Raw genomic sequence first — 142055 nt, 5'->3', positions numbered from 1 at the left:
TGGAGTGCAATGGCGCAGTCTCGGCTCACTGCAACCTCCGCCTCCCGGGTTCAAGCGATTCTCCTGCCTCAGCCTCCCGAGTAGCTGGGATTACAGGCAGGCGCCACTACGCCTGGCTATCACACGTATATTATGCAGCCTTTTGAAGCCTTTTCCTAAGATGTGGGGAAATATTTGTAACTATGCTATAAGGAAAGACGCAGGACTCCAACTTCTGAGCACAAGATAGTTTCAAGCATAGTGCTATTTATTACCTGTTGGCCACGGCTGTGGCTGGGTCCATCCATTGAATACTTTACCTGCCTTAATGAGCTCCAAGCCAAGGCACAGAGAGGGTGAGTCACTCAATAGGGGATCACACAGGTAGGAGGAGGAAGAGCCGGGAGTTGAACCCAGGAATTCTGCATCCACAGCCCATGCTTTTAACGGTTACATTCTATCATCTCTGCTATAAAAGTATTGGACAGGAAAAAAGTTGGGCCAAAGAATCACAAGAACCTCCCTAGACTTACTTTCCAGATGAATGGGGAGTGGGGGTGGCTAGGAGCTGTGTTGTGCCTATTTCTTAAGCTGGGGAGTACACAATTTGGTGTTCGCATATTGTCATATTTAAATCTTAAGAATTAAAAAAAATTCTATAGGCTGGGTGTGGTGGCTCATGCCTGTAATCCCAGCACTTTGGGAGGCTGAAGCAGGTGGATCACCTGAGGTCAGGAGTTTGAGACCAGCCTGGCCAACATGGTGAAACCCCGTGTCTCCTAAAAATACAAAAATTAGCCAGGTAGGGTGGCACATGCCTGTAATCCCAGCTACTCAGAAAGCTGAGGCAGGAGAATCACTAAAACTCAGAAGGTGGAGGTTACAGTGAGCCAAGATTGCACCATTGCACTCCAGCCTAGGCAACAGAGTGAGACTCCATGTCAAAAACAAAACAAAACAAAACAACAAAAATTCTATATTTAAAATTTAATTAATTATTATTATTATTTTTTGAGATGTGTCTTGCTCTGTCGCCCTGGCTGGAGTACAGTGGCATGATCTAGGCGCACTGCAACCTCCGCCTCCTGTGTTCAAGCCTGCCTCATCCTCCTGGGATTACAGGCATGCACCATCATGCCCAGCTAATTTTTGTATTTTTAGTAGAGACAGGGTTTCATCATGTTGGTCAGCCTGGTCTCAAACTCCTGACCTCAGATGATCCACCTGTCCCTGCCTCCTAGTGCTGGGATTACAGGCGTGAGCCACCGCGCTAGGTCTATACTGTTTTTAATCATTCATTTTTTTTCTTTCAACAATTGTAAATGGATTCCTACCCGGGGGCAAGGCTGGGCAGTCAAGGCACAGGCAGGAAGTGGCAGACTCCAACCTCAGTGCATTTCCGGGAAGTGGAGGCAGATGATCAAGAAATGAGAATCTACACACAGGGAAGATAAATCCAGTTTGTAACAAGGACAGTGCAGGAAATAGACATGGAGATGGGGCAGAAGGGAACTGTGTGGGCAGCTCGCTTCAAGAGGCCAGGGGAGGTGACTTGGGAACTGAGTCCTGAGGGAGAGAAGGGATAGCAGTGGGAAGAGCCGAGGGAAGCTCTGTCCAGAGAGAGCGAATGGCAGGTGCCGTGGTCTGAGGCGAGAGAGGTCTGGGTGCCCTGGACTAGAACAGACACCAGCCAGACAGCACAGAAAACAAGTAGAGGAGCTGGGCGCAGTGGCTCACGCCTGTAATCCCAGCACTTTGGGAGGCCGAGGCAGGCGGATCACCTGAGATCGGGAGTTCGAGACCAGCCTGACCAACATGGAGAAACCCTGTCTCTATGAAAAATACAAAATTAGTTGGCCATGGTGGCACATGCCTGTAATCCCAGCTACTCCAGAGGCCGAGGCAGGAGAATCGCTTGAACCTGGGAGGTGGAGGTTGCGGTGAGCCGAGATCGCGCCATTGTACTCCAGCCTGGGCAACAAGAGCAAAACTTCATCTCAAAAACAAAACGAAAACAAAAAAACAAGTAGAGGGTGACAAAGTTGGCAGGGGAGAAGGGAGTCCTCCCCTTGGCCAGCTGTCTCATGCAAGGGAGTCCCCGTCCTGGGGACAGTCCTGCCCTGGCCACCCAGACCAAGCACAGCTCCTCGCCCTCCCAGGCTGGCCGGCGCTCGCTGAGGTGGAAACCTCAGAAGAAGGTGGGAGCGATCCTCCCTCCTCTGCACAGTGTCCCTGCCATCTTGGTGGGCACCACTCCTCATGGACGGACCAGAGGAGGCCCTGTTCTCTGCCATGAGGATGTTGCCTCCCATTCTGTCTCCAGAGCTTGGACTCCTCTAGTCAAGGGGATGTCCCCTGGGGGCTGTCAACTCCCATTTGAGTCTCTGGTGGTTCCGATGTGAGCCCATCTTGGTGCGTTGTGTGAGTCTGACCAGAGACCACCCTTCCCAGTTCACACTCGAGGCGCACACAGCATGGTGCCCGGCAGTACCCACAGTCCACCTGTGCAGAGACCGCACCTGTACCAGCAGACACGACAGGCTGCGGTCCCTGCTCATGTCCCCCCCATAGCCCTGCCCTTCCAGGAGGGGGTGTTGTCCTCACCCAGCCAGCTCTGCTCCCAGCCCCAAATGTTTGGTCACAGCCCCACAAAGTGCTTCTGAATCCCCTGAGTGCGTGATGAGGCTCTCCTTAGCACAGAGCTCTGAGCTAGAGTGGGGATGAGGCACAAGGAGTCTGGGGTTCCTGCTATGCAGACCCTGTGCCCTGCAGGACCCTCAGAGGGCAGAGCCCTTGCCCTCCCACAACTCTTCCTGGGTGGCTCCTGCTGCCCAGAGCAATGGCCTCTCACCGGAGCAAATGTGCCCAGGTTGCCAGTGGCCACGACAGCCGTCGCTGAGCTTTCTGTGGGGAGATCCAGGAGAACTGCACGCAGGGGACAGTGCTTTGCTGGGCATCCCCAGGGGCATCTCCTGCCTGTCCTTGACTCCTCAGTCTCTGATTCCGGGGTCTGCAGGGGTTTCCTGGGGCCTGGGACCCAGCCTTAGCCAGGATCCAGGAACTCTGGGCTGTCAGCTCCCATCCTAGCTCCTGGCCACCTCCTATCTGCTCCCCAGTCCCCACCCCTGGCACCTGCTCCCTGAGGGGAGTCCTTGTAGAATCCCCTTCTATGGTTACATTTGCTGTCCCCAGTCAATCTGCTTGGGACAGCAAGAGTGACCTGGGGGACATCCAAGAACAAGGCTGAAACGGGGAGAGAAAGGCCCAGAGTGTGTGTGCAGGGCTGCTGTCCCCAGGGGTCCTGGGCATTTCCTGGTACTCTTGAGGTCAGGCCAGGGCAGTGTGTGTGAGGCATCCATGGAACCTGGGGGTGACTCTGGGCTCATACCAGGGCTGCAGTCCTCAGGGTGACTGGGATAAGAGTGTGCACCGTCCCTGGGCCAACTGGAGGGAAGGAAGGAGATTGTGCCCTTTCCTGGGGACTGACAGCCCCTCCCCCATTTCAGCCTCTGCAACACTGAGGGAAAATGAAAGACCCCACATCCCACTGGAGTTTCCGCCGGAGCCCAGGAAAAGTCCCTGGGGACAGGAAGGAGCTGGTTCCCCATGTGGGAGGCAGGGATGGGATCATGGAGAATGGCCTCCTTCACAGGTGCAGGCTTCGCCCGAGATTCACCCTGGTTCCCTGTAAGGGGGAACAAGGCGGGTACCCAGCAGGGGTCCAGATTATTCAAGGACAGAGCAGGGCAGAGGGACCCTGGGCAGATGCTGGGCTGTGCAGCCCAGGTCACCCTGAGACCAGAATGGAGGTCCCACTTGGGTCTGGAGTCCATGCTGCTGTGTACAAGTTCCCGGTTCTGCTGCCACTGTGGGGCCCCGCCTCCCCTACAGCCCAGAGGGACCACAGGCTCTCAGTTCCCAGCCCAGGTCCCAGCAGTGTCATGAGGCTGTGTCCAGTCACCTCACCAGGATCCCCAGGGCTCCCAGGTCATCGGCGAAGCTGTGAGTTGAGGCCTGGGGGACAGGGGCCTGGGCCCTTGGAAGGTGGGGTTCTAGGGCATAAGGGGCAGGTCTCAAGGAGACCTGCCCTGTGACATGACTAACTCTGGTGTTCTTTCACCAGGTGAGCCCCTCTGGCCTCCCCTACACTGGTCCCTTTGCCCAGAATGACTGCACGTTTTTCATCACTTGCTTCCAACAAGTGGAGTTAGGGCTGTTATCAAACCCAGAGACACCAGCAAAGGGCAGCTTTGACAACCCGGTCCCTCCCGCACCCGCCCCTGTGTGGGAAACGCCAAAGTCTTCTGCTCAGGGTGGGGCCGGGTTGCGCCCCGGAGTGCTCTGGGGCACCTGGAGGTTTCTTTTTGTGAAGTCTCTGTCACTGTGTGTGGGTGCATGTGTGTATGTGTTTTGTACATGTGTGTGTATGTGTTGTGTGTGTTGTGTGTATGTGTGTGTGTGTGTGTGTTGTGTGTGTCTAGGCCAGGGAAACAGTGAGTCGTTTCTGCCCAGGAGCAGCTGCGTGTGAGGCCCGTTCTTGGTCATATATGCGGCTTCTGAGGACTTTCCAGAAATCGTGAGGTGGGAGCAGCCTGCTGTAATCAGGCATATAAGTCACACATCCCAGAGCTGGGAACCAGCGCAGAAGGCCCAGGACAGACGCCAAACTGAAGCCACAGCCCTGACACCTGCCGCCCTAGCCCTGGGCTCCGTCTCTGCCTCTGGAGCCTCCTGTCCCCAGGACTCAGCTCCCCTCCCCTCTGTGGCTGGGCTCTGCCTCCTGGGCTGCTCCTCTCCCCAGCCCTCTCTCTGGGCCCAGCCTGGACACCTGCCCCCTCCCTGGGCTCCTTCCCCCGACTGGGCCTGTCCTGGGTCTCAGCCATGGCCTTCCCTGGGCTCCCTCTCTAGGGGGGTGGAATCAGGAAGGGGTGGACACAGGGCTGCTCCCGAGGGCCCCTGACTGCACGTGTGTGGTTCCTTTCCAACAGGGAGACTGGCTGCTGGCTGTCCTCTTACTGCTGGGCCTGTCCCTTCCAATCAGCGCCCGGGGCTCTGTGAGTGAGGGTGGGCGGGGCTCTGAGTGAGGGTGGGGTCTGCATTTAGGTTCCTCTCCTGTGAGGTTTAGCTGAGTTTTCTGGCTCCAGAGGGATGTCGTGTGACCTTTGCCCCGCTACAGGTCCGCTACACAAGGAAAGGCATCTACACATTTGCTAGTGTTTGTGGAAACTCTTGCAATTCATGACACAGTTACTGAGCAAAAGCAATTATGGAAGATTCTCAATGTTTTATTAGTCTAAATACGGAGCCAATAAATCATTTCATTAATACATTGAAAACTATTCTGGGAATATTGAGCATAATCTTACTATTGTACACTTGGAACATAAGATGAATTTTCAATTAAAATTAATTCACTCTGATTTTTAAAAAATCTACTTGGTCAGGAGCGCATTGCTTTGCTGGTGTCTGTGAGCAGCTGGAGATGGTGGTGAACGGTCTGTTTGCATTTCTTGGAAGAAGATCTTTTCCTCTGCTGCTCAACCCAGGTCTCTGCCTTCCTTAGAGACTGAGGCCCATCCTTCAGTTTCCCTGATTCTGGAAGAGCAGGGGGGTTGAATGGAGCAGGAGGTGAGAGAGTGGAAAGAGGGCACAGGGAGGAGGCCTGGGGACAGTGACAATGATGGGAGAGGAGGGAGGGATGCGGGAGGTGGGAAAGAGAAGGAGGCTGTGAGAAGGAAAGGGAGGGACAGAGCTGGGCGCCCTGTGGGGAGCAGGGAACCCAGAGGAGGCTCTGAGCAGAGGGGAAGGCAAGGCGCAGGGGAGAGGGGAGGAGGGGGAGGCCGATGGGGCACCGGGCAGAGGGAGGAAGCCCTCACCAGAAGAATGGCCTGCAGCTTCCCACTCAGGGCTTGGCTATGCTCCTCTAGTCCATCCCAGGGCTGGAAGGGACATCCCTGGTGGTCCACAAAGGTGTTCCAGCAGTACTCAAACTCTGAAAAGGGACAGGAGAGATAAGTCACGATCCCGCTGTGGGGAGGGGGCGGCACCAAGGACCCATGACTCTCAGGACAGACTTCCCACATCCTGGTTTCAGTCCCTCCTTTCCCTCTCCCTCCCCTAGGGACTTAGCTCCTTCATCGGGCACTTCCTTCCCATTGGAATCCGGCCCAGCCCAGTTCTCATTCTTTGGGAAATCCTCAAGTTCTGCTTCCACTTCCAGCCACCCTCCCCGCCCTCCCCGGGCCCACATCTCCTGGCCTGGCCTCTCTCTTCCCATCAACCCCAAAGTCAGGTCCCGGAGTCCAGCCATCGTCTCTGCAGGCAGCAGACCAAGGCCTTTCTCCTTTTCTTCCCAGGAACCTCTCCTGCTCCCACCCACCCCACCCCACCCCACCCGAACCTTCCATTCTTACCATCGTAGGTCATGATGGAGACTTGGGCCCCAGCATCCCGCAGCATTTGCAGCGCCTCCTTATATAGGGGGTCGTAATCATAGATGCGGGCAGCGAAGATGCGCAGTCTCACGTGTGTGTTCTCCTGAAGGAATGCACGCACTTGCCTGGCACAGCCCCAGGAGAAGCAGGGGCTCCAGGAGATGAACCAAGTGACCCTGTAGATCTGGGCCGGGTCCAACTGCCAATAAGGAAGCAGGCCCAGGAAGCGCAGCTCCGCATGGCGGCCGTCCAAGCCATAGAGAGGATTCCTAGCCTAGAAAAGGAAACAGAGTGTGAGGTGATGTGTGGTGAACAGGGAGGGAGGGCCTGGACCAGGTGGGGCTGGGGAGGCGGGGGCTTCCAGCACGAAATTAGAGGGGTCGCCAAAACCCCAGTTATTAGGATGCATGATTTTCTATGCAATATTAAAAATATCAGATGTTATGCAAAATTCCCAAGATAAGCAAAATATTGTCCATTTAAATACAAACAGATCAGGAGCAATGATGTTTTATTTTGCCCCAGCTCCAATATACACAGGACAGCACTCTCCTGCCAGGCTTTATTAAAATCTTCGGTTTTATTCATCATGATCTATTTGCATTAAACTTGCGTTTTAAAATATTGCATTAATTATTAAATTAAAATGCATTTTCTCTAATTACTGAGCATTTGGAGCCCCCTTCAATTTTGTACCCAAGGTCAGAGCCTGCAGGACCCTCACCCCAGACCCAGCCCTGCAGGGAGGGGCTACAGAGATGGGGGCAGGGAGGAGGGGCCGGTGGAGCCCCGAGGTCATTGGCCTGATGCCCCTGAGTGAGTGTGGTTCCTTCAAGGGGAGATTGACCAGCTCTACTCATCAACTCCCCTACTCCTATCCCATCTGTGACCCATAATTCTAGAAGCTTCTATTCTGTGCCACAACCTGTGCTGAGCCCAAATGTGACATGGACTTAGGCCAAAATGAATTCCACCAAAAGTAGTGGGGAAGAGAAGGCCAGCAGGACTCACTCCAACGTGGGAAGGTCCCTGGGACATGGGATAATTGTCATTATTGTGACTTATAGAAATATGGTATTTACTCCAAACTTCAGAGAAAAGGATTTTCCACTAAGACTAGGAATTGGTCAAGTTGGGGACAGCAGGGCAGCAAGGACTGTGATTGTGATGGGGACAAGGACAGGGAGGGATTCCATCAGAGGCGATGCAGGGTGGAGTGGTTGACACAGTTTGTGCTGAGAAGGGGCTGTGGGTCATTCCTGGGGGAGTCCCACTGCTTAGGAGGTGATGGAGACTGGCACCCTTGGAAGGATGTTCCAAGCAGTGTGTGTGGATCCAGCGAGGCCCACATTGAGCTCATAGAGCCCAGAGAAGCCCCCAGTTTCCAGCACCAGAGCCAAGCAGAACCTGGCCTCTCCAGACAGAGGCTGTGCTGGGTAGGGGCCAGGGAAAAAAGTCCCTTGGGCTCAGGGCTCCTCAGCCTAGCCTGGCCCCCTCAGCCTGGCCTGGCCCAGTTCGTCCCCAAATGCTGGCCATCTTTGCGTCCTGACATGGGGCCTGTTCTGGCCTTGCTGTGGGCTCCACCCTGGGCAGGACAGAACCCCTGATCGGTCTCTCCTGCCTCAGTCTCTCTCTCCGCAGGATGAAGCCCAAGAGAGGGCACAGGGACAACCTGGCCTTGTGAGGTCAGGTAGGCCCTGAGTCCTCAAATCCCACAGTTCTGAATTGTTCCTGGTGAGAGCTGTGTCTGTGAGGGGATCCTGAGAGGGTCCTCAGGAAGCACTTTGCCATCGGGCAGGCTCAACCCCACCTGGCCATGGAGAGTCACTGAAGCCGAAGTCTCCCCCCAACCCCAGGGCCAAGCAGCAACAGCTGCAGGAAGCACAAGTGACAAACACTGCAGGAAACCACAGGTACCACCCAGAACCTTCTACCTATGAATGTCCCTGGATTGGGAGGGCCCTGCCTGGATTCGGGTGGCTGGGTAGGTCACCTGGTTGTGTAGAGAGCCCCTGTGCTGGTCCATCTTGACCCAGGTGCCATTGTCCAGGTGCTCCACCTCATAGCACAAGTAGGTCTGGTGCCGTCGAAGGACCAAAGGGTCATTGTTAAAGTTGAAAGTGAACGTGTCTGGATCCATCAGTTGTCTGTGGACAAAGATGGGGGAAACCAGAAGCCCTAAGACTCCTCCTGGGACTACCCCTCGCTCCTCTCCTGCACCCCCCCTACTCCTTCCCTGCTCCCCATACACTGAGGCACCTGTCAGAGGAGGAGCTTCCACTCCCTTTGTGGGGGCCACTGATCCTCTCTCTCTGACCCCTTCTGGGGGATTATCAGGAAGTCAGCACAGCCCTGGGGCCTGTTTAGGCCTTGTCAAGGTCTCCCCAGGGTCAGCTCAGTGTGCTCAGGCCCTCCGGGGAGGACCCTGCCCCTCTCCCTGGGGTAGAGCTGGGTCTCCTTCCCTGGCCTCATCATGCACCCCTGTCCTGGCTCTGCTCACCCACAGCCACTGCTGGAGATGGACCCGCTGGGGCTTCCTCCTGCCTGCAGGGTTAACTCCTACCACACCCAGCATTGGGGCAAGGACACTCCTGAGGGGGGTCACTGGGGAGAGGAGCCTGCCAGGGACCTCTTTTTGGATAATTCATAGCATTTTCCATGTCCCTTAGGATGCCCTGAGGTCTCCCAAAAGTGCTTCTCAGGCCAGATGGGGCAGCTCAGGACTCCTGGGCTGGGAACACCAGCCCTACCTTGAAGGCCTCTCCCAGCCCCTCTGTATGCATCCTGACATAACCAGAATTAGAAAAATCTCTGTTTGGAGGCAGCAGCAAAAGAAGAAAGAGAGAGAGAGAGGAAAGAAAGAAAGAAAGGAAGAAAGGAAGAAAGAAAGAAAGAAAGAAAAGAAGGAAGGAAGGAAGGAGGGAAGGAAGGAAGGAAGGGAAGGAATCTCTGTTTGCCGCCATTTCTAGTAGACCTGGGTATGAATCTGGGCTCTACTACTCGCTTGCTTTGTGTTCTCAAGAAAAGGAAACAAGGCTTCCTTATAGCAAAGTTGTCCTACAAGCAACCCCCTTTTCTAAATATTAGGGAGAACGAGATGACACTGAACATAAAAAGGGCTTAGGCCAAGTCCAGAGACATGGAACATTTGCAAGAAATAGTAGATGCTCATTTAAAGACAAGAGAGGAGAATCCCCTCTCCAACCATCTTCACTGGCTGGGGCACAGCACCATTATCCACTGGGATTTTCAGGCTCCCTGTGCACCTGCCCCAGGAGGTGGAAGGAGACGTGGAATTGGTACCATTGGAGGAGAGACCAGCACTGGGACCAAAACTGGGAACCTAGAGCAAGAGGCCAGGTCCAGAGAGAGGGTCAGGAGGAAAAGAGAGGCCCCAGGGGTTTGAGGGTGAGAGGTGAGTGCTCATCAGAAAAGCTCGAAGAGGAGTTCTTGTTGCCTTTTTAGTGTGTGGGGACTGCAAACACTTGTGCTTCAGTCCTGAGTCCTGGGTGTTTCCGTGACCAGCACTTCTGTAGGCCAGGCCTGCCCAGCACACAGACGGCTCCCTCCCCAAACACACTCTGAAAAGTCTCCTGCCTGGGTGGAGGGGGCTGCAGGGGTGGGTGGGACATGACAGGGTGGGTGGGAGGTCAGTGGCTGCTGTGGGGGCGGCAGGGTGAGGAGCGAGGCTTCACCATCCTGTGATGATGTGTCCTTGACATTGAGGAATCAGGGCAGTGGCAGGGGCGGCCCCACCAGCCCACAGTGACTGGCCCAGGCACAGTGCTGGACACCACACCTACCGCTTCCCACAGCTGCTGTTTCCCGAGGACTGCCGGATGCACAGCTCCATGACAAGATTTTGGGAAACAAAGTCAAGAGTGAGGGTGCTGGGTGCTAACAAGGCCTTTTGGGAAGAGGCAAACCCCCTCCACGATCCGATCCCAGGACAGTCAGGGAGGAAGATCTGGGCCACGGACTTAAAAAACGTGGGAGGAGGTTGGGCGCGGTGGCTCATGCCTGTAATCCTAGCACTTTGGGAGGCCGAGGGGGGCAGATCACTTGAGGTCAGGAGTTCAAAACCAGCCTGGCCAACATGGTAAAATCCTATTTCTACTAAAAATACAAAAAAATTATCTGGGCGTGGTGGTGGGCACCTGTAATCCCAGCTACTCAGGAGACTAAGGCAGGAGAATCACCTGAACCCAGGAGGCAGAGGTTGCAGTGAGCCAAGATTGCGCCACTGCACTCCAGCCTGGGCGACTGAGCAAGACTTTGTCTCAGAAAAAAAAAAAAAAAAAAAGGACATGTGGGAGGAAAGTACACACAGGAGAGACTGTGCTGGGCACGTCACTTATTGTTGTGTTTTCTGCATTCCCAGCTGCTTAGCTCCTATTTGGGGCGTAACTAGGACTTTGATGCTACCTGGTTTCGGAAGACGCCCCTCTTCCAGGAGACAGTTGAGTGGTGCTTTATACCTTCCACTGTGAAGCACAGCCAGGATTCGTTCTGATCTGTGGCTTTCAGTAGGTTTTTAAAGTGGAAGTAGAATATGTGTGGATATGTTGCCTCTATCAGGTTTCTGAAGACACAGGGGAGAAACCCCAATGCAGAGACCCCCCGCCGGAGTCCTCAGGGCTGATGCCCACTGAACACCACTCCCTGGATGGCCCTGGGTTCTGGGCCTCCCCCAACCCTCCACAGCCCTGAGAATGTCTGCTGCTTTCCCAGGCAGGAAGACTGGGAGAGAAAAAGAGGAGGGGATGCTGGCAGGGGCAGCAGGGCCGGGGTGACCTCTCCTAGCTGGAACCCCAGCTCTGGGGCTACCAAGGGGACACCCTCAACCTCCCAGTTTTTCTGCCACACATCTCCCAACCCACTAGGAAAATGCAACAGACAATAAACCTCTTCACCCTAAAATAATTGCTTGAACATTTCAGCTCAATTCCTTCCTCACATTTCACCTGTCCAATGATGATGATTATTATTTTTACATTGAGATCACACAGAATTCCCAGGCCAAGGCTACTCTTCTTTTTCTTTTTCTTTTTCTAAGATGGATTCTCACTGTGTCACCCAGCCTGGAGTGCAGTGGCGCGATCTTGGCTCACTGCAACCTGTCCCTCCCGGGTTCAAGCGATTCTCCTGCTTCAGCCTCCCAAGTAGCTGGGATTACCGGCTCCCGCCACCATGCCTGGCTCATTTTTTGTATTTTCAGTAGAGAGGAGGTTTTGCCATGCTGGCCAGGCATATCTCCAACTCCTGACCTCAAGTGATCCACCCACCTCAGCCTCCCAAAGAGCTGGGATTACAAGCATAAGCCACCATGCCCTGCCTAAAATAAGAGCATTTCTCCTGATCATCATATTTTTTCCTACACTCCCTGTTACAGGTGTCATTCTAAAAGATGAATGGTGCTCACGGAGGAGGAGCCTGTGTCTGGGGTCGTGTGCATCCTCCTCTGCTCACAGTGGAGGCATCTTTGGAAGAAATGACTTATTTTCTGGTACAGAGACCGTTCCCTCCCCGACACCCTCGCCTAAGACTTTGTGTTGAAACAAAGTAAATCTTACAGAAATTCCATCAAAGTGCTGAGAACAAAATGCCTGATTGCTCCAATCATCCTTTGGTTCAATTCTCCCAGTTCCAGAGCTCAGGAATGGTGGGAAGCACATAGAGGGAGCACCCTCCCAGGGCAGGGAGCACCAGCCTGGCGGTGACTTTCAGGGAAGAGTCTCAGCAGGGGGCCTGGGCTGGGGCAGGTGGGGGAGGTGGCCCATTCAGAAGCAGCAGTGGGGCGACCACACAACAGGGCAAAGAGCCTGGCTGGGAGTGGGGGTGGCAGAGGAACAGGAGGGGAGAGAGCCCAGGGCTGGGGCTGGGACAGGGGAGGCCAGGGCTGAGGCCCAGCAGGGCCACCAGGCAGGAAGGGGCAGCAGAGGCCCCGCGGGCAGAGCGGGCAGTGGTCCCTGACCTGAGGCTTCACGTGCAGCCTCCCTGGCAGGCTTGTCCTGGCCCTGATGTTAGTTCTGGGCTTGGATTCTATTTCTATCTTCCAGGGCCCTTGTTCCAGGAGACACCTGTGCTGTGAGTGACCTCCCAGGCCCATCTGAGTGCAGGCCTCACTTTATGCTGCTTTCTCACCTGGGTGGGAGGACATCTAGAGGGACCCCTGGATCCTGCCCTCAGGAATCATCCCAGGGATCACCCCCGCCACCCAGCAGCTATGTGGTAGTGAGGGAGAGTGAGGGGCAGGTGTCTGCCTCCCCCCATGCCTTCACACTCAGAGGCCACCTTTGGAGGAAGGAATAGCGGGTGGGGGTGGCCCTCAGATGTCCCCCCAGGATGCCATGGGTGCCCCCACACTGAGCTCCTTCCTTCCACATCTCCTGCCCAGAGTTGTTCCCTGGCAGGCTGAGCTCTTGCCTCCTCTTGTCCCCATGTCACAGAAGGGCAGCGGCTGGTGTCCCAGGCCACCCTGTCTTGCTGTTTGTTCCTCTAGTCCAAGACCCAGGTGCCTTAGAGGCAGAAGGGGCCTCTTGCTCACAGGAAGGGCCCAGGAAAGCAGGGAGGAGGCAGCGTGGAGGGAGCATCAGGAGTTAAGGGAAGGCGGTGTGACAATGAGGGCAGGCAGTGCGTCAAGAGGGAGGGCGGGAAGGCCCAGCCAGGGGAGTCCTCAGGAGGATGAGCAGGAGGTGAGAGGAGAGAGACGATGAGGCCAGAGGGAGACCCTCACCTGAGAATCTCCTTTAGTGTGTGGTGCAGGAATGCATAATTGGCATCCAATCGGTGCAGCAATGCATAATTGTCATCGAACTTGTACCAAGGCATGAATGGCTGACCTTCATTGTACACAAAGTTTTCCCAGCAGTATGCAAATTCTGAGATGAAGAAGCGGGAAGCAGTCAGGCTCTGCCCTGACCCTGGGCCCGTCCTCCCAGGCCTGGTCTCCTGGCTGTCAGTTGCAGTCAATGCCAGTCCCGCCCCTGCAGGCTGCCCTGGGACACCCCCAGCCATGGCACTGCAGATCCATCCATCTTTCATGCTGTTCCTCCCGCTCACAATCCCCTGACCCCTCCACCTCTCACCTTCATAGTCCATGATCTTCACGTGGGCCCCTGCCTGACGCAGCCTACGGAGCGCCCTTCGGTAACCTCTTTCCCAGTAGTAGTACAGGCGGGCGGCGGAGACGGTCAGGGTGACATTGGGGTGCTCAGCCAGGAATTCGGCCAGCTTCGCCACACAGTCCGGGCAGGGGGTCCAGGATACAAACCAGGTGATCTGGAAGCGCTCGTAAGCAGACAGCTGGTTGCCACAGAACCAAGAGAGGAAGCACATTTCTGCGTGGTGCTCAGGCTGGGAATACACCTGGGAGAGGAGCAGGGGGCAGGGGATGCTCTGAGAGGGGGAGCAGGAGGAGTGCAGGGGTGGGGCAGGGAGAGGAGGGGCCAGGACAGGAGCCCAGGGCATCTTGCCATTGAAGTTCCTTTCCTCCATCCCTCCTGTTTAGTTTGAGTGATTGTCTGCTCCAAAGCTCATGTTCAGTGTTAATGGCTATGGTAATGGCCTTAAGAGGTGGCATCTACAAGCGGCTATAAGGCTGTGGGGACTGCACCTTTGTGGGTGCCACTGCTGTGGTTATTCAAGGGCGACTTCAGCACCTCTTTCTGTCTCTTGCCCTCTATCTGGAAGGGCAGCGTGTCCGACTAAACTCCTGCTTCCTCTTGCCCCCGTGGCATGGAGCAGCTGTGACTCGACATCCCAGGCCACTCTGTCTGGAGCATCCCCTGAGCTTCTGGCAACAATCTTCACCCTTACGTGACCGTTCAGCTCGCAGGCTGAGGCAGGAGAATCGCTTGAACCTGGCAGGTGGAAGTTGAGAGTGAGCCATTGCACTCCAGCCCAGGCAACAAAGAGTGAAACTTGGTCTTAAAATAAAACAAAAAACAGAACTGTGGGAAGTGGCCAGGTGCGGTGACTCATGCTTGTAACCCCAGCACTTTGGGAGGCCAAGGCAGGTGACTCACCTGAGGTCAGGAATTCCCCAGCCTGGCCAACATGGTGAAACCCCGTCTCAATTGAAAATAGAAAAAATTAACTGGGCCTGGTGGCGGGCTTCTGTAATCCCAGCTATTTGGGAGGCTGAGGCCAAAGAATCACTTGAACCTGAGAGGTGGAGGTTGTAGTGAGCCGAGATTGTGCAATTGCACTCCAGCCTGGGTGCCAGAGCGAGACTCTGTCTCAAAAAAAAAAAAAAAAAAGGAAAAAAAGAGAAAAAAGAAATGTGGGAAAAATACACAATTGAGAGACCACTGCTGGGCATTTTATTTACTGTTGTGTTTTCTGCATTTCCAGCTGCTTAGGTCCTACTGTAGCAAGGGTTAAAAAGAAAAGAAGAACAAGTTTTCCTCTGCCTAGCCAGCTCACCCCAAGGACAGTTATAACACTGCCTGAAAAGTCAAGGCCAAAGGAATGGGCTCCAGACACCACTCCCACACCCCTCCAGAGTAAGGTTGAAGAAAATAAAAAACAACAACAACAAAAAAAGACAAATTCCTTTACTGTCTCTCCTTTCCAGAACCATTAATTATAATTATATTTTACAAATGTCTGTATTTAGCCAGTTCCTGTTTTTCTTTTGACATAGCTGCAAGGCCACCAGCTATAGAAGGCCCCAAGTTATGCCAAGTCATCTGTTATGCTATAGATTATGTGACCTGTCACTGTTTGATTAATTGCCTTTGTTCTGTTTCTGTAAGTTTGCTTATAAATACCTCGATCTGTCTTTATTAAGGGCTCATCCTTTTTGGAAGTTAGTCAGCTGAGCCGGTGCACCTAAATAAATCCTCCTGTTTCACCCATATCAGTCTCTACAGTCCTCTAATTCCTGCAACACCGCCTGTGATTCGATTGAAGTTTGGGTAGTACCTGGCCTCGAAAGACCCCTGTGTCCCAAGCGAGCTTTGAGGGGTCCTTCCTTATTTTCACTTCGTAGCACAGCCAGGTGTAGTTCCGACGATAGAGGATGGGTTCGTTTTCAAAGTCGTAGTAGAATGTGCTTTGGTACATCCTCTCCATTGGATTTCTGAAGGCACAAGAGAGAAACCGGCCCATGCAGGGAGCCCTCTGTGGAGTCCTCGGGGCTCATGTCCACTGAACACAGCTCCCTCACCCCTCCACAGCCCTGAGAATTTCTGCTGCCTTCCCAGGCAGGAAGACTGAGGGGAGAGGAAGAGGAGGGGATGCTGGCAGGGGGCTGGGGTGATCTCTTCCAGCTCGGGCCCAACTCTGGCCTTTCCAGGGGTACATTCCCCACCCTCCTAGTATTTCTGCCAACCCACTCTCCAACCCATTAGGAGAATGCAAAAGAGAATAAAACTCTTCACTCCTAAAAAATAGCTTTTAACCTTTCAGCTCAATTCCTTCCTGATGTTTCACTCTGCATGTTAACATTATTTTAAAATCATGATAGAAGCGAATTCTGAGGCCCAGGCCACTCTTCTAAGTGCTGCGTGGGTCTGAGCTCACATGAGGCTGCCCTAGTTCTGCAGGGGCCATTCCCATCTTACAGAGGAGGGGCCAGAGGCACAGAGAGGCGGGGTAACCTGCCCAGGCCACAGAGCTGGGGATGGATGGAGCAGGGGCCCCTTTCCAGGCCAGCCCTGTGCAGCCTCTGCATCACGGACCCTGTACGAGAAAGCTGTTGGGGACTGGGCTCTCTTTTCACTAAATTTTAAAATAAGAGCATTTCTCCTAATCATTGCATTTTTTTCCCACATTCTCACATTCCATGTTACTGGTCATGTTCTTTTTTTTTTTTTTTTTTTTTTTTGGATGAAGTCTCACTCTGTCACCCAGGCTGGAGTGCAGTGGCATGATCTCAGCTCACCGCAATCTCCACCTCCCGGGTTCAAGCAATTCTCCTGCCTAAACCTCCCGAGTATCTGGGACTACAGATGCGCCACCACGCCTGGCTAATTTTTGTATGTTTTTTAGTAGAGACGGGGTTTCACCATATGGGCCAGGTTGGTCTCAAACTCCTGACCTCATGATCTGCCCGCCTTGGCCTCCCAGTGTTGGGATTACAGGCGTGAGCTACCACGGTCGGCCACTGGTCATGTTCTAAAAGATGAAGAGTGACCTTGGAGTGGAACCTGTCTGGGGACATCTGCTCACCATGGAGTCATCCTTGGATGACACGATTTATCATGTGCTTCAGAGACCATTCCTACCCCCACACCCTCTCCTAAGACTTTGTATTTAAGCAAAGTAATTCTTACAGAAATTTCATCAAAGCGCTGAGAACAAAATGCCTGATTGCTCCAATCACCCTTTGGTTCAATTCTCCCAGTTTCTGAGCTCAGGAATGGCAGGAAGCACACAGAGAGAGCACCCTCCCAGGGCGGGAAGCACCAGTCCGGGCATGACTTTAAGGGAGAGTCTCAGCAGGGGGCCTGGGCTGGTGCAGGTGGGGGAGGCAGCCCATTCAGAAGCAGCAGTGGGGCGACCACACAGCAGGGCAAATAGCCTGACTGGGATTCTGGTGGCAGGGGAGCCAGAGGGGAGGGAGCCCAGGGCTGGGGCAGGGGCAGGGGCGGGAGGAGGCCAGGGTTGAGGCCCAGCAGGACCACCAGGCAGGAAGGGGAAGGAGGGGCCCGGCAGACAGAGTGGGCAGCGGTACCTGATCTGTGGATTCATGTTCAGCCTCTTAGATACGCTTGTCCCTGTCCCGCTCTTTTTTTGAAGCGCTATGGTTTCACTTCCTGCTTACAGCATCCTTGCAGTTGGACGGCCCTCCTTAAAGTGACCTCCTAGGGCCTTGTGAGTCATGGCCCCTCCCTATTCCTGCTCAGGCACTGGTGTGGGAGGCACCGGGGTGCTTTATGTTTCTCTGGCTCTGGCTCTGGTTTTCCCAGGACCCTTCCCGCTGGCAGAGGAACCTCCGATAAAGACAGGCTGCTCTGTCTTTATCTGTCTTGGGCAGGACCCAACGGAATTGCAAAGAGAAAGAGAAAGGCATTGCAGCCAGAGCCCGGGAGGCAAGTCCAGACCAGGCTGAGAGAGGGGCAGGTGCCCCCTTGCCTGGTGGATGGACAGGCTGGAGTCCCCTCTATACCACCCACTCCTCAGCCCTAATGTGTGCCCAGAGCTTTGAGCAGCACCTCCCTGTTGAGTGAGGGGAGGTTTTGAGACTCCAGTGGGGAGGGAAGTGTGGACTCCGCACAGCACAAGGGAAGGCTTAGGTGTGCCTCGAGTTCCCAGCTGTGTGCTGGGTCTATGGCATGCGTCCTCTCTTCCAACCTCACAGCTTCCAGAAGGTGGGGGGCAGGTCAGCCCCTCAGAGGGACTTCGATGTCTGTGACACCAAGGAGGGGAGAAGGGTGTCTATAAACAGGCTCACTGCCCACAGGGACCTCTCAAGGGGTTCTGTGTGGGCCAAGAAAATGGGAAACACGTACACACACAGCTTTCTGATTATTTAAGGCCATCTAAGCATATTTTGGAGGAATGAATGTACATTGAAATAATCTTCCTAAATAGATTCCTTTAAGGGGAGTTTGTTCCAGCTGGAAAAGTTGTGCTCTCTGTAGAGGCTCTGAACTCCTCTGGCTACGACGACGGGAAGGCAGATAGGGAGGAGGATGCGTGGGTGGTAGGGGGTGCAGCAGCGCCCCTACCTGCACAGAAGCTTGTCCTACCTCTGCACAAAGCGGAGTCCCAGTGGTTGTTTTTGGAAGGTGAAGTTTTCTTTCTTTTTTTTTTTTTTAAATCTTCCCCAGTATAAATCCTTTAATTTAAAAGTAAATTTTACTGTCGAAAACGCAAAGTTGGGGAGGGCAGAAAGATCACACACAGGGCTGTCACTTCACGCCTGGAGGGTTGCTCGGGGCCGTCCAGAGGCGCTCCTCACTTCCCAGACGGTGCGGGGGCTGGGCAGAGGTGCTCCTCACTTCCCAGACAGTGCGGTGGCCGGGCCAAGGCGCTCTTCTTGAAGGTGAAGTTTTCTGTTGCCATCAGAAAGAGATGGACAAAGGATAAGACCATGGGTGGAAAATAAACAGTTCCGTTGATCAGAAACATACTTTGTAGAAGAAAATGTAATAATGATCCTAGACCAGGGAGGCATCCTCCAACCCAGCTGTTAGGCGGTAGTTAAGGCACAGTGGGGAAGGGACACCAGCTTTGCAGTCAGGCAAGTCTGAGATCTGCCCCTTCCTTACTGTGTGACCTTGGGTGGTTTACTTAATGTCTCCAGGCCTCTAATTGCAGGCGTGAGCCACTTGCCCAACCCATTTTATTATTTTGAAAACGTTTTCGGGCGAGGTGTGGTAGCTCATACCAGTAATCCCAGCACTGTGGGAGGCCGAGGCGGACGGATGACCTGAAGTCAGGAGTTCGAAACCAGCCTGGGCAAGGTGCTGAAACCCCGTGTCTACAAAAACAAAAACAAAAAACTTAGCCAGATGTGGTGGTGTGCACCTGTAATTCCAGCTACTAGGGAGGTTGAGCGGGGGAGGATCTCACTTAAGCCGTGATTACATCACCGCACACTAGCCTGGGTGACAGAGTGAGACCCTGTCTCAAAAAAAAAAGAAAGAAAAAAATTTTCCACCTGTGTAATTTTATTTGAAGAAGGTTATATATGGCTGAGCGCAGTGGCTCATACCTGTAATACCAGCACTTTGGGAGGCTGAGGCGGGTGGATCAACTGAGGTCAGGAGATCGAGACTAGCCTGACCAACATGGAGAAACCCCGTCACGACTAAAAAAAAAAAAAAAATTACAAAATTAGCCAGGCATGGTGGCACGCACCTGTAGTCCCAGCTACCTGGGAGGCTGAGGCAGGAGAATAGCTGCAACCCAGGAAGTGGACGTTGCAGTGAGCTGAGATCTCACCAGTATCCTCCAGCCTGGGTGACAGAGCGAGACTCCATCTCAAAAAATAAAAAAATAGTCCGGGCGCGGTGGCTCATGCCTGTAACCCCAACACTTTGGGAGGCCGAGTCGGGGGGATCTCCTAAGGTCGAGAGTTCGAGATCATCCTGACCAACATGGAGAAACCCCATCTCTACTAAAAAAGAATACAAAATTAGCCAGGTGTGGTGGTGCATGCCTGTAATCCCAGCTACTCGGGAGGCTGAGGCAGGAGAATCACTTGAAACTGGGAGATGGATGTTGCAGTGAGCCGAGATCGCACCATTGCACTCAAGCCTGGGCAACAAGATGAAACACCATCTCAAAACAACATAAAATAAAATAATAAAAACGAATATTAAAAAGAAGTTTATATATATGGGATCTTTAGTATATGATTATATGGAATATATATCTAGAATATATATGGGATCTTTTGATATGATTTTTTAAATATATATAGAATCATCAGTATGTGATTATATATGGAATGTATGTAAGGAATCGTTCGTCACTGACATTTTTCACTCAGCGTAATACCCTTGAGGTTCATCTGAATTGTTGCTGGTTTCCATAGGTTGTTTGTTTTCATTGCAGGGCACGACTCATGGCATGGATGTACCACAACAGGTTGAACCATTTGCCCACTGGACGTTTAGATTGGTTGCGGTTTTTGGCTATTGTGAACAAAGCTGCTATGGACACAGGTTTTTGTTTTTGTTTTTTAAATGTGAACATAAATTTTCATTTCTCTGGAATAAATGTCCAATAATGCAATTGCTGTACGGTATGTTAAGTACATGTTTAGTTTCATAAGAAACTACTTGGCCAGGCGCAGTGGCTCATGCCTGTAATCCAGCACTTTGGGAGGCTGAGGCAGATGGATCATGACGTCAAGAGATCGAGACCATCCTGGCCAACATGATGAAACCCTGTCTCTCCTAAAAATACAAAAATTAGCTGGGCATGGTGGTTCGCACCTGTAGTCCCAGCTACTTAGGAAGCTGAGGCAGGAGAATCACTTGAACCCGGGAGGCGGAGGTTGCAGTGAACTGAGATCATGCCACTGCACTGCAGCCTGGGTGACAGAGAGAGAAACTATCTCAAAAAAAAAAAAAAAAAAAAGAAAGAAAGAAAGAAAGAAACTGCTAAACTAAATTGGAGAATAGCTGTACTATTTTATATTCTCACCAGCAATGTATAAATGATCCAGTTTCTCCAGCATTTGGCACTGCCACTATGTTTTATTTTAGCCATTGATAAGTCTGTGGTAACATTCTGATAGGTCTGTAGTAATATTGTGATTTCAATGTTCACTTCCCTAATGGCTAATGATGTCGAATGTCTTTTTCATGTGACTGTCATCTACTTATTGCTCTGGTAAAATCCTTGCTCCTGGTTTTCTTTTTTCCAATTTTAAAAATGTTGTGAACCTGGCACATGTATACATATGTAACAAACCTGCACGTTGTGCACATGTACCCTAAAACTTAAAGTATAATAATAATTTTTAAAAAATGTTGTGGTAAATTATACATAACATAAAATCTACCATCTTGACCATTTTTAAGTACAGAGTTTAGTGGTATTAAACATATTAAACATATTTGTAATGTTGTTCAACCACCACCACCATCCCTCTCCATGGCTCTTTTCTTTTTCTTTTTCTTTTTCTTTTTTTTTTTGAGACAGAGTCTCACTCTGTTGCCCAGGCTGGAGTGCAGTGGCATGATCACAGCTCACCACAACCTCCGCCTCCCAGGTTCAAGCAAGTCTCCTGCCTCAGCCTCCTGAGTAGCTGGTATTACAGGTGTGCACCACCACACCCAGCTAATTTTTGTATTTTTAGTAGAGATGGGGTTACACCATGTTGGCCAGGATGGTCTTGAACTCCTGACCTCAAATGATCCACCTGCCTCGGCCCCCCAAAGTGCTGGGATTACAGCTGTGAGCCTCTGCACCCAGCCGGCTCTTTTCATCTTGTAAGACTGAAACTCTGTACCCGTTTAATGCAAACTCTTCATTCCCTCCTCCCCATTCTCTCCTCTGCCAGCCCCTGGCAACCACCATGCTACTTTCTGTCTTTAACATTTTGAATATTCTTTGTTTGTTTGTTTGTTTTGAGATGGAGCCATGCTCTGTCACCCAGGCTGGAGTGCAGTGGCGCGATCTTGGCTCACTGCAACCTCTGCCTCCCAGGTTCAAGCGATTCTTCGTGCGTTAGCCTCCCAAGTAGCTGGAATTACAGGTATATCCTACCATGCCCAGCTAATTTTTGTATTTTCAGTAGAGACGTGGTTTCGGCATGTTGGCCAGGCTGATCTTGAAGTCCTGAACCTGCCAGGTGAGGTGGCTCATGCCTGTAATCTCAGCACTTTGGGAAGCCGAGGAGGATGGATCACGAGGTCAGGAGTTCCAGACCAGCCTGGCCAACATGGTGAAACCTTGTCTCTATTAAAAATACAAAAATTGGCCAGAAACGGTAGCTCATACCTGTAATGCCAGCACTTTGGGAGGCCGAGGTGGACGAATCACAAGGTCAGGAGATCGAGACCATCCTGGCCAACATGCTGAAACCCCGTCTCTACTAAAAACACACAAAAAAGTAGCCGGGGGTGGTGGCGTGTGCTTGTAGTCTTAGCTACTCAGGAGGCTGAGGCAGAAGAATCACTGGAACCCAGGAGGCAGAGGTTGCAATAAGCCAAGATCACGCCACTGCACTCCAGCTTGGGCAACAGAGCAAGACTCTGTCTCAAAACAAAAACAAAAACAAAAACATTAGCCAAGCATGGTGGTGGGCCCCCCGTAATACCAGCAACTCGAGCGACTGAGGCAGAAGAATTGCTTCAGCCCGGGAGGTGGAGGCTGCAGTGAACCAAGATCATGCCACTGCACTCCTGCCTGGATGACACAGGCTGTCTCAAAAAACAAAAAAACAAAAACAAAAAACTCGTGACCTCAGGTGATCCGCTCACCTGGGCCTCCCAAAGTGCTGGGATTACAGGTGTGAGCCACTGCGCCTGGCTGGCCACTGGGAATATTCTAAGTGTGTCATATAAATGGAATCATTCAGTATTTCTCTTTATGTGATTGGCTTATTTTACTCAGCATAATATCCTCAAGGTTCATCCATGTTGTAGCGTGGGTCAGAATTCCCTTCCTTTTCAAGGCTGAATAATATTCCATTGTATGTGTAGACCACATTTGGCCTCTCCATTCATGTGTTGATGAAAACTTGGGTTACTTCCATGGGTGTACAAATACCTCCTTGAAACTCTGCTTTCAATTTTTTTGAGTGTACACCCGGCAGTGGAATTGCTGGATCATCTGCCCATTCTATTCTTAATTTTTTGAGGAACTGCCATGCTGTTTTCCACAGCAGCTGTCTGCTGTTATTGGGTGAAGTGTTCCGTATATGTCTGTTAGATCTAGTTGGCTTATTGTGTTGAGTGCTCCATTTCCTTCCTTTTTTTTCTATCTGGTTGTTCTGTCCATTATTGAGCATTGGATATTGAAGTCTCCAATTATTGTAGAACTCTAATTCTCCCTCAATTCTGTTAATTTTTGCTTCATATATTTTGATGATCTGTTATTAAGTGTGTAATTTTTTTTTTTTTTTTTTGATACAGAGTCTTGCTCTGTCGGCCAGGCTGGAGTGCAATGGCGAGATCCTGGCTCACTGCAACTTCTGCCTCCTGGGTTCAAGTGATTCTCCTGCCTCAGCCTCCCGAGTAGCTTGGAGTACTGGCATGTGCCACCAAGCCCATCTAATTTTTGTAGTTTTAGTAGAGATGGGGTTTCACCATGTTGACCAGGCTGGTCTTGAACTCCTGGCCTCAAGTGATCTGCCTGCCTTGTCATTCCAAAGTGCTGCGATTATAGGCACCAGTCACTGCACCCAGCCTAAACTTTTTTTTTTTTTTGAAGTAGAGTTTTGCTCTGTCTCCCAGGCTGGAGTGCAGTGGTGCAATCTCGGCTCACCGCAAGCTCCGCCTCCCAGGTTCATGCCATTCCCCTGCCTCAGCCTCCTGAGTAGCTGGGACTACAGGCGCCCGCCACCATGCCCGGCTGATTTTTTGTATTTTTAGTAGAGATGGGGTTTCACCGTGTTAGCCAGGAAGGTCTTGATCCCCTGACCTCGTGATCCGCCCGCCTCGGGCTCCCAAAGTGCTGGGATTGCAGGCTTGAGACACCATGCCTAGCCAAAAACGTTTTTTAAAAAAAGCATTTCACTGGTGCACTTATAATTTAAAATAGGAATAATTTGGGTTGCAAATATTTGAAAATTCCATCTGTGAATTAAAGAACACGTTAACTTCCTTTCTTAAAGGTAGTTTCCCAGTAGGACACTGTATGATTTCCTCTAGAGCAGCAGTCCTCAAACTTCTTGGCACCAGTGATCGTTTTGTGGAAGACAATTTTTCCACTGACAGGGTGAGGAGGATGCTTTTGGGATGAAACTGTTCCACCTCAGATCATCAGGCATTAGATTTTTTTTTTTTTTTTTTGAGACAGAGTCTCACACTGTCGCCAGGGGTTGGAGTGCAATGGCACAGTCAGCTCACTGCAACCTCCCGTGTTCAAGTGATTCTCCTGCCTCAGCCTCCCAAAGTGCTGGAATTACAGGTGTGAGCCACCGTGCCTGGCCGGCATTAGATTCTTATAAGGAGCACCCAATCTAGATCCCTCACATGTGCAGTTCACAGCAGTTCACAATAGGGTTCTCGCTCTTGTGAGAATCTAACACTGCCATTGATGTAACAGGAGGCAGAGCTCAGGCGGTAATGCTCACTCACCCACGGCTCATCTCCTTCTGTGCAGCTGGGATCCTAACAGGCCATGTACCTGTACCCATCCGAGGCCCGGGGGTTGGGGACCCTTGCTCTAAAGAAGAGCAGACTTTTTTTTTTTTTTTTAGACAGAGTCTCACTCTGTCTCCCAGGCTGGAGTGCAGTGGCGCGATCTCGGCTCACTGCAAGCTCTGCCTCCCAGGTTGAAGCCATTCTGCTGCCTCAGCCTCTCGGGTAGCTGGGATTATAGGCATGTGCCACCATGCTTGACTAATTTTTGTATTTTTTTAAATAGAGACAGGGTTTTACCATGTTGGCCAGGCTGGTCTCGAATTCCTGATCTCAAGTGATCTGCCTGCCTTAGCCTCCCAAAGAGCTGGGATTACAGGCGTGAGCCACCACGTCCAGCTCAGATTTTTTTTTTTAAATGAAACATTGTATCTGAACTAAGGAAGTTGCATGTAAAGTTAGGTAAATGGTAAAATACAAAAAAGAAAGAATCTTTGTAACTGATTTCAAGACTTGTTTCAATTGCCCCAGCTGGGTTTGAGCAGCTGGGTAGAGACCTACCTGGCTGGGTCAACCCCAGCTCGGCTTTGCAACCTCTAACTGCAATAGTCTGTTTCCTCATCTGAACAGGGAAGGTGAAAATGATGGCTCCTCACTGTGGGGCTGGGCGCAAGGGTTCAATGAGTGCTCCCATTCAGGCGTAAGGTTTAAATGAGCCGCTCCCCTTCAGGCATAAGGAATGGAGCCTGGTGGGTGGTCAGCACTCAGTAGATGTTGCTTATTTTCACTTATTTCTGCTTCTGTTTGAGTCCTTAAAGTTTACAGCAAGGGGAGTCATAACACCCAGTGCCAGCTCCCAGTTTAGGGCTATGCACACTCAAGCACCGTAGCACTTGCAAACATGGGCTGACAGCCTGTGTGTCCTCCCAAAGGTAGAAACAGCAGGGCTTAGGAACAGGGGAGCTGGGAGCACCAAGGGTGACTGCAGAGTCCAGCCCAGGAGACTGGGGGTGTCCAGCTGGAGAAGGCGATTTGGGGTCATAAGTGACCAACACTGAGACTCGGGACCCAGTGAGAGGGAGGACGGGGCCAGGGCAGAAAGCCCAGAGAAAGGAGATGCCGTCCAGCCAGGAGGAGGACGCTCACGGTCACGGGAGCTCCCAGAGGAGGGAGTCAGAGTAAAGAATCGACCACAGTGCCAGATGCTGTAGAGGGCTGTGCACGGCCTTGGCCTGGCCTCTATATTTCTTCTCCTCGCGTTCTGTTTCCCTTATCTTTACTATTTGAGGCCACACCTGGCATGATGCTCTTCAGGGTCTCTGTTAACGGAGCGCCCGTCCAGAGGGCAGAACTGGGGAAGCCAGCCTCACCCTTCCCTGACTCCGGGACACGTGAGGTGCAGATCTGGGTTCTGCCCAGAAGCCATGAAAGTCGATCTGGTACTAGCCTTGGTTTCCTGGACTGGGACAGACTCACCTACATCCCTGCAGCCTTAGGGCAGGTTATCCAGGTGACGCCACTCTGGGTGGCAAAGACAAAACCCAAAAAGCAAGGGCGGGCCGGGCGCGGCGGCTCGCACTTGTAATCCCAACACTTTGAGAGGCCAAGGTGGGCAGATCACTTGAGGTCAGAAGTTTGAGACCTGCCTGGCCAACAAGGTGAAACCCCATCTCTACCAAAAATATAAAAAATTAGCTGGGTGTGGTGGCGTGCACCTGTAATCCCAGCTACTCAGGAGGCTGAGACAAGAGAATCGTTTGAACCCGGGAGGTAGAGGTTGCAGTGAGCTGAAATGGTGCCACTGCACTCTAGTCTGAGTGGCAGAGCAAGACTCTGTCTCAAAAAAACCAAACCAAACCAACAACAACAAAAAAAGGGCAGGTGCAGCCCAGCCCCATCCCTGTGTTTCTCAGCACCTGGCCCAGGCTCTGCAGGGTACGGACTCCTGGGTGACCAAGTGGAGCTTCAGGGTCTCCTCCAGTGTGGCCTGGGGGTCCTGCGACGTGACTCTCACCAGACCCTGCCGAGGAAAGGGACAAAGGTTTATGCCGCACGCCTCTGCTGCATGCTCGCCCTCTAGAGGGTGTGACCTGAACAGCACACTTGAGAAGTTGCATTTTTCTCACCTTCCTACAGTTGACGAGGGGGACCGTCAAGGCAAAGCAGCCTGGGTTGTGACAGCAGGCTTTGGTAAAAAGGTTCTGTCTGCCCCGGATCCTGGGTCCAGGTTCTATTCTGGTGTTACTGAGGGTCCCAGCAAGCTTACACTGGAACTCCCTGCCTTGTCCCATCTGCGTGACTCTGAAGACCTACTTCAATATGGAGGGGTGTGCCCTACCTTGAACTTGGCCACAGCATCTCCCTGTATGGAGCCTCCATCTGTTCTCCCTTTCCCAGGCCCCCCAGACCCATCCCCTGCCTGCTAATAGTCCTTGCTCCCAGAGAAAACAGGCCCTGCAGACCCCGGATTGGATATGCTCACGTAGAAATGTTCACTTGAGACCCTATTCATCTGACCCTCCCTTGCTTGGGCGACTCTAACAAATGTCGACTTTTTTTTTTTTTTTTTTGAGACAAAATCTCACTCTGTTGCCCAAGCTGGAGTGCAGTGGCACAATCACTGCTCACTGCAGCCTCAACCTCCAGAGCTCAAGGCATCTTCTCTCCTCAGCTTCCCACATAACCGAGACTACAGGCTCACGCCACCACACCTGGCTAATTTTTTCATATTTTTTGTAGAGGTGGGTCTCACCATATTGTCCAGGCTGGTCTCAAACTCCTGGGATCAAGCCATCTGCCTGCCTCAGCCTCCCAGAGTGCTGGGATTACAGGTGTGAGCCACCATGCCTGGCCAAAGGTGGACTTTTCATCATTTTTCTCTAAGGGCTTGGGCTGGTGGGGTGGGGGTGCAGTGTATGCCTCATGCTTCCTCCGGTCTGTTTTTACACCCCTTTGCCATGAGATTTTGACACTCTTCTCATCAACGGATGTAGTCTATTTTTTTGTCCCCTTCCATCTGGGCTGGTCTGGGACTTGCATTGGCCAATAAAATGCAGTAGAAATGATGTCATGTGATTTCCTTGGCTGGGCTTTGAGTAGCCTTGTAGGTTTCATTTTTTGCATATCTAGGACTTGCTCACCTACATGCAAGGAAAACAGCCTTGTCGTCCTAAATGCTGCGAGACCAGGCGGAGAGAGGAAACACCCCAGCTGACAGCCTGCCCAAGCCTCCACGCATGTGATGAAGGCCCCCTGGATATTCAGCCCCATCTAGCTATTCCCCTTTTTTTTTCTTTTTTTTTTTTTTGAGACGGAGTTTCTTTCATGTTGCCCAAGCTGGAGTGCAATGGCGCAATCTCGGCTCACTGCAACCTCCACCTCCTGCGTTCAAGCGATTTTCCTGCCTCAGCCTTCTGAGTAGCTGGGATTATAGACACCCGCCACTACACCCAGCTAATTTTTGTATTTTTTAGTAGAGACAGGGTTTCACTATGTTGGCCAGGCTGGTCTTGAACTCCTGACCTCAGGTGATCCACCTGCCTCACCCTCCCAAAGTGCTGGGATTACAGGCCTGAGCCACTGAGCCCAGCTGGAGATCACTTGTGTTTTAGAGCACAGATCTCTGAACCTGAGGCAACTCACCCCCACAAAACAAACTGAAGGTGCCCTGTCTATACCTGGGATTGATTTAGATGACAGAATCTTGGATGTGATGTCTGAACATGATTCCATATTGGGGTGATACTTTGTGGCTGTTGGGAATGGGTGGGTTATTTTCATGTGGGTGGAGTAAGATGCATTGGCACACAGGGAAGACTGTGACAAACTGTCATGTTGGCGATCCCCAGGAAACACACCCCCTGATATTCACATCCTCGTGACTGGCTTCCCACGCAACACATAGACACACACAAACACACACACACATACACGTATATTTTCTTTTTGAAAAGCATCTCGCTCTGTCACCCAGGCTGGAGTGCAGTGGTACCATCATGGCTCACTGCAACCTCCACCTTCTGGGCTCAAATTGTCCTCCTGTCTCAGCCTCTGGAGTAGCTGGGACTACAGATGCACACCTGGTAGCGACAGGGTTTCACCATATGGCCCAGGCTGGTCCTGAACTCCTGGCCTCAAGCGATCCACCCGCCTTGGTCTTCCAAAGTGTTGGAATAACAGGTGAGAACCACCATGCCCAGCCTCGTCCTCCCATATCAACACTGAGCTTGACCACTTACCTTGGCCAACAGGGCTTTAGCAAGTGTGATGTAGGCAGAGTCTTGACCACACTTGGTATTTTGGAACCCAGCTGCCATTTGGTGAGGGAGCTCAAGCTGGATGCATGGAGTGACCACAGGGAGAGCATCTGACAGCCCAGCTGGGTGCCTGGCTGATAGCCCACACCAAGTACCAGGCAGGTAAGTGAGACCGCTGGGCACCATCCAGCCCACCTGGCCACCTTCTGACTGTAGCTGCACGAGTGAGCCAGCTGCTGGCTCATCCAGTGGACAGGCCATCTGAGTCCTTATCCACAGAAGCCTGAACAATACACCTTATGGTAAGCTTTAAGGTGGGGTGGTTTGTAGCACAGCAATCAATCTTTGAAGCAGGTGTGATTCTCTATGCAAGGCTCTGGCTATTGCCTCAACCTTTATGCAGTCTCCAGTGATGAATTTATTTACCCATTTATTTTGAAACGTGTATTTTGGCCACAGCACCCAAACCCTGACTCCTCCACCTTGGTCGTCATGGAAAGCTCATCTCTGGTGGCAGTGTTATCATTCTGTCAATTACTCAAGAGCCCAATACAAACAGGTATCACAGAGGATGTGACTGTCCATTCTGTGTACCTCCTAGCCCACTCCTTGGGGCTAATGAATAATTTGTGTATTACCATCCACCATTTTCTTATTCCTTTATACTGTTTTTAATCATTTATTTTTTTTCTTTCAACAATTGTAAATGGATTCCTACCAAGGGGGCAAGGCTGGGCAGTCAAGGCATGGGCAGGAAGCTGTGGACTCCGACCTCAGTGCGTTTCTGGGAAGTGGAGGCAGATGGTCAAGAAATGAGAATCTACACACAGGGAAGATAAATCCGGTTTGTAACAAGGACAGCGCAGGAAATAGACATGGAGATGGGGCAGAAGGGAACTGTGTGGGCAGCTCGCTTCAAGAGGCCAGGGGAGGTGACTTGGGAACTGAATCCTGAGGGAGAGAAGGGATAGCAGTGGGAAGAGCCGAGGGAAGCTCTGTCCAGAGAGAGGGAACGGCAGGTGCTGTGGTCTGAGGCGAGAGAGGTCTGGGTGCCCTGGACTAGAACAGACACCAGCCAGACAGCATAGAAAACAAGTAGAGGAGCTGGGCGCAGTGGCTCACGCCTGTAATCCCAGCACTTTGGGAGGCCGAGGCAGGCGGATCACCTGAGGTCGGGAGTTCGAGACCAGCCTGACCAACATGGAGAAACCCCATTTCTACTAAAAATACAAAACTAGTTGGCCATGGTGGTGCATTCCTATAATCCCAGCTACTCGGGAGGCTGAGGCAGGAGAATCACTTGAACCCGGGATGTGGAGGTTGTGGTTAGCCAAGATCGTGCCATTGCACTCCAGCCTGGGCAACAACAGAGAAACTCCGTCTCAAAAAAAAAAAAAAAAAAAAGAGTAGAGAGTGACAAAGCTGGCACGGGAGGAGGGAGTCTCATGGGTCATTGGGAAAAATGTAGATTTCTTTTTTTTTTTTTTTGAGACAGAGTCTTGCTCTGTCACCCAGGCTAGATTGCAGTGGTGCCATCTCGGCTCACTGCAACCTCTGCCTCCCAGCTTCAAGCGAGTCTCCTGCCTTAGCCTCCTGAGTAGCTGGGATTACAGGCGCCTGCCAGCATGCCCAGCTAATTTTTGTATTTTTAATGGAGACACGGTTTCACCGTGTTGGCCAGGCTGGTCTCCAACTCCTGACCTCAAGCGATCCACTCGCCTCGGCCTCCCAAAATGCTGGGATTACAGGCGTGAGCCACCGCACTCGGCCTTGATTTCATTTTAAAAGACAACAACTGGGTGTGCCCTCCCGCATGTGCCCACATGCACGTGCACTTGTATACATGGGTGTGTGAGCCTACATGCGTGTGTACATGTGCACATCCATGTGTGGTTGGGGTAGGGGTTGTTTCATGTCACCAAACAGTGACATGACCTGGTTTTTCTTTTGAAGAGTCACTCCAGAGCTGGGCCAGGTGGCAGATGCCAGTAATCCTGGCACTATGGGAGGTCAAGGAGGGAGGACTGCTTGAGACCAGGAGTTTGAAGTCCAGCCTGGGCAACACAGCAAGACCCTGTCTCTACAAAAAAGTCCCCGGGCATGGTGGCATGGGCCTGTTGTCCCAGCTACTCAGGAGGCTGAGATTGGAGGATTGCCTGAGCTCAGGAGTTTGAGGTTGCAGTGAGCTATGATCATGCTACAGCACTCCAGCCTGGGTGACAGAGACAGACCTTATCTCTAAAAAAAGAAAAAAACAAAGTCACTCCAGTAGCTGCTTGCAAAGGGAATGGGAGCTGAGCTGGTGAACCAGAGACTGTCAGACATTCCAGGCGACAGGTGACAGTGATGGCAGTCAGGGTACATTGCGGGTGAATTGTGTGGACCAATTCAGACAGAGTGAGTCACTAATTAGATATGGAAGTGAGAGGAAGGGGAGGAAGCAGCATTTTGGGGTTGAAACAGCTGGGAGAATGAAAGGGAAGGTGGGCAAAAGAAACATTCAGGATTAAGACCAAGCCTTCTAATGTGGCATTGTCAAATTCAAGGCGGTGTGGCAGGGGGGCCACCAGGGCCGAGGGGAGCTGTGGTCACACGGGAGAGGAGTGCAAAGCCCACGACCTGGGTGATACCTCCCAGGACCGGGGCTGACCGTGGCTGCTCTAACATCTTTCTTTCTTTTCTTTAAGTTTACATTTTAATTTAAATTATATACATGAAAACGGCAGTGAAGGATCCCACAACAATCCTGTGTTCTGCCAAAGAAGCAACGTCCGTGCTTCTCCAGCCGGGTGGGCCGCCTCAGGACTCTTGGGCTGGAAGCACTTACTGGGCCTTGCAGGCCTCTCCTAGCCCTCCTCTGTGCACCCTACATAACGCTAATGAGCCTGGCCTTAGGGAAATCTCAGTGCTGCCTATGGTTTTGCATAGACGCCAGTGTGAATCTGGGCTCTACCACTTACCCTCTGTGTGTTCACAGGAAAAGGAAAGAATGGCTTTTCCTCGTAGCACAGTGGTGTCAGGAGCAACTCCCTATTCCTAATATTGGGTAAGATAGGGTGGGATTAGGCACAAAAAGAGCTTAGCCCAGGTGGGAGACATGGTGCATTTGCCAGAAATAGTGGGTGCTAATCTAAAGGCGGGTGAGGAGAATCTTCTCTCCAACCGTCTTCGCTCCCTGGGCGCAGTGCCGTCACCTGGGATTTGCCGCCTCCCCCACCGCCCCCCCGCACACCTGCCCCCGGAGCAGGAGGAGACTCCATGGATAGCATCAGACTAGAGACCGGGGCTGAGAACAGGGCTGGGAGCCTAGAGCAGAAGCCAGGTCCAGAGAGAGTTAAGGGGAGAGGACAGTCCCCAAGGTAACCAGAAGCAGCACCTGGAGGGCAGGAGGCAAGCGACCCCCACCAAGGAGCCTGAGAAGGAGGCTCAGGAGCAGAGGCTTCGAAAGGCTGCAGGACCTGGCTGTCAGCACCGCACTAGCCCCCATGTCCTAGTCCCTTCACGGTTCCTGGGTCAGGGTCCTCCTGCTTCTCTGACGGTCACAGCATGTGCTCCTGTGGTCCTTCTCTGGTTGCTCTTAGGATGCAGGAGCCTTACATCACTTCAGAGTGACCGCAAGCTGCTGAGTCAGCAATGCCCTGCCCCACCCCTTCCTGAGCTCAGGTCCCCTATGCCACCCACATCAGTGTCACAAAATAAGGAAGTTCTCTGCCGTGTCTTCCCACAAGCGTTGGTTTTGATTTCCCTGCTCTGACAACAGCCCTATGTGGATGCTGTGGAGTGACAATGAGGAAAGCGAGCCTTGGCCACACTTCAGTCACTTTGGGCAGCAGGGACCAGGAAGGCAGGAGGCCAGGGGACAGGCAGGAGGACAGGTGTCCACACCCTGGAGAAAGGCCTCGAATAAGACTCAGCGCCCCCAGAGAGTAGGCTCCAGGGCAGCCGACCCTACGTCTACTACAGCCAGCACAGGGCACACCTGCTGCATCCGGGGCCCTGCAGGGTGTGCAGTGCAGAGAGCAGAGTGTGTCCTGGGCCTTGATCCCAGGCCCTGGGAAGGGAAGGGGACAAACATGCTGAGCCCTTGTTTGTGTCAGTCCATCTAATTATGGAAAACGAGAGCAAGGGGTGCTTTCATCCCCATTATTCCTCTAGAGGAGATACTAGAGGCTCTGAAAGGTACCTAGACTTGTCCAGGCCCTCCCAGCGAACAGAGTGATGCAGGGACACAAATGCCCTCAGAAGGCTCACCCCGTGCCCTTTCTCCCACCTCCAGGCCCTGCAGAAATGTGTGGGAAGCTGCACTCCTGCCCCAAGTGAGCCCCTGAGTCCCGGCGGCAGGTCTGGCGCCGTCCTTTCCCAGGTCCACTTACTGCATCCAGCACAGCTGCCCGAGGAATGTGCTGGCCCTGTGGGCCCGGAGGCTGCCCCCTGTCCTGCTGATTCCCCTGTCCTGGCTCCTCTTAGATCCCCCGTCCTTGGCCAGCTGTCTCATGCAAGAGAGTCCACGTCCTGGGGATAGTCCCACCCACCCGGACCAAGCACAGCTCCTTGCCCTCCCAGCCTGGCCAGTGCTCGCTGAGGTGGAAGCCTCAGAAGAAGGTGGGAGCTATCCTCCCTCCTCAGCACAGTGTCCCTGTCATCTTGGTGGTCACAACTTCTCATGGGCAGACCAGAGGAGGCCCTGTTCTCTGCCATGAGGATGCCACCTCCCATTGCATCTCCAGACCTTGGACTCCTCTAGTCAAGAGGATGACCCCTGGGGGCTGTCAACTCCCATTTGAGTCTCGGGTGGTTCCAGTGTGAGCTCATCTTGGTGCGTTGTGTGAGTCTGACCAGAGACCACCCGTCCCAGTTCACACTCGAGGCACACACAACATGGTGCCCTGCAGTACCCACAGTCCACCTGGGCAGAGACCGCACCTGTACCAGCAGACACGAACAGGCTGCGGTCCCTGCTCATGCCCCCCACAGGCCTGCCCTTCGGGGAGGGGGCGTCGTCCTGACCCAGCCAGCTCTGCTCCTAGCCCCAAATGTTTCGTCACTCAGCTCTACAAAGTGCTTCTGAATCCACCGAGGGCGTGATAAGGCTCTCCTTAGCACAGAGCTCTGAGTTAGAGTAGGGGTGGGGCACAAGGAGTCTGGGGTTCCTGCTATGCAGACCCTGTGCCCTGCAGGACCCTCGGATGGCAGAGCCCTTGCCCTCCCCCAACACTTCCTGGGTGGCTGCTGCTTCCCAAAGCAATGGCCTCTCACCGGAGCAAATGTCCCTGGGTCTCCAGTGGCCACAACAGCCGTCACTGAGCTTTCTGTGGGGAGACCTGGGAGAGCTGCACGCAGGGGACAGTGCTTTGCTGGGCATCCCCAGGGGCGTCTCCTGCCTGTCTTTGACTCCTCAGTCTCTGACTCCGGGGTCTGCAGGGCTGTCCTGGGGCCTGGGACCCAGCCTCAGCCAGGATCCAGGAACTCTGGGCTGTCAGCTCCCATCCTAGCTCCCGGCCACCTCTTATCTGCTCCCCGGTCCCCACCCTGGCACCTGCTCCCTGAGGAGAATCCTTGTAGAATCTCCTTCTATGGTTACATTTGCTGTCCCCAGTCAATCTGCTTGGTCCTGAGCAAGAGCGACCTGGGGGATATCCAAGGACAAGGCTGAAAGGGCGAGAGAAAGGCCCAGAGTGTGTGTGCAGGGCTGCTGTCCCGTGGGGGCCCACAGAAGCCAGGCTGTGTCTTTGCTGTGACCTCCCTCCCCAGCCACGTCTCTGCAAGGGTGGCCTCGCTGAGATGTTATTGGATGCAAGGACGCTGGGGTGTGCTGGCTGGAGGGGGCTTGGCTGGGATCTGGAAGATGGGGGTGTAAGAAGCAGTGTGAGGGACGAGTTGCCCTAATTGGGAACCCGGTCTTCATTCTCAACAGAAACTCAGCGGCCTCATCTGCAGCAGGGTGGGCTGGGAGCCCATCACGGACGGGTTTACAAACCAGAAATGTTAGACTACACACGACAATTTCGCATCTATAAACCACTTCATCTGATGACAAACATGGCCTCAGGCTCATATGTTTACAGCAAATTGGGGCAAAAATACTGTCTGGAGTTAAATTCTCAGTAGCAAATTGTACAAGCCGGAGAGCAGGGCAGCGCCTCCAGAGAGGAAAGAAGAGAGGATGAGTGGGGCTCCCCACCAGTGCAGAGGGAGGCCAGGACCCTACCTGGCCAAGGATGGACAGGGCCAGCCACTGTCTGGGCTTTTGACTCCCACGAGCCAGCCCAGGGTAGGTTAGATGTGTGTGGGAGCGATTTTACTCCAGCCTCTGGACCCAGGATCTTCCATAAAGGCCACAACCTGGAACAGCAGGGCGCGCTCCTCTGGGATTGCCGTGCCCCCCTGCCAGTGCCACCACCCTGCACACCCACGTTCCTCTGTGCACTGGAGCCTGACTCTCTCAGGGCAGCAAAACCCAGTGACAACTGGGCACTTGCTGGTCCTCTTGAGGTCAGGCCAGGGCAGAGTGTGTGAGGCATCCTTAGAACCTGGGGGTGACTCTGGGCTCATACCAGGGCTGCAGTCCTCAGGGTGACTGGGATAAGAGTGTGCACCATCCCTGGGCCAGCTGGAGGGAAGGAAGGAGATTGTGCCCTTTCCTGGGGACTGACAGCACCCCCCCCATTTCGGCCTCTGCAACGCTGAGGGAAAATGAAAGACCCCCACATCCCGCTGGAGTTTCCACCAGAGCCCAGGAAAGGTCCCCGGGGACAGGAAAGAGCTAGTTACCCATGTGGGCGGCAGGGATGGGAGCAGGGAGAATGGCCTCCTTCACAGGTGCAGGCTTTGCCCGAGATTCATCCTGGTCCCCTGTAAGGGGGAACAAGGCGGGTACCCAGCAGGGGTCCAGACTATTCAAGGACAGAGCAGGGCAGAGGGACCCTGGGCAGGTGCTGGGCTGTGCAGCCCAGGTCACCCTGAGACCAGAATGGAGGTTCCACTTGGGTCTGTTCCACTTGAGTCCATGCTGCTGTGTACGAGGTCCCGGCTCTGCTGCCGCTGTGGGGCCCCGCCTCCCTACAGCCCAAAGGAACCATAGGCTCTCAGTTCCCAGCCCAGGTCCCAGCAGTGTCATGAGGCTGTGTCCAGTCACCTCACCAGGACCCCCAGGGCTCCCAGGTCATCAGAGAAGCTGTGAGTTGAGGCCCGGGGGACAGGGGCCTGGGACCTTGGAAGGTGGGGTTCTGGGGGACGAGGGGCAGGTGTCCCTGAGACCTGCCCTGTGACATGACTAACTCTGGTGTTCTTTCACCAGGTGAGCCTCTCACGCCTCCCCTACACTGGTCCCTTTGCCCAGAATGACTGCACGTTTTTCATCACTTGCTTCCAACAAGTGGAGTTAGGGCTGTTATCAAACCTAGAGACACAAGCAAAAGGCAGCTGTGACAACCCAGTCCCTCCCGCACCCGCCCCTGCGTGGAAAACACCAAAGTCTTCTGCTCAGGGCGGGGCTGGGGTGCACCCCGGAGTGCTCTGGGGCACCTGGAGGAGGCTTCTTTTTGTGAAGTCTCTGTGTGGGTGCGTGTGTGTGTGTGTTTTGTACATGTGTGGTGTGTGTATGTGTTGTGTGTGTTGTGTGTATGTGTGTCTTGTGTGTTGTGTGTGTCTAGGCCAGGGAAACAGTGAGTCGTTTCTGCCCAGGAGCAGCTGCGTGTGAGGCCCGTTCTTGGTCATATATGCGGCTTCTGAGGACTTTCCAGAAATCGTGAGGTGGGAGCCGCCGCTGTAATCAGGCATATAAGTCACACATCCCAGAGCTGGGAACCAGCACAGAAGGCCCAGGACAGATGCCAAGCTGAAGCCACAGCCCTGACACCTGCCGCCCTAGCCCTGGGCTCCGTCTCTGCCTCTGGAGCCCCCTGTCTCCAGGGCTCAGCTCCCCTCCCCTCTGTGGCTGGGCTCTGCCTCCTGGGCTGCTCCTCTCCCCAGCCCTCTCTCTGGGCCCAGCCTGGACACCTGCCCCCTCCCTGGGCTCCTTCCCCCGACTGGGCCTGTCCTGGGTCTCAGCCATGGCCTCCCCTGGGCTCCCTCTCTAGGGGGGTGGAATCAGGAAGGGGTGGACACAGGGCTGCTCCCGAGGGCCCCTGACTGCACATGTGTGGTTCCTTTCCAACAGGGAGACTGGCTGCTGGCTGTCCTCTTACTGCTGGGCCTGTCCCTTCCAATCAGTGCCCTGGGCTCTGTGAGTGAGGGTGGGGTCTACATTTAGGTTCCTCTCCTGTGAGGTTTAGCTGAGTTTTCTGGCTCCAGAGGAATGTCGTGTGACCTTTGCCCGGCTACAGGTCCACTAAACAAGGAAAGACATCTACACATTTGCTAGTGTTTGTGGAAACTCTTGCAATTCATGACACAGTTACTGAGCAAAAGCAATTATGGAAGATTCTTAATTTTGTGTTAGTCTAGATACGAAGCCAAATTATCATTTCATTAATACATTGAAAATTATTCTGAGAATATTGAGCGTAGTCTTACTATTGTGTACTTGGAACATAAGAGAAATTTTCAGTTAAAATTAATTCAGTCTGGTTTTTTTTTTTTTTTTTTTTTTGAGACGGAGTCTGGTACTGTCGCCCAGGCTGGAGTGCAATAGCGCAATCTCTGCTCACTGCAAGCTCCGCCTCCCGGGTTCACGCCATTCTCCTGACTCAGCCTCCCGAGTAGCTGGGACTACAGGCGCCCGCCACCACGCCTGGCTAATTTTTTGTATTTTTAGTAGAGACGGGGTTTCACCGTGTTAGCCAGGATGGTCTCGATCTCCTGACCTCGTGATCCACCCACCTCGGCCTCCCAAAGTGCTGGGATTACAGGCGTGAGCCACCGCGCCCGGCCCACTCTGATTTTTTAAAAATCTACTTGGTCAGGAGTACACTGCTTTGCTGGCGTCTGTGAGCAGCTGGAGATGGTGGTGAACGGCCTGTTCGCATTTCTTGGAAGAAGATCTTTTCCTCTGCTGCTCAACCCAGGTCTCTGCCTTCCTTAGAGACTGAGGCCCATCCTTCAGTTTCCCTGATTCTGGAAGAGCAGGGGGGTTGAATGGAGCAGGAGGTGAGAGAGTGGAAAGAGGGCACAGGGAGGAGGCCTGGGGACAGTGACAATGATGGGAGAGGAGGGAGGGATGCGGGAGGTAGGAAAGAGAAGGAGGCTGTGAGAAGGAAAGGGAGGGACGGAGCTGGGCGCCCTGTGGGGAGCAGGGAACCCAGAGGAGGCTCTGAGCAGAGGGGAAGGCAAGGCGCAGGGGAGAGGGGAGGAGGGGGAGGCCAATGGGGCACTAGGCAGAGGGAGGAAGCCCTCACCAGAAGAATGGCCCGCAGCCTCCCACTCAGGGCTTCGCTGTGCTCATGTAGTCGAATCCAGGGCAGGAAGCGACGTCCCTGGTGGTCCACAAAGGTGTCCCAGCAGTGCTGAAATTCTGAAAAGGGACAGGAGAGATAAGTCACGCTCCCGCTGTGGGATCGGGGCGGCACCAAGGGCCCATGACTCTCAGGACAGACTTCCCACATCCTGGTTTCAGTCCCTCCTTTCCCTCTCCCTCCCCTAGGAACTTAGCTCCTTCATCGGGCACTTCCTTCCCATTGGAATCTGGCCCAGCCCAGTTCTCATTCTTTGGGAAATCCTCAAGTTCTGCTTCCACTTCCAGCCACCCTCCCCGCCCTCCCCGGGCCCACATCTCCTGGCCTGGCCTCTCTCTTCCCATCAACCCCAAAGTCAGGTCCCAGAGTCCAGCCATCGTCTCTGCAGGCAGCAGACCAAGGCCTTTCTCCTTTTCTTCCCAGGAACCTCTCCTGCTCCCACCCACCCCACCCCACCCCACCCGAACCTTCCATTCTTACCATCGTAGGTCATGATGGAGACTTGGGCCCCAGCATCCCGCAGCATTTGCAGCGCCTCCTTATATAGGGGGTCGTAATCATAGATGCGGGCAGCGAAGATGCGCAGTCTCACGTGTGTGTTCTCCTGAAGGAATGCACGCACTTGCCTGGCACAGCCCCAGGAGAAGCAGGGGCTCCAGGAGATGAACCAAGTGACCCTGTAGATCTGGGCCGGGTCCAACTGCCAATAAGGAACCAGGTCCAGGAAGCGCAGCTCCGCATGGCGGCCGTCCAAGCCATAGAGAGGATTCCTAGCCTAGAAAAGGAAACAGAGTGTGAGGTGATGTGTGGTGAACAGGGAGGGAGGGCCTGGACCAGGTGGGGCTGGGGAGGCGGGGGCTTCCAGCACGAAATTAGAGGGGTCACCAAAACCCCAGTTATTAGGATGCATGATTTTCTATGCAATATTAAAAATATCAGATGTTATGCAAAATTCCCAAGATAAGCAAAATATTGTCCATTTAAATACAAACAGATCAGGAGCAATGATGTTTTATTTTGCCCCAGCTCCAATATACACAGGACAGCACTCTCCTGCCAGGCTTTATTAAAATCTTCAGTTTTATTCATCATGATCTATTTGCATTAAACTTGCGTTTTAAAATATTGCATTAATTATTAAATTAAAATGCATTTTCTCTAATTACTGAGCATTTGGAGCCCCCTTCAATTTTGTACCCAAGGTCAGAGCCTGCAGGACCCTCACCCCAGACCCAGCCCTGCAGGGAGGGGCTACAGAGATGGGGGCAGGGAGGAGGGGCCGGCGGAGCCCCGAGGTCATTGGCCTGATGCCCCTGAGTGAGTGTGGTTCCTTCAAGGGGAGATTGACCAGCTCTACTCATCAACTCCCCTACTCCTATCCCATCTGTGACCCATAATTCTAGAAGCTTCTATTCTGTGCCACAACCTGTGCTGAGCCCAAATGTGACATGGACTTAGGCCAAAATGAATTCCACCAAAAGTAGTGGGGAAGAGAAGGCCAGCAGGACTCACTCCAACGTGGGAAGGTCCCTGGGACATGGGATAATTGTCATTATTGTGACTTATAGAAATATGGTATTTACTCCAAACTTCAGAGAAAAGGATTTTCCACTAAGACTAGGAATTGGTCAAGTTGGGGACAGCAGGGCAGCAAGGACTGTGATTGTGATGGGGACAAAGACAGGGAGGGATTCCATCAGAGGCGATGCAGGGTGGAGTGGATGACACGGTTTGTGCTGAGAAGGGGCTGTGGGTCATTCCTGGGGGAGTCCCACTGCTTAGGCGGTGATGGAGACTGGCACCCTTGAAAGGATGTTCCAAGCAGTGTGTGTGGATCCAGCAAGGCCCACATTGAGCTCATAGAGCCCAGAGAAGCCCCCAGTTTCCAGCACCAGAGCCAAGCAGAACCTGGCCTCTCCAGACAGAGGCTGTGCTGGGTAGGGGCCAGGGAAAAAAGTCCCTTGGGCTCAGGGCCCCTCAGCCTGGCCTGGCCCAGCTCCTCCCCAATTGCTGGACATCCCTGCATCCTGACATGGGGCCTGTTCTGGCCTTGCTGTGGGCTCCACCCTGGGCAGGACAGAATCCGTGGTCAGCCTCTCCTGCCTCAGTCTCTCTCCCTGCAGGATGAAGCCCAGGAGAGGGCACTGGGGCATCCTGGCCTTGTGAGGTCAGGTAGGCCCTGAGTCCTCAAATCCCACAGTTCTGAATTGTTCCTGGTGAGAGCTGCGTCTGTGAGGGGATCCTGGGAGGGTCTGCAGGAAGCACTTTGCCATCGGGCAGGCTCGACCCCACCTGGGCATGGATAGTCACTGAAGCCGAAGTCTCTCCCCAACCCCAGGGCCAAGCAGCAACAGCTGCAGGAAGCACAAGTGACAAACACTGCAGGAAACCACAGGCACCACCCAGAACCTTCTACCTATGAATGTCCCTGGACTGGGAGGGCCCTGCCTGGATTCGGATGGCTGGATCGGTCACCTGGTTGTGTAGAAAGCCCCTGTGCTGGTCCATCTTGACCCATGTGCCATTGTCCAGGTGCTCCACCTCGTAGCACAGGTAGGTCTTATGCCTTCCAATGCCATTGTTAAAGTTGGAAGTGAATACGTGTGGATCCATCAAGTGTCTGTGGACAGCCGGGGAAAAGACCAGAGGAGGAAGAGCCCTCCTGGACAGCCCTGCCTCCTCCTCCCTCCCCACACTTCCTCCCTTGCACCCCACCCTCCTTCCCCCTGCTCCGCACATCCCTTGGCACCACCTCCAAACCTCCCCCTCTGACCCCTTCTGGGGCTCACTGGGAGATCACTGCAGCCCTGGGGACTGTCTAAGCCTTGTCAGGGTCTCCCCAGGGTCAGCTCAGTGTGCTCAGGCCCTCCAGGGAGGACCCTGCTCCTCTCCCTGGGGTAGAGCTGAGTCTCCTTCCCTGGCCTCATCATGCACCCCTGTCCTGGCTCTGCTCACCCACAGCCACTGCTGGAGATGGACCCGCTGGGGCTTCCTCCTGCCTGCAGGGTTAATTCCTACCACACCCAGCATCGGGACAGGGACACTCCTGAGGAGGATCATTGGGGAGAGGAACCTGCCAGGGACTTCTTTTCGGATAATTCATAGGATTTTCCACATCCCTTAGGGTGCCCTGAGGTCTCCCAAATGTGCTTCTCAGGCAATTGAGATGGGGCAGCTCAGGACTCCTGGGCTGGAAACACCAGCCCCACCTTGAAGGCCTCTCCCAGCCCCTCTCTATGCATCCTGACATAACCAGAATTAGAAAAATCTCTGTTTGGAGGCAGCAGCAAAAGAAAGAAAGAAAGAAGGAAGGAAGGAAAGAAAGAAGGAAGGAAGGAAGGAAAGAAAGAAAGAGAAAGAGAGAGATGGAGGAAGGAAGGGAGGGAGGGAGGGAGGAAGGAAGGAAGAGAAAGAAAGAAAGAAAAAAGAAAGAAAGGAAGGAAAGAAAAGAAAGAAGGAAAGAAGAAAGAAAGAAAAAAGAAAGGAAGGGAGGGAGAAAGGGAGAAAGAGAGGAAGGAAGGAAGAAACGAAGGAAGGGAAATAAAGAAGAAAGAGAAAGGAAGGAAGGAAAAGAAAGAAAGGAAAGAAAGAAAGAGAAAGAAAGGAAGGGAGGAAGAGAGAGGGAGAGATTGGAAGGAAGGAAAAGAAAGAAAGAAACAGAGGGAGGGAGGGAAGGAAGGAGGAATGGAGGTAGGAAGGGAAAAAGGGAGAAAGAGAGGAAGGAAGGAAGGAAAGACAGAAGGAAGGAAGGAGGGAGGGAGGGAAGAGAAAGAAGGAAAAGAAAGAAGGAAAGAAAGAGAGAGAAAGAAAGAAAGAGAGAGAATGGAAGGAAAGAGGAAGGAAGGAAGGATCGAAATGTTCCCTACCATTTCGAGTAGACCTGGGTATGAATCTGGGCTCTACCACTCACTTGCTTTGTGTACTCAAAAAAAGGAAACAAGGCTTCCTCATAGCAAAGCAGTCCTACAAGCAACCCCCTTTTCTTAATATTAGGGAGAATGAGGTGACACTGAACATAAAAAGGGCTTAGGCCAAGTCCAGATACATGGAACATTTGCAAGAAACAGTAGATGCTCATTTAAAGACAAGTGAGGAGAATCCCCTCTCTGACCGTCTTCACTGGCTGGGGCACAGCACCATTATCCACTGGGATTTTCAGGCTCCCTGTGCACCTGCCCCAGGAGGTGGAAGGAGACCTGGAATTGGTACCATTGGAGGAGAGACCAGCGCTGGGACCAAAACTGGGAACTTAGAGCAAGAGGCCAGGTCCAGAGAGAGGGTCAGGAGGAAAAGGGAGGCCCCGGGGGTTTGAGGGTGAGAGGTGAGTGCTCATCAGAAAAGCTCAAAGAGGAGGCTGAGGCGCAGAGGTGCTCGGAGGGGCTTCCCATACCTGGGCCCAGATGCTGGGCTGGCTTCCATGTGCTTGTCCCTTCTCAGTTCCTGGTCTGTGTGCTCCCGCTCCTGTGACTTGCTCAAGGCGTGGTGTTAAGATCTTCACCAACATTCTTTTAGGATTCGGGAGCCTTAATATATCATCAGAGTGACCTGGAAGCTGCTGAGTCAGCGATACCCTGCCCCACCCCTTCTCCAACTCAGGCCACGCATGCCACCCACATTAGCATCAGAACAAGGAAGTTCTCTGCCATGCCTTTGGGCAAGCTTTGGTTTTCATGGGCCCACTCTGACAACTGACCCACCAGACACTGTGGAGTGACAATGGGGATGTAGACCTGGCCACACTTTGCTCCCTGTGGGCCACAGAAATCTGGAAAGCAGGAAACCAGGGGACAGGTGAGAGGACAGGTGTCCACACCCTGGAGAAAGGCCCTGAATAACACTCAGCACTCCAGAGAGCAGGCTCCAGGGCAGCCACCCCTGGGTCCTCCCCTGCAGCCAGTGCAGGACATGCCTGGTCCAGGCTCCCTGGCACCTGCTGCATCCTGGGCTCTCTGTTAGGGTCCTGCATCTTCTTCCCTGGCTGTGGAGACGGGAGACCAGCAGGTCCTGCATCCTCCTATGCATCAGTGTATCTAATAATTGTAAACTAGAGCGAGGAGTGTTTTCATCTCCATTACCCAGCAGAGATGCTAAAGGCTCTGAAAGGTACCTAGAGATCCAGGCCTTCCTAGCAAACAGAGTCCGCAGCAGGGACACACCCCCACCCCCTGTCAGAAGGGCCACCCTGTACCCTTTCTCCCACCTCTGGGCCCTGCAGAAATGTGAGGGACACTGTGCTCCTCGCCCAAGTGAGCCCCTGAGTCCTGGCGGCAGGTCTGGCGCCGTCCTTTCCCAGGTCTACCCGCTATACCCAGCACAGCTGCCCCTGGAAGGTGCTGGCCCTGTTGGCCCGGGGGCTGCCCCCTGTCCTGCCTGCTCCCCTGTCCTGGCTCTTACTAGACTCCTCTGTCCTTGGCCAGCAATCCTCCCACCTCAGCAGTGTCTCTGCCATCTTGGTGGGCGCCACAGACTAGAGGAGGCCCTGTTCTCTGCCGTGAGGACCTCTCCCATTCTGTCTCCAGATGTTGGACTCCTCTAGTCAAGAAGATGTCCCCTGGGGGCTGTCAACTCCCATTTGAGTCTCAGGTGGTTCCGGTGTGAGCTCATCTTGGTGTGTTGTGTGAGTCTGACCAGAGGCCACGCTTCCCAGTTCACACTCGAGGCACACACAGCGGGATGCCCCGCAGTACCCACAGCCCACCTGGGCCAGAGACCGCACCTGTACCGACTTTGGGAGGACCCAACCCTTCCCCAACCCTTCCCGGTGGTTCCTGCTGCCCAGAGTGTGACGGCCTTTCCTCTGGCTCAATAATGCATCAAATGCCCCTGGAGCAAATATACCCCTGGACCTATGGCCAGGACAGCCCCTAGATGAGCTTTCTACGGGGAGACCCAGGAGAGCTGCAACAGGGGACAGTGCTTTGTTCAGCATCCCTGGGGCGTCTCCTGTGTCTCCTGGCTCTGGGTCTTCAGCCTTGGGTTCCAGGGTCTCCCCAGCTCACCCACCCTGGGCACATCCTCCTCCCTGCTGCCCCAGCCGGCCCAGGCCCCACTGGACTCATGACTGCCCCATGCCTGCCTCCCCTCTCTGATCCAGACAGGTCCGGATCTTCCAGAATGTCTCCAAATCTGTAAGATCCACTTATGGCCCATCACAGAAACAAGCACATTGTCTGTTTCTCTTTCTAGTTTTACAAACCAGTGAGGTTAGACTATCAACATACCTGCACATCTGTGAACCCTCTCATTTGATGACAAACATGGCCTCAGACTAAAATGTTTAAAGCAAAGTGGGGCCCAGCTACTGTCCAGAGTTCAATTCTTAGTAACTCACTGTACAAGCCATGCACCCAGGCAGAGCTCCAGAGAAGAGAGAAGACAGGGTGTTGGGGGGTCCCCATTAGCAGAGAGGGAGGCCAGGACCCTCCCTTGCCAAGGGTGGACAGGGGGAGCCACTGGTTGGGTATCTGCAGCCCAGACATGAGTGGGGAACAGTCTCACTCTAGCCCCTGGACCCAGGAACTTCTATAAGGGCCACAACCTGGAACCTCTGAGTGAGCTCCCCAAGGACTTATGTGCCCCACCCCCTGCCAGTGCCCCCACCGACCACACCCACATCCTTCTGTGCACTAGGGCCTGACTCTCTCCGGGCAGGAATGTCACAGACACAGCTGGACCCTTCCTGGTCCCCTCGCAGCCGGGGCAGGGCAGGGTCTGTAAGGCATCAGGGCAACCCATGGGTGGTTAAGAGTGTGCACCTTCCCTAGGCCAACTGTGAGGAAGACGGAAGGAGATTCCACCCTTTCCTGGGGAAGGACAGACCCTCCCCCATTTCTGTCCCTGGAATGTTGGCTGAACAATCAATGTGATAAATGTGAAAATGTGATAAATGTGAAAATGTGATAAAATACCAGGTCTTGCTGGAGTTTCCACAGGAGCCTGGGGAATGTCCAAGGGGAGAGAAAGAAACTGGATCCCCAAGGGGGAGGCAGGAGAATGGCCTCCTTAACAGGTGCAAGCTTCCCTGGGATTTGCCCAGGTCCCCTGTAAGGAAAACTGGGGACAGGGCAAGTGCCCCACAGGGGTCCAGACTGGGTGAGAGGGACAGACCAGGGCAGAGGGACCCTGAAGCGGTCCCTGATTGCTGGGCCACTCAGCCCAGGTCACCCTGGGACCAGAACGGAGGTGCCGCTCGGGTCTGGAGTCCATGCTGCTGTGTACGAGGTCCCGGCTCTGCCACCGCTGTGGGGCCCAGACCCCTACAGCCCAGAGGAACCACAGGCTTCCAGTTCCTAGCCCAGGTCTGAGCAGTGTCATGGGGCTGCGTCCAGTCCCCTCCCCTGGACCCACAGGGCTCCCAGGTCATAGGCAAAGCTCTGAGATGAGACCCAGGGAAGCTGGGAGTCTGAGGAGCTCGGGAGAGAAAGGGCTCCCTGCTCCTGTGCCCCACCCCCAACAGAGTGATATGACGAAAAGGACCCTTCCTTGGGATACCCCAGACACACCCAGATGCCCACTTCAACATTGCCCATGGAGCAGGGTGAGGGGACAGCCTCAGTGTCCACCTTCTCCTCTGGCTTTGATTCTGGGCTCTGACAACAGCCCCGCCTTCCTCATCCTAGAAGCAAGTGATCGAAAAAACCAAAGGATCTCTCCAAGCAAAGGGGCCAAGCTGGGGGGGCGGGGGGACAAAGGGTGGGGGGAATAGGGAGGTGGAGGAGGTGGCTGCACCTGCCCTTGGACAGGGGACAGTGCTCTCCTCCCAGGGTGGGGCCCTCTGTCCCCCGTACCCCCTACTGGGGTGGCCTCTGCCCAGAGTGACTACATGTTGTCCATTTTTCAGTCACTTGCTTCAAGGGTTGGAGCTGGGGCTGTTGTCAGAACCCAGAAATGAAAACGAGAGGATCGGGGTTGATGACGTGGTTCCCCCAGCACTCTTCTCGGTAAGAATTGCTGCAATCCTCTGACTTGGGGCAGAGCTGAGGTAGACATCTGGGTGTGTCTGGGAAACTCCAGGCAAGGTTCCTTTCTGTCCTGTCACTGTCTGTGTGTGCTTGTGTGTCTGTGTGTGTCTGTGTCTTTGCCACCAGAAGGAGTTGGGCCTGTTTGCTCATGAGCAGCTGTCGAGGAGGCCCACTGTGTACCACATATGCGGCTCCTGAGGTCCTGAGGTGGAAGCTCCCTACTGCATCCACCACCCCGCAGGGCAGAGAAGGAGCCCAGAGAAGGAGGGACGTCCCACCTTGTGGAAGGCCAGGAATCAGAAAGATCAGTGTCCCTTGTGCTGGGGCAGCACAGTGGGGTCCCTCTCTCCCTCCCTCACCCCCATGCTCCTGGTCAACCTCCTCCCGCTCCAGCCTTGGCTGCCAGGGCCAGCCCCCCGCCTTCTCTATGGGGTGGGACGCTGGTGAGCCACGTATTCACGGGAGGACCCTCAGCGCAGAATGAGCCCTGTACGGTCCGTGCATGTGATTGACATTGCTCACTTCACCAGCCCATCTGCTCCCTCCCTTCCTGATGCAGGCAGCAGGAGAGGGGCAGAGACACAGACATTCCAGGAGGGAAAACCTTCTGGAAGAGCCTACTTGACATGCCTGGTATCCTTGGCTCCCAGACAAGTCTGGACCACCGATCCCACATGGTAAAAAGGACCCTTCCACGAGATACTCGCAGACACAGACAGATGCCCCATAGAGAAGGCGGTGGGCAGGTCCTGGTGATCCCGGCCCTACCCAGTCCTCTGAGGGAAGCATCCATAGCTGTTTCTGCTCCTTACACCCCAATGCCATCCCTGGAGGGCCTGGTCTGCCCCTGCACGGTGAGCTCCGGGCCAGGGACAGCCGGGGGCCCTGCTCTCAGCACCACCCTCCTCCAGGGGTGGAGACCCAGGCCTTGGCTCTGTAAGCTCCTAGGTCTGTTTCTGGTTGCAGCTCAGCTCCCTCTGCTATGCACACAGTAAGTGCCCAGCATGTGCGCCATGGCTCAAGTTGGGGATGTAGGAGTCTAGGCTGGGAGGAAGGGGCCTGGTTTCCGCCTCTGGCTCTGGATGGAGAGGGCACCAAGCTCACAGTGTCACTCGTGTCACTTGGCCGTTCACTGGTGCTGGGCAGAGGTTCTCTCGCAGGCTCCTGTGTTTACTGTATGGTGTCTTCTGCTGTGCAGAAATTTCAAATATAGCCCAGTCAAATATATCAGGCTGTCTTCACTTGGGCTCACATCTAAGGTCATGGCTGCTCCACCCTTCCTATGTGTAGAAATTCTTACCCGTCTCTCCATGGTATGTCGCTTCTCCAGGGAAGATTCCATGCCTGCCTCATGGAAACACCCAGAGCAGAAAAGGCAGCATCCCTGTGGCAGGGAGGCCTGAGAGCCACAGTGTCTGGCATTGTGTGCCTTGTTTATGCCAGCTTTCTCAACCACAAGATTACAAAACTATTTTCCTGCATTTCTTCCTATCCTCTTGCATATGTAGATAAATGCGCATGTGTGAGACACACATGCACACACACACACATGCACACATCACCACACACGCACACATCACCGAACACACATGCACACATCACCACACACACATGCACACACACACACATGCACACACACACGTGCACACACACATGCACACACACGCGCACACACACATGCACACATCACCACACACATGCACACACACGCACACATCACCACACACACACATGCACACACACATGCACACACACACACATGCACACACACATCACCCCACACACGCACACATCACCACACACATGCACGCACACATCACCACACACACGCACACATCACCACACACATGCACACACGCACACACATGCACACACACACGCACACACACGCACACACACATGCACACATCACCACACACATGCACACACACGCACACATCACCACACACACACATGCACACACACACATATGCACACACACACGCACACACACACACATGCACACACACATCACCACACACACATGCACACATCACCACACACACACATGCACACACACATGCACACACACACGCACACATCACCACACACACATGCACACATGCACACACACATGCACACACACACATGCACACACACATGCACGCACACACACATGCACACACACACACACATCACCACACATTTGTTGAGCCAAGTGGGTGATGCTCCATCAAGTGCACCAAGCTGGCTTCTTCCTCAGGGCTTTTGTGCCTGTGCATGGGTCCCTTTTCATGGGCTGTTTGAGCCCAGCTTCTCCCATGACAGCCCGTGTGTCTGCCTCCCTCCTGGGCACAGAGCAGGAACAGCAGCCCTGCCCTCTTCACTGGGCAAGCGTGCTGTGCACGGGTAGGTGTTCAATATTGGATGAATAATTCATACTAACAAACCCTGTTCAACCCACCAAGTGTAAACTGCTGAGGTCTCCCAATATTCCTGGGGACACACTTTAGAATTCACGGGTCACCCAGGGCGGGTGAAAGCTCGCTTTTTTCCTCTTCAGCCATGGAACTTGCCGATGCCCCCTCTTCCAATGCCAGCGTGAAAGCCCCAGTGAGTGCCCTAGAGGGGCAGGACACCAGCTGAAGCTCTTTCTTGTAAAGTCTGTGCAAACTGCAGCAATCCACAACCATGAGGTTCACCCAATTCTCCTCCTTACTAATGAGGAAGTACACAGGTGGCCCAGAAATAAAGAATTTACACAGGCACTCTCTAATGAGATTTTATAAATTGCTACTGTTAGGCAATGTGACCTAGTGGGCAAGAATGTCAGCACCTTGCATCGTGCAATTTGCCAGAGCCCGGCCCAAAGGGGGTGAAATTTCTCCTTGTGGCTTTAGAGCTTCCTTCTGAGCACCCGTCCACCCTCCTACACACACTCTTCTGAATGTTATAGCTTTATAATTGTATTGAGACTCTTTACAGCTCACTCTTCCCATTGCTATAGCTTTAAAATAGTATGGACCTTTCTTTTCTTTTCTTTTCTTTTTTTTTTGAGACAGAGTCTTGTTCTGTCACCCAGGTTGGAGTGCAGTTGTGTGATCTTGGCTCACTGCAACCTCTGCCTCCCAGGTTCAAACGATTCTCCTGCCTCAGCCTCCTGAGTAGCTGGGAACTACAGGCGTGCACCACTACACCCAGCTAATTTTTGTATTTTTAGTAGAGACGGGGTTTCACCATGTTGACCAGGCTGGTCTTGAACTCCCGACCTCAGCTGATCTGCCTGCCTCAGCCTCCCAAAGTGCTGGGATTACAGGCATGAGCCACCGTGCCCAGCCATGTATTGACATTTTGTACCTCAACTGTCTTTATCTTTTGTAGTTTTCCAAATCAGATGAGTGGATCCAAGTCCTATGAATGCAATGACCAGCTTGTCAGGTTCCAGTAAAGCCCTATTAACATTTTTATTGTGATTGCACTCGTTTATAGATTAGTTGGGTAAATGATTGATACTGGCAACCTCAAGCCTGCATTTATAATTAAATTGAGACTTCCATCAACGGCTGGGCACACTGTGGGAGCTTAAGGAAGGACAGTGTGCTTCCTGCCCTGGCACCTCATGGCAGCCAGGCTTGAAGGGTCCCCAGAGCAGCCTTCACCACCCCCACGTGATGCCCTGCCCTTTGCTTGTGTCTCTGGGTTTGATAACAGCCCTGACTCCACTCATTGGAAGTAAGTGATAAAAATTGTGCAGTCATTCTGGGCAAAGGGGCCAGTGTAAGGGGGGCAAGAGGGGCTCACCCTGGTGAAAGAACCCCACAGTTAGTCATGTCACAGGGCGGGTCTCAGGGAGACCTGACCACCGTCCCCCAGAACCCCACCTTCCAAGGGCCCAGGCCCCCTGTCCCCTGGAGCTCACTCACAGCTTGGCCACGACCTCTTTCTTCCTCCCTGGGATGAGGCCCAGTGCCTGGAGATGGCCAGCCATCCCTCTGGGGGCCACCAGGTGACCAGCAGGAGAGCCGCATCTGCAGGAGCAGATGTGTGGGCAGAGCCTGGATCCCGAGCGTGGCCGCGGGCCTGGGTCTTGTTGTGTGTAATGACCGAACCCTACTCAGCCCCTCAGGCAGCTCTGCTGGTCCCCACAGCCACGGACCTCCCTCCAGCTCCCTCTGTTCCCACGCCCCTGTCCTCCTGGCTCCTTCGTGTCCACTGCCTTCTGTCCTCCCGCAGTTGCCTGCAGCCCTGCCCTGCCCCTCTCCTCCCTCCTCTCGTCTCCTTTCCTTCCATCTCTCCATGGACCTGAGTCTACTAGCTCTTCCCTTCGGGCCTAAACGGCTGGCAGACTTCTTCCTGCCCTCCTGCGCCATCGCCTCTCCCTGCTTCTCCCAATCCTCTCCACTAAATAATTATTTTCCCCCAGGCCCATATAGTGACTGTCAACGTTGTGTCACAGTTTGGCCCCAGATATGTGAACAGAAGTTTGCCAAGGGGAGACCTGGGGAAGGCTGCTCTTTCTGGACAATCCTGTTGTCCAGGGTGACCAGGGCTGGGAGGCTGGACCCAGGGGCCTCAGGCTCTGCAGATGGAAAGGCAAGAGAGCACCAGTGCCCGCCATGGCTGAGGTTGGGAGGTGGGGGCTGCTGTCCAGGGGCAGAGTCCATCCTCCATGTGGAACCCCTCCCACCTGGGCTCCCTCTCTAGGGGGTGGAATCCAGAAGGGGTGGGAACAGGGCTGCTCCCAAGGCCCCCTGACTACACATGTGTGGCTCCTTTCCAACAGTGAGACTCGCTGCTGGCTCTCCTCTTATTGCCTGGCCTGTCTGTTCCCACCAGGGCTGGCCAGCAGCAGGGAGCTCTGTGAGTGAGGTCAGAGTATGAATTCAGGTGATTGTCCCAGAAGGGTTAGCTGTGTTTTCTCATCCCACAAGGAGCTAGTGTGACTTTTGCCCTACATGAAGGCCCACTCCAAAAGCAATGACATTTATTCATTTCCTAGTGTTTATTTACACACTGGCAATTCATAGTACAATTACCTAACAAATTATGGGAGATTCTTAACATTTTATTTTAGAAGTGTAGCTTCAAAGCCAATTAAAATAATCATTTCATTAATAAATCAAAAACCATTCCCAGAGTATTAACCATAATCGTACAATTTAATTCTTGAAACATATTTTTTTTTTTTTTTTGAGACAGAGTCCCGCTCTGTCGCCGAGGCTGGATCTCAGCTCACTGCAACCTCCATCTCACGGGTTCAAGTGATTCTCCTGCCTAAACCTCCTGAGTAGCTGGGATTACAGGCACACGCCACCACACCTGGCTAATTTTTGTATTTTTAGTAGAGACAGGGTTTCACCATGTTGGTCAGGCTGGTCTTGAACTTCTGACCTCAGGTGATCCACCTGCCTTGGCTTCCCAAAGTGTTGTGATTACAGGTGTGAGCCACCGCGCCTGGCCAAAACATAAGATAAATTTTTAATTAAAATTAATTCACTCTGATTTTTAAAAAAATCTACTTGTCAGGAGTGCATTGCTTTGCTGGTGTCTGTGAACACCTGGAGATGGTGGTGAACAGCCTGTTCGCATTTCTTGGAAGAAGATCTTTTACTCTGCTGCTCAACCCAGGTCTCTGCCTTCCTTAGAGACTGAGGCCCATCCTTCAGTTTCCCTGATTCTGGAAGAGCAGGGGGGTTGAATGGAGCAGGAGGTGAGAGAGTGGAAAGAGGGCACAGGGAGGAGGTCTGGGGACAGTGACAATGACGGGAGAGGAGGGAGGGACACGAGAGATGGGAGAGAGAGGAAGGTTGTGAGGAGCTGGGGGTAAACCCAAGGACCTTGCCGGCAGAATCTTGTTTAATTTTCACCCCATCCCCCTAGGTGAGCAACTCTCATGACTCCCAACTTCCAGATGTGGATGCTGAGGCTCAGGCAGGGGATGTCCCCTGGCCAAGGACACACAGGAGGAAGTGGCACGGGGCATGGGAGGCCCCATACCCACCTCTGGGCTCCCTCTCTAGTGGGGTGGGATCAGGAAGTCGTGGGGACAGGGCTGCTCCAAAGGCCCCCTGACTGCACATGTGTGGCCCCTTTCCTCCTATTGCCTGGCCTGTCCCTTCTGACCAGGGCTGGCCAGCAGCGGGGAGCTCTGTGAGTGAGGTCAGAGTTTGAATTCAGGTGCTTGTCCTTTAGCTGCACCCTCAGCCCCTTCTGTGCAGCTTCCTGGATAGATGCCTCTCTAGGCAGCCCCAGCGATTTCCTCCCAGGCTCTGTCCTCCCCGACTATGTTGCCAGGCAATGCCTTTGCCCTGGCAAGATCTTTCTGGCTATTGATCATTTCTAGCCTCATACCTTGCTTTAGAAGTAGGGTCACTGTGGCACTTTTCATCTGAACCGGGACCCTTTCAAGAGTGACAGGGGTGCCATCACCCATGGCAGGGACAGCAGGCCTAGAGCATCCCCATCCAGGGCAAAAGGGACACAGGTTCACCCTATTCAGAGGGAGTCTATCAATTGCTATTACATGGACGGGGAGGCTGAGGCTCTGAGATGTCCCGAATATAGATCTAGGCAAGCCACCTAACCTTAACTCCCTCCCCCGCATCAGAAGAACCCCTCGCCCACATGGCTGCCGTGAGGCTTAAGCAAGAAGGTGCCACTCATGTGCAGCAGCAGAAGTGGCTGCATTATTTCTCTTACCCTCACTCCCACTTCTCACCCCTACTTCTGGGAATTCTCATCACTAATAAGCAATGAGTTTAAGTGCTGACCCTGAGTTCACTGGTATCAGGGCACCTGACTCATTTGGCACCTTTGTGAGAGTCAGAAAAAAGTACCCCTGCTCTGTACAGACACATTTCTCCAGGTGCCAGCCTCTACTCATCCTCCTTGAGCAGTGCAAGGCTGAGCAACTGTACGTGTCAGCCCTGATTGGCTGACAGTGATCCCAGCAGTTAACATCAGCACTCCAGCCCCTAGCAGCCCCAGGACCAATGCCTCTCTTCCACCTACAACATGTCCCTGCTCCTACCTGCCGCCGACCTCTCTGGCTGATGGCCCTCTCCCTGCGACTGTCCCTTTCACCTGCTCAGCTTGGAACATCTCCCTCAACTCTCTAGGAAACGTCAGCCCAGGAAGATCCTGGGGGAAAGTGAGTAGAGAGAGGGGGGCGTGGCTGTTGGACTTTCTGCCTGTTCTCTCCACTGGGTTGTGGCTCCTGTAAGAGCAGGGCAGTGTCATCTCTGCATCATCAGTGCCAGGTATTCGGCTTATGAGCATTGAGTGAATGAGGATCGAGTGACTCAGTGAAGGAGACTTTCAAAGACTGGTATCACTTGCTAATCCCACCCTTCAGCTCCACCAGAGGTTCAGAGCTCAAGCGATCTGGTAGGCTGGGTGCTGGTGAAGTTAGAGGCATTGCATAGGGAACAAATAAACCCCGACACTGCAGTGGTTTAATACAAAAGATGTCTATTTCTCCCTCACACAAGAGTGTCATGCAGGCATTCCTCCGAGCACGTGGGCAATTTCCTCCAGGTTGCGAATCAGAAGCCTCAGAGGGCTCCTCCGAGGCCTAGGCACACAGGGATAGAAGAGGAAGGAGAGTGGGAAGTCCAGTCAGCTTTTTATCTTCACATCTGGTGGCAAGAACCAATGCAAAGGGTTGGGGATGATGGGAAATGGGTCCGAGCGTGGCAACTCTCCCCAGAACTACCCTTGCTGGGCAGGGGGAGCAGCCAGCCACTCTGCCCCAAAGGCAAACCCAGCCAACATCAGCCTTTCCCCCGCAGCAGCTGGGGACATTCCTGCTGCAGTAGCAGAGGTCGGCTCTGCCATTCCTCCTCCAGGAAGCCTTCCTTGGATTCTCCCAGGCCAGGCAGTTCTGTTCCAGTAGTCCCCAGTGCTCTCATTTCCCTGCCATGAGCCACACATTTTGAAAGTATCTCCCATTTGACTAAAATCAACCCTCCTTTTTGGTTTTGAACTCCTAGCACATGGTCAGTGCTTTTTCAGTGTTTGGGGAAAACTCACTGAAAGAACGTGTTGGGACACAGAAAATAATATCTCAAAATGAAGGCCTGAGAAGCAGCCTCAGAAGCAATAGTTTTTCTCTGACCTTTGCCTGCCCTTTTGTCCTCAGTCTCATTCTCTTGCTAAGCTGGCCATAGGAACTCGAATCCCCTTTTCACCCCCACCCTGCAAACAGCCATAAAACCTAAAAATATTACTTTTCCCCCCAAACCAGCCATAAAACCCAAAAATATTATTCTAACTTTCTCTCTGCCTTTCTATATAAAAACCGTTCATAAAGAAATTCTCTGGGCTGGGTGCGGTGGCTCATGCCTGTAATCCCAGCACTTTGGGAGGCCGAGGTGGGTGGATCATCTGAGGTCAGGAGTTCGAGACCAGCCTGGCCAACATGGCAAAACTCCATCTCTACTAAAAATATCTAAATTAGCCAGGCATGATGGCGGGTGCCTGTCATCCCAGCTACTCAGGAGGCTGAGGCAGGAGAATTGCTTGAACCTGGGAGGTGGAGGTTGCAGTGAGCAAAGATTGTGCCGCTGCACTGCAGCCTGGGCAACATAGCAAGACCCTGTCTGAAAGAGAGAGAGAGAGAGAGAGAGAAAGGAAGGAAGGAAGAGAAAGAGAAAGAAAGAAAGAAAGAAAGAAAGAAAGAAAGAAACAAAGAAACAAAGAAACAAAGAAAGGAAGGAAGAAAGAAAAAAGAGAGAGAGAAAGAAAGAAAAAGAAAGAAGAGAGAAAGGAAGGAAGGAAAAAAAAGAAAGAAAGAGAAAGAAAGAAAAAGAAAGAAAAAGAAAGAAAGAAAGAAAGAAAGAAAGAAAGAAAGAAAGAAAGAAAGAAAAGAAAGAAAAAGCAAGCAAGCAAGCAAGCAAGCAAGCAGGAAAGAAAGAAGAAATTCTCTGACCTACTTTGACTGTAGGTCATAAGACTCCCAGTCCAGAGAGGGCCTTGCCCCACACCCAGAAGGAAGGAATGCTGCTCAGAGAGGCCAAGAACAATCTAGAGAGACAAGCCCTGCCGGATTTCCCCCTCAGTCTATTAGCATTAGATCAAACCCTTTTTGTCCAATTATATTTCTACACGGCTGCCCATACCTGATTGAAATTAAGCATAAAAATGGATGACTTCCCCTGTATCTTTTGGTCTTCATTCTGAAGGCTCCATCATAGACGTTAAATAAAACATGCATGCCTTTTCTCCAATTTGTCTGTTTTTTTTTTGTTGTTGTTGTTTGTTTTGTTTTTGTTTTTGTTTTTGACAGAGTCTCGCTCTGTTGCCCAGGCTGGAGTGCTGTGGCACAGTCTCAGCTCACTGCAACCTCCGCCTCCCTCGTTCAAGCAATTCTCCTGCCTCAACCTCCTGAGTAACTGAGATTATAGGAGCCTGCCACTACACCTGGCTAATTTTTTGTATTTTTAGTAGAGAGGGGGTTTCACCATGTTGGCCAGGCTGGTCTAGAACTCCTAACCTCAGGTGATCTGCCCGCCTTGGCCTCCCAAAGCGCTGGGATTACAGGGGTGAGCCACCGCGCCCGGCCAATTTGTCTGCCTTTTGAGAGTTCCTCTTTCAGTAAAACTTCAGAGGGCGAAGGGGAAGTTTTTTCTTTGCTCCCTACAGATCAATAGCCACCAACTCTGTCCTCAAGACACTGAGAGTCTAGTTTCATCCCTGGGTACAATGGGTGGCCACCACACGATGAGGGGAATGTGCTGGGGAGGTGGGGGTGCTTAGAGCTGGGGCGTTTCACACAACCCAGAGGGGACAGGGCTATCTGAGAAGGCTTCCCTGAGGAGGTGGTCCCTGAAATGAATCCTAAAGGCAGACAGGAGTCAGCCAGGCTGGAGGGCTGTGTATGGCAGAGACAATGATGACACAAGGGGTCTCGCATGCAGAGGCATCTGAGTGCATGATATTGAACGTGTCACAGTCAATTCTGCTCAGCGAGGGCCCCATAGGTGAGCTGAGAGACAGCCTAGCCTGGGGCATGTATTTGCCACTTGTGTGACCTTCAGGAGACTGATGGCACAGCAGTGTTCTTAAGAGAGCCGAGATCTTCCCACCCCCTTGCTCTCAGAGTCAAATCTGAACCAGCGGCTGAAGGCCACCTTCCCACACCCTTCCTGAGTGGTCCCCAGCAGGTCCTCTGATGAGATGCAGAATCGGTGAGCTCTCCAATCCCAGGAGAGGGGAAGGAGGGCGAAAGGGAAGCATGGGCGGTAAGCAGCCCCTGTGAGCGGAACATGGAGTGAACACAGAGGAGTGGCCTAAACAGAGCTTGATTCTTCGAGATTCCTGAGCTTTAAGACCAGGATATCAAGAGGCTGAACCCCCTTCGAGAACCACTGACAACGCTAGCCTTCAAAAGGATGGGCTAGGCACACACTGAAATCTCGTCAGCTCACATACAATTCCTAGAGAAAGGGCTGGGCGTGGTGGTTCACACCTGTAATCCCAGTCCTTTGGGAGGTCAAGGAGGGCTGATCGCTTGAGCCCAGGAGTTCGAGACCAGCCTCGGCAACATGGTGAAATCCCATCTCTACAAAAAATACAAAAATTAGCCAGGCGTGATGGTGTATGCCTCTTGTCCCAGCTACTCAGGAGGCTAAAAGGTGGGAGGATCACTTAAGCCCAGGAGGTCAAGGCTGCAATGACCCATGATCATGCCACTGCGCTCCAGCCTGGATGATAGCGTGAGAGGAAAGAAAAAGAAGGAAGGAAGGAAGGAAGGCAGGCAGGCAGGAAGGGAAGCAGGGAGAGAGGGAGGGAGGGGAAGGAGAGGGAGGAAGGGAGGGAGGAAGAAAGGGAGGGAGGAAGAAAGGGAGAGAGGAAGGAAGGGAGGGAGGGAGGAAGGAAGGAAGGAAATGATAGAAATTACCTAGAGATAAATTAATAAACAGATTTATGCTCAAAAACACAGCAGCAAGAGACCTTTAGATTCACAAGAGATGGAGGTAAAGGGTCTTGGGAGGATTTTTTTTCTCTGTTTTTGTTTATAGAGGAACATTGATCACTGTTTGTATCTGCACTCCACACACAGGCTCCTATTTAACTTTTACAATCTCCTTGCAGCGAAGGCAAGCGGCATGACCCTCGTTTTACGGGTGAAGCCACTGTGCAAAGACACAGCCCGGAAAAGGCAGAAACCCGACCTGAGGTTAGGTCTGCTGGGCTCCAAAGCCCCCACTGAGGAAAGACAAGTGTGACCAAAAGGCCAAACAGGAAGGCGACAGGACCAAGCAGGAAGGAGTCAGCACAGGGTAGAAGGTGATACCGAATGTTCTTGGCCAGGAGATGGAGCTTTGAGAAGCTCAGCTGGAGTCAACGTTGGGAGGCATCGTCAGAGAAGGGAGCACTGAAACCTCGGACAGGGCAGGGACCCGAGAGAAGGAGACCAGAAAAGGGGAAGGAAGAGGCCATCCCAAAGGCGAGAGCGGAGAAGACACCTTCAGGGAGGGAGGGTGAGTCGGGGAGGAGAGAGGCCCAAGAACCAGAGAAAAAAACTGCTTGGAGCCAGGTGTCACCGATGGGGGGCTGTGGCGCCTCTGTCTCCCCACAGCACATTCCCTCTGCTTCCTGTTCCCTGGAATCTCGTATCACCTTCTCTATCCATTAGGGATCTTCGGTTTCAAGCAAAAGAAGTGGACCATAGCTAACAAGAAACATAACAGAGCTCACGGGGTTGAAGGGTAAATTACAGAATCTGGGCTCAGGAAGCACAAGAACGAGTGACAGTGCAGGGTCCAGGAGCAGGAACCCATGCACAGCCCTGGAGGGCTCAACCACTGGGATCCACATTGCTCTGACCGTGTTTTCTGGTTTTGTCTTATTTTGTTCAGTCAGAACTCCAGGGGAGTCAGATTGGGTTTGGGTTCTGAACTGGCCCTAGTCCTGGAGAGGGTAGGGGCCTGGGGTGTCTGTCCACAAATCCATCAGGATGACAATCAAAGGAGAAGTGGTTCCCCAAAGGCAGTGGAGGAAGGGATGCTGGGCAGGCGCGTCCAACCCAGAGCAGCTACACAGCCAGGTGCTGTGGAGCGGTCAGTGCTGCCCTGGTCTCACCCTGAGCTTCTGTTTCATCTCCCCATGGCATGTTCCTTATGTTTCCTGTTTCGTGTTTCCTGGAATCTTGGATCACCTTCTCTACCTATTAGGGATCTTTGGTTGCAAGCAAAAGAAACTAACCATGGCTACCTAGAAACATGGGGGAAGCTGGGTGTGGTGGCTCACGCCTGTAATCCCAGCACTTTGGTAGGCCGAGGCAGGTGGATCACCTCAGGTCAAGAGTTCAAGACCAGCCTGGCCAACATGGCGAAAGCCCGTCTCTACAAAAAATACAAAAATTAGCCAGGTGTGGTTCACCTGTAATCCCAGCTACTTGGGAAGCTGAGGCAGGAGAATCACTTGAACCCGGGAGGCGAAGGTTGCAGTGAGCTGAGATCGCGCCACTGCACTCCAGCCTGGGTGACAAGAGTGAGACTCTATCTCAAAAAAAAGGAAATATGGGGGGAGCTCACAGAGTGGAAAGGTTAACCCATTTTCTGCACTGGACAGACAGAAAAGGTTGAAGAGTTAACACCTTTCCACACTCTACAGCCATGGTCCAAGGAGGAGGCCAACAAGATCATGGCACGATTCTAAACATCATGGGTGGAAAATCAAAAAGGCGGAACCATTTGCATGCCACACGAAGAAGATGTTTTTTGGAACGGCATTAAGACAGGAAGGTCCGGGAGAGGGAAGTCATCATGACCGAGGTTGGTGAGATGCACGTTCCTATAAGTACGGTGATGTAAACCCCAAAGACTGGGTTTTCAACATTTAGATTCAATCTACAGACAGGACATGGGAGGCTGAGATATGTTCACAAAATTAATAGAAACATTCTCAACCTTAATAATGTGAAGGCGAAAGTGAAAGAGGTCAAGATGGAATGAGGAGGGAGGCTGGAAGAGGAGTGAGGAAAATGTCAGCGGCCGATTCACAAGGTTGAGTCAAGTGATTCTGTTTCTGGTTGAGTTTCAGCAAGCGTTTGAAGCTGTGGGCGTTTGCCCACGGGGGACCTGAGGGCACCAATGCAGCTACATGGGGAGCGGGGAGGAGGGGAGGGGAAGTTCTGGATAATTATAAGAGTGAAACTCTCATATTTGCGGAGGGAAGGCAGTAGATACCATCAAGAGCTAGTAAATCAAGAAATAGTGGTTCCCGGAGGAAACCACCCAACGAACTAAAACCAGAGGGTATATGACTGACTCTGAAAACCGGAAGCAGCCTAGAGGAGAAAATCCTCCGCGCCGCGTTCCCTTCTCCACGATGTTGTCTTAACTAGTGTGTGTTATATCGGCAACTTTTAACCTCATCCACAATGTGAAATAAAATGATACGATAAGCAGGAATTAGTAAGAAAAGCACAGACTTTCATCAGAAAGCACCGTTAAGGGAGTGAAAAGGCCTATCATAGACTGGGAAAAGATGTCTGCACTACATCTACCTAACAAAGGGTTTATCTCCCAAATATACAAGGAGCTCCAGAAAATCAGTAAGAAAAAGAGCCCATTATAAAAATGGGCCAAAATCTTGAAGGAGCAGCTTGCAAAAGTGAATATCAAAATGGCCTGTGAACCCATGAAAATGTGGTCAACCTCATTAATCATCAGAGAAATGTAAAGTAAAACCACAGTGAGATACCACTATCCCCTCCCCACCAGGATGGCTAAAATCCAAAAGACTGACAACACCAAATATTGTCAAGGATGGAACTCTCTTACATTGCTGATGGTAGCATAAAAGGGACAGCATAGAATGTTTAGTTGCAGCTACTAAAGCGAAATAAGCATCTACTCCATGACTTAGCAATGCCACTCCTAGGTATTATAACATCCAACTGAAATGGATGTTATGTCCACCAAAAGGCTGCATAAGAACGTTCACAGTCTGGGCGCGGTGGCTCATGCCTGTAATCCCAGCACTTTGGAATGCTGAGGCAGGCGGATCACTTGAGGTCAGGAGTTTGAGACCAGCCTGGCCAACATGGCAAAACTCCATCTCTACTAAAAAATATACAAAAATTAGCCAGGCGTGTTGGCATGCACCTGTAATTCCAGCTACTCGGGAGGCTGAATCAGGAGAATCCCTTGAACCCAGGAGGTGGAGGTTGCAAGGAGCAGAGATGGTGCCACTGCATTCCAGCCTGGGCAACAGAACGAGAGTCTCAAAAAAAAAAAAAAAAAAAGAACGTTCATGGCACTTTATTCATGACAGCCAAAAACTCGAAATAACTCGGTCTGTCCAGCAACAATGGCATATATTAAAATATATTATAATATATAAAATTATTTTAGTATATAAATTATATATAATGTAATTTTAATATATTATAATTTAAAATATATATTAAAATATATTGTGAATATGTTATACATGGTAAATATATTGCACTCTCTCCATCAATGGAATACTACACAGCAATAAAAATGAATGAACTCCTGGCATATAAAGCATCAGTGAACACCACAAAAGTAATATTGAACAAAAGAAGTCACACATAGGCTGGGTGCGGTGGCTCACGCCTGTAATCCCAGCACTTTGGGAGGCCGAGACGGGTGGATCACGAGGTCAGGAGATTGAGACCATCCCGGCTACCACGGTGAAACCCCGTCTCTACTAAAAATACAAAAAACTAGCCGGGCATAGTGGTGGGTGCCTGTAATCCCAGCTACTCAGGAGGCTGAGGCAGGAGAATGGCATAAACCCGGGAGGCGGAGCCTGCAGTGAGCCAAGATCGCGCCACTGCACTCCAGCCTGGGCGACAGAGCGAGACTCCGTCTCAAAAAAAAAAAAGAAGTCACACATAAAAGAATTCATACTGTATAATTTCTATGAAGTTCAAAAACAGGCAAAATCAATCTATGATAATAGAAGTCAGAACACCAGTTTCCCGTGGAGGGGGAACAAGTCGAATGACATGCATGAGCCACCTGAGATTCTGGAGAAAGCCTCCACCCCATCTGGCCGGTGGTTACATCAGCTGCAAACCTAAGCTTTTGCAATTAACTCCAAGTTATACTCCAATACAAACATTTTTGAAAGAAAACAAAGTTTCAAAGCCTGTATTTTTTAAGAAGGGAACAGTTTTACTAACGGACATAAAATATCCCAAATACATTGATAGACAGAAATACAACACAAATGCAAATAGAATCACCATGACTGCTCTTAGCTTTCTCTCTTTTTTTAAAATAGTAAATGGGTTATTTAAGTCCAAGTGACAGAATAATTGTGATTGAAGGAAATGAGGGGGTACTTACAATATATCAGAAACTAGGGAAGCTGACGGGGCATGATGGTTCACGCTTGTAATCTCAGCACTTTGAGAGGCCTAGGCGGGGGAATCACCTGAGGTCAGGAGTTTGAGACCAGCCTGGCCAACATGGTGAAACCCTGTCTCTACTAAAAATACAAAAATTAGCCGGCATGCTGGCGTGCACCTGTAATCCCAGCTACTAGGGAGGCTAAGGTGAGAGAATTGCTTGAAACTGGGAGGCGGAGGTTTCAGTGAGCCGAGATTGCACCACTGCACTCCAGCCTGGGCAACAGAGTGAGACTCCGTCTAAAAAAAAAAAAAAGAAACTAGGAATGCTATAAAGCTACTGTAATCAAAAGAGTAGTATATGCACCAGGAGCAGAAATAGAGATGAGGAAAATGCCACACACAAACAGAATCAAGGATATTTGGGAAGCTGGTATATGACCAAGGTGGAGCTGCAATTCAGAGTTGGAAAGATGGGCCTTGATTCAGCTGGTGGTGTCCAGTGGATGAGAAATGAATCCTCCTGGCATTCCCGGGGCACAGTGAGCGCAGCTCCTCTCCTGCACAGCTGCTCCCACAGCCACCTGTTCCCAGCCCTTCCGCTCCCAGTCCTCGGGCCCATGACCCCACCTCAGCCGTCACTGAGCACCAAAAAGCAGAAAGGATCACACTCACCTTCACTCCACCTCTAAGACCCTGCCTCCTTCGGTGTCCATATTCATTCATGCAACATTGTTTTTACTGAGCAGCTACTATGTGACAGGTGCTATTCTAGGAGCTGGATACAGACTCAAACAAAAACAGACACAATTCCTGACTCCACAGCCTGCCATAGTCTGTGCCCTGTCAAAGCCCAGCCTTCTGCTCCTGCTCAGCGCTCGGCCTCTCCTTCAGTGGGTTTCCCTCTGTAGCTTTCCACACCATCTCCCCTACTGGAGGCTCCTTTCCATCAGCAAGCCACGTGGACTGCGATCTCCACCCTGCGGAGCCACATTTTCCTCCATTCTTGGCATCCCTTCATAGAAAAAAATTGTATATGATTTATAGATATAAAATCTTTCTACATGTTCTGTCCCAGTTTCCTGCCTCCTGTTCACTTTCATCTCCCTGCAATCTGGCTCCTGTCTCCTCCCCAACACTCCAAGAAAACTGCTCTTGGCCACACCACCAGCAACCTCCATGTTGCCAGGAGAAAGGGATAGTTTTCAGTTCTCATCTTGCCTCTCCATCGGCAGCAGATGACCCGGCTGAACACACCTTCTTCCTGAGCCGCCTCCTCTCTCATTGTTGGTGACACCCCTGACCCGCGGCTTTCTCTCTTCTGCTCACTCGGTAGCTCCTCTTCTCCAGGATCTGTAAACACCAGCACCAGACTTGGGGGTCCTCCCCGCTTGTGTCTCCCACCTTCTCCCTGGAGACATCAGCCCACCCCACGTGCACACTACTCACCTCTCCAGTCCTGGAGTTCGCCTCAGCCCGAGACTCGGACATCCACTTCCTACTGGGCACCACTCTCGACATCTGATGGGCATCATAATTCACATTCCTGATTCCTTGTGGGTTCCCCCCCAAAAATGTATTTTTCCTCAGACTTCACCAACTTTACACAGGACACCAGCATTCACCCAGAGAGCAGTGAGCTTGAGCCCAAGCCCAAGGTGTTACCAGGTTTCCTCTTTCTCCTGACACCCAGTTCATCACTGAGTCCTGCCAATGCTACCTCCAAACTTATCCCTATTCACCTGCTAATCTCTGTCCCCACAGCCTGCACCATCACCTCTCACTGGGATGGTGGAGAATCTTCTGACTCCCAATCCTCTCCCTACAATCAGTGTCTAGAGAGATGCTGCAGGGAGACTTTCAACAGGACCAGGACATATCCCCACCTTGACTAGACTTCCCAGCCCCTCAATACATGCCTACACACACATGCACACACCCACACATGCGCACACCCACATGCACACACACACATGCTCACACACTCACGCATATGCACACACCCACATACACACATACACTCACACACATGCACACACTTACATGCACACACCCCCATGCACACACCTACGTGAACACAATGCACTCACATGCATACACACATGCATGCATACACTCACACACACACATGCATACACACCAGCACACATGCATGCATACACTCACACACACACGCACACACCCATGCACACACGCACACTCACATGCACGCACACCCACATGCACACGTGCACACACCCATGCACACACGCACACCCACATGCACATGCACACACCCATGCACACATTCATCACGACCTCACCTCTCAGAGGAACTGTGTCCTTCTCTCTTCAACGGGGATAAAACCACTTCCCAGCATGATGGCTTCTACGATTGAGTGGGAGACTCGGTCCAGGGCCTGACTTGGGGGAGTTCAATGTTCCTTCCCTTCCCTCCATAGGGCCAGGAAAGAAAGCCAGGTGGCCAATTCCCAGGCCAGCGTCTTTTCTCTTCCCGCACCTTGTGAAGCCCACCTGACCCAGTTCGCCCACGCCGTGGGAAGCCCTGGGCTGGGGCCCTGTGTGGTGCAGATAAGTCCAGGCTGGCCCCTGCCCTCTGGAAGTATCAGATGGACACCAGGCCTTCACTCACTCACCGGCCGGCGCCTTTCCACTGGGATTTGGTCCCAGTTGCCCAGACTGACCATACCTGAGCCTGAGCTCTCCTTGTCACATGCTAGACCCCTGCTTCTGGGAATGACAGAGCATGGGAAGCAAAGGCCTCCTGGAGAGGGCTGGGACACCCTGACTTTGGGTGGTACAAGATGCGACACCCAGGGGAGTCTGGGGTGAGCTATGGGCAGGATCCTTTTCTGATTCTGCGTGTGTGCATGTGTGTGTTCGTACATGCATGCACATGTGTGCTTGTGTGCCTGTGTGCATGTACATTGCATGTGTGTGCACGTCTTCATGTGCACGTGCGTGCATGTGAGTGTGACCAAGCCACAGAAGCGGTAGGCCCAGCCATGTGGCAGCAGGGTCCGCTGTCTACAGACATATGCAGCTCCAGAGACCAAAGAGAGCTTCCTGGGACAGAAAATGCAAACGAAACTGGGAATGGGAGCAGGAAGACTCAGAGGCCAGACTCAGAGACACAGGCGAAGGGTGATGGACCCAAGGGCAGAGCTGAGACCCAGGTACTCCCAACCCCTGCAGCAGTGAGTCAGTGTCACCTTTTCTCTGCTTCCTGGGACCTCCAGGGTGGTGAACTCGGCTCCTTCCCCTAAAGGCTCCTCCTCTCCTCCTGGCCTCTTTCTAGGTCTTCTCTAGCCCAGCCCTGGCCACCCGCCCTTTCTCTGGGCTCCCTCTCTCCAGGAACTGGCTCTGCCCTTCACCCCAGCGAGGACACCTCTGCTGCAGCCCCCAAATCTGCTTCTCCAGCCCAACTCCGGGAGGCACACTGGCTTTTCAGCTCTGTAAGTTTCAGGAAACCTCTGGAATGTTCTTTTCAGAACGCTGATTCAGGTGGAACCGAAACTATGTCAAAATGGGTTTTAAACCACTTCAGCAAACTTTACAAAAATGTACAGAAAATGTCCTTATTTCCGATCTTATGACTCAAAAAGCAGGTACCTCAGCCAAGGTTATACCATTTCCTATGAGTACACTGTCAACTGTGAGAAGAGTGTTCTACTAACCCTTAAGTCCAGCTTACTGATTGTTCCTATTCTAACTGCCATCTAATTTAACAATGCTTAAAATATTATAACAGTGCTTAAAATATTATAACACCACAGAGTTATAATGTGGTGGATGCAGTGATGCATCCACAGAATCTCTGATAATGTAGAACATGAATAAAGTAGAACAAGTCTGAAGAAATTGTATCCACAACATCGCTGAAAAAACTAAAAAGAACGAATACTCAACTCACATATTTTCAGGAGGATTCCATTCCTAGGGAACTAAAAGATGTCTCAAAATCTCTGATTATATCTTCCCTTTTAGATATGATCATTGGTCATTTGGCTTCAGCATTTAAAACATGTCTTAAAACATGGTTTCCGGCCAGGTGCGATGGCTCAGGCCTGTAATCCTAGCACTTTGGGAGGCCAGGGCGGGCGGATCACCTGAAGTCAGGAGTTCAAAACCAGTCTGCCCAACATGGTGAAACCTTGTCTCTACTAAAAATACAAAAATTAGCCAGGCGTGGTGGTGCACCCCTGTAATCCCAGCTACTTGGGAGGCTGAGGTAGGATAATTGCTTGAACCTGGGAAGTGGAGTTTGCAGTGAGCCAAGAGTGCGCCACTGCACTCCAGCCTGGCAACAGAGCAAGACTCTGTCTCAAACAAACAAAAAACAAACAAACAAAAACAACAACAACAAAAATACATGGTTTCCTTCATCAGTGAAAATACACCTTTCCTCGGGCCTGGTGATGCCCAGATCTACCTGAATCGAACTATTTCGTTCACATCTCCTTCGTTTCCCTTGCTGCTACCTGCACTTTCCTTGCCTAACGCCCTTATCTTACAAGGTCACAAGGACAGAAGGCAGGAACAGTGAAGCGCGGGTGCACGCCCTGCTATAAAGGCAGAACCTGCAGTCTTGTTGGCAGGCTGCCCAGAGCCCTGGCATAGCCACACCTGACTTTGGCATGGCACAGTGCCCGGGAGCTGGGGATGATCACACCCCATGGTGCAAATGAGGGCTAGGCTGGGGCCTGGGGTGCAGCCAAGAACACAGTGGCCAAGCCCCATCTGTCACATAATCGTGGTCAAACACCAAAGAGACCAAAGCTGAGGAACACCAGAATAAAGCAAAGTGTCAATTTTATAATCCAAATGAGAAACACATGATTGATAGAACAAACACAGGGTTAAAGCATACCGGGGAAATGCTCACAGCTGATGGATCTGGGTAAAGGTATATGGATCCTCTTTTTATGCAATTTTCTGTCAATTTGAAATAAAATTCAAAGTTTAAACAAAAAATTCAAGTATTCACCATCTCTGGGTGGTAATAGGGATAATTTCCTTTTGCAATTTTTCTCTGCTTTTCAAATTGCCTATGATGAGTGAGTGTTGTTTTTATCATCAGAAAACATTATTAAGGGCTGGGCATGGTGGCTCACGCCTGTAATCCCAGCACTTTGGGAGGCCAAGGTGGGCAGATCACCTGAGGTCAGGAGTTCAAGACCAGCCTGGCCAACATGGCGAAACCCTGTAACTACTAAAAATACAAAAAACTTAGCCAGGCGTGGTGGCGGGCGCCTGTAATCCCAGCTACTCGAAGGCTAAGGCAGGGAGAATCGCTTGAACCCAGGAGGTGGAGGTTGCAGTGAGTCGAGATCACGCCACTGTACTCCAGCCTGGGCGAAAAGAGCGAGACTCTGTCTCAAAAAAAGAAAAGAAATGCTCTTGGGTGGTGTGGGGCAGGGGATGGGGCTCCCAACAAGGGTGGAGTTTGCATCAAAGCTGCTGGGGGCCAAGCCAAGGTAAATGTCAATAATTAATTCCAGGGTCCCCAGATCCCGCCCCATGCCTTTTGACTTAATGGCTGCTTGGCTGCAAATGAAAAGAAAAGAGAGGGGAAGAGCTGAGACTGTCTATGACTCCCACAGCTGGTTTTCATTAGGCATCTGATTCCCAAATGTTCAGTTCCTAAGTCAGAAAGATGGGAGTGGAATGAGCAGGTGAAGAGTAAGAGGAGGGCATGGCAGGCAGGAAGCAGAGCCGAGCAGAGGAGAGAGGCGAGTAGAAGCCAGATGTGGGAGAGGAGAGGCCAGAAACTACAACCTGCTGCTGCTGCAGGGAGGTGGCCTTAGGGCCAAGAGGAGCAGAAACAGGGCTGAGCAGGCAGCGGAATCAGCACACAGAAGGCCTTTTTAAAAAGTGTGGTACGGGCCAGGCGCAGTGGCTCACGCTGTAATCCCAGCACTTTGGGAAGCTGAGGCGAGTGGATCACTTGAGGTCAGGAGTTCGAGACCAGCCTGGCCAACATGATGAAACCCTGTCTCTACTAATAATACAAAAATTAGCCAGACGTGGTGGCACGTGCCTGTAATCCCAGCTACTTGGGAGGCTGAGGCAGGAGAATCGCTTGAACCTGAAAGGCAGAGGTTGCAGTGAGCCGAGACTGCACCACTGCACTCCAGCCTGGGCGACAGAGTGAAACTCCGTCTCAAAAAAATAAAATAAAAATAAAAGTAATGTGTAGTAAGATACACACAACATCAGCTCCACCACTAAGTACATTCACAGTGTTGTGCAACCATCACCACCATCCATCTCCCATATGGAAACTCTGTAGCCATTAAACACCAACTTTCCATTTCCTCCTACCTCCGCCCTTGGTAAAATGTCACCTGTTTACAAAACATGCAGGATAGCGTCTACCTCACGCCTGCAAGTCTGAGTTTATAATCACTAATTCTTGTCTGTTTTGTTTTTTTCTTTTTTTTTAATTTGGAAGGCACGTAGGATTGTAAAGGTTAGCTGCCCAAGTTTGTCCAACCACCACTCAAAGAGCACAAATGGTAGCCCTGGCATTGCAACTTTGGGAGGCTTGAGATAGTAGACGCTGTTTGTTATGTATATAGGGCTGACTGTTGTAGCCTGAAATGTTTGGCTAATTATTTTAAAAAAACTAAATCTCCTTAGGGTCTTTCCTCTAATTGTGCTCAAGTGGGCTCCATAATCAGATTAAATAACCACAAATTCAAAGTGTGACAACTGTATCCTGTTTCATTATACAAATAGAAGTCTTGGGAAGTTTGCAAGTTGCCTAGAATACAAGCACTAGGCAAATTCAGATAGTTTGCAAGGTTAGAGTCCAATCCTGTGGTCATTGGTAGTCAGGCAAATTTAATTGAAGAGATGTCACTAAATTCAAAAACTGAAAATACTTTAAAAAATAACATTGAAGCAAATAGGTTTCAAAATTATTCCATGCAAAGGGAGATTATGGATAAAGGGAGTTGGCAACTGAGCATGCTAAATCAAATTCAGCTTTCATGATAAAATGGATTTACTATTTGCATTTGTTTAACAATGCCTCCCTAAGAGTCACCAGCTTCAAGAGTTATACATTGTATTGAAATGAGTCTTAACTTATTAGGGGAAATAGTCATAGCAGGTAGCCAGTAGCCAGTGACAAAATACCGCTGTGAAAATTGAGGCAAATTGAGAAACTAGAAGCTTTTCCACTAAGATCAGGAACAAAGCAAGGATGCCCCCCTCTCACACTGCTTTTCAACATCTTACTGGAAGTCCTAACTAATGCAATAAGACAGGAAAAGAAATAAAAGGTATACATCAGGAGGAAGGAAATAAAGCTGTCTTTGTCTGCAGATAACATGACCATTGTCTTAGTCCATTGGGGCTGCTATAACAAAATATCTTAAACTAAGTAATTTATAAACAATAGAAATGTATTGCTCACAGTTCTAGAGACTGGGAAGTCCAAGATCAAGGTGCCAGCAGATTTGGTATCTGGTGAGGGCCCATTCCTCATAGATGGTGGAAGGGGCAAGCATGCTCCCTCTGGCCTCTTTTATAAGAGCACTAATCCCATTTATGAGAGTGGAGCCCTCATGACCTTATCACCTCCCAAAAGCCCCACCTCTTAATGCTATTGCATTGGGGATCAGTTTTTAACATATATATTTTTTTTTTTTTGAGACAGAGTCTCGAACTGTCGCCCAGGCTGGAGTGCAGTGGCACAATCTCGGCTCACTGCAAGCTCCGCCTCCCAGGTTCACACCATTCTCCTGCCTCAGCCTCCCAAGTAGCTGGGATTACAGGCACCCGCCACCACACCTGGCTAATTTTTTTGTATTTTTAGTAGAGACAAGGTTTCACCATGTTAGCCAGGATGGTCTCGATCTCCTGATCTTGTGATCCGCCTGCCTCAGCCTCCCAAAGTGCTGGGATTACAGGCGTCAGCCACTGCACCCAGCCTAACATAAATTTTGAGAGGATCCAAACATTCATACCACATAGCATTTGTCTACATAGAAAATCTGAAAGAATTGTCAAAAAGAAACTTCTGGAACTAATAAGCAATTATATAAAGGTTGCTGGATACAAGGTTAATATACAAAAGTCAATAGCTTTCCTTTATACCAGCAATGAGCAAGTGAATTCGAAATTAAGAACACAATACCATTTACATTAGCGCTCAAAAGAAAGAAATACTTTGATATAAATATAGCAAAATATGTACAAGATAGATATAAGGAAAACCATAAAACTGAAGAAAGAAATAAAAAACTAAATAAATGAAAAGATATGGCCGGGCACGGTGGCTCACGCCTGTAATCCCAGCACACTGGGAGGCCGAGGTGGGTGGATCACAAGGTCAGGAGTTCGAGACCAGCCTGACCAACATGGTAAAACCCCATCTCCACTAAAAATATAAAAATTAACCAGGTGTGGTGGCGTGTGCCTGTAATCCCAGCTACTCAGGAGGCTGAGGCAGGAGAATCACTTGAACCCAAGAGGAGGAGGTTGCAGTGAGCCGAGATGGTACCATTGCACTCCAGCCTGGGCAATAGAGTGAGACTCTGTCTCAAAAAAAAAAAAAAAAAGGAAAAGATATTCCATGTTTATGGATAGGAAAGCTTGATATTGCCAAGATGTCTATTCTTTCCAATTTCATCTATGGATTCCATGCAATCTAAATCAAAATGTCAGCAAGTTATTTTGTGGATATCAAGAAACATTCTGAAGTTTATATGGAGAGGCCAAAGACCCAGAATAGCAACATAACACTGAAGGAGAAGAACAAAGTTGGAGGCCTGAAGTTAGCTGACTTTAAGACTTACTTAAAAGCTATAGTAATCAAGACCATGTGGTATTGGTGAAATAGACAAATAGATAATGGAACAGATAGAGAGCCCTGAAATAGACCCACATAAACAGTCAACTGATCTTTGACAAAAAAGCAAAGGGAATACAATGTAGCCAAAGGCTATGGTTTGCTTGGTCTCCTGCCAAGTCTCCTGTTGAAGTTTGATCCCTGATGTTGGAGTTGGAGCCTAGTGCGAGCCGTTTGGGTCATGGGAATAGATCCCTCCTCAAAAGCCTGCTGCTGTCCTTGAGGTAATGAATGAGTTATTTTTCTATTCTTTCCTCCAGAGCTGATTGTTAAAAAGAACCTGGCATTTCCCTCCCCTCTCTCTCTTCCTTCCCTTCTTGCCATGTGATACCTGCTCCCCTTTGCCTTCTGCCCTGAGTGGAAGCAGCCTGACGCCCTCCCTAGAAGCAGATGCTGGCACCATGCTTACTGTATAGCCTGCAGACTGCAGAACCATGAGCTAAATAAACGTCTCTTCTTTATGAATTACCCTGCCTCAAGAATTCTTTTGTAGCAATACAAATGGACTAAGACACAAAGATCATCTTTTTTTTTTTTTTTTTTTGGAGACAGGGTCTCACTCTGTCGCCCAGGCTGGAGTGCAGTGGCGCGATCTCGGCTCACTGCAAACTCCGCCTCCCAGGTTCAAGCAATTCTCCCACCTTAACCTCCTCAGTAGCTGGAATTACAGGCGCCCACTGCCGTGCCTGGATAATTTTTGTATTTTTAGTAGAGACAGGGTTTCACTATGTTGGCCAGGCTGGTCTTGAACTCCTGACCTCAGGTGATCTGCCCACCTCGGCCTCCCAAAGTGCTGGGATTACAGGTGTAAGCCACCATACCTGGCCCAATAAATGGTGATGGAAAAACTGGACATCCATATGCAAAAAAAAAAAAAGTGATTCTAGATACAGACCTTACACCATTTATAAAAACTAACTCAAAAAGTATCATAGATCTAATTGTAAAATGCAAAAGTATAAAACTCCTCAAAGATAACATAGGAAGAAACCTAAATGAGTTTGGATATGACAATGACTTTGTAGATACAATACCAAGGCCTGACCCACGAAAGGAACAATTGATGAGCTGGACTTGATCAAAATTAAAAACTGCTGCTCTGCATGTGTGGGGCAGGGAACATACGGGAAATCTCTGTATCTTCAAATTTTTCTGTGAACCTAAAACTGCTTTTGAAAAAAGTCTTTAATTTTAAAAAAAATAACTTTTAAAGAAAAAAAATGAGACAAATGAGTTGACAAATTCCTGAGAAAAGCAAAGTAAATCGTTTGTCAAAATAATTATTGGACAATGCAAAACTAGCCCAAATCTGAAATTTATAAATTAAAATTATAATTATGTAAAACAAGTTTTGGAATGGATGTAAAATTTCTTTGGGTCCAAGAATGATCCTTTTCACAAATTCTCACTATTCAGATGTTGTTGAACACATCAGCACTGTGAAAGAAAAAACAAGTTATGAGGGAAAATATCTCACGAGTAAGTGGATCTGATTTTTTTTTTTTTTTTTTTTTGAGATGGAGTCTCACTCTGTTGCCAGGTCTCCAACTCCCTGGTTCAAGCAATTCTCCTGCCTCAGCCTCCTGAGTAGTTGGGATTACAGGCATGTGCCACTATGCCCAGCTAATTTTTGTATTTTTAGTAGAGATGGGATTTCACCATGTTGGCTAGGATGGTCTCGATCTTTTGACCTCATGATCTGCCTGCCTCAGCCTCCCAAAGTGCTGGGATTACAGAATTGAGCCACTGCGCCTGGCCAGATTTGACTTTTAAGGCTACAAATAAACCACAGACTGATGTCAAATAGACAGAAGCATTTGAATGCTGTGAAAAGACAAATGACACCCACAAAATACAAGGGAGAGAGTCACAGTTAAGATGTATAAAAAAGAAGGTGGTGGCTGGGCACAGTGGCTCACACCTGTAATCCCAGCACTTTGGGAGGCCGAGGTGGATGGATCACCTGAGGTCAAGAGTTCAAGACCAGCCTGGCCAGTATGGTGAAACCCCATCTCTACAAAAATACAAAACTTAGCCGGGCATGACGACGGGTGCCTGTAATCCCAGCTACTCGGGAGGCTGAGGCAGGAGAATCGCTTGTACCCGGGAGATGGAGGTTGCAGAAGGCCGAGATCACGCCATTGCTCTCCAGACTCGGCGAAAAAACAAGACTCTGTCTCAAAAAAAAAAAAAAAAAAAGAAAAAAGAAAAAAAGAAGGTGGCTTTTTGGCTTATTAAAATATTGTACTTTTTTTTTTATTTTTGAGATGGAGTTTAGCTCTTGTTGCCCAGGCTGGAGTGCAATGGCATGATCTCAGCTCACTGCAACCTCCCTCTCCTGGATTCAAGCAATTCTCCTGTCTCAGTCTCCCAAGTAGCTGTAATTACAGGTGCCCACCACCACGCCTGGCTAATCTTTTGCATTTTTAGTAGTGACAAGGTTTCACCATGTTGGCCAGGCTGGTCGCGAACTCCTGACCTCAGGTGATCCACCCATCTCGGCCTCCCAATGGGCTGGGATTACAGGCATGAGCCACTGCAGCCAGCCTTGTATACATTTTTATTTTATTTTATTTTGAGACAGAATCTCGCTCTGTCACCCAGGCTGGAGTGCAGTGGTGTGATCTTGGCTCACTGCAACCTCTGCCTCCCAGGTTCAAGCAATTCTTCTACCTCAGCCCCTCCAGTACCTGGAATTACAGGCACAGGCCACCACGCCTGGCTAATTTTTGTATTTTTAGTAGAGACAGGGTTTCACCATGTTGGTCAAACTGGTCTCGAAGTCCTGACCTCGTGATCTGCCCGCCTCAGCCTCCCAAAGTGCTGGGATTACAGGCGTGAGCCACTGCGCCTGGCCTCTTGTACACTTTTTTAAAAGAGGATTTCAAAGCATCTGGAAAACATGCCTGTTGTTGGAAACCCCGCACGGCAAATTCAGTTTGCAAGCGTCATTCAGATGTTGGCTGAGGACAATACACCAGCCTCTCGGGCTGAGCGGTTGCGCCGTGTTGGATCCTTTTTCTTCACTCGGTGACACCCCAAGTTCTGTGCAGTTCTTGGTACAAACAAGGCATGATTTGGAGGGAAGGGACGATGGCGTTTGCATTGCTTGGGGAACAACCCAGCTAGCGTTTTCCAGATACTCTGCATATACTATCCAGTTTATGACACTGGAGAATTTTGCGTCTTCTGCTGGGAATCATTGGCTCTTCCTTCCCCATATTCACAGAATCTTGCCAGTCTTCGAACAGGTCGGCGTCAGTGACTGTAAGAACAGGCATCCCAGTCCCGGCTTTGAGTCTGGGTTCTGCTCCAATCTGCCCAGGCGTCTCCTTTCACTACCACCTGCTGAGTAATCTCCCCTCCGACAGCTTGGCCAGGGCGACTCACGGCGCCCCCTGCCCTGCAGCCGGTGACCTATCCTGCTGCTCACTCCTGGGGATCTGCCACCTCCAGCACCGGTGCTGCCACCTGTTCTGGCCGCAGCCCTCCAGGGGACGCAGGGCCCAGGAGGGGCAATGGGGGGTGCCGCCCTCCCCAGCCCCCTCCGCTGCAGCACCCCCGCCCCCGGCAGCCTGAATCCCACCCACCCCGGGCCGCGACACCCCCACCGCCGCCCGAGTGGGACCAGGCTCGCGCCACGAGCCCGGGTTGTGAGGACTCAGCGACTCCAGCAGCGCGGCGCACAGGAAATCTTTGAACAGTGCATTGATCTTTGCGTTTTAATTACCACTGTCGCCCTTAAACCCAACACTCTGGTTTCTATTTATTTATTTATTTATTTATTTATTTATTTTTGAGACAGAGTCTCACTCTGTCACCCAGACTGGAGTGCAGTGGTGTGATCACGGCTCACTGCAACGTCCGCCTCCTGGGTTCAAGCGATTCTCCTGCCTCAGCCTCTTGAGTAGCTGGGATTACAGGCACCTGCCACCGTGCCCAGCTCATTTTTGTATTTTTAGTAGAGACAGGGTTTCACGATGTTGGCCAGACTGGTCTTGAACTCCTGACCTCGGGTGATCCGTCTGTCTCAGCCTCCCAAAGTGCTGGGATTACAGGTGTGAGCCACCACGCCTGGCCTCGTTTTTAAAAACGAGTGTTTTTAAACACTCCTATTGGGAGGCTGGGCGCGGTGGCTCACACCTGTAATCCCAGCGCTTTGGAAGGCCGAGGCAGGTAGATCACCTGAGGTCAGGAGTTCGAGACCAGCCTGGCCAACATGGCGAAACGCCGTCTCTACTAAAAATACAAAAATTAGCCAGGTGTGGTGGTACACGTCTGTAATCCCAGCTACTTGGGAGGCTGAGGCAGGAGAATCACTTGAATCTGGGAGGCAGAGGTTGCAGTGAGCTGAGTTCACACCATTGCACTCCAGCCTGGGTGACCAGAGCAAAAACCTGTTTCAAAAAAAAAAAAACTAAGAATTTTTATATTGGGAGTATTTTGTTGTTGTTGTTGTTAATTGAAAATCCATACCAATACTGAGAAAATCTCTCATTTTTGGTGTGTTACTGGCAAAGAGAAAATGGAAGAATGGCAACTAGAAGAATAAAACTTGGACACAGATGAGTGTCTATAAACGAGGGCCCTGGGCTGGGGGCTGAGGCTGGGTGCCAGTCAGTGTCAGCTCTCAGGAAGGGAACTGGGCAAAGGGATTTCTGTCCTTTTTGGATTTGTGTACCCACTTGTTTTGGACAGAAGAGGCTGGATTATGCTGCAGGAACAAACCTCCATGATCTCAGCGGCCTAAGTTCATGAGGCCTTTTTCTTGCTTAAGTTAAATATCCATGAAGTGGGGAGGGGCAGTCTATACCCAGTCCTCACTAAGGGACACAGGCTGACACAGACCCCTGTCTGGAACATTGACCACAGAGTCAAGGCAGTGATGACGCACGTTGTTCCCTGGCCCTTAAAGCTTGTGCCTGGCAGGGATGTGTCACTTTCACTCCCATTTCATTGGCCAAAGCAAATCACATGTTCACACCTAACCTCAATGATGCAGGAAAGCCTGACTCCACCACGGGCCCAAAAAGGGAGAAAGGGATGTTTCAGTGCAGTGACAGGATGATGGCCAGCACATCATCCTGTCACTGCACTTGGTTAACTTCTTTGTGAAGGTCTGAACCAGTAAGTAAGCCAAGGAAAAGGGAAGAGATGTGATCATTGCAAAGAAGCCACATTTGTCATCATTTCCAGGTTATTTTTCTATCCTCTGTCCACTTAAGAGGGCCATGCCTGGCAGAAGTTTGCGTCAGTGCCCAGCCCACACAGGCACGAGTAGGCCTGGGCACGGAGTACACAGTTACCCAGTATGCTCCTTACCTACCTGGCACCTCCTGGCTGACAGAAAAGCAAAAAGCTTCAATAGGTAGGAACCAGGGGAAGAGACTTAAAACAAAGTATTAATAAATCGTATTCACATAGGGCTTCTCGCTTGCAAGTTATAGTTTATGTTTGTTATTTTTTAATTTCATGGTTATTGTAGTAGATATGTCACACTGTATCTCCAATTCACCAAAATGGATCAATGACTCAAAAGAGGTTCTATAAAATGCAAAGTAATGATGAAAATGGCAGCATAAATCATCAGAAGGGCACTGTAAACATAATGAGTAAACAGTTCTGCAATATAACTATGAAATACAAAACTATATATTCAAGGACAAACAAGTTCTTGAGTGGTGATTTTACACATGCAACCATAAATGAAAATTGTGAGTCTAAGTTCAGTGAAGAATACTTGAACATTTCATTTATTGGACAAGCAATCCATTTGCCCCTAATCCTCGATATATTACTGTTAAAATGAAAATGTGGATATATAGTAGTCTGGAGTCATAAAAAGTGTTTCTCATTATCTTTAGAAAAAGCAACCAATTCCATTTTTCCAGAACAAGCACAAAATAACTTTCTAATGTAAAATTGATTATTCTTCTTATTAAAGGTGCGGAGGAGACTAAGCTACAGAAACATCATTCTAAATTGCTGTCCTCTTAGCAAATGCACCTAGATATCAGTCGTAAAATTGCCAAGAAGACCGTAAATCAGCTCAGAGATCATAATGAAGGCTACGCTTGGAGAGAGATCCAAAGGATATTGACAAAGCTCCTCTATCAGATAACAGCACATAAAGCAGAAATGCAATTACTAGTGCGCACACATGTTAGCCAATGCTTTGCTTTTGAGCAAACCAAACTCCTCATGTGCAAGGCATAAACAGCCCTTGGTGCATGTGGGGTTCAAACATGAGGGAAAAATGCTGCCTGGCTTGTCGCCTTGTTTTTCTTGCCAAAGTATGATAAGAGGCTTTTCATTTACAGATTATTTACTTTGTGAGTCATGTGCTAGAAATGGCACTTCAGGACGCGTGCCAGAGTTGAAGCCGCTGTGGCTGAGCAGGGAAGAGCTTTGCTCTGCGAATAAAAGAGGTTGTTCCTCACGCTGCTTTATTCACAGAGAAGAGTTAATGGTTAACAAAATGCTTCTGGACCCTGGTTCAGGGTTAAAGGAAGTAATAAAAAGAATACAAACTTCGTCTAATTCTGGATGAGCTCAATATTGGCACAGCTTTTCAGCCTGCTGTGAGGAAACACAGGTAGTATGCAGGTCAGTACACTTCCGGTCAGGGATGACAGAAATTCAATTTCAAGTGGATTAAACAATAAATGGAACCAATTAGAGCATTTGTGATGTCAGTGCTCTGGCTCTGGCTCGCTGCAGGTGCCTTGGCTCTGTTCTCTTCCTTGCGTTGCCTTCTTTTCAGACCAGCGTCTCCTGTGGTAGAAAAATTGTTACAGCAGCGCCAAACCCACAGTACACCCCGCCTATCTGGACCAACAGAGAGTCTCTGTGTCCCACAATTCCCAGGAAGGTCCTGAGGTTCGAATGGATTAGACTGGCTCAGGGCACGTGTCCACTCCCGAGCCAGTCACGGTGTGGCTGGGGGTGGAACACACTTATTGCTCCACCCCTGCCCTGATGGCAACAAACAGCAAGGCAGCATCAAAAAGGAGAGAAGGGAGGGGGGGAAGAAAGAAGGAGGGAGCAGAGGAAGGGAAGGAGAGAAGGGAGGGAGGGAAGAAAGGAGGAGGGAGGAGAGGAAGGGAAGGAGAGAAGGGAGGGAGGGAAGAAAGGAGGAGGGAGGAGAGGAAGGGAAGGAGAGAAGGGAGGGAGGGAAGAAAGGAGGAAGGAGGAGAGGAAGGGAAGGAGAGAAGGGAGGGAGGGAAGAAAGGAGGAGGGAGGAGAGGAAGGGAAGAAGAGAAGGGAGGGAGGGAAGAAAGGAGGAGGGAGCAGAGGAAGGGAAGGAGAGAAGGGAGGGAGGGAAGAAAGGAGGAGGGAGGGGAGGAAGGGGAGGAGAGAAGGGAGGGAGGGAAGAAAGGAGGAGGGAGCAGAGGAAGGGAAGGAGAGAAGGGAGGGAGGGAAGAAAGGAGGAGGGAGCAGAGGAAGGGAAGGAGAGAAGGGAGGGAGGGAAGAAAGAAGGAGGGAGCAGAGGAAGGGAAGGAGAGAAGGGAGGGAAGGAAGAAAGAAGGAGGGAGCAGAGGAAGGGAAGGAGAGAAGGGAGGGAGGGAAGAAAGGAGGAAGGAGAGGAAGGGGAGGAGAGGAAGGGAAGGAGAGAAGGGAGGGAGGGAAGAAAGGAGGAAGGAGGAGAGGAAGGAGGAAGGGAGGGAGAGAGAGGAAGAAAGGAATGAAGATCTCATGGATATGAGATCATTATTAATGTTTCAAACACTCTCTTTAAATTTAAAATCATTGATGAAACTCTCCTTTTTTTGAATTACAAATTGATGATCTATGAATGTGCCAAATGCCCATTCAGTGGTCTGTGGTGTGAAAACGTTGAGAAAGGATGCCTCGAGATGCTTCTAACACCTAAAAATACCCCTTGCAGGCCAGGTGCGGTGGCTCATGCCTGTAATCCCAGCACTTTGGGAGGCCAAGGCAGGCGGATCACTTGAGGTCAGGAGTTTGAGACCAGCCTGGCCAACATGGTGAAACCCCATCTCTACTAAAATACAAAAATTAGCCGGGCATGGTGGTGTGCCCCTGTAATCCCAGCTACTTGGGAGGCTGAGGCATGAGAATCACTTGAACCTGGGAGGCGGAGGTTGCAGTGAGCCAAGATCGCACCATTGCACTCCAGCCTGGGCAACAAGAGCGAAACTCTGTCTCAAATAAATAAATACCCTTTGCAGATCCATGTTCTCCTAAGTAGCAAATACTTAGGCAATTATTACAAATGAATTCCCCTAATAAAACTCTCCTCCCACCTCCCCATCACAGGACATGGAGTCAGTGCATGGCAGGGAGAGAGCTGGGAGCGTTAGGCCAGACTTTCCACTGTGGTGTCTTTCTGGGTGTCAGCTGTGCCATTGTCCTGAACTCTGTGCTGACTGGGCACTAGTCTGGTGTTTGAGACCACAGTGGGGACAGCACCAGCCCCACGTCGTCGGCACTGCCTACAGGCTGTCCCCACCAAGGCAGCCCCTCTCTCTGCCCGGTCCTCTGTGGCTCTGCTATTTCAGGTCCTTCATCCCACCCCCTTGTCAGTCTGGTTTCTCTGTTTGTACAAGGATTTGGCACCTGTCCCCAAAGGGCACCCTCAGCTCCGGGTCTCCTCACCTTCCAGGTCTGACAGCCAAGGCTAACCTATGAGAACCACTGGTTCTCGATTCTAAATCTCCAGAAGAGAGAATCTGATTTGTGCAGCCTGCATCAGGCATCCACTCCCGGACCAACCAGGAAGCCTACAGGGCCCACCATGTGGGTAGTATGAGAAACACGCTCACTTGTCCAAACCCAAAGGATGAACTTAGAGACAGAGAATTGCAGAAGTGAGACTTGTGTTGTTGTTGTTGTTTTGTTTTTGTTTTGTTTTGTGATGGAGTTTCACTCTTGTCACTCAGGCTGGAGTGCAATGGTGCCATCTCAGCTCACCGCAACCTCCACCTCCTGGGTTCAAGTGATTCTCCTGCCTTAGCCTCCCGAGTACCTGGGATTACAGGCATGCACCACCATGCCTAGCTAATTTTGCAGGTTTTTTTTGTTTGTTTGTTTGTTGTTTTTTTTTTTTTTTTTAGTAGAGACGGGGTTTCTCCATGTTGGTCAGGCTGGTCTCGAACTCCCGACCTCAGGTGATCTGCCTGCCTTGGCCTCCCAAAGTGCTGGGATTACAGGCATGAGCCACTGCGCCCAGCCAGAAGTGAGACTTTTAATGACAGTCTTTCAAGATCTGGTGTCTGGTAGGTAGGCACACCCAGTACAGTTACAACAAGCAATTTATCCCCTAGTGGGCAAGTCCCTCCACCGGGTCCTCATAGGCTGAGTACTATGGGGTCACAATCTTCCCAGACATCACCTATTGGTCGTTGGGTTGGGGCTTTCAGGTGTTTACTTTAGGGTTGTCTCACTGCAGTTTGTTGTGGCCCATGATGCACTGCAATTGTAGTCAGCTAAGGTGCTCTTCAAGTACTTGACTTATGACCCAGGTGGTCAGGCAAGCTGATAAGAATAGATAAAGTGAGCTATTTTTCAGGCTAGTAAACTTTCGTTCTAGACTAAACTCTTTGCTTTGGGTGAGGGTACTAAGGGGGCCCCGATGAGCAGGGGCCTAGTATATCCTGTCCATCCGCAGGTTGTGGGCCCAAGCCTATTTGAGGCACTTTGCCTTGGAAATGGACCACCGTAGACATTATTTCCTACAGTAGGAGAGAAGCTTGAAGCAAAGGGGACATTGACTCTGTAAGTACTTTAAAGCATGTCTACAAATCCTTTGAAAGACATCCTGACATCCTCCAAACGTACCTTGTGAAGATGGCTCATAAGGGAAACGCAGCCTAGACAGAGCAACAGGTGGAGAGTAGCACTCAAGCCGACCATGCAGAATTAGGAAAAGCCCCAGCAGACCAGAAAAATCTCCATTCCCTGGTGACATGGGGAGAAAGCTGGCCTGACACGGCTCCAGAGCTGGCAGCACCTCTGGGTCCTGATAGAAGTCTGGGTGGCTGCCAAGCTGAGTCATCCAGGAGCTAAGGGAAACGACCTACCTGTAGCCAAGACCAAGCCTCACACCCCATCACCTGGGCTGGATCTTGTTCTCCTGCCAGATCTGTCGTATCTTTATTGGCTCTCCCAGTGACGGCTTCTGTGGTTGGAAATCATTCATTAGTTTTGCTGCCTGAAACTGAACCATAAATGAGGCACTGAGACAGGGGAAAAGCCTGGTCCATGTCAAGATCTGAGCTCAACCCTAGACCTAAGCTCCTGACTCCATACCCTGATTAGCAACAGCTGCCATCACAAAACCAACTTTTTTTTTTTTTTTGAATTTCACTCTTTTTGCCCATGCTGGAGTGCAATGGTGCAATCTCAGCTCACTGCAACCTCTGCCTCCTGGGTTCAAGCGATTCTCCTGCCTCAGCCTCCTGAGTAGCTGGGATTACAAGCACATGACACCACGCCCACCTAATTTTATATTTTTAGTAGAGCCAGGTTTTCACCATTTTGGCCAGACTGGTCTCGAACTCCTGACCTCAGGTGATCTGCCCGCCTCGGCCTCCCAAAGTACTGGGATTACAGGCATGAGCCACCATGCCCAGCAGACAAAACCAACTTTCTAACCTTTTAGCATGACCTCCAGACATTAACCAAGATGCTTGTCTAGACTGCAAGCCCATTTTTCTTTTGTAGAATTTGCATTTCTCTCCTTGCATAAGAAGGAAGTATCCAGTGATGGTGAGAAAAACGTGGGATCAGCAAGACCTGGGTTCGAGCCCTAGATTTCCCACTTAGGAGCTATAGAGTCTCACTCAGGAGGCTCACTTCTATGAGGCTGAATCTTGATTGGGAAATTTGTGATAAATCTCCTATGAGAATTAAGTGAAAGACCCTAATATCAAATGCCTGACACATACTTGGACCTCAAATTTGAGCCCTTTTGCTCTCCTTAGAGGAGGGACGAAAGCATAACTTATCCTGAGTGCAGATGCACCTCATTTAATTGGGATTCACTTTATTGAGTCACAGATGCTGTGTTTTTTTTACACATGGAAGGTTTTTGGCAACCCTGCATCAAGCAAGTGTATTGGCACGATTTTCCCAACAATAGGTACTCACTTTCGGGTCTCTGTGTCACATTGGTAAATTCCCACAATATTTCAGACTTCTTCATTATTATTATATCTGTTACAGGGATCTGTGATCAGTGTCTTTGATGTTACCACTGTAATTGTTTTCGGGCATCACAAACCACACCCACATAAGACAGCAAACTTAGTTGATAAATGTTGTGTGTGTTCTGACTGCTCAACCAACAGCTGTTCCCCATCTCTCTTCCTCTGCTCTGGCCTCCCTATTCTCTGAGATATAACAATATTGAATTTAGGCCAATTAATAACCCTACAATGGCCTCTCAGTGTTCAAGTGAAAGGAAGTGTCACATATCTCTTGCTTTAAATCAAAAGCTAGAAATGATTAGGCTTAATGAGGAAGGCATGTCAAGAAACAAGATAGGCTGAAAGCTAGGCCTTTTCCACTATGCAGTTAGCCAAGTTGTGAATGCAAAGGAAAAGCCTTTGAAGGAAATTAAAAGTGCTACTCCAATGAGTACATGAATGATAAGAAAGTGAAACAGGCTTATTGCTGATATGGAGAAAGTTTGAGTGGTCTGGATAGAAGATCAAACCAGCCATGACATTCTCCTAAGCAAAAACCTAATCCAGAGCAAGGCCCTAGCTCTATTTAATTCTATGAAGGCTGAGAGAGGTGAGGAAGTTGCAGAAGAAAAGTCTGAAGCTAGCAGAGGTTGGTTCGTGAGATTTAAGGAAAGAAACTGTCTCCATAACATAAAAGTGCAAGGTGAAGCAGCAAGTGCTGATGGAGCAGCTGCAAGTTGTCCGGAAGATCTGGCTAAGATCATTGATTAAGGTGGCCACAGTGAACAACAGGTTTTCCATGTGGATGAAATAGCCTTCTATTGAAAGAAGATGCCATCTAGAACTTTCATAGCTAGAGAGGGGAAGGCAATGCCTGGCTTTGAAGCTTCAAAGGACAGGCTGACTATCTTGTTACGGGCTAGTGCAGCTGGTGGCTTTAAGTTGAAGTCAACGCTCATTTACCATTCTGAAAATCCTAGGACCCTTAAGAATGATGCTAAATCTACTCTGCCAGTGCTCTAGCCTAGATGACTGCACATCTGTTTACAGCATGGTTTGCTGAATATTTTAAGCCCACTGTTGATATATACTGCTCGGAAAAAAATATTCTTTTCAAATATTCTTTTCAAAATATTACTGCTCATTGACAATGCACCTGGTCACCCAAGAGCTCTGCTGGAGATGCACAAGGAGATGAATGCTGCTTTCCTGCCTGCTAACACAATGTCCATTCTGCAGCCCGTGGACCAAGGAGTCCTTTCAGCTTTCAAATCTGCATCTGGGCAAAGTAAATTGAAACCTACTGGAAAGTATTTATCATTCTAGGTGCCATTATGAACATATCAAACTACCAGGAGTTTGAAAGGAGTTAAGTCTAACCTTTGTGGATGACTTTGAGGAGTTGAAGACTTCAGTAAAAGAAAGAACTGCAGACGTGGGGGAAATAGCTAGAGAACTAGAAGTAGAAGTGAAGCCTAAAGATGTGACTGCATTGCTGCAATCTCATGATCAGACTTGAGTGAATGATGAGTCGCTTCTTATAGATGAGCAAGGAAAGTGGTTTCTTGAGATGGAATCTACTCCTGGTGAAGATGCTGTGAACATGTTGAAATAACAACAAAGCATTTTAAATATTATAGAAATTTAGTTGATATGGGCCGGGCGCGGTGGCTCACACCTGTAATCCCAGCACTTTTGGAGGTCGAGGCGGGCGGATCATGAGGTCAGGAGATCGAGACCATCCTGGCTAACACGGTGAAACCTCGTCTCTACTAAAAATACAAAAAAATTAGCCGGGTGTAGTGGCAGGCGCCTGTAGTCCCAGCTACTTGGGAGGCTGAGGCAGGAGAATGGCGTGAACCCAGGAGGAGGAGCTTGCAGTGAGCAGAGATTGCACCACTGCACTCCAGCCTGGGCGACAGTGAGACTCTGTCTCAAAAAAAAAAAAAAAAAAAAAAGATATTTAGTTGATAAAGCAGGTTTGAGAGAATTGACACCAATTTTGAAAGGAGTGTTAATCTGGGTAAAGTGCTGTAAAACAGCATCACGTGCTACAGAGAAATCTTTCATGAAAGGAAGAGTCAGTCGATGTGGCAAACTTTATCATTGTCTTATTTATTATTTATTTATTGAGACAGAGTTTCACTCATGTCACCCAGGCTGAAGTGCAGTGGTGTGATCTTGGCTCACTGCAACCTCCACCTCCCAGATTCAAATGATTCTCCTGCCTCAGCCTCCCAAGTAGCTGGGATTAAAGGTGCTTGCCACCACGCCTAGCTAATTTTTGTATTTTTCACCATGTTGACGAGGTTTCACCATGTTGACCAGCCTGGCTCAAACTCCTGACCCCAGGTGATCCACTCACCTTGGCCTCCAAAAGGGCTGGGATTATAGCCGTGAGCCACTATGCCCAGCCCATTGTTGTCTTATTTTAAGAAATTGCCACCACCACCCCAGCCTTCAGTAACCACCAGCCTGATCGGTCGGCAGCCATCAACATCAAAGCAAGACCCTCCACCAGCAATAAGATTACAACTCACTGAAGGTTCAGATGATCATCAGCCTTTTTAGCAATAAAATATTTTTAAGGTATGTACTTTTTTAGAATAATGCTATTGCACACTTAATAGGCTACAGTATAGAGTAAACATAACTTTATATGTACTCAGAAACAATAAAATTTGTGTGCCTTGCTTTATTGCAATATTCACTTTATCACGGTGGCCTGGAACCAAACCCACTGTATCTCTGAGGTATTCCTGTACTTAGTCTCTTACACTCAACATCTTAGCAGTTCAACCAGCACTTATTGAATGCCTGACTTGTACACTGGCGAGGAATAAGGGAGTCCAATATGGGCCCTGCACTCCTGGAATTCACAGTCCTGGGTCTCCATCCCCTTCTATGAACTTACCAGCAGAGGTATGTGGTATAGTGGTGTCATGTGCTTCCCAGCTTCTAGAGGTCTTGGTAATTGTAAAACTTTGTTCGACAAAGATGACCAAAAGAAAAAGTCCCATTTTCTTCTCCCTGGAAAGGTCTCAACAGCAGTATTCTTCGAAAGATTCCAGCCATTTTCCCCTCTCCTCTCAAGTCCTTGCTAACTTGATTCCCAATTCTTCGGAGAGGCTGGACTGAAGTCACCACTGACTCTGTGGAAAGTGGAAGGAGAGTGCAATAGAGACCAGCAGCTGGGCCGGGTGCAGTGTCTCACACCTGTAATGTCAGCACTTTGGTGGGTGGATCACCTGAAGTCAGGAGTTCGAGACCAGCCTGGCCAACACAGTGAAACCTCATCTCTCCTAAAAATACAAAAATTAGCTGGGCGTGGTGGTGGGCACCTGTAATCCCAGCTACTCGGGAGGCTGAGGCAGGAGAATCATTTGAACCTGGAGGTGGAGGTTGCAGTGAGTCAAGATCGCACCACTGCACTCCAGCCTGGGCAACAGAGCAAGACTCCGTCTCAAAAAAAACAAAAACAAAAAAAGAGAGACCAGCAGCTGTAGTTCAGGACCATGGACAGCGCTGATGGGTGCCTCCTGTGCCAAACAGGTGAGTCCTATCAGCACAAGGTCTTCTCTCCCTATACAAGAGCCAGTCTGAGGGCAGAACCCCCCTGCCTCTCATAGGTTGTGCTCTTGCTGCTGGAGTAACTGGATTTTCACCAGTGCTCATGTTGTGAACTGTTACAACCCTCCCCTCCAGGCTGGAAGATGGGGCTGAGAACCAAAAATACCCATTTGGACCCATCAGTGAAGAAAGGGGAGCTCCCACTGCTGGCTTCCGGGGAGAGCAGATATAAAGAGACCAGGATCTATAGATCTGTCTAAGAGCAATTCCTAAGCCAAGTTACACGGTGCTTTTCTGCTTTAAGCCTCGAAAGCCAGTCAATAAGATTCAGGCACAAGAGTTCACAGAGAATGGGTGCCCTAGCAAGGGATGCCCAGAGCCACGCTCATCCTTCTCTGCTGGCTAACCTGTGGTGCCTGGAAGTGCTGACCCTCTCCTTGAGACTGTTTTTATAGCAATGCCTGTGGCAATTCTGTTCTTCTTATGAGAACTCCTCTACTGACTCTTCTTATCCCTCCTAACCCCCCACTCAAGGAAATGAACAACACAAAGTCTGGGCCCTCTGTGTGCCTTCTCTCTACAGTCCTCTTTTCTTTCTCTCTCAAGCCTCAGGCCTCACCTCCCTGTCTTTGCCTCCAAAATCTGCTTTACCATACCAGATTTCTGGTACAATAAATGATCTCTCAAGAGAGAATCGTCGAGGGTGAAAGAAGAACTTGAAAGGATTTGACTTCTATCGTACAGGATGCAGTTTTTGCTTGGGATCGGAAATTAGTATGTGGTGCTTTCTCTCCTATCACCAGAATATGGAATTCCAGATAGATGTGGGAGCGGCTCCTCTCACTGCACACCTAATAACCTGCTTGCAGAATCTTTCTTCCCATCTCCACAGCTCTGAGCTCTGCAGGTTTGGAGGTCATGGTCATGGCTCCCAAGAGAGGAATCCTTCCACCAGAGGACACAACTGCAGCTCCATTGAATTGGATGTTGGGATTGCTGATGGCCATTGGGAGTCTTCATGCCACTGAGAGAAGCAAGGGGTTTCTCTACTGCCTGGGGCGACTGATCCCTATTACAAGGAGAAATTGGGTTGCTGCCACATGGTGGAGGCAGGGAGGACCACATCTAAACCCCCAAGGATGCTCTAGGATGCCCCTTAGGACTTCCATGTCCAACCATAAAAATAAGTGAAAAAACATGACAGTCAAAAAAGGCAAGACCTCTAAGGTTCCAGACACCTCAGGATGAAGATTTAGGTCACTCCGTCAGGCAAAGAGGCCTAGCCAGTTGAGAGCAAAAGATATGTACAAGGAAGAGTGGAAGACAGAATTGAAATGTCAACTACAACCACATGGCCTATTACAGAAACAAGGACTGTAGCAGTTGTGAACCTTTCTTCCTCGTTTGCTGTGTTTGTGTGTGTGTGTGTGTTTGTATATGTTAACCACTTTTTTTTCCTTCTTTCTCTCCCTTCCTATTATTTATTTTTTGATAAGTTTTGTTGGAAGTTAACTTTCCAATTCAGTATTTAGATAACGGAATATTCAGCCAGCACTGTGACTGGATTTGAGGGGTTATTAACATTGTCCAGAGATGGATACAATGCTGTTGGAATCTTTGCATCTCCCCATTTTGGGGAGAGACTGAGAATGTCTTCATTTGCATGAACGATAGTTGCATCCTGTTAAGTGTAAACATAGAGTTGACTTTTTTTTTTTTTTTCTGGAGACGGAGTCTCTGTCTGTTGCCCAGTCTAAAGTGCAGTGGCACAATCTTGGCTCACTGCAACCTCTGCCTCCTGGGTTCAAGCAATTCTCCTGACTCAGCCACCCCAGTAGCTAGGATTACAGGTGTGTGCCATCATGCCCAGATAATTTTTGTATTTTGGTAGAGACAGGGTTTTGCCATGTTGGCCAGGCTGGTCTCAAACTCCTGGCCTCAAGTGATCTGCCCATGTCAACTTCCTAAAGTACTGGGACTACAGGCATTAGCCACTGCTCCCGGCCTGTCCTCTTATTTGAAAGTCAGATTTGTGTATACAAATGCTGAGAAGCCAGAAAGATGGATTATGCCACTTACTAAGCTATTGTCTCTCTCTCTTTTTTTTTTTTTTTTGAGACCAGATCTCACTCTGTCACCTAGGCTATAGTGCAGCAGTGCATTCATGGCTCACTGTAGCCTTGATCTCCCGTGCTTGAGCAATCCTCCCACCTCAGCCTCCTGAGTAGCTGGGACTACAGGCACATGCCACCACGCCCAGCTAATTTTTGTGTTTTTAGTAGAGATGGTATTTTGCCATGTTGACCAGGCTGGTCTCCAACTCCTGAGCTCAAGCGATCCACCCTCCTCGGCCTCTCAAAGTGCTGGGATTGCAGGTGTTAGCCACTACACCTGGCCTACCCTTTATTATTTCTGTCTTAGTCTGTTACGGTTGTTATAATAAAATACCATAGACTGGATAGCTTATAAACACAGAAATTTATTTCTCACTGTTCCAGAGGCTGGGAAGTCCAAGATAAAGGCTCTAACAGATTCAGTGTCTGATGAGGGCTCACTTTCGCGTTCATAGAGGGTGCCTCCTGGCTATGCCCTCTCACGGCAGACACAGATAATCTCTTTTGTGCCTCTTGTTATAGGAGGCACTAATCCCATTCATGAGGGCCCCACCCTCATGACCTACTCACCTCCAAGTGCCCCTCTCCTAATACCAACTCATTGGGGGTTAGGATTTCAACATATGGTTCTGGGGGGAGACGCAAACATTCAGACAATAGTAATTAGCTTCCTTTTCTTTCTTTGAGTTTGTTTTGCCGCAGTTTTTTCCCTAACTTCTTGAGATAGATGGTTCGCTCATTAATTTTTAGTCTCCCTTGTTTTCCAATGTATGAAATTAAGGCTATCAATTTTTCTCTAAGTACTGTTTTAATTGCATGCCACAAGTTTTAATATGTGATATTGTCATCATCTTTCAGTTTAACATTTTTCTAATTTCCATTAGAATTTTGTCTTTGACTAATGGATTGTATAAAAAGTGAACATTTTCATTTCCAAATGTATTAATAATTTATTTTTTGTTGTTTATTTATAATTTATGCAATATAATCACAGAAGGTGATCTGTATAATTTCAATCTTTGGTCTTTGTTGAGACTTGATTATGGCATAATATATGGTCATTTTTCACAAATGTTCCACAAGAGTTTGAAATGAATGTGTATTATCTAATTCTTATGCAAAACATTCTATAAATGAGCATTCAGTCAAGCTGGTTAGCAGTATTGTTCAAATCTTTTACACTCTTACAGGTTTTTTTTTTCTGCATGATCTACCAATGATAGAAATATGTTAGAATCTTCCATAGTGGTGGTGGATTTGTCAAGTTCTTCTTGGGTTTCTTTTCTTTTTTCTGTTGATTCTTGCTTTATTAATTTTAAGGCTATAAGATATGTACAAGTTTTAAATCAGTTTATCGTCTTGGTGAATTAAAATATTTTATCTTTATGTACATACCCTCTCTATCCTTAGTAATGACTTTTTTAAAGAATATTTTTATCTGGGCCGGGCACGCTGGCTCACGCCTGTAATCCCAGCACTTTGGGAGGCCAAGGCGGGCAGATCACGAGGTCAGGAGATTGAGACCATCCTGGCTAACATGGTGAAACCCCATCTCTACTAAAAATACAAAAAATTAGCCAGGTGTGGTGGTGGGTGCCTGTAGTCCTAGCTACTCGGGAGGCTGAGGCAGGAGAATGGCATGAACCCGGGAGGCAGAGCTTGCAATGAGCCGAGATCGTGCCACTGCACTCCAGCCTGGGTGACAGAGCGAGACTCCGTCTCAAAAAAAAAAAAAAACAAGAATATTTTTATCTGATGTTAATATCATAAACTTGCTTTCTTGGCACTTAAAAAATCTTTTTATTTTCAAGCTTTCTGTGTTCTTTGCCTTTTAATACATCTCTTAGAAAGTTGGATGGGGGAGAGGTAATCCATTTTGAAAATCTCTGTCCTCTAACTGGTGGGTTTAGTCCATATGCCTCTGTGATTATTGTTATTTTTTAACTCACCTCTATCATCTTATTCTCTTTTGAAATTTGTTCATGCTTCTTTGTTTTTCTTTCTTGGTTTTTTGGTTTTTGTTTTTTGTTTTACTGATTGGGCTTCTTTTGTTTTCCCTATTCCTATTCGTATGTCCTATTTCCTATACTGTTTTGAATTTATATGCTCAATTTCTTTTCTTTTTAGGGATAACCTTTGAGGCTCTGCATGCCTATATAACAAAGTTTAAAATTAATATCTTATTCTACCCCTTCCTGAAAAATTCAAGACCTTAGATTACCACTGATTTACTCCTTCTTGAATTACATCTCATTGTTTTTCAATATTATATTTTGAGTCAGAAGTTTTATTACTCACTTTTAAGAAGCAATCAATTTTTGGCTCTGTAGGTCTTTCTCTGTTGCCTATCTGCTTTCTTTTTTTTTTTTTTTTTTTTTTTTTGAGATGGAGTCTCACTCTGTCACCCAGGCTGGAGTGCAGTGGCACGATCTCGGCTCACCGGGAGCTTCGCCTCCCGGGTTCACGCCATTCTCCTGCCTCAGCCTCCCGAGTAGCTGGGACTACAGGCGCCTGCCACTATGCCCGGCTAATTTTTTTTTTGTATTTTTAGTAGAGACGGGGTTTCACCGTGCTAGCCAGGATGGTCTCGATCTCCTGACCTCGTGATCCGCCACCCTCAGCCTCCCAAAGTGCTGGGATTACAGGCGTGAGCCACTGCACCCGGCCTGTTGCCTATCTACTTTCTATTTATTTCATTTCCACTCTTATCTTTATTATTTCCTTCCTCCTGCATACTTTAGGTCTAATTTGCTCTTCTTTTTCTATATAATCAAAATGAAACCACAAAATCAAACCTCTTTCCTTTTCTAATAATAGCATTTAAAGCTATAAATTTTTCTCTAAGAAATGCTTTAGTTGCATTCCACAAATGCTGATAAAGCTAAAAGGAAAACAGAAAAAACACAATTAGAGTTGGAGATTTTAATACTCCATTTTCAGTAATTGACAGAACAAATGGATAAAAAAAATCAATAAAGATACGGTAGATTTGAACAACACTATCAACCAGCTTAATCTAAATGACATTTGTAGGACAGTACATCAAAAAACTGTAAAATATACCTTTTTTTTAAATGTACATGGAACATTACCAAGTTTAGACATATACTGGGGCATAAGATGTCTCAATAAATTTAAAAGGATTGAAATCATATAGAGTATATACTCTTATTAAAATGTAATTAAATTAGAACTAGTAACTAAAAAATACCTTAAAATATCCAAATTTGGAAATTAATATCTTTAATTTAACCATTAGAGCCTTTCGTTAAGAGTCATAATACTAATTAAGAAGTTGTTAATTTCATCAGTAAAAACTCATTTCTGACATTAAATTTACTTTTTAGCAAGCCTGAGGTACTGTTCTAGATAAGATAGCAAAAGTGGCCCCTTCCTCTGAAATCCACCTCTAATATGATGCCAGCCGACCTCTGGGACACACTGTCTATGATGAAGTGTTTTAAAGTGATTGCAGTCACTGTGATAAGCATGTTTTAGTTCTAAAACGAGAGTCTGTTGGTGTTAAACTCAGTTTTTGTCTGAGAGTGTCCTGAGGTGGAAAAGGAGGTGCTACTTGCTTCCCCCACTCCAAATTCTGCTACATATATAGACACACCTCCTTATCGACCTCAAACTTTTAACAGTTAAACAACATCTACTAAAACAAAGCTAGGAGTTTGCTTGGCCAAATTGGCCTAGGTTGGTTCACATCATCGGACACAGCACGTGACCATAAAGATCATTTTTGCAGGAGCCCAGCATGGATGGTGGCAAGGCAGTGTGAGCTTTTCACTGTGTTGTTGCGCTTATATGAACTAAAAAGAAGGAACAAGGATATGGGGTGTGGGGAGGAGACTACTTGGAAACAAATCCATGGCGTTGGAATCAAGCTACTGTGAAAAGCTGGGAAGCAGCAAGCAAGTTTCTGTAAGTTTTGATTTGAGATGATGTGAAGGAAAGTAAAGATAAGTTGATTTAATAAAAAAGATGATAAAGAAACAATGGGAGAAGAATGGTAAAGAGATAGGATTGGATAAGAGCTAAAGGTGTAAAACCTTCTCAGAAGAAAACATAGGTGTATACGTTCATGACCTAGGATTCGGCAAGCATTTCTTTTTTTTGTTTGTTTTCTTTTCTTTTTTTTTTTTTTTTTTGAGGTGGAGTCTCACTCTGTCGCCCAGGCTGAGTGCAGTGGTGCAATCTCAGCTCACTGCAACCTCCACTTCCCCGGTTCAAGTGATTCTCCCACCTCTGTCTCCCAAGTACCTGGGATTACAGGCACCTGCCACCACGCCCGGCTAATTTTTGTATTTTTAGTAGAGAAGGGGTTTCACCATGTTGGCCAGGCTAGTCTCGACCTCCTGGCCTCAAGTGATCCACCTGCCTTGGCCTCCCAAAGTGCCGGGATTACAGGCGTGAACCACCATGCCCGGCCTTGGCAATTGTTTCTTAACTATGACACCAAAAGCACGTACAATCAAAGAAAAATAGATTAAAGAGGCTTCATCAAAATTCAAAACTTTTGTGTGTCAAAGGACACTGTTAAGAAAGTGAAAAGACAACCCAGAGAATGAGAGAAAATATTTGCAAATCATGTACCTGAGAAGGGTCCAGTATCCAGAATATGTAAAGAACTCTTACAACTCAACAACAAAAAGATAACCTAATTTAAAAATGGGCAAAGGACTCAATAAGACATTTCTCCAAACAAGATATACAAATGGTCAATAAGCACATGAAAGGATGCTCAGCATTAGTCATTAGGGAAATGCAAATCAATATCATAATAAGATACCACTTACACCCATGGGAATGGCCAAAATGATCAAAGACAGATGATAAAAAGTGTTAATGAGGATGTGGAGACACTGGAACCCTCATACATTGCTAGTGGGAATGTAAAATTGTGCAGCCTCTTGGAAAATATTTTGGCAGTTCCTCAAGAAGCAGAATTACCATATGACCCAGCAACTTCACTCCTAGATATATACCCAAGAGAAAGGAAAACATGTCCATACAAAAATCTGTGCATGAATGTTCATAGCAGCATTATTCACAAAAGCCAAAAAGTAGAAAAAAAATCCATCAACTGAGGAACGGATAAACCAAATGTCATACATTCATACAGGAGAATATTATTCAGCCATAAAAAGGAATGAAGGCTGGGCACAGTGGCTCACACCTGTAATTCCAACACTTTGGGAGGCTGAGGTAGGAGGATTTTTTGAGCCCAGGAGTTCAAGACCAGCCTGAGCAATATAGTAAGATCTTGTTTCTACAAAAATAAATAAATAAATAAATAAATAAGTACTGATACAAGGTGATGATCTTGGAAAACATTATGATCAGTAAAAGAAGCCAGACATAAAAGGCCACATTAGGCTGGGCGCAATGGCTCACACCTGTAATCCCAGCACTTTGGGAGGCCAAGGCAGGTGGATCACCTGAGGTGAGGAGTTTGAGACCAGCCTGGCCAACATGGTGAAACCCCATCTCTGCTAAAAATACAAAAAATTAGCTGGGTGTAGTGATGGGCACCTGTAATCCCAGCTACTTGGGAGGCTGAGGCAGGAGAATCACTTGAACCTGGAGGCAGAGGTTGCAGTGAGCTAAGATTGCGCCACTGCACTCCAGGCAACAGAGTGAGACTCTGTCTCAAAAAAAAAAAAAAAAAAGCCACATATTAAATGATTCTATTTAATAAATGTCCAGAGTAGGCAAATCCATAGAGACATAAAGTAGATTAGTAGTTACTGAGGGCTGGGGGGACTAGAGAAAATAGGGAATGACTGCTCATGGGTACAGAGTTGGGTTTTTTTGTTTTGTTTTGTTTTATATGTGTGTGTGTGTGTGTGTGTTAAAAATGTTCTAAAGAGGCTGAGCGCAGTGGCTCACACCTGTAATCTTAGCACTTTGGGAGGCCAAGGCAGGCAGATCACTTGAGGTCAGGAGTTTGAGACCAGCCCGGGCAACATGGTGAAACCCCATCTCTAAGAAAAATACAAAAATTAGCCAGGCATGGTGGCACACACCGTCTCAGCTACTTGGGAGGCTGAGGTAGGAGGATTGCTTGAGCCTGGGAGGCAGAGGTTGCAGTGAGTTGAGATCACATCACTGCACTCCAACCTGGGCAACAGAGGGAGACTCTATCTCAAAACAAAAAATGTCCTAAAGTTATTTATGATGATGGTTGTACCCTGTGAATATACTTAAAATCATTTAATTTTACCACTTAAAAGAGTGAGTTTTATGGTATGTGAATTCTATCTTGTACCCCAATTTCTTAAGTAGGAAAAAGTATCATCAACAGAAGACCCCCTCCACTCACAGTCAGACCATGATGGAAGGTGGTGGGGAGGGAGAGAGGGAAGGAGAGGGTGAGGGAGGGAGGACAGAATGGGGTGAAGGATGGTAAGCACAGAATAGTGCCATGATTGAGGTTAGGATGCTTAGCATTATGGGAAGAGTTAGAAAAGCGTAAGAAGTTAGCCTAGCCCTGGTGATCAGCAACTAGAAAGAAGGTAATTTCTTTTTTCAGTCTACCAGCTGATCCATTACATGGGGTTATGACAAGGTCTGTTGAGGCAGACACCCACTGAGATTACAGAAACTAGTAAGGAGTGAAAATAGTTTACTTGAAATGTTCTCCTGAAGAACAGTTTAGAGAAGGCACTACTGTAACTGGCTCAAGTCCGGCTACTCGCTGCTCACAAGTCAAAGCATAAGAAGCAATGTGTGGCGAAAGGAAAGCAGCTTCTAGTGGTGAAATGCCAGCAGATGGGAGAACGGCCAGGCTAAAGCCCAAAGAAACCATCTTTGCCTTCTGGGCTGAGTGAAGGGGTTTAAGAAGGAAAAAGGTGTGGGGAATATGTGGGACTCATGAAAAGGGGGGTGTAGGTGTGCGTGTCTGGTTCTGATGGTTATCTTGAGTAATCGCTCTACAGAGGTCCACTTGGCGTCATCCTGACTTTGACCCAGTGGTGGTGGGCTAACTGTTCCTAACACCCCCTGAGCGGGAGGATTCTGCAGCTGGGTCTTTCTGCCTGGCTTGTTTCAAAACTGGCCCCTGGAATTTCTAAGCAAGCACATAATCAGATAAGCAAGCGCTGTGCATGGGAGCGCCTGGTGGGAAATGGAGGGGAACAAATAATTTCAAAGTTCTGTCAGTTTTATGATCTCTATTTTAATGGTAATGATGGTCAGTTGTGCCTGAATTCCAAAGGAGGGGGAAGGTGTAGCAAGGTGTGTCCGACCCCCTGCTTTCTGTCATGGACTGAAAGGTTTTTCAGGTTTCTTTGGGATTCCTTTTGGCCAAGATGGGGGAAGGTGGGGGAGGGAAAGGGGGTCCATTCTGTCTATTGGGAGGCTTAGGATTTTTTTTCTGTTTATATTCCGCCTTTTTTGTCTAAGTATGCTAGATGTAGCATCAATGGCCAAGCTTTTATGTTGTCCAATATCGATGCTATCTGCCCCAAGTTCATCACATCCCTCAGTGGAACCCCTTTGGCAAAGGGACTTAAAATCAAAAGACTTATAGCTAATTAAACATTCTAGGCCAGAGGGGAAACCCCCTTTAAGCAATGTAAGAGCCAAAAACCAAAAGCCAAAAGTCAAGGTTCTAAAACTGACTTCTCTATAAATTCAATGCATTGAACTACTGTAATCTTGGCTTGTAGAAATTATCTATACAAAACACAAGAATTTTGTTCGGCCGTTTAGGCATCTGTGTGCTAGTTTCAATTTGGAGGGTCTGAAATAATTTTATCTCTCAAAGTCAGCCCTTAAAATCTCATGCAATTGTCCCTGGGCCTGCAGGGATTGAATAGTTTCAAATTTTGAACGTAAAACAAAACATAAAGAATTAGCAATGTTTTAAACAAAAAGATCATAAGCCCTGCCTAGTTCTGAGGAGGACAGGAAAGGAAGCTCATAGGTCATTAAACATTTAAATTATTTAGTATCAAGGCATAGAACAAATTATATTATTTCAGATAGAGGCAAAATTATTAAATGAATCTCAATGTTTTTCAATACAAACCTATCCCGATGTCTCATGAAAGCAGTTTGCTTTGATTGTCACCCTCACCCAGGTCTAAAGACGAGGCTTTGGCTAACTCGAGTTTGGTGTCAGAGACTGGCAGGAGCCAATGCCTTCTTTATATGAGATATGTGTACCCAGGAGTCAACGCCCTATAACTTAACAACACGAAGATTAGTTAATAGCACCTTTTAGGGCTTTTTTGAGGCTGAAGGTGGTGATACTTGAGTTCATGACCTGACTGGAAGCTGTAAAAAGATTTTACAGCCTTCCAGTGATTAACTTTTATAGCTTTGATAAACCTCAGCAGTAAGTCAGGCTCTTAATTTAGGATTTGATTTGAGGATGTTTGTCAAAGATGTTAAAAAGCTCAAAACTTTTATCAAAACAGAATAATGGTCATTGTAAAATAGTAGTTACTCATTTAAACAAGGAGATAACTAAAAGACTTTAAAGGCAATACAGAAGGATAAATGGACGTAAAAGCCTTAACTCTTTTAAATCTCAGGTTTTTTAAGCAATCAAAAACCTATATAGCTGGGTATGGTGGCTTGTGGCTGTAATCCCAGCATTTTCAGAGGCCGAGGCAGGCAGATCACCTGAGATCAGGAGTTTGAGACCAGCCTGGCCAATATGGTGAAACCCAATCTCTACTAAAAATACAAAATTAACTGGGTGTGGTGGTGCATGCCTGTAATCTCAGCTACTCAGAAGGCTGAGGCAGAATTGCTTGAATCTGGGAGGTGGAAGTTTCAGTGAACACAGATCGTGCCATTGCACTCCAGCCTGGATGGCAAGAGCAAAACTCTGTCTCAAAAACAAACAAACAAACAAAACCTAATAAAGACAGCATAGGGGCCAGGTGCGGTGGCTCACGCCTGTAATCCCAGCACTTTGGGAGGCCGAGGCAGGTGGATCACGAGGTCAGGAGATCAAGACCATCCTGGCTAACACAGCGAAACCCTGTCTCTACTAAAAATACAAAAAATTAGCTGGGTGTAGTGGCGGGCACCTGTAGTCCCAGCTACTTGGGAGGCTAAGGCAAGAGAATGGCGTGAACCCAGGAGGCAGAGCTTGCAGTGAGCCGAGATCGTGCCACTGCACTCCAGCCTGGGCAACAGAGCTGGAGTTGCCCAGCTCTGGAGTTTTTTTCAAAAAAAAAAAAAAAAGACAGCATAGGAATTACCTCCATAAAATGTAGAATCTTGTTTCTTGAGCCAGTTGCCAAAAAGGCAAAGAAAAACTTTCTGCAGTGTGACTGCTTCTCCTTATGGGAAGCCCATTTAGATAACCTGGAAGTCAAACTTGATGAAAAAACGTGCTTTAATTTAATTAGACACAAAAGAGTGTGTTCAAGATCATGAGTATAACAGGGGAATACATGACTCTTAGTAACTGCATGAGAAGTTTCCTGATTAACTGAAAATTTAGACATATCACGAAAACCCAAGACAACAGAATCAAATTATACTGGAGGAAACCACTGCAACCCAAGACAGCAGAATCAAATTATACTGGAGGAAACCACTGCTTTTACAGACTTCTAAGATAAAACATTTCAGCATCTGGCCACAACAGTTAGAACCAGAGGGGAAAAAAAATTACAGGAGCTGATGGACAAAGTTGAAGGAGAGTTATCATCTCAGGCCTTTTCAAAGGGAGAAAAAGCTGAATGCAGTGAGATACAACAAAAGCTGAACTTTTGAGATATTAATCTGAGAAGTTTTCAAAAGAACAGTTTATAGAATTAAAAAGCAAATTTTCTTGTAATTTCATTAAGAGCAAATTAATAGCTTAAGAAAGCCCCATTTTAATATAGGGGACTGTTCTTTAGAAATACTATCATAAATAATTCCTTTTTAATCATAGCTAACTTAACCACAAGACAAAATTCCTTTTATAAGCCTGGCATGGTGGCTCAGGCCTGTAATCCCAGCACTTTGAGAGGTCGAGACAGGCAGATCACCTGAGGTCAAAAGTTTGAGAGCAGCCTGGCCAATATGGTGAAACCCCGACTCTACTGAAAATACAAAAATTAGCTGGGTGTGGTGGCGCACGCCCTTAGTCCCAAATACTTGGGAGGCTGAGGCAGGACAATCATTTGAACCTGGAAGGCAGAGGTTGCAGTGAGCCAAGATCACTCCACTGCACACTAGCCTGGGAGACAGAGCAGACTCCATCTCAAAAAAAAAAAAAAAACCCACAAAATTCGTTTTATAAATTCCCCTTCATGAATATTTTGCAACTTACACAGACCATCTATGACATGCTTGGAATTTCTGACTTGTCTTATACTTCTCTCTTTCCTAAATAATCATTTTTCTTCAGGACAAAAATTTATCATATGAGGCTATATTTTTATACAAAATCATTTTCTTTTCTTTATAACCTTTCTTACCAAAAACACATCTTCATAACCACAACTTTCTTAACATCTCTCTCCTACTTACTGGTCCTTTCTACCTTCTTTTAGAAGTAACTTTTAAATAACCCCCAAATTACATAAAAGTATTGTGTTAGTTTTCAATAACACAACTTACACGTTATATATTAATTAGAATTTTTATTCTTGGTAACCTTAAATTTTAGTAAAAACCTATGAAGCAAGAAATCCTGAACTGTTTGTTAGATATTAGCATTTTGTAGATGAAACAACTATTCCATAATATTATAAACCATTCCATAATATTACATTTTCCCATATTATAACATTATAACATGTTTTCACACATTATTTTTTTCTTAATTGGAAATGACCCAGACATCCAAAAAAGCATCTATTATTTAATTCAAACTAGTGTCAAGATTTTAAATTATACAAGAAGTCCGCTTACAAGCATTTATCTCATTTACATGTACTCAATTTTTTCCATTTTTATCAGTTTATCTAGATTGCTTCTGAAAACTGAGATGTTACACAAATCTAGTCATTATTTAAATTTATTTCAGCCTCAGCAACATGGAGAAACTTCATCTCTACAAAAAAATACAAAAATTGGCTGGTACCACATGGTGGTACACACCCATAGTTCAGCTACTTGGGAGACTGAGGTGGGAGGATCACTTAAGCCTAGGAGGAGGAGGTTGCAGTGAGGCAAGCTTGCACCATTGTACTCCAGCCAGGACAACAGAGCAAGACCCTATCTCAAAAAAAAAAAAAAATAAAGTTATTTATTTATTAACCATTTTAAAAGTCTGAATAGCAGGTGAACACCCAAGAACCTTAAAGGTAAACACATTTTGCCAATAACTCAGAAGATTCAGCTGTTTTAATTAAACCAACAATCTAGTCTTTTTGTCAAAAAAAAATTACACAAATATAATTTTGGTTTTGTTTGGGTTTATAGCCCTATAACCTTTATGTGAAACTCTGACACCTTAACATGTAGACAGAGACAAATATAAAACCATTTGGTTAATAAACTCAGACGAAAATGTATGCTGACAATTCTGAAGACATTTCTATCAATAATTTTAGTTTTATTTACCAAAGATTCATGTGAATTTGAAAAGCATCTGGACTTATTTAATTTATGAGTACTCATTTACTTATAATCCAATTTGGTAGCATGCTAGACACAGTATACAACATAATACATGTATGTACACACAAGCATATCTAAACATGTATACCTACATGCACAAAAATCCAATAGCTTTAACTTTGGAACCCCAGCCATAAGATAGCAGTACAGACTCACCACTTTATAAAAGATATCTGGATCCAAATTATTTTTCTGATGAAATTGGAACCTGTTCACATGGCTAAGGAAAGCTGTTTGCCCCAATTTAAGGAAAGCTGTGAACCAAAATTTGGGTAAGGTAGTTTCTATGGAAGTTTGGTTTTGAAAACCTTTTTACCCTTCTTTTTTCTGAAGTTTCAAGTGAGTTTCTAGTGTTCCCATTTTAGCTAGAACTGGCTGAAATATATAAGAAAAACAAAATATCCAAGTAACGTGGAAACAGTAAGTTTTATCTCAACACCAGTAGCTTAATAACAGCAGATTCAAAGAAGGCAGAAAAGAAAAGAGAAGTAGAGAGCCTTAGAAGACCCTGCTTAACTGTAGAGTTGCAGGTTAACCATTTGACCTCTGAATTTCCCTTACTGTAATTTGCCTATCAGCTTAAAATGTGCACAAAAGTTGGCCATAATATGTAACCAGGTGGAGTCTCAGATTGTCTAGAAAAGAGAGTTGACTTGCTTTCTCCCCCCACAAAGCCTGACATGGATTCAGGAAATACTCTGGAGGTCTCAGAGAGGATGGCAAAATTAGAGGCTAGGATATTGGAAACTTTCTCCCCTGGAGAGAAGAGAAACAGCCCATCTTGATGCTTTCTGACCTAGTCTTGGCGGGTGGGATGGAGACTAGTCCAAAGCACCCTTGGAGAAAGGGGTAACACTAAACAGAGACACAAACACAGACAGATTCCATGCAGACAGAGCACTTCAAACCAATCCCCAAAGAGGGGAGACTGGAGAAAATTCCTGAGATCTTGTGTCAAACCCAGAGGGCACCACAGAGTGACCTGTGTTAGGTGCAGATAGCATGGAGGCTCAGATGGCACCAAGATGACCTATACTAGGTCCAGGTGGCTGGACAGCCCAGATGGCAGAGACAGACAACCCCAGGTGCACTCTGGTTGACTTAGCCAGTCCTGAAGGCCATCAACTTACTGAATGCTGCTTTCCTTACACCATCAGAGCATGATAGCACCTGATGCCATGAAAAGGAGGCAAAAGAAAATACCCCAGACAAAGGCAGTCTCTGCATCTGCTGGGAATTCCCAAGGCCCCAGTCGCAGGGTCCACTGGCCACAAGTAGCTAGCATTTGCAAATGTCCCTGCCCTGCCTGGTACCATGAGTGGGTAAGCCTTGGTCCACTGCCTGGGCAATTGCTCCACTCGCTGGAAACCAGGCCTAAAGGCTGAGCTGCTCAAAACACACACCTCCTCACTCAGGAGCCAAGTTTGTAACCAGCTCAAGTCCAGCTGCTCACTGCTCAGAAGTCAAAGCATGAGAAGCTTGGTATGTGGTGAAAGGAAAGCGGCTTCTATTGGTCAAATGCTAGCAAATGGGACCACGGCTGGGCTCAAGCTTCAAAGGAAACGTCTCTGCCTTCTGGGCTGAGTGAAGGGATTTAAGAAGGAAAAAGGTGTAGAAAACATGTGGGCGTGGTGCAGGAGAATGCAGGCCTGCATGTCTTGTTCTGATAGCTATCTCAAGTAATCACCCATCTGGAGGTCTGGTTTGTGTCATCCTGTCCTCAGCCCAGTGGCGGTGGACTAACTTCCTAACTTCCCTTGAGTGGGAGGATTCAGCAGCTGGGTCTCTCTGCTTGGCTTGTTGCAAAACTGCCCCCTGAAATTTCTAAGCAAGCACATAATCGGATAAGCCAGCACTGTGCACGGGAGCACCTGGTGGGAAAAAGAGAAAGAATTTCAAAATATGTTTCAAGGCTGAAAGCAAGAAAGGAAAAAAAAAGTTTTAAAATGCATTTTGAGGCTGGGATACTTGGTTACACTACTCCTTGGCTGATACTGTAGCTGGGATGATCGGTTTACCTCAGAGATAAAGGAAAGGAGGAGAGAAGTTTGTGGTCTCAGGTCACATGCCACTATTGTGGTCAGGCAATTAAAATAGTAGTGAAGGAAATTAAAGATGCTAAATTTATAAATGCAACTTAAAGATTAAAGTGGTTGTAAATGGAACCAAGCATTAATCAAATCTCTAGCAAGAGTTTGTTCAAATGTGCTCTTCTTAGAATAATACAAAGTGTAAAATGAACTTGAAATCTCAAAAATAACTAGGATTTTGAGTTTATACATTTAATAAAGAGAATATCACATTTAAAAAAATAAAAGGTCTGAAACGACAGCATTTCACTTGTCTATTAAAAGTGGAATATCTGAAAAATCAGAAATTAATCAAAATGAACATTTTTTTCCTCGGGTTAAACTCAGAATATCGCAGCCAAAAATAGAGATAAATTGTTCATATTTCCAATAAAGAATCCTACTCTACTAGATGACACTAAATAGATACTGAAATTTAAGTGTGTCTGTTTAGAAGTAACTCTGACTTCAGATTATTTTACGGATAGAAAACTTTTCCTCAAGGAAAGAGCTTGGTGTATTAAATTTAAAAGATAATCTCAAGATCTCAGGTATGACTCTGTAAAGCATATATAAATTTTGTTGTTTTTCTAAATTTTTTTCAAATTTGAGAGATGGTATGTGTTCTAAATTACAGTTATAGGGAATGTATAATGAAAGCCAACATTTTAAATTTAATCTGAATTTTAAAGCTTAGTAATTTTGTTAGTTTCCGTAAGGTTAAGTGCAATTACTACAAAATACAAAATTGGGAATTGGAGGCATAGCACAGTCTGCTTCCATGCAAAAACCTGAATTTTTGCACTAAAACTAAATAGGCAAAACCTTCTGCAAATGTATTATCATAGGACCACAATTGAAGTGTACTACAATGGAAATGTGATACAATTATAAAGCCTACTGTCTTTTATAAATTGGTTGTAGTGGAAATTATGTAAATCTAGGCCAGGTACAGTGGCTCACATCTGTAATCTCAGCACTTTGGGAGGCTGAGGCAAGACTCCTGCTTGAGTCTGGTAGTTCAAGACCAGCCTAGACAACATGGCAAAACTCCGTCTCTACAAAAAATAAAAATAAAAAAAAATTAGTCGTGTGTGGTGGCACACACGCCTGTAGTCCTAGCTACTCGGGAGGCTGAGCTGGGAGGATGCTTAAACCTGGGAGGCAGAGATTGCAGTGAGCCAAGATCAAGCCACCACCCTCCAGCCTGGGTGACAGAGCGAGACTCTGTCTCAAAAAAATAATAATAATAAATAAGTAAAGAAAGAAAGAAAAGAAAAGAAAATTATGTAAATCTATAAAAAAATTCCACTTGAACTTTTGGGGTAAAGAACCAAAGGCACAATAGCTTCTTGCAATAATTATGTATTATTTTTAGTTTTTTAAATATAATGTGGGCATATTTCATAATATGCTTTGAGAAATTTGAATTTTAAACATGAGTCTGTAGACATTTGGTTTTATCAAAAGCTCCTTAATAAATTAGAAGTTTTACATTAGGATTACCTGCAATTAAAATATAAACACAAACACATATGGAGTGAAGCATGCATTTTCACCCATAAATTAGAAAATTTTAGGGCAAACCTAAATATTTTCACATATTAACCATATGGCACTCCAAAATTTTAAGTAGTCTTTTTAAAATTCCTCTAAGTGGGCCCAATGTGGGTTCATGCCTGTAATCTCAGCACTTTAGGAGGCTGAGGTGGGAGGATCACTTGAGGTCAGAAGTTCGAGACCAGCCTAGCCAACACGGTGAAACATCATCTCTACTAAAAATACAAAAAATAGCCGGGCGTGGTGGTGGGCACCTGTCATCCCAGCTACTTGAGAAGCTGTGGCAAGAGAATCACTTGAACCTGGAAGGCGAAGGTTGCAGTGAGCCGAGATCACACCACTGCACTCCAGCCTGGGTGACAGAGTGAGTCTCCATCTCAAAAAAGAAAATAATAATAATAATAATAATAATAATAATAATAATAATAATCTCTCCCTAAAACCTAGCCTGCAACATGATGAAACCCTGTCTCTACTAAAATACAAAAATTACCTGGGCATGGTGGTGCATGTCTGTAACCCCAGCTACTTGGGAGGCTGAGGCAGGAGAATCGCTTGAACCCTGGAAGCAGAGGTTGCAGTGAGCAGAGATCGCGCCATTGCACTCCAGCCTGGGCAACAAGAGTGAAACTCCATCTCAAAAAACAAATAAATAATTTTAAAATAAAATTCCTGTAAGTGGGCCAGGAGTTCAAGACTAGTCTGGCCAACATGGTGAAATCCCATCTCTACTAAAAATACAAAAAAAATTAGCCAGGTGTGGTGGTGCACACTTGTAATCCCAGCTACTCAGGAGTCTGAGGCACGAGAGTCACTTGAACCTAGGAGGCGGAGGTTGCAGTGAGCCAAGATCGTGCCACTGTGCTCCAGCCTGGGCAACAGAGGGAGATTCTGTCTCAAAAAAAAAAAAAAAATCTAAGTGTGTGTGGAGATGGTTAGGTAAAGATTCAAGACGGTTTTGAACTCAGATAATACTACTTGGGAGAATAATTTGGATTTATAGCCTGAAACCCTGATGTTATCATACAAAATCTGAAATATCAAGTTGATAAAGAAGTGTTATATGTGATTAAAAAGAAAATATGTGTCTCCAAAAACGGAGCAACGCAAGGTGAGGACAAACCAAACCAAAAATCTATACAATGTGAAGAGGAAGGCAGTAAACAGGGTAAAGTAGGATGGAAAGGAGACTTCTGCAAAGACACCTTGTTTTACAGTTTTCACTTTAAAATAAAACAAATTTTACATAAATACAAAATAAAATTAAATCAAAATAGAAAAAAATCCCTAAAAATTGAAAACAAATTTAAACAAGCTAAACTAAAATATATCAAGTTAGTAGCATAGACACATTAAAAAATTATTTCATGCTACTTTAAAACACAGTATTTTAAGTGTACATTCCTAGTGGAAAATATTCTAAAGACAATAAGAACTACATAGAAATGTCAAACTATATTCAGGTTCTTGTTGTTAGTAGTAATTTTGAAATTATTAATTTTGGAATACCTATAGGTATATTATAGGATAAGCCAAATAATACATACATTTGTTCATTAAAAAAACAAAATTTTCAGTTGAGTGCATTGGTGCACACCTATAGACTGGGAGGCTGAGGCAGGAGGATCACTTGAGCCCAGGAGTTCAAGGCTATAGTGTGCCACAATTGTGCCTGTAAACAGCCATTGCACCCTAGCCTGGGCAACATAGAGAGGCCCCATCTCCAAAAACAAAACAAAACAAAAACCAAGATTTTCAGTGAAAGAAAAAAATACATACAAGTATTAAATCAAATATTTTGAGTTAAACTCTTGTAATCATAAATTTGAATTGGAAATATCAGTATGAACTCATAACTCTTTTCTTTTAGAATGACTAATTTCCTAATATGTGCACTGAAAATCCTGGAAGGCATGAAAACACACTAGTAATGATCACTCCTCAGTCCCCAGATTGTGGTCTCTAAATATCATTTTCCCCTAAAGGAACTAACATTTCTTAACAAAACAGCTGGTTCCAGGTCTGGGGCAGGAATTGTAAAAATTGCCTAGAATATGTTGTGTTAGACAAAAAGGAAGCCATCACAGACTGCTGGGATCACGTCAAAGGACACAGAAGTCAACTTGAAGGGTTCTTTGTTGTTTGGGTTTTTTCTTTTTACCAAGATGGGTTGATTTAACAGTAACCAAATAGTGCATGAGGGAAATTTCTTTATAGAAGAATTTCAGCTACTAAATGCAGAAAAATGATAGGGAATCACTATTTTACAATCCCTAATGAAACTATGGATGTAGCCAGTGATCATCAATGAACGATAAATCCATTAAGTGAAAGATGAATAGGGAACTTCATAAGGAAGAGATTAGGCTGATAGCACCTGAAACCATTTATGAAAATTATCATTTAAAAAATGGAGACAACCAGACCTTACATGCTTTATGATGTGATGAAATAGGAAGTAAGAGCATCACTTGTGAATGTTCTTTCCTAAGTAAATAAATCTGAACCTAATTTAGCTAGCTAGACATACATACTGGTTAATAGAAAATACAGGGGATAGAAGAACAAGTTAAAAGGCACCACAAGGAAGCAATCAGCTAAATCCAGAATGTAGGACACGCCACTCCAAAATGACCAGATTTTTAATAAATTAGTGGCATGAAAATAAAACAAGGTTCCCTATAGAATAAAAGAGACAAGGAACAGCAACAAAATGCAATATGTGGCCTTTGTTTGAATCCTGATCTGAAAAAAAACCTGAAACGATGCTTTTGAAACAGAAAAATTTGAATATGAACTGAATATTGAATGACAGTAAGAAACAATGTAATTATTAGACAGTGATTATATAAAAACAAAATGTCTATATGAGTTAAAGATGCATAATGAAGTATTTACAGGTGAAATGACATGATATCTGAGATCTACTTTAAAATAATATAGAAAACAAAAAAAGAAAAATAAGGAAATAGATGAAACAAGATTGGCAAAATATTTATAATTGTTGGAGACATAATTGGTACATGGGTGTTCACTATATATATACATATTATACACTTTTTTTGAGATGAAGTCTCAAATATATATAACATATATAATAATACATAATATATTATATATGTATATATACACACATTTTTTTTTGAGATGAAGTCTCATTCTGTCACCAGGCTGGAGTGCAGTGGTATGATCTCTGCTCACTGCAACCTCTGCCCCCTGGGTTCAAGTGATTCTCCTGCCTCAGCCTCCCGAGTAGCTGGGATTACAGGCACGCGCCACCACACCCAGCTAATTTTTTAAATTTTTAGTAGAGACAGGGTTTCACCATGTTTGCCAGGATGGTCTCCATCTCTGGACCTTGTGATCCACCCACCTTGGCCTTCCAAAGTGCTGAGATTACAGGTGTGAACCACTGCACCTATATCACTATATTGTTTTTTACTAGTGTATATATGTGAAATTTTCCATAATATAAAGTTTGCAAAGGAAGCAAAATAAACGTAAAATTTCCATTACAGGTAAGATAAAATAGAGAAAAGAGATTGGTTAACATTAGAATGTATATGATAGGCCAGATGCAGTCGCTCATGCCTTTAGTCCCAACACTTTGGGAGGCCAAGGCAGGAGGATCACTTGAGCCCAGGAGTTCAAGGCTTCAATGTATATGATAAATTGCAGGGTAGTCACTGAGAGAATAAAAACAGAATATAAAACTTCCAAACCAACAAACTGGAAAAACAGAAATAAGAGAAAAATCTTCATCTATTCAAAACAGCCCAAAAAAGAGCAAGTTATAAACAACAGGAAAAAAAATAAACAAGAAAATAAGATGTAGTCATAAATTCATATACAGGTAATCATAATAAATTTGAATTAATTAAACTTTCCTGTTAAAAGGCAAGGATTTAACGGCATACTGCAAATGTGATGCTCAAAGGGAAATTTATAACAGTAAATGCCTACATCAAAAAAGAGAGATTTCAAATCAATAACCTAATTTTATACCTTAAGGAATTAGAAAAAGAAGAGCAAATTAAACAAAAAGCTAGCAGAAAGAAGGAAATAATAAAAATAAAAGATTAGCATGGAGAAAAATGAGACAGAGAATAGAAAAACAACAGAGAAAATCAACAAAATCAAAAGTTGATATTTGAAAAAAAATCAACAAAATTAACAAAGCTTTAGCTAGACTAAGGAAAAAAGAAAAAATGCCAAGAACTAAAACCACAAATGAAAGCGGGGACACTACTACCAACTTTATGGAAATAAAAAGGATTATGGGAGAATAGTACACCAACAACCAACATATTGGGTAACCTAGATGAAATGTACAAATTCCTAGAAACACACAAATTACCAAAGCTGGTTTGAGAAGAAATTAAAAATCTGAACATAAATCTTACAAGTAAAGAGATTGCACCTGTACTAAAATGCTTCCCAACAACAAAAGTCCAGGATTGGCCGGGCACAGTGGCTCATGCCTGTAATCCCAGCACTTTGGGAGGCCGAGGTGGGCAGATTGCCTGAGGTCAGGAGTTCCAGACCAACCTGGCCAACATAGTGAAGCCCTGTCTCAACTAAAAATACAAAAAATAGCTGGGCATGGTGGTGCACGCTGGCAGTTCCAGCTACTCGGGAGGCTGAGGCAGGAGAATTGCTTGAACCCGGGAGACGGAGGTTGCAGTGAGCCGAGATCTCGCCACTGCACTCCAGCCTGGGAGACAAGAGTGAAACTTCGTCTCCAAAAAAAGAAAAAAAAAAAAAAAAAAAAAGCACATATACATCTTTCAGTATTCAGAGTGGGGGAAAAAACAGAGGGCTTCAAGGCAAAAATAAATAAATAAAATAACTTGAGATAAAGTAAGTCACAACATAATGATCAACAAATATTTTTTGAGTGCCTACTGCATGCCAGGCACTGTTCTAGGCAGTTCCACTATGACAGAGTAATCATATTATCTGGAAGTTATGGCAGTTTTGTGTCTTCTGTCCCAATGTTATACCCTTCTTTCATTTTTCCTGGCCCTCGTCTACTTTAATGTTTAATAGAATGGTGAAAGTAAGTTTCCTTGGCTTGTTACTGATCTTAACATTTTAATATTTACTAAAGTCTTCACTGTGGGGAATTTTTAAAAAAATACATCTTTTATGGCTGAGCGTGGTGGCTCATGCCTGTAATCGCAGCACACTGGGAGGACAAGGCAGGCGGATCACCAGAGGTCAGGAGTTCAAGACCAGCCTGGGCAACATGGTGAAACCCCATCTCTATTAAAAATACAAAAGTTAGCTGGGCGGAGGGGTGCACGCCTGTAATTCCCAGCTACTCGGGAGGTTGAGGCAGGAGAATCGCTTGAACTCAGGAGGCAGAGGTTGCATTGAGCCAAGATTGTGCCACTGCACTCCAGCCTCGGTGACAGAGCGAGACTCCATCTCATAAAATAAACAAATAAATAATAAAAAGACATCCTTTATTAGGTTAAAAGAGTTTCTTTATATTCTTAATTTGTTTAGTTTTTTAATCATAAATAGAGGTTGAATTTTATCAAACACCTGTTCTGCATTTATTGAGATGATCCTATGGTTTTTCTCCTTTTATCTGTTAATGTGAAAAATTACGTTACTTAATTTTCTAATCTGTTCTAGTGTACTCTAATCCAATTTGGTCATGATGTATTATCTTGGATTCAGTTTACTGATATTTTGCTTATGGAAAAGATTGTTCTATATTTTCCTTCCTCAAACAGTCTTTGGTTGGGATAACAAGCAGATTAAGCCAACTTTGTAAAAATTATTAGCAAGTATTGGTAATTTTTCTACTTGCTGGAATAGTTTGTATTTGAAAGTATTCATTCCTTAAATGTTTGGTAAAACCCTTCTGTTTAAAAAAAAAAAAGTCTAGTCCTGCTGTTTCTTTGATATGAAGATTTTTAGTCATCAATTTTTTAAATGGTTAAAACATTGTTTACATTTAAAATGTCTTAAATGTAAAATTTGTGCAATTTGATTTACATTTTCAAAATTATTGGCATAAAGTTGCATCACATTTTTACATTTTTAAAACTGATTCTTCATCGAAGTCATGTTTCCTTTCTTTATTTTTATTTTTATTTAATTTTTTTAAGACGGAGTTTTGCTCTTGTTGCCCTGGCTGGAGTGCAATGGTGCAATCTCGGCTCACTGCAACCTCCGTCTCCCAGGTTCAAGTGATTCTCCTGCCTCAGCCTCCCAAGTACCTGGGATTACAGGCATGCACCACCACGCCCGGCTAATTTTGTATTTTTAGGAGAGACGGGGTTTCTCCATGTTGGTCAGGCTGGTCTTGAACTCTCGACCTCAGGTGATCTGCCTGCCTCAGCCTCCCAAAGTGTTGGGATTACAGGCGTGAGCCACGGCCCCCAGCCAATTTCCTTTCAATTCTGCTATACTTTATGGCTCCCATCTCTATTTCCTAATTAGTCTTGCCAAAGGTTTGCCAGTTTTATTAGTTTTTTCAAAAAAACAAAATTTGGCTTTGTTTGTCATGTCAGTTTTATGATTGCTGTCTGTTTCATTTATTTCTGCTCTTACCTGTAAATTTTCTTTTTTCTGCTGTTTAGGATTTACTCAGCTGTTCTCTTGCTAACTTCTCATGTTAAATGTTTGGCTTATCATTTTCAGCCTTTTTCTCCTATATCATAAGCCTCTCATATGTTCTGATACGTGGAATTTTCATTATTGTTCGCGTCTAAGCATATTCTAAAACCTGTTATGCTTTCTTTTTTTTACCCATGAATTATTTAAAGGTTTTTCCTATTTCTATGCTTTTTTGTTATTTATTTCTTATTGAAGTACATGGTGGTCAGAAAATATTGTTTGTTCAATCCATCCTTTTGGCATTAACAAAAGATTGCTTTTTGGCAAGATAAATGGTCAATTTTCGTAAATGTTCCAGACGTGCTTGAAAATAATGTAATGTCTGCAGTTACTTGGTGAAATGTTCTGGAAATTCCCATTAAGTAAAATTTGTAATTCCACAATTCTCATCTCTCATCTTTTCTATGCCCACTGACTTTTTTTTTTTTTTCTGCTTTCTCCTTCTGAATTACTCAGTGAGGTATGTTAGACAAGACAGAACTATCCAAACTCACAGTAAGAAACCAATCAGTGAAATCTAGAAGGTAGAATATTCTATCGGACAGTAGCTTAATTCCTTCAATTCACGGTATGAAAATAGGGACTGTTCTAAATTAAAAGAGATTTGTGGATGTAAGCAGATTGGGTCCTGAACTCTAACATAGAAAAACCAGGTATAGAGGACATTTGGAGGAAAATTGGTTTGGGCTCTCTAAAGCCTAGGGTGCACCCTTGCCCAGGTCCAAGGACACCCAAATGTCCTCCCTTTGCCGATGGCCAGTGCTTTGGTCCTGCCAGAGGAGGGCTGACATCCCCATCCACCTGTTCCAATGATAATAAAAGTGCCATTTCCTGTGATAACAGATGTCGATCCCCAACACCCAGAAGATGTAAATGCTAGACACTTGAAAATATCATTTTGAGTGACTTACCAGGGGACTTTAAAGGCAGACTGTGTGGCTAGTCTTGCTGGAAAGACACTCTGAAGTCTGTGATGATGGAGTAGCCTCTGCCCCACCCCCAACACCCACTCCATGGCCCCATGGGTCTATCAACTGTACTACACAGCTAACCCCCATGAACAGGGACTATGTCTCATTTCTCTGGGTCTCCCCAGCAGCATGGCTTGTTGGATAAACAAGAATTAGCTGGCCATCGAGCCACCATCTCTGTCTTGGCACAACCTCCGTGTGTTCTGCTTGCAAAATTCTGAGCCCAGGCCCTTTTATCTCCTTTGTCTCCTTTAAGAAAAGGATGCTCAAGCCTGTCACAGAATGAAAAACTTATTACGGGCATGCCCAGCCCAGACAGATGGGAGGGAGGCGGATGCAGAGATTGTTGTGGCCAAACTATTTACTGTGTCTGGACAGGACAATTTCAGGATTTGGAAATTCCCCGGCTGCGGAGAGGCAAAGGCTCTTTTCTCTCACCAGTTACCCGAGCAGCAGCCAGTGAACTGACTTTAATTTAGGATGTGAGGCTATGCTACGCCCTCACAAGGACCTAGCAGAATAAGACCACTGTTCAGGGAGCTGGGTGGCCCCTCGGTTTGCAGAGAATCCATGGCTGGATTTGATGGGTCAAAGTCAGCAGTATATACCCTCCCTAATGTGAGTGATTTTTCTCTAAATTCCACCAACAGTATCCCAAGAAGATAAGTGGGCAAGTGCATGAAGACATGTGTTTAAGGATATTCATTGCAGCCTGTCTGTAATTTCGAAAAACTGAAAACAATACATTTAGATCCATTAACTTATGATTATATACATGAATAATGGCACATCCATACAGTGGGTTACTCTACACTGTTAAAGGGATAACGGAGATCTATACTTCTTTCTTTTTTTTTTTTTTTTTTTGAGATGGAGTCTTGCTCTGTCACTCAGGCTGGAGTGCAGTGGCGTGATCTCGGCTCACTGCAACCTCCACCTCCCGGGTTCAAGCGATTCTCCTGCCTCAGCCTCCTGAGTAGCTGGGACTACAGGCGTGCCCATGCCCAGCTAATTTTTGTATTTTTAATAGAGATGGGGTTTCATCATGTTGGCCAGGCTGGTCTCGAACTCCTGACCTCAGGTGATCCACCCCCTCCTGGGCCTCTCAAAGTGCTGGGGTTACAGGCATGAGCCACTGCCTGGCAAGATCTATATTTCTTGACATGGAGATAGGTGGATACACCTATACACACACCCACATGCCGATCTGATATACACATAGTCATCTGTGTACATATTTGAAAAAAAAAAAAAGATGTCTAGAAGGTCATTCACCACACTGCACCTCAGGTTATCAATGGGTAGTGGGAATTAGAATGACATTTACCTTCTTTGGACTTTATGGAGTGTTTAATTTTTTTTACCATGAGTGTGTATCATTTTTATAATCAAGAGAAACAAAGTGATTCCCATTTTGGGATAAATAAAATTAGCTATTAACATTTTTGAAAAGTTTAAAAAGAATTTGTCAATATGTATAAAATGCTCTGCTCTAAAAATGATATAATTTTAGCACACCTTTTTCCTCACTGCTTCACAGAGGTTTCATTAAAATCAGCTCGAGCTTTCATCTGTGATTTTTTTTTTATTTTTTTATTTTTTATTTTTGAGATGGAGTTTCCTCTTGTTGCCCAAGCTGGAGTACAGTGGCGCGATCTCTGCTCACTGCAACCTCCGCCTCCTAGGTTCAAGCAATTCTGCCTCCGCTTCCCAAGTAGCTGGGATTACAGGTGCATGCCACCATGCCCGGCTAATTTTGTATTTTTTTCGTAGAGACAGAGTTTCACCATGTTGGTCAGGCTCGAACTCCTGACCACCCACCTCGGCCTCCCAAGGTGCTGGGATTATAGATGTGAGCCACCACACCCGGCCTTTTTTTTTTTTTTTTTTTTTTAAGTTATGTTGCTTTCATTTCAGGAGCTCTTTGGTAAAAATTGCACTGCACTGCAAAGGCTGAGAACCAGGTGCTGGAACCAGACAGCCTGGGCTCAGGTCTGGATCTGGATTGTGTTATGCATTAGTTCTGTGATCCTGGATAGGTCCTTTAACTGCCCTTTGACTCGTTTAAATTTGGGATGATACAGGAGTTCGAGGTTACAGTGAGCTAAGATTCCACCAGCATGTGTGACAGAGTAAGACCCTGTCTCAAAAATAAATAAATAAACGTTTAAAAGACTAATTTGGGCTGATAGTAGTACAAAACCTCACAGGGCTACTCTGAGGATTAAATGAGATGATACAGGTAAAGAAAGAACTTAGAACAATGCCTGGCTTAAAGCAAGCACTCAGGCCGGGAGCGGTGGCTCACGCCTGTAATCCCAGCACTTTGGGAGAACGAGGTGGGCGGATCACGAGGTCAGGAGATCAAGACCATCCTGGCTAACACGGTGAAACCCCGTCTCCACTAAAAATACAAAAAATTAGCCGGGTGTGGTGGCAGGTGCCTGTAGTCCCCGCTACTCGGGAGGCTGAGGCAGGAGAATGGCGTGAACCTGGGAGGCGGAGCTTGCAGTGAGCCGAGATCGCGCCACTGCACTCCAGCCTGGGCGACAGAGCAAGACTCCATCTCAAAAAAAAAAAGAAAAGCAAGCACTCAGTAAATGTTTCTACTTTCCTCTTTCTTAAAATTTACAGTCAGCTCCACCATCGATTATTTGGATTGAACAATAGGATATATTTTACTGGCTTCTTCTTTTTTGACATTGTTACTATATGTTGTTTTGTTTTTTTCCCAGTTTTATTGAGAAAACTGGTAGTATAATTGACAAAAAAATGAACATATTGAAGGTATACAACATGATGATTTGACATATGACACACCGATATATGTATACATTGTGAAATGATTATCATAACCAAGCAAATTAACATATCCATCACCTCACATACTTACACGTATGTGTGTGTGTGCTTTAGATTTGACATATAAGTGAGACATACAGTATTTCTTTGTGTGTCTGGCTTATTTCTCTTAGCATTGTGTTCTCTGGGTTCATCCATGTTGTCACAATGGCAAGATTTCCTTTTTTATGGCTGAATAATATTCCAATGTGTATATATTTCCCATTTTCTTTAGCCATTCATCTGTCAGTGGACATTTATGTTGCTCCCATGTCTTGGCTATTGTGAATAATGCTGCAATAAACATAATGGAGGAGATTTCTCTTTAAGATACTGACTTCATTTTATCTGGCTACACATCCAGAAATGGGATTCTTGGATGAAATGGTAGCACTACTTTTAATTGTTTGAGGAAACTTCATACTGTTTCCTATAATGGCTGTACCAATTTATACTCCCACCATCAGTGTCCAGGGTTCCCTTGTTTTCCTCCACATCTTAGCCAACACTTACTATCTCTGTCTTTTTCAAAAGAACCATTCTAACAGGTGTGAGTTGCTAGCTCAGGTGGTGTTGATTTGCAATTGCCTGACGATTAGTGATGCTGAGCACATTTTCATATACTGCTGTGTTCTTTGGAAAAAAAAAATCTATTATTATTTCTTTGCTCATTTTAAAATCAGGTTATTTATTTTTTGGCTATTGACTTGTATGAGTTCCTTATATATTTTGGATGTTAGCCCCTTATCAGATATATGATTTGCAAACATTTTCTCCTATTTCATAAGTTATCTTTTCATTTTATTGATTGTTTGCTCTGCAGAAGCTTTTTAGCTTAATGTAATCCTACTTGTTTATTTTGCTTTTGTTGCCTATGCTTTTGGCGTCCTACACAAAAAATCATTACCAACACCAATGTCAAGGAGCTTTTTCCCTTTGTTTTCTTCTAAGAGTTTTACAGTTTCAGTTCTTACATTTAAGTCTTTAATCAATTTTGAGTTAATTTTTGTGTGTGGTGTATGATACGGGTCCAATTTCATTGTTTTCCATGTGGATATCCAGTTTTCCCAACACATTTATTGAAGAGACTACTCTTCCCCCATTGTGTATTCTTGGCACCTTTGTAAAAGATTAGTTGACAGTATAAGCATAGGTTGATTTCAGGGCTTTCTATTCTGTTTCATTAGTCTATGTGTCTTTTTATACCAGTACCATGCTGCTTTGATTACTGTAGCTTTGTGATGTAGTTTGAAAGCAGGAGTGTGATGCCTTCAGCTTTGTTATTCTTTCTCAAGATTGCTTGGGTATTCAAGGCCTTTTTTGATTCCATGCAAATTTTAGGATTTTTCTTTTATATTTCTGTGAAGAATGCTATTGGATTTTTTTTCTTTTTTCCTGTATATATGTATGTATATATGTATGTATTTATTTATGTTTGCCTGAGGCCTCCACTTAAAGAGGAGCAATTGAAATTTTGATAGAGATTGCATTGAATCTATAGATTGCTTTGGGTAGTATGGACATTTTAACAATATTAATTCAGGCCAGGCATGGTGGCTGATGCCTGTAATCCCAGCACTTTTGGAGGCTGAGACTGGCAGATCACCTGAGGTCAGGAGTTCGAGACCAGCCTGGCCAACATAGTGAAACCCCATCTCTACTAAAAATACAAAAATTAGCCAGGCATGGTGGCGGGCATCTGTAATCCCAGCTACTCAGGAGGCTGAGGCAGGAGAATAGCTTGAACCCTGGAGGTGGAGGTTGCAGCAAGCTGAGATCGGCATAGGCGACAGAGCAAAACTCTGTCAAACAAACAAAAAAAAATGCATGCTGAGTAATGAACCAAAATGACATCACCAGAACGTATTGCTCTCCTGTCCCCTGAATACTCTCCACCACCCTCATTCTCAGTCTTCTAATAGTTGGTTATCTTAAGCGCTTACCTTTTATGCCCATTGAATTGTCAACAAATAGCTGCCAATCTCAGGCCTTTCTGGATGCCTAAAATCCAGCATCATCTATAACATGGATTTTGCTGAAAGAGGAACAGTGTTCACAAACTTCTAGGTGAATATAATCGCACCACTGCACTCCAGCCTGGCAACAGAGTGAGACTCTGTCTCAAAAAAAAAAAAAAAGAAAAAAAAAGGATTGAGTGAATTAACAAATGAAGAACACATAGAATGATGCCCAGTACATAGTAGGCCTTCCATACGTGCCAGCTATTAATACTGTGACATTCCAAGGCCTTTAGACATTTTTATATCTTATGAGGCAAAGAAACAAAAAACCCAATCAGTTCTGTAGAAACTACCTCGTTGATGTAATTACCAGATTTCCATGAACAGAGGGAAGAATTCGGTAGTGATATGACTCAAATCCAAGGTTGTGGCCAAAGGCAGTCCCAAGGGCTCTGAGATGACCCACACAGAAGGTCTTGAGATAAGCATCTATAAATAGGAATCAGAATGGCCCATCAGGGTCACAGAGAAGAATCCTGAATCATTATGCAACATCAAACTGCTGAGTAGAGACCCTCAGAAATGGTTTGAAATGACTGAATTATTCCCGTAGTGAGTAAGTAGTTTTTACTCCCAGGAAGACTTGAATTATGTACAGAAATGTAAAAAGAACAAAATCCTAATTATTTATTTATTTACTTATTTGAGATGGAGTCTCGCTCTGTTGCCGAGACTGGAGTGCAGTGGCTTGATCTCGGCTCACTGCAACCTCCGCCTCCCAGGTTCAAGCGATTCTCTTGCCTCAGCCTCCCAGGTAGCTGGGGTTACAGGCATGCGCCACCACACTCGGCTAATTTTTGTATTTTTAGTAGAGATGGGGTTTCACCATGTTGGCCAGGCTGGTCTCGAACTCCCAACCTCAGGTGATCCACCCACCTTGGCGTCTCAAGTGCTGGGATTACAGGCATGAGCCACCGCGCCTGGCCATCTTTTATATTAAGGTGGTTTTTCTATTTTATATTCTTATAATATTTAAGAGAACTCAGTCTATTAAAATAATAGATTGCCTCATGATTACAATTTTAAATGTGTAACTGAGTAAATGATCTGGACTTGGGATTTGCTCTTTTACACATCGTACTGGAACAGCCAGTCAGACTTCAAGCTCATATTTATATGCTAAATGCATTCAATTTATAAGAATTGCTCCAGCACTTAAGAAGGTTTGTCAGCCAATTATACTTAGGAAGTTAAGCAAATATATTATATGTGATGAATAATGCAATATGAAAAGTTTAAAGGAGTTTAAGTTCATAAATGAGACCAAAATTAATCAGAGCCTTCTTAGAAGTGATTGTTAAATTTGCTAGATCTATAATTAAAATAATAAGTTACTTAAGCTGAAATTAAAAGTGTAAGGACAAACTAGGTTTTTCCTTTTATTTATAACTTTAATAAATTGAATATTAATTTTTAAAACTTAAGAAAACCCCTGGATAATCTTTTCTGCACACAAAATCTGCCTTTCAGGGCATCCAAAAATTCACATTAATGTGCATATGAGGTTGAGGTTATTTGAGACAGTCCTGTTACCTCTTATTTCTGTTCATGTCCTATTCTTGTTCAAGAATAGGACAAGTTCAGGCCGGGCACGGTGGTTCACGCCTGTAATCCCAGCACTTTGGGAGGCCCAGGCAGGCGGATCACGAGGTTATGAAATTGAGACCATCCTGGCTAACACGGTGAAACGCTGTCTCTACTAAAATACAAAAAATTAGCCAGGCGTGGTGGTGTGCACCTGTAGTCCCAGCTACTCGGGAGGCTGAGGCAGGGTAATCGCTTGAACCTGGGAGGCAGAGATTGCAGTGCCAAGATTACTCCACTGCACTCCAGCCTGGCAACAGAGCGACACTCTGTCAAAAAAAAGAATAAAAAAGAATACGACAAGTTCTCAGTAGGCCCCTGGACTAACCACCCAGCACTCTTAAATTCACACAGGAACTGGCTTTTGGTCATAACTCTTCCAATTCTACACACCATTCAGCAGCTGCAGGTCACACAGGACCCTGGGAACACAGAATCCCCAGCCCAAATGGGGTTGAGGTTGCGGCTCACAATGTCGCCCAGAGAGATGTCCTATCTCCACGTGAGAGTCACTGGGGTCCCAACCTGTCCCAGAGTCTGAGGCTGGAGTGCACCAGGGTTCCCCCATGGCTCAGAACATGATTATCAGGATATGGTTCCCTTAGGCGGTGTCCTTATTGGCACCCCCAACAGGTGACGCCCGCCCCGGACAGCCGGACCTCCCAGGTGGATGACAGACCTCCTTGCCTCTCCAGGCGGCAGGGGATACATCACAAATCGGAGTCATACACACAACACTAGAGAAACGGAAGAAAGATGATGCATTTTGGTAGTGACAAAGGTAGAGGCAATCTCCCAGAGCTGGGGACTCCCGAAATTGGGTTGGGTTCTAAACTAACTACATAATCAGACCGATGCGTTCTTCTGTTGGCTGGCTCTGCCTCACCAAGAACTCCACACCCCTGGAAAATCCCTCCCGGGATTGTCTGGGAGGTCCAGGTATGTCCCTGGGCACAGGATCTGGGGTGCTTAGCTGGGCCCAGCACTTTCTCGGGGCTTCTCTGCTGGGTGTGTGCTTTGGAGGCAGAACTCAATGAACCCACTAGAAGGCTTCTTTCTCATTTAACCTCTCGAAGTTTCTCTCCTAAAACAATCCCAGAACTGTCGTGTCACAACAGGAACAGGAACCTCACAGCTGATCTCCTATCAGCAAGCTTTTGATATTGTCAATCCCCCTAAGGGGCCCCCTCAAGACCCCAGGGAAGGGGATGAGGAGGAAAAGGCAAAGGTGAGGGGACGCATAGTGGGGGGTCCTCCTCCTCCTGCCAGAGCGGAAGGCCCCAGGTGACACCAGTCCCCGCTGTGAGCAGGGAATGGCACTGCACCGGGGCTGGAGTGCTGGGGAGGGCAGGCGGTCAGCAGCACGGGTCAATGGCCAGCCTTCTCCGGCCATATTCCAGCCCTCTGCTCCAGGGCAGGAGTCCACACAGCTCAGCAGAAGTGGCAGAATGGGGGGGCTGGGTGCGGTGGCTCATGCCTGTAATCCCAGCACTTTGGGTGGCCAAGGTGGGTCAATCACCTGAGGTCAGGAGTTCGAGACTGGTCTGGCCAACATGGCAAAACCGCATCTCTACTAAAAATACAAAAATTAGCCAGGCATGGTGGCAGGCACCTGTAATCCCAGCTACTCAGGAGGCTGAGGGAGGAGAATTGCTTGAACCCAGGAGGCGGAGTTGCAGTGAGAGCCATTGCACTCCAGCCTGGGCGACAAGAGTGAAACGCAAAAAGAAAAGAAGAAAGAACGAAAGAACAAAGGAAGGAAGGAAGGAAGGAAGGAAGGGAGGAAGGAAGGAAGGAAAGAAGGAAGGGAGGGAGGGAGGGAGGGAGGGAGGAAGGAAGGGAGAGAAAAGAAAAGAAAAGAGAAAAGAACAGAACAGAACAGAACAGAACAGAACAGAACTGGCAGAATGGAACCCAAGAGAGGACCAGCCCCCCAGCACCCCCTTGTCAGGGCTCCCTAACCTTTCCTTAAAGTGAAAAAGAATCTGGAGAAACTAGCATTCCCCCTAAACCACTGAAATGTAGTTGGGAGAAAAAAAAAAAACAAAAACAAAAAACGTGCTGCCCAGCAAAACAGGAAGAGCAGGAAGAGAACAAGTTTGCACAGAGCTGAGAGATGAAAGACATCACGCCAGAGCTTTGCATCTCTTCTCACGTGCTTTGCATTCACTGGAAAGAGGTGTCCGGATGAGGGGCCCGTGGGAGCCAGAAGCACCCCTGGATTTTATCTGCAATTGCTCAGGTGTCAGTTTTCCCACCGTGGCCTTGACCACCCCTCGTCAGTCCCGCAGACCTTGCTGGGGGCCCCTGGCCTGACAAGCCAGACTGTTGTGGAAGAAAGAAACAAACGCTCTTCTTTAAATCATTGTATTTCCAAGTGTCTTTGTAGAGAAGACCTAACTAACTAGCAGACCAGAGGGGAATGGCTCCCTCCGTCTTGTGCACCCATCTGTGAGATGGTGCCCAGGCTTGGAGTTTCCAGGGAGTTTCCAGCTCTTTCCATTTTAATGTACAGCCTGTTGCCTCTCTGAATATACGTCAGGGAGGCTGCACTGCAGCAGATTGGAAATGCATCTGCCTCTTGGCCCTCGGAACCTCACCCAGGGCTCAGCCTCTGCATCCAGCTTGCTGTGCCAGGCCCCTTCGCCTCTGCAGTGAGTTGTCACTGGGGGCCTCCTCCCTGTACTTGGATCAAGGCCCAGGCTCTCCTCCACGGCCTGCAGGGCCCTGCCTCCCTCGCTGACCTCACTCTCTCTGTCCACTCGGCTCCAGCCCCGCTGGCTTCCTTCTGTCCCTCAGATATGCTAGGTGTGTCCCTGCCTCAGGGCCTTCTGATAGGAAAGCTCCTCTCCCAGATCTATGCAGCTGCCTCCTTTTCCTGGTGTGGGTCTCATCTCAGATGTGGCTGCTCTACAGGCCTGCCCCAGCCACCATGCTGAGCACCCCCCCCCCCATGAGCCCTGTTCCTCTCCACTGTGCAACCCTATTCAGCCTCTTCACAACACGTATCTGACTTGAAATCATCTTGCCGTGTGTGTTTGTTGTCTGTCTGCTGCCCCCATAAGAATCCAAGACTCTTGAGGGCAGGGACTCTGTCTGTCTTGTTCTCTGCCATGTCCCCAGCTCCTAGAATAGTACAAGCATATGATTGAAGCCCAGTAAATATTACTTGACTGCCTACCTAGTGTCAGGCCCTGTCCAGGGAACCAGGAGCACAGGAAACCCTGCCCTCAGGGAGCTCATGCTTTGCAGGGAGGTGGCAAGTCACCAGGAAGAACTCTCCTGTGTTCTTGATGCTCTATAAACACCCAAATGGGGCAAAGGAAGGCTGGCCAGTTCTACCTGGCAGGCCCAGATATGGCTTCATACAGGAGACCCCAGAACTGAGTTTTGAAAGATGTATAGGTGCATCCCGGGTGAAGGTACAAAGGTGTGGAAAAGCGGGGACCACCCTGGAACAGCAGGTGGTTCAAAGAGACCCAAGGAAGAAGGTGAGCAGGTTGAGGGTACAGGGTGTAGGGACATGGGGAAGAGTTGCTCTGCACGAGAAAGAGCTCAGCCTTCCTCTAGAGACAGCAAGAGCCACTGAGAGGTTTTTTCACTGTTGATATTTTGGCTCCTTCAATGTTGAAACATCTTAAACAGAGGAATGACTTGGTCAGAACTGCATTTCCAAATAATCCCTTTGCCAAAATTGGCGTTTCCCGTGTCCCTTGCCCAATCATGACCGTATTCGGGCATATTTCCAACAACTCTGCTGCCCTCTTTCTAAAAATAGCGAGCATGTCTTTGGAGGCACAGGATTTCACAGCACAACGTTTCAGAAGGAACTCTACATGTTTCTATTCTCTACATGTTCAGGGGCTCACACTGTCCCCTGAACTGTCTTTGGCTTCTTTGTCTACAGCTTCCTAGGTCAAATAGCATCATGTGGCTGGACTCGTTGGGCAGCAGGAAGAGATAAGGGAAGGGCATTAAATGGAAGAAGAAAAGTTTCATTCATCTCTGAGTCTTCCACATTTGGATAGAAACTCGGTATCCTCAATAGTAAAATGGAATAATAACAGCATCTACCTCGTAGAATCCTTTTGAGATCAAATTATTAATACCTTTTCTCTAATCAGGTAGAGATAGAAAAGAAGAAAAAATAAATAAAGTAAATTATTAATACTGTATGTAAAGCTCTCAGAAGAGTCCTTGAAACATAATGAGTTATTTTTTTTTTTCTTTTTGAGACAGTTTCACTCTTGCTGCCCAGGCTGGAGTGTAATGGTGCGGTCTCAGCTCACTGCAACCTCCACCTCCCAGGTTCAAGAGATTCTCCTACCTCAGCCTCCCGAATAGCTGGGATTACAGGTGCCCACCACCATACCCGGCTAATTTTTTTATTTATTTTATTTTATTTTTTTTAGTAAAGACGAGGTTTCACCATGTTGGCCAGACTGGTCTCGAACTCCTGACCTCAAGTGATCCTCCTGCCTCAGACTCCCAAAGTGGTGGGATTACAGAAATGAGCCCTATAAGGAGTTCTGTACAACATGTTAGCTGTTGTTATTTTTGGCCAATACAGCTTCAATTTCTAGAATTGGTCCAATATACTTTCAGTGGAAGAAAAACATATAAGTGTATACGATGTGTGCGTGTGTGTGGGGGGGGGTGTGTGTGATGTTCATCTCTCTTGAGGTATAAACTGGCTCAGGGCATATATAAACATACACTTCCACCATTGCAAACTTGCTGTGTGCCCAACACAGTTGCAGATGCTGATATGTATCATATGTTGTTATCCTCACGATAATTCTACAAGATAGGAATGATTATCTCCATTTTACAGATGAAGAACACTGAGGGTCAAAGAGGTTGATGATGAAAAGTTGCACCACTGAAATTCATCCGTGTGCACATCCATCTCTTCATGCATCTCAGTTCCTCCAGGGCAGGAATCCCATGTTTTCTACTTTGCATTCCCAGAGCTCATTGCAGGGAGTGGGAGAGAGACGCAGCGAGCGGCTGCTGGGCCTGAATCCCTATACATGTTATATGGTCAAAATTACTCTCAACAAGCCCTTCAATGGCACATCCAACAAATATTAATTGGAAAACATACATATATATTCATATATATATATATATATATATATATATATATATGAATTGGATACCTACTGTGTGCAGGGCCCTGTGCTAGCACTGGAGAAAAAGTGGGAACCAGATGGGCAAAGTCCCTGCCGCTGTGGAGCCTGGTGTCTAGTGAGGAAGTCAGGCATTAAATAAATGGTCACATTAAACAAATCATTCCTATAACGCCAGATAGTGTTAAGGACCAGGGGAAAAAAATAGACATTGTAAACCAAAAAGTGTCTGAGACAGGCCTCGATCAATTGAGAAGCTTATATTGCCAAGGTCAAGGACGTGTCCGGAAGATAGTGAATTCGGGTCCCGAGTTTTTATTTTCCTTTCCCATCTATGGGGAGAGAGGGTGGTGGGTAGGAGTTGGGGCTCCTTTACATAAGGTCGTCAGAGGAAATCTTTTTGAAGAGGTGACATCTGAGCAGAGATTGAAAGAACTGAAGAAGCCACCTGCCACCTCTGGGAGAAGATGTGACTGTTCTAGGTAGAGGGAACAGCAAGGACCAAGGTCCTGGGATGGGAGCAGCTTGGAGTTTGCAGAGCCTATAAAGTACCATACTCAGCTGCTGTGTCTCAACTCTCTGTAGTAACATCTGTTCCCTGCTCGGATCCCCAGGGGTCCCTGTTCTATGCCCCCCCAAGCCCACCCATGTGCCTTTCCTCCAGCAGCCAGCATCTGTAGCTCTCCTTCCAAAGGCCATCCCCAGGGTACTGAAGCCACTTTGCACACAGAGGCAGAAAGCAGCACGTGTCTGGGGGATCAACATTCCCCCCACCTAATACCCTTGCCCTGCAGCCTGTAACCAGGGTCTGGTGGGTAGGGGCAAATATTGAGGAATAACTTACTCTCCAGATCCCTTGAAGGGTGAGGCTGGGGCCACCCACTGCAGGACTTTAGCTCGACACCTTACTCTCTGCTTGCTTCCTTCCCTTTCCTATCTTGCTTCACTCATTCCCTTAGCAATCTCCCCTGGGAACACTTCCTTAATAAGTCACTTACATGTGACTAAGACAATCACATAATGGGTTAAGTTGCAGCAGTGTGCAGTGTATAGTGATAAAGACATCTGCAGAATATCATTTTACATTTTCTAAATGATGGAGACAAGTGCAGAGTTGACTCTGTGTTGAGTTAAATGTCCAGAGGATGCTACACCCTCCACATTCTAACTCACACCCCAGCCCTCCAGGACCTTAAATCAAGGACAGAATGAAGGCCTGTGGCCCTGTGGTCCCAAGCTCAAGGCACTGACTTCTGGCATCAGGGAGGGGACAGTCCATTCTGGAAAGTGGACTTGGATAGATCTTCAACGGGATTGGAGCTAAAGTACTCTTTCCCAATTCTGACACTGTCCACAGCCTTAAGAGACTCTGTGCCTCAACCATGCCAGGCTGACAGTCGAAGCCTGGGACAAAGCTACCTCCTCCCATCCCTGAGTCCCTCCTTGCCCCAGGTGCAGACAAACCCTGTTTGGCAAAGGCCTCACTCCCCATCCCTGCAAAGCCCAGTTCAGCACCTTCATTCCTTGATTTGTCCCACAGATATTTATGAGGCACCCACATGTGTCTGATGCTAGGGACATGGAGGCATAGCCCATGAGTCCCAACCATACCCAACTGGTAGAAGTCACAAAGGTAAGATGCCCAGAATTCTGTAGGTGCCTTTGTGAAAGGAGTGTCTGGCCCCAGGGATCCCATCAGCTTTAAGCGTGAGCTGTGTCCCAACTAGGGACCCTTGAGGTAAATTATTACAATAATAGCTCTGTGTCCCCTTTTCAGTGTGACCTTGCCACTCCTTCCATCCAGGCATGGAATCTCTTTCCCTGTTCCTGAATCTGGGCTGGCCTGATATATTAGTTTGCTACACTCTACCACTAATTGCTTAAAGCAATACCCCTTTATCATTTCAGTTTCTGTGGGTCAGAAGTCCAGGCACAGCTTAACTGGAATCTCTGCTCAGGGTCTCACAGGCTGCAATCCAGGTGTCACCTGGCACCACATCCCCATCTGAAAACTCAGGGTTCTCCTCCAAGCTCAGTGGCTAGTCACAGAATTCAGATCCTTGTGATTGTAGGACTGAGGTCCTCAGCTCCTGGAAACCACCCACCACCATTCCTGCCACATGGCCCTCTCTGCAACATGGCATCTTGCCTCTTCAAGGTCAACAGGAGAGTGATTCCGCTGCTTCCAACCTTTCCCCTTGGGAGAGGCCTGGATTGTCTTTCAAAGAGCTCACCTGATTAGGTCAGACCAAGATAAACTCCCTTTTGAATAAGTCAAAGTCAACTTAAAGGACCTTAATTATGTCTACAAAACCTTGTTTGGTTGGTTGGTTGTTTGTTTTTGAGACAGAGTCTTGCTCTGTCACCCAGGCTGGAGTGCAGTGGCACAATCTTGGCACACTGCAACCTCCATCTCCCAGGTTCAAGTGATTCTCCTGCCTCAGCTTCCCGAGTAGCTGGGATTACAGGTGCCCACCACCACGCTCGGCTGATTTTTGTATTTTTAGTAGAGATGGGTTTCACCATATTGGCCAGGCTGGTCTCAAACTCCCGACCTCAGGTGATCCACCCACCTCGGCCTCCCCAAAGTGCTAGGATTACAGGCAGGAGCCACCATGCCCGGCCTGTTTTTTCAATATAACCTAATCATGGGAGCAAAATCCCAACACGTTCCTTAGGTCCCTCTCATGCTCAAAGGGAGGGGATTATACAGGACATGTACACTGGGCTGGGGGAGGCAGGAAACTTAGTGGCCTTGAAATCTGCTCACCATACCTTGTGACTTGCTTTGACCAACAGAATGTGGTGGGAGCAATGTTGTGTAACTTCCAAGGCAAGACCTTAAGAAGCCTTGTGTGTCTCTCACCTTCTTGTGTGACTCCTGGAACCACATAAGCAAGCTTGAACTAGACTATGAATGATGAGGGACCATGAGGAGAGAGAGGCCCAGCCAGCATCCAGTACTATGACTCCAGACGTATGCGTCAAGCCTTGGCCTTGTCTCTGACTGTGGCCACACCACCTACCCTATACAAGAGCAGGAAAGAGGACCAGCCAAGGTGCCCATCAAACACGGAATCATGAGAGATAATAGATTCTTGTGTTTTAAGCCACCAAATTTTTGTTTGTTGTATTACAGGTTTTTTTGGTGAAAGGAAGGTAAGTCTCAGGACCCCCAAATCACTAAGCCAAAAAGAAAGTTGTTGGCCAGGCGCGGTGGCTCACATTTGTAATCCCAGCACTTTGTGAGGCCGAGGCGGGCAGATCACGAGGTCAGGAGATCGAGCCCATCCTGGCTAACACAGTGAAACCCCGTCTCTACTAAAAATACAAAAAATTAGCCGGGTGTGGTGGTGGGCACCTGTAGTCCCAGCTACTCAGGAGGCTGAGGCAGGAGAATGGCGTGAACCCAGGAGACAGAGCTTGCAGTGAGCCGAGATCGTGCCACTGTACTCCAGCGTGGGCGACAGAGCGAGACTCCGTTTCAAAAAAAAAAAAAGAAAGAAAGAAAGAAAAGAAGAAAGTTGTTGCCTTTTTGGGGGTTGAAAGTTGAATCCCAAAAATCACTAAGTCAAGCTGGGGACTGCATCAGGCAAACTTGGCTCCCATTTTTTCCCCAAATAAGATAGCTACAAAGATTAAAAAACTACATATCTCCTTCACAGTTTGCCCCCAAGGAATTTCCATGTGGGCCTCAATATCTTTACCCTAAAACAGTTCTGCTGAATTTCACCTTGGCAATGCAAATTGATAGTTTATCTTCACAGATGCGGGACAAGGACAGAACTCAAAGTCATCCCTCTTCTCACCTGAGACAAATGCATATCTAATTGCTTCCTCTGGCCTGTTGCTTATGTAAAAACGCAGATTCACTGAGACAGACTGAGGCATAAGTGACTCTTCCTCTACCCTCCTCACATGTAAATTGTGTACTCAGTGAAAGGCTGATCAGACTCAAAATAATACAACCTTTTGTCTCTTATCTACCTATCACCTGGAAGCACCCACTTCAAGTTGCCCCACCTTTCCAGACTGAACCAATGTACATCTTAAATGTACTGATTGATGTCTCATATCTCCCTAAAATGTATAAAACCAAGCTATACCCCTATCACTTTGGGTACAAGTCATCAGGACCTCCTGAGGCTATGTCACGGGCATGTCCTTAACCTTGGCAAAATAAACTTTCTACATTGATTGAGACTTGTCTCAGATAGTTTTGGTTCACAATTTCATAGGAAACTGATTTGTCCTCTGTCTGGGCAACAACTCACACAGGCTAAGAGATCAATTTTTTTCTTTTGTGATGTTACACCAAACCTCAGAACTATAGACTGTCAGAGGTGGAGGGGATTTTTTCTCATAGAATAGAGACTATCTTCTCCAGGGGCTCATAAACAAGGGAAGAGCATGTGAGAAATCCATAAATCTCTCCAAAATTTTGGAATGACTTGGAAATAACAGATTTTCAAAAGAGTCACCTGCAGCTGGTCGCAGTGGCTCACACCTGTAATCCCAGCACTTTGAGAGGCCGAGGCAGGTGGATCACGAGGTCAGGAGTTTGAGACCAGCCTGGCCAACATAGTGAAACCCCGTCTCTACTAAAAATACAAAAATTAGCCTGGCAAGGTGGCGCGCCTGTAGTCCCAGCTACTCAGGAGGCCAAGGCAGGAGAATCACTTGAACCTGGGAGGCGGAGGTTGTAGTGAGCCAAGATTGCGCCACTGCACTCCAGCCTGGGCAACAAAGTAAGACTCTGTCTCAAAAAAAAAAAAAATGAGTCACCTGCCAAAAAATGTCATAGAGTACTAAAAAGGGCCAGTTCCTCCCCCATTTTTGAAGTTGAAAAACTAAGATCCAGAGAGTAGAAAAGGACTTGTACAACATCACACAATTACCAAAAGAAAAGGGACCCGAGCCTGGCTGCCTGCATTCCCACTTCATCTCATCACATCCCTCCTCTACTTAAAACTCCCTCAAGCTTCCCACTGCCTGAGACAAAGTCCCAACCTACCCAGCATTCAAGGCTCTTCCCAAGTTCGGTCCAACCCATCTTTCCACTGCCATCCCTTGCCGTACTGCCCCAACCCATGCCATAGCAGACTTCTTTCCCATCCCCAAAACACACTCTCACGCTCTGATGTGCTTGTTCAAGTTGACACCTCCACCCGGGACACCCTGCCCATTCTTCACTGGTACGCCAATTCCCATTTGTCTTTCCAGCCCCAAATCGGAGGTCTCCACCTCTGAGAAGCCCTCCCAGCCTCACCTCCAGGCAGTAGGTTGCTCCCCTATGTCCACTCCCAAGACATCCTGTACAGACTCTTGTGGCAGGCTTATAATGCCTCCCCGAAAGATGTCCATGCCCTAGCCCCCAGAACCTGTGGATAGGATACCTTACTTACCATCCATGTTACCCTATGGTAAGAGGGTCTTTGCAGATCTGAGTAAGTTAAGGAGGTTGAGATGGAAAGATCATTCTCAATTATTTGGGCAGACCCAATGTAATCACAAGTGTCCTTATAAGAAAGAGGCAGAAGCCAGACGTGGTGGCTCATGCCTGTAATCCCAATAATTTGGGAGGCTGAGGCGGGCGGATTACTTGAGGTCAGGAGTTCAAGATCAGCCTGGCTAACATGGTGAAACCCCCATCTCTACTAAATACAAAAATTAGCCGTGTGGTGGCACACGCCTGTAATTCCAGCTACTTGGGAGGCTGAGACAGGGAGAATTGTTTGAACCCGGGAGGCAGAGGTTGCAGTGAGCCAAGATTGTGCCACTGCACTCCCACCTGGGTGACTGAGCAAGACTCCATCTCAAAAACAAAAACAAAAGAAAGAAAGAAGCAGGAAGTGAGCAAAGGGATCGTGGAAACAGAGATTTGAGGGATGAAGCCATGAGCCAAGAAATGCCAGCAACATTTAGAAGCTGGTTGAGGCACGGAACAGATACTCTCCTTGACCCTCCGAAAAGGGACCAGCCCTGAGGATACCTTCACTTGGGTCCAGTAACACTGATTTGGGACTTCCCGCCTCCAGAGTCATCAGATAACAAATTTGAGTCATTTTAAGCCACTGAGCTTGTGTTAATTTGTGAGAGCAGCAACACGAAACTCCTACACCTTTATTCTAGCATTAGTCACACTGTGTGACAGATGCCTTTCTCACTCCACTGACAGCTCCTCAGCCTGGGGCACCTTTGTTTCCTGATGGTTTAACACAAAGCCTGGTGCTTCACAAGGGCTCACAAACACTGCTGAATGAATCAACAAGTGGACTCACCTGCTTCATCCCCCACCTGTCTCCCTCAGCCCGAACACACACACACTGTCACACCCACTCCTCTCACCTGCCCACCCACCACCACCCACGTCTCCCAGGAGGACATTTCTATTTTTACCACAGCAGCTCACCTTGGGCTAGCCAGCAAATAGCTGTTACCCTGGAACATACTGATTTTAAGTGAGGAGAGGGATTTCTCTCAAGGTAATAATTGGACAAATCTGCGGGGAGAAAAAGACTAACATTTTGCTGTGGTGGATTTGAAACCCAAGAATTGGCACTGTAGCACAGAAACGTAAAAATCTTTCCTAATGAGCCATTGATGTTCGCAAGACACAACCCTGACTCTTCACAATCCCCATTCCTCCCCACCCCATCTCAGCCCCAAGGTGGTCACTGGAAGGATGGTGAAATCTGCATTTAATGACACTGAAAGATGTCCACTTTATAGCATTAAGGGAGAAAAGCAGATTCCAGAACAGTGTGAATAGCGTGATCCCATTTTGTTAAAAAATTAAATCTACAATGTGTATGTATATGTATATACATACATACGTAGGTGTACATGAGTTTATATAGGCTTAGAGCAGAGCCTGGAAGATTGGTGAAGATGTTAACAATGGTTTTATGGGGGTTATGGACAGTTGTTTTATCTGTATTTTTTAAATTGTTTTTACAAAGAACAAGACTACTAACGTAATGGGAACTAAAGTTCAAGTAATTTCAACATTTAAAAAGTGGAGCGTTTTGCGCGGCAGGGCTATTTTTGTGTGTCCGTTCCTGGACAGCCCCAGCTCGATCCCCCGCCCCTCCTCAAGTGGGAAGCTGGGATCTGGGCTCCCCAGAGCAATGGCGGAAGCTTCGCGCAGCTGCGGGCGGGGAGAGGGACGCGGCCGGGTCGGGGGGCCGGGAGGGGTGCTGGGAATCGGAAAACACAGATATGACCGCGAAGGCAGTTTCTGCCGAATGACCAGACGATGACCCGCTGTGGGCCCAAGGCGGGGTGCGGGGAGCCCGTTCCTGCCCGCGGTCCCTCTCCCTCCCCTACTGCCACACCGGCCCCGCCGAGTCCTCCCCGGTCTCCTGGGCGAGGACAGGTGCCGCCCGAGACCCCGGCCGCAGACAGATGCCCACGGTCACTCCGGCCTTCCTCGGCCCCATTCGCCGCACACCCCCTTCCTGCGGTGGCGTTTTTGTTTTAACTCTTCTGAACTGGTTACAAAACCACACTCCCACGAATAAATAAATAATGGGTGGGGGGCGATGTTTTAAAGAAATTCCCGCAAGGCCTGGCAAGGCAACAGCAACTGCATTTCTGCTGCATCATATTTAACTGTTTTCAGGCTGCTGCGGGAGATGCGCGGTGGCGGCGAGACTCGGGCTCCACAGCCCTTCTCCGCCCGGGGCCTGGCGAGACTCGCGTGGGGATTAAGAGGCGAGGAAAGGGTGTCAGCGATCGGGCGCCGGCAAGACGTGAAGGGGGGGGTGATAAGCGTAAGGCCGCAGCGTGTCCGCAATCCGGGCACCCATCGGGTCGGCCGGCAATTGCTCCCTCTGCCCGCGCGGCCCCTTTAAGAGCCAGCGCGCGCCCCCGCCCCGCGAGCGCCGACTTTCCCTAGCAACCGCCCCGGGGGAGGGGGAGGTCCTGGCAACCGCGCGCCAGCCGCGAGGATCACGTGACGGCCCGCAGCTGGAACGCGAGCGCGCGCCCCGCCGCGCTCCCGCCCGCCGGGGCCTGGGCGCTGCGGCGCGTGCGCGAGCGGTGCCGCACCGGCCGCGGGCGCAGGGAGTATTATGGGCTGTGGGTGCCGCTGAGCAAGATGGAGCTGTCTGCAGTGGGCGAGCGGGTCTTCGCGGCCGAATCCATCATCAAACGGCGGATCCGAAAGGTGAGCCGCCGCCCGGGGCGGGCCGCCGCTGTCCGCAGGCGGGGCCGGGGCCGGGGGCCCTCGGGGCGAAGCGGTCCCGCTAGCCCGGCTCCCTCGCCCAGCCCCGCGCCGCCGCCTCCTCGCGTCCCCGCATCCTCCCCACCCCCACCCCCGTTTTTCTCCCCTCTGTTTTTCAGGGACGCATCGAGTACCTGGTGAAATGGAAGGGGTGGGCGATCAAGTGAGTGTCGCGGGGTCCGGGGGCGTCGCGGGAGGGGAGGCAGCGGGCACCGGGGCCTGGGGTGGGGGTGCGCGCGCTTGCTCTCGCCGCGTGCCTGTCCCTCTCTGGTCTTCATCCTGATTTTGTGCGTTTGTGACTCGGCAGGTACAGCACTTGGGAGCCCGAGGAGAACATCCTGGACTCGCGGCTCATTGCAGCCTTCGAGCAAAAGTGAGTTGTTGGGGAAACTGGCAGGGGCTGCGAGGCCGAGGCTGGGCTGGGGCGCCGCGCGGGGAAGCGGGAGAGCCGAGGAGGGCAGCGCGGAGTGGGGCCCGGGAAGGGGCTCTTTTTAACCTCTGGTGTTTTTCGGCCGCAGGGAGAGGGAGCGTGAGCTGTATGGGCCCAAGAAGAGGGGACCCAAACCCAAAACTTTCCTCCTGAAGGTAACCTGGCCCAGCCCCAGCAGCATCCCCCTCTCGGGCCCCCAGCCCCGGCACAGCACGGGGCCTGGAAGGGAGGGACAGATACGCGGCCGCCCAAGCGGGCGGGCCTTTTCAGAGGGGCCCCAGCTGGGCAGGGGGTGGTTGTGAGCCCCCCCAGAAGCCCCTGATGGCAAGCCTCAGCCAGCTTCAGCTTCAACAAGAGGGTCCTGGGACTGGGGATAATCCTCCCAGTTGAAACTAGGGGCTGGGGATGCCTTTAGGGCTCCAGGAAAGGGGGTGGCTGAGGCAGGTGGGGGATGCCCATGGGAAGGGGGCATTTGTTTGAGCTGTTATGACTGTGCTGGGAGTTGGAACCCAGGGGGAGAGTGAGTGGGGTCCCACCTCCTGGCAGGGCACAAGGAGAGGATTTGGGGGACCACCTGCCTCCCTGCCCCCAGCTTCCCCCGTTCCGTCTTTCAGGATTTGTTCTTCATGGCTCCCCTCCTTTCTTGGGGATCCAACTTGAATTTGACCTCAAATCATTTCACTTTGAATTTATCACCCAGGCTGGGCCGCTAACTTTAGGGCTCTGAGCCTCAGTTTCCCCCCACTCCCGGCCATTTCTGGGGGATGGGGATGTGGGAGTGAGAGCATAGCATATTAGCCTCTGCTAGGGAGGGAAGAACTTCCAGAGGAAGCCATCTTGGAGGATTTGGGTTATTTTATTTTGACAAGGAAAAACAGAGTCTGGGAAAGGAAGGGCAAGATGGCCCTAGGTGGCAGGCACGGCTGCAGGTGGGACTCACTGGGCCACCTGTCTTCCTGTAGTGCTACGGATGCCTCAGGGCCCCCTCCCACCCGACAGCCGGTGACTTTGTGGGAGGACTCTTTTTCGGAGAAGAGAAGCAGAAGTGAAAGAAATGTTGGTTTCCAGAATTTCATATTTTTATAACCCTCACCCTCAAGCGACGCACATCCTAGGGGATCCAGGGAGTAACCTTAACCCTGATGCTTCTCTTGGGGAGGGATGGGCGGAGCAGCTGGAAGGCTGGTGGGCTGTGTGACAGCCTCTCAGTGCAGCTGGGGCACCCTCTAGCGGCGAAGCGAGTATGACCATGAGCATTGATACACAGAACGCCTTTTTTTCTTGATAGTTCTTTTGGTTCCTGAGCTGGGTGTGGGCCTAATACAGGGCTGAGCCCCCACATGGATTATCTCCATTAATTCTCTCAACAGTTCCAAGAAGTAGGGAGTATTATCCCCATTTCACAGATAAAAAATCAAGGCCCAGGAAGGGAAAGTGACTTAACCCGAGGTCCAGCTTCCTGGCTTCATCCTGTCTCCTTTTCTTCATCTTGTGCCTTGAGGAGTCCATGTCAGGTTAAAGGGGGAAGGCAGACACACACAGGAAACTATGAAGGCTGCAGAGCTGGCGTGGCAGGGGATAGAGACGCAGATAGTAGGACTTTTTTATCTGGACCCTAAGAAACAGGTAGCCTGAGAGTGATGTGGATGTTTGTGAGGGGCTATGGAGATTAGCTTGGGCCGAACACATTGCTCTGGGGCTCCCTGAGAGGCAGTATGGCAGAGTCAGCAAATTACACTCAGCGCTTTCTGCCAGGAACTACTCTGAAGCAAACAGGAGCCCATGAGATAGTTTCCATCCTCCCTGTTTTACGCATGAGGAAACAGGGCCAGAGGTGTCCAGTAACTTGCCCACAGACATGGGGAGAGGCTGTGGTAGAGTTCAGGTGCTCGAACCTTCACACCATCTACGGTGCATGCCAAGCCCACAGAGCTATGCCTGTCACCTGGTCGGGGTGCAATAAGCATGTTGGCTACAGTTATTTTTAATTCATTAGGCAGACCCAGGTCCCACTTTCAAAGAGTTCTCCATGTGGGGAGGAAGAGGAAGGGTGAACCCTTTAAAAAATAATAATATATAGAAAGTATAAAGAAATGTCAATGTATGCCAAGCATACATTGGAAAAAGATCACTGCTTATAAGCCCACCACCCATGGGTAGGTCTGTTCAGTTATTTGCTGCATGCCAGGCACTGTGCTGAGCAGGTGCCATATACTCTCTGATCATCACAGGAGTGCCCGTAGTAGGCCCTGTGATGGTCAAGCAGATAAGGAAAGGAGACTCACAGCTAGGGTTTCTTTCTGGACCTGCCGTTTGCCCACACTCTGCCCCTCCCCCAGGAACAGTCCGTCACCCCTGGACTCTTGGAAGCATAATTGCAGAAGTCAGGAAACTCAGGCAGTTTGCGGAGGGAGTAAACACTTAACTTTCTGAGAGTCAGAAAGTGTGGGGATGCACCTGCAGAATGTCTCCTTACCATGCCAAAAAAGCCTGGGCTTTTCCCTGCCTTTGTGTGGGAAGGGGTCTGAGGGGCCCAATCCCTGGGAGCTGGGCTGGCAGCATTGGCATGGGCAGGCCCGGCTTCATGTGCTGCCACCTAGTGGCGGAAGGGACCGTTAACCAAGCAGCCCCAGGAGGCCTAAGCCTGGGCTGGGAGGACCACGTGGAGTCACAGTCCCTTCTCCCATGGGGGTGAAGGCCATGTTCTAAATGAAGACATCCTTGCTTAGCCAACAAATAAGCCAGCAAACACCTCTCCTGGGAGTTGTGGTCAAATGGTAATCTAGTCTTGTCTGACGGGCATATGGGCTACCTCCAGGTACTAGTTAAGCATCCAGTGCGGTGGGGAGTGGGAGGTAGAGAGACCTCACAACAGATCCCACCCTCAAGGACCTCACAGACCAACCGTGGGGACAGCGCCTTCCTCTTGGTCCCAACCATCTCTCACCTAGATTGAGGGCAGCCATCACCTAACAAGTCTCCCTGCCCCAGCAGGATCTGTAAAACCCACGCCCCTTGTGGCACCCCACACACACCCCTTGTGGCACCCCACACACACCCCAGCCTCTGTCCCCAGCCCTTGCTTTCAGTCCTGTGACTCCTCGCCATCTTCTCACACCACTGGGACCTTGCCCAGAGGACTCTCTGCCTCTACCATCTGTCTGTCTTAGCAGGCCACCGCGGCCTCTGGAACTGTCTGGGGTGCAGTCAGGGCTCAGTAAGGACCAGGATTTTCTCCTACTTAGGTGTCAAGGCCAGGCTTCGATGTTTCATTCTCCAAGCCTGGGGTCTGTGCTTCTCTGGGCTCTGTGGTTCTTTTCGCTGTGTGAAATCACTTCATGTTCCCGCTGCCCACCATCCTCCCTGTAATAGGGCAGCTCTCCAGGGGAGAGTGTGTGTGTGTGCAGCTGTAACCCCAAGCAACTGGTGCCTGGCGCCTCTGTACCTTCCTTAGTAAAGAAAGGACTGGCCATGCAGACAGCTTACATCGCCTTACGAGACCCTTAGCCTCTCTCCATTTAGTGGCATCTAACAACAGGTGGGTTGGACTAGAATCTGGGGTCTCTTGAGAGCCCTGCGGCTTTAGAGAGATTTCATGCCTGGAAGGACAGGCCTAGGAACCTGGGGCAGTATTCCTGGCTGCCACGACCTCTGCACCACCATCCTGCCCCAGACCACCTTGGCACAGAGAATAGGCAGTGGTCAGGCCCACCTCTAGGCCTATCCCCACCAAACTCATGTCTGACCGAGTTGGGTTCCAGCCCAGGCTTTGGGGTGCAGGCTTTGGGATGCATTGGTACCAATGGGCAGACAAGTAAATGAGACCCATCCAGGGAAGTATGGTGGCTGAGGTGCTGGCCAGCTGAGGAGGCAGGCTGGAGCCGGAGGTCAGCCTGCTCAAAGGCAAGAGAGTACGGGGCATTGGGAACATGGTGGGGGAGCAGGGAGGACCCACCTCCTCCTTTCTGTCACCACGAATGAGTCCGTGGAGGAGTCACCGCTTGGGCTGGATCTGCCACAGAGCAGGGGTTTGGCAGGGGCTTCTGAGCAAAGGGCTGCGCTCCCCACACTGTGTCCCAATTGTCGACACTCCTCCGTGTCAGCAAGGGCAGCCATAGAGTGGCCCAGGGCCCTCTGTGGAGTTAGCAGAGGTGGTGGGTGGTAGGAAAAACACAGTTTTGGAATTGGGCCTGGACAAGGGTGTCCTGACTCTGACCTTGGAGTCAGAGGCAAATTGCTTCATCTCTGAACCTCTGTTTCCTTTTCTAAGTCGAGGTCATAAAGACCAGTGATTCTCTTAAATACTCTCGGGATCACTGGCTGAGAGGCTCTACTTAGGGCTGGCTGGCGCAGGGACATCCAGGGGAGGTCAGCGGGCAGGCCTGAGGTCCCACCCACCCCTCCCTCTGCCCGCAGGCGCGGGCCCAGGCCGAGGCCCTCCGCATCAGTGATGTGCATTTCTCTGTCAAGCCGAGCGCCAGTGCCTCCTCGCCCAAGCTGCACTCCAGCGCAGCCGTGCACCGGCTTAAGAAGGACATCCGCCGCTGCCACCGTATGTCCCGCCGTCCCCTGCCCCGCCCGGACCCGCAGGGGGGCAGCCCCGGACTGCGCCCGCCCATCTCGCCCTTCTCGGAGACGGTGCGCATCATCAACCGCAAGGTGAAGCCGCGGGAGCCCAAGCGGAACCGCATCATCCTGAACCTGAAGGTGATCGACAAGGGCGCTGGCGGCGGGGGCGCCGGGCAGGGGGCCGGGGCGCTGGCCCGCCCCAAAGTCCCCTCGCGGAACCGCGTTATAGGCAAGAGCAAGAAGTTCAGCGAGAGCGTCCTGCGTACACAGATCCGCCACATGAAGTTCGGCGCCTTTGCGCTGTACAAGCCTCCGCCAGCCCCCCTGGCTGCCCCGTCCCCCGGCAAGGCTGAGGCCTCAGCCCCGGGCCCTGGGCTGCTTCTGGCCGCCCCCGCCGCCCCCTACGACGCCCGCAGCTCTGGCTCCTCCGGCTGCCCCTCGCCTACACCACAGTCCTCTGACCCCGACGACACGCCTCCCAAGCTCCTCCCCGAGACCGTGAGCTCATCCGCCCCCAGCTGGCGCGAGCCGGAGGTGCTCGACCTGTCCCTCCCTCCCGAGTCGGCAGCCACCAGCAAGCGGGCACCGCCGGAGGTCGCAGTTGCTGCCGGCCCGGCACCTCCCACGGCCCCTGAGCCCGCCAGTGCCTCCTCCGAGCCCGAGGCTGGGGACTGGCGCCCCGAGATGTCACCCTGCTCCAATGTGGTCGTCACCGATGTCACCAGCAACCTCCTGACGGTCACAATCAAGGAATTCTGCAACCCTGAGGATTTCGAGAAGGTGGCTGCTGGGGTAGCAGGCGCCGCTGGTGGCGGTGGCGGCATTGGGGCGAGCAAGTGAGGGGGCTCCGCCAAGGAGGGGGGCTTGGGGGGGCCCTCCTGCCCGAAGTCATACTCTTGCTCCCACCGCACCCTTGCCCCCAGCCCTCTCTCCCTGTGCTTTGCTTGTCTCAAATGGCTCGGTGTTGACCCAGGGATGGGGCTGGGTAGTTGGGGTCCCAGAAAGCCAGGGGGTAGGGGCCACCCTGGAATGGGGCAGGGGAAGGGCACACCCCCTGCCCATGCATGGTAGGGCCCACTGGGTGGTTTCTGGAAAGCCCTAGAACCTAGGGTTCCTCTGCCCCTTCCACATCCCACCCGTCTCTCTAGCTTGCTTCCTGCTCTCCTGTGCGGCGTCTGATTTCTCGGTGCTAACCTGGCAGCTGTGGGGCCCTTAGGAGACCCCCGCCGAGGGTGGACACAGTCCCTTTCCTTCCTGCAGATGCCTAGGCAGGAGGAGGGCTTCCTGCCTGTTTGGCAAAGTCCCAGGCAGAGGCCAAGGATGAGGCCAGACTCGGCTCCTCCCTCCACGTCAGCCAGGGCATCAGAAGTTGGGCCAGGGCGGGGTCTTCCCTGCTCGATTTTGGATGAGGCCTAAGTAGACCCCCTATGCCCTGCTCCAGCCCTGTCTCTTTCCTAACCCCCTCAATGGTGGGAGGAACTGGCAGAGGGTGCGCCTGGCCACAGCCTCCCCGCATCTAAAGGCCCCTTCAGTTCTTGACCAAAGGTGCTACGAGAACCTGCCGTGGAAACTTCCAGTTGTGCGTCTGCCCAACTTGCTGTGTTTGTCCGTGGGTTCATACGCGCATTGGGTGCTAGGCCCCAGGCTGCCGGGTGGCACCCTTTACAGTTCTTTGAACAGGGGCATTGAAGGCCTGGACCACCTCTCGCCTCAGTAGGCCTGGAGGTTTGCTGTGGAAGTCACCAGGCCTCCCCTCCTGGCCCAGGCTTGCTGGGGGCACCGTGCCCCCCACCCCCCTGCCCTCCTCGGGGCGGTCAGCCCAACCTGTCGGACCTTCACTTCACATCATGGTGGGGACCGAGATAGAGAGGGAGACCCCGTTCCAAGCTCTCCCTTCCTCCCGGTGTTTGGGGAGGACGCCAAGGAATCCATTCCCGAGGGCCTCCTGGCTTGTCCCAGCCCCTCTTTTGCTTTTGACCACGGAGGCTTTCTCACAGCCCAGCCTGCCTGAAGCAAAGGAGCCTCTTGTGTCCTGGGCAGCTTCTGTTTCCCTCTGCTGCCAGGGAGCTGAGGCACTGGTGCCAGTGGCAGAGGCCACAGCCCCAGCCTTAGGCCAGGCCCTGGGAGGGCAGGCAGGCAAAGGTGAGACCAGAAGGGCTGTGTTCTCCAGGAGAATGAGGGTGTTGGTCCCAGGATTGGGACCGGGGCCCCGCCGGCCAGCCCTGGGCCACTTCCCAGGTCTCCGTTGTGCGTGGGTGGCGTGTTCCAGGCGTGGCTGGAGCTGGCTTCCTGGCTGTGCTGCCATGGGCCCCTCCCTCAGAAGCACGTTGGCAGAAGGCCGATCAGAACCCTAGCGCCTTTGGTCCTAAGAATGAGAGGCTGCCTTCCTTCCCAATCTCCCTGCCAGGGCCCACAGCGTGGCCCTAGCCCTCCCCTCCCTGGGATGTAGAACGGGGACCCTCGCAGGGTCGGGGTGGGGGCTGATACTCCTCGGCCCCTCCCTACCCTGCCCTGTGTGTTGGCTTTGTGGCCGTCCAAGTGCCAATTGGCTTTTCCCCCAAATAAGGGCTGGTATTTCTCCTCTGTCCTTGGAGGTGATTTCCCCCTGACCCCCTGCCCCAGGTGAGTGACCACCTGGGTGCCAGTTACAGGTGTTTCCAGAGACCATAGAAATGTGTTTTCCTGAGAGTTCGTGTCATTCGTGACTTTTTTGTAAAGAAGTTGTGTTTTCAGAGGTGATTTTATGACAGGAAAGTGAAAGAATTAGTTTTGCAAAAAAACAAAAACAAAAAAAGAGGAAAAAAAAGAAATAGAAAAAAATATTGTGGGATTCCTATGGGGGGGTGGGGGGGAAAGAGATATTTAAGAAAAAATAGTAACGCAGTGATTGCACAGGTGAGGTGGCAATGTCAGGATGGGGCGGAGGCCTGGGCCCAGCTGGCAGGTCCCCTGGCGTCGCAGGCACTGTGGAGAGGGCCTGGACCCAGATCTCCACACCCATGCTTGCTCATAGGGAAGGACAACAGCGGGTCCCCGGGGAGCTAACCCAAGCTGCAGGTCCCGGCAAGCTGAGGTTTGGGAGGGTGGGGTGATTTTCTCCAGGGGGCTGGTGAGTGGGCAGTTTGGTTTCTTGCCCCCTTCTGTTCCTTTGCCAGTTGTTGGGCCATCTGGTCCCTACCACCGCCACCCTATGGGGGAGACCTCCCTCCCCACGGGTCACCCTAAAGCCCACGACCTCTCTGAGCCTCCCTGGCCTGAAAGGGGATGCAGGCTTCAGGAGGCAAGAAGCTGGGCCCTGGGGGTGGCTGGGGAGAGGGAATGCATTTCCCTTGCCACAGGTGGTCTGCTTCTGCTGGCCTGAGCTCCAAGAGGAGCAGCCCGGGCCAGCCTTGGTGCATGAAGAGGCACCAGGCACACCGCCTTGAGGTGGGCAGTGCCCATGGGGGCCTGAGTGGATGGGACCGAGGGTGAGCGGAGGCCTCCTTCCTCCCCTCTCGAGTACCCCCACCCCCCACACACTTGCACGGATCGGCCTCCCTTGGGAGATCAGCCTCCATGGGCCCCTTGTCCACCCTTGCTGCTTTCCATTTGCCTAATTACCAAGCAGAAGTTGCAATCTGGTTTGCTTTATTTTTGTATGTGAAATAACCCCCAAAGCCCGATCTCCTCCTACGTTCAATATTGGTTGGGGCATCCGTCATCTCCCCTTAAGTGCGCCCCCTCCCCACCCAAGTATCATAGGAAACAGGTGAGGTCTGGTGTCTCTGGTTTGAGACGGTAAGTTGGGACCCATCCCTGTCTGGGTCCCCACTCTGACCTTTAGTTTGCCCTTCTGTGAAATGGGTATATTGGGCAGCAAGCCCTCTTCAGAAAGCGCTGCTGGTGTCAGAGCAGCTGCCCAGTACCAGGTGGGGGTCAAGGTTGCTGGTACTGGGGCCCCCAGCTGCCCACAACCCCTCTTTGTTCTCACCCTGCAAAGGGGTCAAGGTCAAAATGAGCCTCATCCTTCCTATGATCTGGGAAGAGGTGATGATCAAGTCCCCAACTTCAGTGTGAGGCGGACAGAGTTGAGGGGATGGCCCCTTTTCGAAGAGGTGAAAATGGTTTTGGAGAAGCGCAGCTGCTTCACTGGGGGAATGCGGCAGGGACTGGGGCCCAGGATGCTTTGGCCTATGGGGAAAAGCCCTTTAAAAGGCAGGGCCCAGGCCCTGGAGCCAGCACAAAACTGGCAGCGAGCCCCTGAGCCAGGAGGTCCTGGAGGAGAGCCAGGCCGATGGGCCTGCCCAAGGCTGGAAGGTCAGCCCCAACAGGGAGCTGGGTTGGCCAGGGGGCTGGACTGCTACCAGCCTCTCTGGTCTATGGGGACCCAAGAGGACACATCCCCCTTTTGCCCACTTTTCTGTGTCGTTTTGTTGTTTTGGTTTGTGGTGGTTTTTCTTTTTTCTTTGGTTTTTCTTTTTTCTTTTTCTTTTTCTTTTTCTTTTTTTTTTTTTTTTTGCACTTCGCCCACACGGGACAGTGGAGCCCCACCTGGTCAGTTCCACTTCCGGGCTCCCATGCACTTGCCCAGGGCGGCCTCTTTGGGACGGGGATGGTTTGAGGAATCACTTTTAAAGAAAAAAGGAAGACATTGAAAGATTTTAGTTTCTTCCCTATCTGCATGTCCTCTCGTATAGAAAGCCCAGAATTAGGGGCTAGAACTCCAGGAGAGGGTCTCCCCGACTCATCTCTTGCTGACAGTCACCAGGATGCAGAAATAGGGAGATGGTTAGTGGGGGCCAAAGATGCCCCCTCCCAGGCCTTCGTGGTTCCCTCCTCCGCCCCCTGCAATCTTTGGAGGAGTCAGTGCCTCACTCCAGCAGTGAGTGCCTACTGTATGCAGGTAGTCAGCCAGGCAAAGGGAGACTAACGGTCTCATGGGGGAACCCTCTTGCAGGAGGCCAGGTAGCTGGAGCAAAGCGTTCCGGCTGCCCTTGCTGCTGGGTGGAGTGGAGAGGGAGACTTCTTTTCGTTGGTTTTAATTTAAAAACACAAAGGCCTAAAGAAATACGTATCTTATAATTTTTTTTAATTTTTGAGAAGTTCATTTAATGAATTGTGCACGAATGAATTCTATATATATAAAATATACATATATAGCTCTATATTTGGGGAGGGGCACTGTCTCTTTTTTCTCTCTCATTTTTAAAATGAAGTGTTGTTGCCTTTGTATGTGGTTCAACCATCCAGCTCCCAGCTGGCTAAACTTTGCCTCCAGTGGTCAAAGATGGGAAAATAGTGGGGTTGGCAGGAGATGGAAAACGGAGGTGCCACCCCAGCATGGGGGGCAGGTCCCCCAGTCCACCCTGCCCCTCCCCCTGTGGAGAAGACGCTTAGTTGGGGGTGTGGGTTTGGGCTCCATTCTGGATTCGGCGGTTCCGGGGGAGGGGTGGGTCTGTGCCGATTACTCTGTCTTGTACGTTTGTTCTGCTGCTCTTCAATATTGTATCAACGCCAGGAAAGGGGGGGTGAAAAGCCTCTTTTACCCCCCAAATAAATTGTCACATTCCGAAGCTGAGGCCTAGCCCCTAGGTTGGGGTGTGTCTGTGTCTTCTTCCAGCTGTGACTGGCTTTTCAAAAGCAGCAGGCCCATGTCCCTCCAGTGACAGGTGAAGAGGGGGAAGCCCTGTCCCACCGCTGGCACTCACTTGCTTCCCAGTTCCTATCTCCCACACTCCCCCAGCTCACATGTGCCTCAGTAGGAGAAAGAGATGCCTGCTGCTTCTTGGACCCTTGAGAATAACGGGTAGGTAAGAGTGGGAGGATGAAGGTCTCATCACTGCCTGTCCCTCAGTGGGAATCACAGCACCCACAGAGAGGAAGGGACCTCTGGGGTTGTGGCCCCAGAGCCCAGGAGAGAGCAGGCCAGAATGGGCCACCAGCTGCTCTTGCCATTGAGTCCTACGGTTTGGCACCCAACCGTGCCATAAAGTCCCATATCACATTCCAATAATGAGAATGGTGGTCTTCGCATTTGTTTTCTGGGTGCCATGTGCCTTCTCTCATGAGATGACACACCCTGTGCCCATATAGGTGGGCTTAAAAGCAGCAGCCCCAGGCAAACTTCCATGCCTTCCCCAGGTGCCTGGCGTTCCACCTGCAAGCGCCCGATGACTCCCTTGGCCGGCCACCTGTTTGCCAGGCCTTGGACAGGTAGCGCTCTGGTCTCCCCTTCCTCACCACCCCACCTCCTGTCTGGCCTCTCTAGTGTCTCCCCACCCTGCACCCTGGGGTCCTGAGCGCTTCTGCTTTGGCAGCGGCTCTGGCCTGGTCCACCGGTCTCCATCCTGGCCTGCACCTGCCCCCTGTGTCTTCCACACCAGTGCCATAGGGGTCAGGGAGCCTACCGCCTTCAGGATCATGCCCCGGCACCTGGGCCTCTAGGCAGGCAGGAGTGTGATCTAGTTTCTTGGTCACGCCCGGTCCCAGTGCTGGGGATATTCAATGCAGACAGACACTGCTGTTAATTTCCAGGCTGCAATGCCCAGAGCCCCCACAGCTCAACACAGCCTGTGTGCCATCTGCAAATGGCTGAGGTGCAAAGTCTCCCCCAGCCTCCACCTCCCCACCTCCCTCCTCCTTGCCTGCCTCTGCCTGAAGCCCCTCCCCTGCCACCTGCCCTCCCGGGCCCTGCCCTGTCTCCTCCCTCGGTATTGACCTGTGGTTTTGTCTGTCCCCTTTCCTAAGGACAGGGCTGGGTCTTCATCCCCTCTCTGCCCACACCTCAGTGCCTGGCACATGGCAGGCCCAGATCATCTCCGTCACCAAGCTCAGTCCTCTTCCTATGCTGGCAGGGACAGTAAGGCTTGGGAGTGGCTGAGAGGTAGACCCGGGGCTCAGTGCAATCAAACAACTGCCTCTGAGCATTACCAGTGGGCCTGGCCTGGGCCAGGCAGGGGCCAGCAGGACAAATGGGATTGTGTCCCTGTCCCGGATACGGGGCTGCCACTGGGCAGGCAGGTGGGAAGGGACTCACAGTGAAGCACCGACAGGGCAGGGGAGACCAGCCAGTAAGCCAGGGCTGGTCCTGCTCAGTGCCACTGCTGCACCTCACGGCCAACTCCTTGTCATCTTGAGCACCTGCCTTGGTGTTCTACTCCCAGAAAGCCCTCATTTGCACTTATTTTTTTGAACCCCAAATTATCAGTGCACCTACTATCAGCCAAGCCTTGGTGAGCACGTCACTGGCCCTAGCCCATGTCCCTTACCCGTGCCCAGCGAGCCCATGAGTTATAAGCAGATGTCATGGGGAAGAGGAGGCCAGAGAGGCAAAGTCATTAACTTGTTCATTTGCCCAAGGGGGCACACTTGGAGCAGGGGAGTCAGCATTCACCCCAGCCCCATCTGTTTGCCCCTGAACCCCAAGCTCTTGGGAATGAGGACATGGGGCAGCCCATGCGAGGCAAGTGCAGGCCGAAATTAGTCACCGTGTTTCTGATTACAAGTCCTGCCATTGCTAAGCAGGTAAGTCTCCTTATTAGTTGAGAGTTAATGAGTGAGGAGGCTGTGGCAACTTCTCGAATTGAACAGTTTGTGATGAGGACTGGGCAAGACCAAGCAATTGCCCGAGAGCGAGCTGACTCGGCTTGGGCGGGGCGGGGGTGCCTGCCTGGCCCCCACCCCCTCCTTGTCCTATTCCTGGGCCTCCTCCCAGGG

At 48.9% G+C, this 142055-nt stretch overlaps 3 protein-coding genes and 1 long non-coding RNA gene across 5 annotated transcripts; 1 reads left to right on the top strand and 3 right to left on the bottom strand.

The window, feature by feature from the left end:
• Positions 1-5246: 5246 nt before the first annotated feature.
• APOBEC3B (apolipoprotein B mRNA editing enzyme catalytic subunit 3B) lies at positions 5247-17219 on the bottom strand. The gene is made up of 8 exons (XM_054470458.2): positions 17095-17219; positions 15342-15498; positions 13502-13781; positions 13150-13294; positions 8407-8560; positions 6393-6687; positions 5856-5971; positions 5247-5574 (listed from the first exon to the last, which is right to left on the bottom strand). The coding sequence occupies exons 1-8, from the start codon at positions 17109-17111 to the stop codon at positions 5560-5562; spliced, it is 1179 nt and encodes a 392-aa protein (XP_054326433.2). The 5' UTR covers positions 17112-17219; the 3' UTR covers positions 5247-5559.
• A 20096-nt stretch (positions 17220-37315) lies between these two features.
• Positions 37316-42241, bottom strand: APOBEC3A (apolipoprotein B mRNA editing enzyme catalytic subunit 3A). The gene is made up of 5 exons (XM_054470453.2): positions 42166-42241; positions 40251-40395; positions 38256-38550; positions 37719-37834; positions 37316-37437 (listed from the first exon to the last, which is right to left on the bottom strand). Exons 1-5 carry the CDS (start codon positions 42192-42194, stop codon positions 37423-37425), a joined length of 600 nt encoding a protein of 199 aa, XP_054326428.2. The 5' UTR covers positions 42195-42241; the 3' UTR covers positions 37316-37422.
• A 33394-nt stretch (positions 42242-75635) lies between these two features.
• On the bottom strand, positions 75636-114847 carry LOC134739248 (uncharacterized). The gene is made up of 4 exons (XR_010125860.1): positions 114729-114847; positions 114341-114513; positions 79950-80080; positions 75636-76680 (listed from the first exon to the last, which is right to left on the bottom strand). It is a non-coding gene; the product is annotated as an uncharacterized LOC134739248 (long non-coding RNA).
• Positions 114848-129095: 14248 nt separating this feature from the next.
• Positions 129096-139917, top strand: CBX6 (chromobox 6). Of its 2 annotated transcripts, none has more exons than XM_054470450.2 (5): positions 129096-129304; positions 129481-129524; positions 129669-129734; positions 129880-129946; positions 134208-139917. In XM_054470450.2, exons 1-5 carry the CDS (start codon positions 129236-129238, stop codon positions 135198-135200), a joined length of 1239 nt encoding a protein of 412 aa, XP_054326425.1. In that variant the 5' UTR covers positions 129096-129235; the 3' UTR covers positions 135201-139917. The 2 variants fall into 2 exon arrangements, with proteins under 2 accessions (XP_054326425.1, XP_054326427.1); XM_054470452.2 differs by having other exon boundaries at positions 129130-129304; positions 134262-139917.
• Positions 139918-142055: the final 2138 nt, after the last annotated feature.

The sequence above is a fragment of the Pongo pygmaeus genome, chromosome 23 (assembly GCF_028885625.2).
Source record: "Pongo pygmaeus isolate AG05252 chromosome 23, NHGRI_mPonPyg2-v2.0_pri, whole genome shotgun sequence".
Taxonomy (NCBI): domain Eukaryota; kingdom Metazoa; phylum Chordata; class Mammalia; order Primates; family Hominidae; genus Pongo; species Pongo pygmaeus.
This window is presented reverse-complemented; position numbering and strand designations above follow the sequence as displayed.

Coding starts and splice junctions, on each gene's coding strand:
- APOBEC3B (XM_054470458.2), bottom strand. Junction 13,295..13,501: donor GAAGATCATGGACTATGAAG/GTGAGAGGTGGA, acceptor TCTTCATCTCAG/AATTTGCATACTGCTGGGAA. Junction 8,561..13,149: donor ACACTAAAGGAGATTCTCAG/GTGAGGGTCTCC, acceptor CTTTGTCCACAG/ACAACTGATGGATCCAGACA.
- APOBEC3A (XM_054470453.2), bottom strand. CDS start 42,194: ATGGAAGCCAGCCCAGCATCTGGGCCCAG. Junction 38,551..40,250: donor GGGGCTTTCTACACAACCAG/GTGACCGATCCA, acceptor TTCCTTTTCTAG/GCTAGGAATCCTCTCTATGG. Junction 37,835..38,255: donor CTCCATCATGACCTACGATG/GTAAGAATGGAA, acceptor GTCCCTTTTCAG/AATTTCAGCACTGCTGGGAC.
- CBX6 (XM_054470450.2), top strand. CDS start 129,236: ATGGAGCTGTCTGCAGTGGGCGAGCGGGTCTTCGCGGCCGAATCCATC. Junction 129,525..129,668: donor TGGAAGGGGTGGGCGATCAA/GTGAGTGTCGCG, acceptor GTGACTCGGCAG/GTACAGCACTTGGGAGCCCG. Junction 129,947..134,207: donor CCAAAACTTTCCTCCTGAAG/GTAACCTGGCCC, acceptor CTCTGCCCGCAG/GCGCGGGCCCAGGCCGAGGC.